The 107167-nt window shown below is 40.7% G+C and overlaps 6 protein-coding genes across 7 annotated transcripts; 1 reads left to right on the plus strand and 5 right to left on the minus strand.

The window, feature by feature from the left end:
* Nucleotides 1-2847: 2847 nt before the first annotated feature.
* Nucleotides 2848-14860, plus strand: jak3 (Janus kinase 3 (a protein tyrosine kinase, leukocyte)). The gene is made up of 24 exons (XM_083969727.1): nt 2848-2932; nt 4487-4693; nt 4822-4939; nt 5177-5294; nt 5398-5543; nt 5650-5953; nt 6146-6268; nt 6396-6553; nt 6648-6759; nt 7186-7366; nt 7724-7848; nt 7973-8104; nt 8212-8299; nt 8617-8741; nt 9041-9179; nt 9489-9640; nt 10686-10836; nt 11052-11176; nt 11374-11563; nt 12211-12335; nt 12755-12927; nt 13170-13287; nt 13388-13501; nt 13988-14860. The coding sequence occupies exons 2-24, from the start codon at nt 4495-4497 to the stop codon at nt 14096-14098; spliced, it is 3327 nt and encodes a 1108-aa protein (XP_083825853.1). The 5' UTR covers nt 2848-2932; nt 4487-4494; the 3' UTR covers nt 14099-14860.
* A 7779-nt stretch (nt 14861-22639) lies between these two features.
* Nucleotides 22640-24172, minus strand: LOC310984867 (N-acetyllactosaminide beta-1,3-N-acetylglucosaminyltransferase 3-like). The gene has a single exon (XM_083970220.1). The coding sequence runs from the start codon at nt 24028-24030 to the stop codon at nt 23053-23055; it is 978 nt and encodes a 325-aa protein (XP_083826346.1). The 5' UTR covers nt 24031-24172; the 3' UTR covers nt 22640-23052.
* Nucleotides 24173-37235: 13063 nt separating this feature from the next.
* LOC310984817 (potassium voltage-gated channel subfamily V member 2-like) lies at nt 37236-40276 on the minus strand (the record flags this gene model as incomplete). Its single annotated transcript, XM_083970139.1, has 2 exons — nt 37236-37526; nt 39014-40276. 2 exons carry the CDS (start codon nt 40274-40276, stop codon nt 37236-37238), a joined length of 1554 nt encoding a protein of 517 aa, XP_083826265.1.
* A 4095-nt stretch (nt 40277-44371) lies between these two features.
* On the minus strand, nt 44372-61158 carry LOC310984692 (low-density lipoprotein receptor-related protein 8-like). Of its 2 annotated transcripts, none has more exons than XM_083969998.1 (13): nt 61069-61158; nt 59908-60042; nt 56953-57243; nt 54303-54422; nt 53630-53755; nt 52220-52391; nt 51402-51617; nt 50838-50956; nt 49836-49975; nt 48604-48745; nt 48278-48475; nt 47375-47535; nt 44372-45115 (listed from the first exon to the last, which is right to left on the minus strand). In XM_083969998.1, the coding sequence occupies exons 1-13, from the start codon at nt 61127-61129 to the stop codon at nt 45080-45082; spliced, it is 1917 nt and encodes a 638-aa protein (XP_083826124.1). In that variant the 5' UTR covers nt 61130-61158; the 3' UTR covers nt 44372-45079. The 2 variants fall into 2 exon arrangements, with proteins under 2 accessions (XP_083826124.1, XP_083826123.1); XM_083969997.1 differs by having other exon boundaries at nt 48592-48745.
* Nucleotides 61159-62186: 1028 nt separating this feature from the next.
* ndufa7 (NADH:ubiquinone oxidoreductase subunit A7) lies at nt 62187-64209 on the minus strand. Its single transcript, XM_083969872.1, has 4 exons — nt 64103-64209; nt 63790-63839; nt 62712-62849; nt 62187-62403 (listed from the first exon to the last, which is right to left on the minus strand). Exons 1-4 carry the CDS (start codon nt 64151-64153, stop codon nt 62316-62318), a joined length of 327 nt encoding a protein of 108 aa, XP_083825998.1. The 5' UTR covers nt 64154-64209; the 3' UTR covers nt 62187-62315.
* A 4296-nt stretch (nt 64210-68505) lies between these two features.
* On the minus strand, nt 68506-101675 carry mast3b (microtubule associated serine/threonine kinase 3b). The gene is made up of 28 exons (XM_083970347.1): nt 101577-101675; nt 98930-99019; nt 91419-91507; nt 89231-89303; nt 86435-86455; nt 86006-86084; nt 84023-84180; nt 82264-82339; nt 80919-81128; nt 79083-79184; nt 78321-78453; nt 77432-77499; nt 77074-77165; nt 76639-76847; nt 76308-76446; nt 75233-75365; nt 74923-75088; nt 73853-73954; nt 73428-73550; nt 73116-73228; nt 72545-72711; nt 72149-72270; nt 71760-71960; nt 71010-71236; nt 70736-70858; nt 70489-70625; nt 69895-70079; nt 68506-69710 (listed from the first exon to the last, which is right to left on the minus strand). The coding sequence occupies exons 1-28, from the start codon at nt 101621-101623 to the stop codon at nt 68620-68622; spliced, it is 4476 nt and encodes a 1491-aa protein (XP_083826473.1). The 5' UTR covers nt 101624-101675; the 3' UTR covers nt 68506-68619.
* Nucleotides 101676-107167: the final 5492 nt, after the last annotated feature.

Here is a 107167-nt window from a genome sequence, read left to right on the forward strand (position 1 = left end):
GGATATTCCTAATCTTAGCTATACTGTTCAGGTGGAAGAAGGCAGTCCTAGTCACATGTTTTATATGGGAACTGAAGGAAAGGTCTTTGTCAAAAATGACTCATGGTTCCTTGCAGTTGTACTCAAGGTCACAGTGATGCCATCCAGAGTAGCGATCGGATTAGAGAAAGTGTCCCTGAGATTTTTAGGTCCAAACACAATGACCTTGCTCCTTGACGACAAGGAGAGTATCATCCGCGTAACAATGAAAATTGATTGAGTGCTTTCGGGGCAATTACTTTTTTGCATAGGGCCAGGTAGGTTTGGATAGCTTTTTTCCCTTAATAAATGAAACTGAACTGCATTTTATATTTACTTGGGTTATCTTTGTCTGGTATTAAAATTTGAAAAGTAAGAAATCAGTAAGGGGGCAAATACTTTTTCATAGCATTGCCATGAAATCGAGCACAGACATCCAAGTTTTTGGTTATTGTCTCACATGTAGTATAGTGCCACCTGGAAGGCGAAAAAATATATAATAGTAATAGAGTGCAACAAAAAATGTAAAAAGGGATTACAACAGCGAATTAGCAAGTACAGAAACACATAATGACACATTATGCTGTTCAAACCAAGTTGGTTTTTTCCTTACAGCTAAGAGGAAACTGATTAAAGAAAAAAAAAGAAACTTGCTGCTGAACAGGGAAACCACAGCTGTCAGCTGCTTCTCTTTTCCTGTAATGTGAGATGAGTTGATTTCTGCAGAGAAACACAGATCGACCTTCACTGAACGTGACTCATAGATGATGATGACATAAAGAAACTAGAAGGGCACACAGACAGTGCAGACCTCCACCAAGGCCAGTTTTGTTATTTATTGTAAATAATCTGAACATGCCTCAAAATTGAATGGGTTCATCCCAAGTTTTGTCCTTAGTCAAGGGGGCAGCATTTCCTGCCATGAGCAAACACTTGGCAATGCTGGCAAGGACAAACATCAAGGACAAGAGGCAGAAATCTGGAGGGTGTGAAGCCATGTGCCTCAATTTGTAATACTGACGGAAAGAGAGAGGGAAGGTGGAGGGAACACAGTGCAAGTTCAAGTTAGATGTGAGATAATAATAATGACAAGAAGAAGAAGATGATGAAGACTAATAATTGTAGTAGCAGGTGTTGAGCAGGATCACAGAGATGATGGGATTGTGGTCAGTTGTGGTCATCTAGACTCTGGAGGCAGAAATAACTGCATTATATGGTAATAACTTCACTGAGAAGCAAGATTTGGTTAATTCTTTACGTTGGATCTGTCATATCTTGATTATGTTCAAAGGAGCTCCAGCAACACTTGTGATATGAAAAAACAACTTTATTTGACCAACTCATTTCGGCTTGTGGCCATGAAGGTCACAAGCCGAAACCAACTTTATTTGACCAACACTTGTGATATGAAAAACCAACTTTATTTGACCAACACTTGTGATATGAAAAACCAACTTTATTTGACCAACACTTGTGATATGAAAAGCCAACTTTATTTGACCAACGCGTTTCGGCTTGTGGCCTTGTCTAATAAAGTTGTTTCTTCATATCACAAGTGTTGCTGGAGCTCCTTTGAACATAACGCGTTGGTAAATAAAGTTGGTTTTTCATATCACAAGTGTTGCTGGAGCTCCTTTGAACATTTTACACTGTGTTCCCACTCTCCATGCACCTTGTGGGTTGGTGAAGTTGCGCCAGAGACCACTCTCTAGTAGTTCATATCTTGATTATGTGAAAGAGGTAATGACTTAGATACTCTGCTCATAATAAAAACAAATGTGAGGGTTTTCTTGAGACTGGAGTTGTACAGTAGGCTGATCTGTAACTGGCCTGCTACTGGAGGATAAACTACTGATTGATACTGTTAAAGTCTGATCACCTGAGACCTGCAGGTCCATAATGTCAAACCTGACGTAAACACCTGTCTGTATTTCCAGGTAAAACGGCAGCAGTCTACTCCACTAGGATGAAAAATGTTTGCTTTCAGCAGGTTAAGGAGTACCCCACAAAGCTGATAATCCACAAAACCAAATCCCTGCTGGCTACAGTATCAAGCCAACAGCAGTTGAGAGAAGTAAACCAGCTGTTCAACTCATTATTCCCTTGCACAAGCACATGACGTAGTTACTCAACAACACTCATCTTTCTAGCAAACTCATATTTTCATCACCATGGCTGATTCTGCTGAAAAATACATTACAATTACAATGTCATACACCAGAGCACATGGGCAAATAATGTACAACAAAAAAATCCACATCTCCCAACTTTGATGAAAGAGATAAAAAAAAAAAAATTAAAAAAAAAACAGCTGGACCTTCCCCCTTAAGCAGATCAACACCAAAAATGAATGCGTTCTTTAGATGATAAGTGAACCATACTAAATATACCAAAATAGAAATGTGTAGCGTCCGTTTCTTTGGGTGGAGTTTAGCTAATCTAAATTAAGAGAATAGGATGGGAAATGCACAAGGAAATCAATAAAGAAACATAATAACTTATTTGTTGGGTGTGTTTTTTAATGCCACATTTCCATTTAATTGTGCAATAGGTCCAGTAATATTTTCTGCATGGTGTTTAACATTATGTAATGAAGCTCTTCTTGTAATAGGAAGTGAATCTTGTGAATCAGCACAATATAAGCCACTGACTATTGGAAGACAGAGATGGTAACAGTTGTTAAACATTTCTGTTTTCACTGTGTTTGTATTGTAACTGTGCATCCAGTCTGTGGGCTGAAACCACTTGCTGAAGGTTTTTGTAGCATCGCGTCTTTAAATCAGGAAATTGGAACTTCCTGTCAACACGCACTCACTCACACACACAGAGCGTATACCCAGAAGTCAAAGAATAAAAGCCTGGTTTACGGGGAGCAAATGATAAAATTACGGACTTCTGCTGTGTAAATGTACAGGTAACAGTACGGATGCCCTCAATTACACATTTTCTTGATCTTTAGTTGTAAAATCTGTAATTGTAAAGCTGCTTTCAACATATAATGTGTGACGAAATGTTAGTTTCATTTTTAAATCAACCCACAAGACATTGTACAATACAATGTGGACGACATGTTGCTCAATGTTATTGCTTCTTCTCTTCCTTAATCACCATCTGCCAGCTTTGATGGACTGGATGTTATTTTATGTTGATATGTTGCGATGTTTTGTAGTTATAGCTATCAGTATGATTTTGATCCTTTTCTAAGTGAAGTAAATGGATCCTTTTTGTAATCAAAGTACACAAAGTATTTTAAAGTTAAGTATTTAAAAACTGTAGTTTTTAAATGAAACTGTTGTATGTTATTACATAGTAGCTCATGTTTTATGTACTGTTCCTTGTTAAGTGTAGCCACAGCACGATATGGTGAGTAGCCCTGTGCGATACAACGGGAATCCCCACAAATTTACGTCTGAATTCACCATTTCAGTATGCTAATGTCCCTCTGAATAATATCAAATTAATGTGTCCATTTGGCAAAGGTGGAAGGTAGTACCGGTACATTTACCGAATTTAATGCTTGTATTTCAATTCTGTGATACAGTTCTGCTGCTGAGCCTCGTCTGTGTTCTTGTTGTTTCTCATCAAGTCTGGGTGGAGATCGTCACTTTCTTATATCTAAACAAGTAACACTACCATGTCTGTGGGAAAGTCATTCAAGAGAAACTATATGAATTTGTAATATAGATATGTATTTATTAGATATTCAAAAGTAATATCTTAGAATATATCCTCTGGCTCAAAATGTGGTCAAAAAAGCACAGACACTTAGACTTTGAATAATTTTAAATATTTTTTAAATACAGTCAGGAAGCTCTCTGCTCCCATTTACCACAAGTTCATTTTGTTCAAAGCAGAGCAAATTGACCTTCAGTTTGTAACTCCCTGTAAATGGCATCATACTTTGTTTAAATTCACTCAAAATAGTCACACCTCACACAGAAGTCCTCTACTTCTACTTCTTCCTTTTTTTTTTTTTACTATTTTGCCACGCCATCATTGAATAATCTCACATTCATGATGGTGTAGATTAGAACCATGATCAAATTAAGTATTGCTAAAGTCTAGTGGATCAAAAGTTGATATTTAGAATATGGGGTTAGGAGTTCAAATCCCACTCCATTTCAGTCACTGTTGTTGTCCTTGGGCAAGACACCTTACCCACCTTGCCTTGTGTGAATGCATATGAATGTGTGTATGGATGTTTTGTGGTGGTTGAAGGGGTCGTTTGACGCACATTGGCAGCCTGTCAGTCTGGCCAAGGGCAGCTGTGGCCACAGACATAGTTTACCACCGGCGTAAATGTGGTATATGAATGAACAATGGTTTCTCTAAAGCGCTTTGGGTGCCATGAATAGCGCTTTATAAATCCAAGCAATTATTATTATTGTTAAAATTATTTGAGATTCCTACCAGTATCAGAATCACTGAATCATTTCCCCGCTCTTGGATCTGTTGATATCATCCTCAGGAGCACCCATGGATCTCAGTGAGGAAGAGTCGGCCCCTCTGGTAATGAGAGACCGGGGAGGCAGCCAGAGGTCCAGTTCAAGCACTGGTCCCAGTTTACAGCTACACCTCTACTTCCTCCCCACCACGAAGGAGAAAACGACAATACACATTTCATCTGGCCAAATCTCTGCCGAAAATGTCTGCATCCAAGCAGGGAAAGAATGTGGTACGATTGCAGTGGCAAATCATGCATCTTAGTAAACCCTTCGAAGGGCCAAGTTGGTGTGTGATATAAACTGTATGATAATCTGTATGTCAGCTATGCTATGTGATTTTTTTGATGTCTTATTCTAGGTATCTTACCGGTGTACCTAAGCCTTTTTGGCCTGACATCCCCTGATTTCTCATTTTGGTATCCTCCGTCACACATGTTCAACACGGATGAAAACTTGCAAGTTCACTTTAGAGTCAGGTAGGTGAAAATGCACATTCATTCACTCATTTACTTCTCTTGAAGACTCATCTCTTCAGAGAGCATCTCCTCTAAATTAACATCTTAATCCCCAAAAATACTCGCTTCTTGCATTTTTTTAATCTTACAAATCTACTTCAACATTAAATTTATGTTCCCAAAATATCTAAACTATGGATTCTTATATTCACATAGCTCCGTGCAATTATAAATAACATATTTTGTCTTGGTATGCAGGATTTTCATTGCAAATTGGTTTGGACAAGGGCCGAGAACATCATACCGCTACAGTCTGACCAGAGACAGAATCAGTCCAGTGCTTGACTGCAGTGTCATTGATTACCTCTTTGCTCAGGTAAAACATAAAGTGCAAAAAATAAAGATACAGACAGAAATAACTGTGTGCATTATCCATAGGTTAAAGGCTGTGTCCGTAATTAATTTCTTTGGTCTCTCAGTTGCGCAGTGACTTCATTTCGAGTGAGGCAGGAGTCTCTCCACCTCTGAGCACTCAAGACGAATGCCTTGGCCTTGCAGTACTGGACTTGTGGAGAATGGCTAAAGAGCGCCATCAAAGTGTCAGAGAGCTCTGCAGGACTGTCAGGTATCTATATTTTTTGCTGTCATATGAGCCACTTATGTTGTTTGGCTTCACTGTGGGATTTTAGATTCACTATACAAGATGTTAATGTTTTTGATTTTCCCTTCAGCTACAAATCGTGCCTACCTAAGTCACATCGCCACGACATCCAGAGACGTAACCGCTTGGATCGGTATCGAATCCGAAATACCCTGAAGCGTTTCTTACAGAAGCTTGGAGACTCCTCTGTGGATGAGTGCAGCTTGAAAGTCAAATACCTGACTGAACTGGCTGGCATCATGCCTTCTCTGGGAAGTGAAACTTTCAAAGTGGATCCATTGGCCTCCCATTCAAAGTCATCTATCAGTCTCATAAGGGTAACAGGGGAAACTGGAATCCAAACCAGTGGGAGCGACCAAGATGACAGCTCAATGGTAGGGAAAAAAATAAAGTTACTTTTTAGTAATAGTTAGATTTTTGACACTCTGATGGTCCTAAAATAATTGCATGTGTTTTTCTTGGTACCTATTGTAACCCCCTCTAACAAACCCTTTTTTTTAACCAAAAGGTAGTCTGCATTGGGGTCACTTAATTACTTATTAAACTCAGCCTGTCTTTTTTTCTAGGAGTGGCAGACTTTCTGTGATTTCCAAGAAATCATCGACATCAGTATTAAGAGAGTGTGTCATGAGCAAGTTCCCCAAGATGGCAGGATGGTTACAATAACCCGCAAAGATGACAGATGTTTGGTAAAGGACATTTAAAATTTCCACAAGTCATTCTCTTCGAATTGACAATTCTGAATTTTGTTTGAATTTTACGGATTGTATTGATGTAAAAACATGCACGGCTATTTTAACCCGATTTCCTCCTCAGGAAGCCAAGTTCCAGGATCTCAAAGATGCGCTTTCATTTGTGTCACTTGTTGATGGCTACTTCAGACTGACCACAGACTCTAGCCACTACTTCTGCCAGGACATCGCACCTCCAAGTATTCTGGAGCGTATAAAAAACCATTGCCATGGCCCGGTCACGTAAGTCTGTTTCTTTTAGGTAAATGATGAATCAGGAGAAAATGTTTGCATGCATCTGTTTTTAGATTTTTTTTTTCATATGTTGTCTAATCAGATCTGAGTTTGCTGTCCACAAATTGAAAAAATCAGGATTTAAAGGTGGTACATTCCTTGTCCGGCAGAGTCCAAAGAACTATGACAATTTCTTCCTCACCGTGTGTGTTCAGGTAAAGGTTGTGGTAGACAATAGACATGCAGACATAAAGACTGATGTATGTTTGTTTGTTTTCTTGTTAGTGTGTTTTTATATTATTGTATGTATTTTGTAACAGAGTTGTTTACCTGTATCTTCCAAGTAAAATGTCAGGCCTTTGTCTAGAAATGTATGTCTTTGCAGACGATGTGCCTGTTTCAGAATCTAGTTTTCACATTGGAATGAATGGATTATTTTTCCATATTTTATGATTTTGCCCCCATTAGTTATACGTTATATTTTATTCTGGTCCATATTTTATTTTGTGTTTATATTTTGATAAGGCTGCAACAAATTATGGGAAAAATTTAAGGGGTCTGGACAATTTTGGGCTTCAAAAGTTTGCAAAAGTCACAATATTATCCCTTTCTTATGTCTTGCATCATTCATATTTCCGCAGACCCCTCTTGGACTAGATTATAAAGACTGCCTCATTATTAAAAATGAGCACTACAGTCTTCCTGGTGTCCAGAAATCATTTCCCAGCTTGAGAAAGCTCACCAGCTATTACCAACACACCAAGCTGCTGCTGGCTGAAGTACCTGTCATGTTGGGTCGTTGCTGTCCACCCCGACCCAAAGGTTTGTTTCCCAAGTGAATACCGTACATCATTACTTGATGTTATCACTTGTGTTCTCACATTTTTCGTATTCAATATGTAAAAACGGAGGATCAGTTCACATGCATTGATGAATACTGTCTTCAAACATTAAGATGTTTTCCTGTACACATAAAAAATGTTGTGCGATTGTGACATTGTATACTGGTTCTAGCCACCTGTTGTATCCAGGTTTTTGACAAACCAATGTATTATTATTCAGAATGGCATTTAAAACACACAAGACTCACAACAACAGAAAACATACATGTACTTACTGTCACTTGAGATATGCATCCAAAGATGTTACAATAGCCATGTTGTTTTGCTGTCCCGACAGAGCTCACAAATCTCATCATCGTGCGCAACAGCAACTCCGTTGAAACTCACGAGTCCCCAACACCTGAGAGGAACAAATTCAGTCACATCCAGTTCCATATGATCAAATATACTGACCTGAAATTGGTATGTAGATGTTCTTCCAACTGTTCTTACTATTATATAAATCAAAGGTAGTCCAATTAAGGTAGTTTTTCCTTTATTATGGAGGAAACGTAATTATGGTTTCTGGATGTATTTTTCCTCTAAGGAGGAAAGCCTCGGACAGGGATCCTTCACACGAATTTTTAAAGGCTACAAGGCAGACATTCGTGACGGGGAGAAACATGTGACTGAAGTTCTCCTGAAAGAGCTCGATGTCGCTCATAAGAACTGCTGGGAGGTCTGTTTCCCTCAATGAAAATACACAAAGTATCAATAGTTTTCTTGGTTATTCGCAGTTTCAAAACACATTTAACATGTTGTTTCCTTGCCCTTTCTTTCTCCCAGTCATTCTTTGAAGCTGCTAGCCTGATGAGTCAGATTTCACACAAACACCTCCTCCTTGTTTATGGTATTAGTGTACAAGGAGTGAAAAGTAAGTTCAAACTATGACTTTATTTACTGATTGTTTGCTCTGCAACACTGATGAAGCTGCTGTGAATGTGCATACTGTATATTTTTTCTTGAAATTAAGGTACTCATAGAGATGAAAATCTGTATGTATTGCATATAAATTCTCTGAAGGAAACATACAATGAATGAATAGATGAATACATGGATTCATCCTCTATCATAATACCACAATATCCTCATGTGACTGCAGCTCAGTCCCTGTAGTGTGGGGCAGCTTTTCTGATGTCGTGTTTGGTTTTGAAGTACAGCTGTTGAAACAAACCTTGCTGTGCCTTGCAGACATCATGGTGCAGGAGTTTGTCAAGTACGGGGCCCTCGACCTTTACTTGAAGAGAGGGAGATCTGTGTCAGTGAGCTGGAAACTTGATGTGGCTAAACAGCTCGCATCTGCCCTCAACTTTCTGGTAAGGCAGACACCAGCCGACACCACAAAAGTAATGAGTGTGATGTAATCAACAGCAGGACTGACTAGATAATTTCTACTCACTTCACATATGTCAATGAAATTCAAGTTTCTGTTTGAAATCACATCACTCCTGCAAAAAGTAAAAATGAAAAAGGTTGTTGAATTGTAGAAATCCTTTACAGTAAATGAGGTAAAAGACAAATATTACTGTGCTGGCGGTGTTCTAGGTTGGCACTAACAAGTACTGAATGACATCATCGATGAGTCAACAACAGTAACATGAAAGTGTCTTTGCAGGAAGAGAAAAACATCGTTCATGGAAATATCTGTGCCAAAAATCTGTTGCTGGCCAGAGAAGGGGACCCGTCGCAGGGCACCTCTCCCTTCATTAAGCTGAGCGACCCGGGCATCAGTGTGGCCATGCTGGACAAAGATGGTAAGGCAACAAGTTTTCTAATCTCCCAGATCTATTTAAATACATACATTCAGTCCACTCAAATTAAACTGAATAAATTGACGAAGTAAACCAAACAGATGCCATTTGTGACACCCTGAAATATCCCTACCGAAATAAACAGAACTTATGGTGCAGAATGTTTAGTGATCAATCAATACACAGTATAATGTTTATATATGACTTGAAGACTTTACAACTAAGCACAAATGTGTCTTAATTAACATAACTACACAGTGAATCTTACTTGCTTTAATGCACTGATGTGGATTTCTGTGTGTGTTCACTCAGTTATCCTGGACAGAATCCCCTGGGTGGCCCCTGAAGTGCTGGAAGTCCCAGACAACCTGACTCTGGAGTGTGATAAGTGGAGCTTTGGCACCACTGTGTGGGAAATCTTCAACAACGGGGAAGCTCCACTGCGAGGCTGGGACCTGCAACAGGTGCTCCTGCTCACTCTCCTGTTAAGTCAGCCAAACTGAACACTGAATGAATGCTGATGTGGCAGAGTAGCATGCAAACATGTCTGCAGGTTATTTGTCAGAGATAAAACAGTCATACTCAAAGAGAGAAAATTATTCTTTATGTAAGTGGGGTCGACCTAGACTTCACCTAAAGAGACTGACTCAGAAGAATAAAAGCCATGTCCAAATCCAATCAAAAGAAGAGCTTAAATATAAATGTATAATTGACATAGCACATCAAAAACACTGGATGGCAATCTGTCATAAATCACTGTATCTTACTTTACGACAGGTGATTGCATACATTTTCATATCAAACCCCACAAGTCTGGAAAGAGGCCAGTGTTGGAGAGATGAAAAATATGACTTCCCAGTTTCCTGTAATTCACTGTGTGTCCAGCAGTTGTTACGTTCAGGCATTTATCATTTACTTGTGAAGTCGGGGCGGTGCGTGGCGCAGTGGTTAAAGCGGCCGAGGCTACAGTCCTCAACGCAGGCGTCCCCGGTTCGAATCCCACGTCGGGCGGACCTTTCCTGCATGTCGTTCCCCCTCTCTCTGCCTCCCCCTTTACTGTCTATTTCACTATGTACTATCAAATAAAGCCAAAAAAAAAAAAAAACTTACTTGTGAAATTTCAGGCTATATAATATGATATACCAGGTGTTACCTACTTTGTACATGACATGATAAACAACACTGGAGGTTGTATATAACAAAAGGCATCTGTTCCCATTAACATCCTGGATAAGTTGTTAATTATATGACTTCACCTCTTAATAATATCTGTTTGAAGGGAACTCCCAGATGATAAATTCGGGAATACTAGCCTTTATGAACAGGTGACGGTCATCATGTTTCCCCATTAGTTTCGGATCCTGTCCCGCTGTCAGAGCAGGTCCAGTCTTCCAAACAACCCCGAGTCATGTGTTCCTTTGGCAAAAGAGATAACTGATAGTAACAAATTGAAGGAGCATAAAGTTTTGTTACAGTGGGTTATCTGTGTTTCTGACGTGTTTCCAACAGAAACGTGGGTTTTATGAGCGGTTCCAGCAGCTGCCTTCTTCCCAGTGGACTGAGCTGGCCGATCTGATCAGTCAGTGTATGGACTACCAGGCGGCCTTCAGGCCTTCCTGTCGCAGTATCATCCGTCAGCTTAACAGTCTGATAACTTCAGGTAAAAATACATTTTGATGTGTACCAACCATCAGTTTTGCTGGAGTCAGGCATAACCTATGAAACCTTTGAACCTTCCATGCCTTCATTGCTGAAAATGGCATGGTGTCTTTTAAAATCTAAAATCCATCCATTTGCACAACTTATAATATAAATGGGAGTGTTTTTGTCCCTTTTTATTAGGTAGATACGTTTTTCCTTCTTTGTCATTTACAGACTATGTGATACTGCACGCCACTGAGCCTGTCACACAGAGCCCTGTGTGGAGAGCCCTCAGCCCGCAACACGACCAGACACTGTTTGAGGAGCGACACCTTCGCTACATCACGCCACTGGGAAAAGTAAGTATGAGCCCCTATACCATATGATTCCTACAATGTGAAAGTTAGTACAACATGCCTTGGCATAAAAGCTCTACTCTTCTAAAGACCTCACCACTCTTTGAATCCATTGTGTGTCCCCACACAGGCTACGATGATAGGTCTGTTTTTTACATTTTGGGTGTAGCTCATCAGGGAATGACTTAAACTTTTTCCAGGGAAACTTTGGCAGTGTTGAACTTTGTCGTTATGACCCGCTGGGTGACAACACCGGTGAGCTGGTCGCTGTGAAGAAGCTGCAGCCCAACAAGCAGTCGACCCAGGACGACTTCCAGAAAGAAGTCAACACCCTCAGCGTCCTGCACTGCGACTACATCGTCAAATACAGAGGCGTCTGCTACAGCATGGGTAGGTCTCACTGTCAAATACTGTTTTTTTTTATTTGAGTGTCAAGTATGGGGATTGTTCAGCATAGCTCAGTTTTTGATTAGTGTTGCTTTTTGTGTGACACTGAAGCTTCTCATGTTTTAACTGTCCACTGGTTGGGTGTGTGAATCATAGACTGTAAAAAGAAGTGTGAATACGTTTAGTCACCCTCGAAGCTGAGAATAGTGCTGTAAAATCCCATAATTCATTTAACGCAATCTACTCATCACATTTTTTTTATTAGGATTTACATGATCTGTCAGTTTCAGGTCAGGCCAGGTTAGTGTTTGGAGTTATATTGAGATGGAAAGTCTTTTTACTGAACAGATTAACTAAATGTTTAACTCGGATCACGTTTAGATTCATGATGATGGTTTTATGAGTCTTTATGCACGAGTGTCAGAGAGGTCTTGTATGACAGTATGGTTGAGCTGTAACGTTTATGTAAGGGTTCAGACTTGTAAATTTTAAAGTGTTTTCTATGCAAAACTCACAACCCTAAAACAACTGAGCTATTGTTGAGTGAGCTCATTTCCTGATGGGAAGCTGTCACAGCTAGAAGCAATTTAACAGCGTTGTCAGATGTTTCCATGTGCAGACATATTTCAATAATGTTTACTTGTTCACAGGTCGCCTCACCATGAGCTTGGTTATGGAGTACCTTCCCTTCGGCAGCCTCATTGGTTATTTGGAGAATAACCGGCACAACGTCAACCCCAGGAGGCTGCTGCTCTTTGCTTCTCAGATCTGTAAAGTAAGAGCAAGAGAAATGAGCGTCACGCCTGTTATTACAAGAGTGGAAAATGAGGAGTTTTGAGTGTTCTCCAAATTCTTTTCTTAAAACTGTACAGATCTGTTGGGTGTACTTTGGGTCTGATTCAAAACAAAACAGTGTTTAGTTGCCCATCGTTCATCTAATATGTCTGTATGTATAAGATTAATAATTGTTCATTTAGAGGAACAGCAACTGAAAACTACTTGGGTGTCTTTTGAAAGGAATCTGAACCAATTCTCATGGATGACTAACATTTCAATTCAAACCAATAAGTGAGACATTTCTGACAGTTTCATGAATCATCTTTTCCAGGGCAATTTTACAGGAATTTTACTTTCACAGGGAAAGTTTTTTTTCACATTCCTCCTTTTGTGTTCTCCTGTCTGCCACTTTCCCAGGGGATGAAGTACCTGCAGACTCTGCGTTATGTGCACCGAGACCTGGCAGCTAGAAATATCCTGGTGGCCAGTGAGTCACTGGTGAAAATTGCAGATTTTGGTCTGACCAAGATCATCCCTATCGACAAGGAGTACTACCGAGTCACACAGCCTGGAGAGAGCCCCATCTTCTGGTAGATTTTATTATGTTTGTCTCCAAAGTGAAAAAGCAGAAATCTGTCACCAGTTGTGGGAGGTTTTGTGAAAGCCTGTTTCCAGTCTTTGTGCTCAGCTAAGCAGCATTTATTCAATAGAGACATAATCGAGGATCAGTACAGAGTATCCTCAAGAAAGCCACTCTACTGTGGGGAATGGTAACAGAAGCTGAGGTGATGCTGTCCACCTTTAATGGCCACGTATTTCTCATCTGCTGCAGGTACGCACCAGAGTCCATCAACGAGTCCAAGTTCTCTCACAAATCAGACGTGTGGAGTTTTGGAGTCGTCCTTCATGAGCTCTTCTCGTACTGCAACATGAACTGCAACCCAAAGAGAGTAAGAGGACTGTTATATTACTTATTTTTTTTTCGTATTTCAGATATGTTTTATCAAAACATATTTTTAACTCCTTACCAAATTTGTGCCACTGTTGTAGCTGTGCATGCAGGAGATCGGACACCACGTGCAGGGTCCATCCATTTCAATGCATCTTGCAAATATTCTTAAGAATAGCTGGAGGTTGCCACCTCCTGCAAGCTGCCCACCACAGGTATGTTCACTCTCTCAATCTATCAGCTGAAATACAGCAGCCTTTATAGAAAACTCTCACTGTAGGAGGAGCAGGTTACTTTAAAATGACAAATGCTAAGGACCAGGCTTACAGAGAATCAGGTAGCAGGTAGCAAGATACTGATCAATGATGGAGGCAGCCATACAGCATATGTGACTCTATGTGATTGGGAACGGAGAACAGGAGAAGAGGTGCAGCATGGGAACAGGAGGGGCAGGAGACAGAGGCAGAGTGACTAATCTAACTAAATTAAATGTGTTTATCTATTCTCTAAATAGACATATCCATAACAAACATGCTTTGATGGTTCGATAATTTAATAATAAGAACCATGTGAAACCCCTAAATAATCTCTTGTAGTTTATTTTCCATACTTTGATCTTTTTTCTCATAATCATATAAAAAATTATAAACTTCTCATTTGAAAATGCAAATCTTATGTTTTCTTTTTTGTTGTAACACTAGGTGTACAGTTTGATGAAGCAGTGCTGGGCGTTCAACTTTGACGAGCGGCCGTGCTTCTCCAGCCTGGTCAACCAAATTGAAACAATCATGCAAGACACAGAAAGATGCTGAAAGGAGCCTTGTTGGAACGATTCAATGTGAAATGACACAACATCCAGTTTTAAGCACATTCCATGGATTTGTCATCAAAAGAAATTAGCCTAAGCTTTGACAACTAAATTCTCAGGTAATTCATTTACTGTAGTGCCCTTTTTCCGGTGTGCACAGACAGATCCTCAACCAAGCTCAGGGAATACTCATCATAAACTTCTGTTTGACAGAAATACTGTAGCCTATGTCCTGTCAAACAGGGAATTACTGATATGCAGGTAGCTATAGCACAAAACATTTACTGTCAATAGAAGTTACCCAGTTCTTTAAATACAAATGTTTTTGAGGATCAAAATCGAATTTATAAAACATATTCATACACAATAAGCAGACAAGCACCAATACCCAAGGCTCACATTTCTACTGACATTTTAAATAGAACTCTTTGTCACACCAGAATTATTGCAAAAGTAAAATGCTGGTTAATTCAGGAAGGACAACGCACATTGCACTTGTCACTGTGAAGTGTTTATATTGTACTGTGTGGTTGCATCAGTCTGCCCCAGGGCAGCTGTGGCTACACACGTAGCTTACCACCACCGGTGTGAATGTGTTTCGAATAATGGTTTCTGTAAAGTGCTATGGGTGCCATGAAAAGCGCTATATAAATCCAAGCCATTGTTATTATTATCCAAAGATTAAATAGCCTATATTTTTTAGCCAAAAATACATTTACATCAAATACTTTGTTTTTTTCTCAATTTATTGTGTTGCAGTGCTATGTTGCCCTTAAATTTGCACTTAAATCTTTACCTTTTGTTGTTGTTGTTGTTTTAGGTTTTTAGTATTTGATTTTTTTTTTTTTTTTTTTTTTTTTTTTTTTTTAGCTCTTATTGTGTAGCAGGGGTTTGTTTTAAATGTATTAAATAAATAAAGTTTTACCTCGATCCAGATTCCTGATTCAAATCTTCTTATTGTGTTTGTCTTTGGCACAGGACTGTACGTTGTTTCACACCAGGAGAGGTTTTCTTTGTTCATGATAGTGTTGTGGTCAAGAGACCGAGACCGAGTCAGGACCAAGAGCATACCAAGTCGAAGCAATGCCAAACCAATTATATTACTGTAATCATGTGGCTTGATATTTAGGCCTACATTATTCCTCAGCTAAAAAGAAAAGATAATTTTAGATTTTTTTAAAATCTAATCTAATCTATCTAATCTAAACCATATTTAATTGAACAGAGTAACATAACACAGAACCTGCTAAAGTCTCACACTAAACCCCAGACCATGCAACATCTTTTCTGACTAAAATGAATATGCAGGCAGTCCTCCAATATGAAAGCAGCCCCCAGTATGAATCCACTTTATCTTTGGACAACAATTAAAACAGACTTTCAGTTCAATCTCTCAAAAATATAAAGTCAAAAACTGTGTCAAGTTCTACCTTGATCAAACTGGCTGATTGACAGCACCGCTACTCCCCCAAGTGGTGAGAGGTTGAACCAAACCAAAACAAATCATTGATGAAAAAGTTTCACAAAAACGGCACTGGGAGTATCAGTCTCCTTTGATCTCTTTTGAATCAACACAAACCATTGGGGAACATTACACAGCAGTGAAAGAGGAATGATTCAGTTTTCATGTGGAATAAAATGTCAGAACAGCTGCAACATACAATTTAAAGTAGCAGACAAAAAAAACACCTCTTCATCTCAGCTGGAACATGACACAGCAGGACTGTACAGTAGCCAGTTGAGTCCGTCTGTGACATTGCAGCAATAATCCACTTTCATGTGATGTAACATCAGCAGCACCAGAAACCAAAACAGTTCCATGCTACCCAGAATCGACACATGACCAAAAACATCTTTTTGAAAACACTGCTTTGTTTTTAGCCTTGTTTTCTAATGCACATGTTGAAAATAAGTAGAAAATATGCACCTGTCCTCTCATTCACTACTGTTTATGCAGCTGGTGTTCAGTTGTCACATTTCAACAACTGAAAAAGCAGAGGTCCTTGCTGGCCGGGCTGATATCAGAAATGCAGTATTGCAACATCCCTCTCAAACCAGACCGGTCATCATCTCTTGCCTTCACTACTCTCTGGCAGCACTGACAGCTTGTCCAGTTAACACAAACAAGAGATGTTGCTGTTTCTCAATCACCTCCACTGGTCTAATGTGCCTTCGACACAATTCAACCCAGAACTCTGAGAGGCGAGCTGGAGAAGATGGGTGTAGATCCAACCATCATCTTGTGGAGAGCGGCCACAGTATGTGAGGCTGGGGAACTGCAAGTTCCTCTTCACACTGGGACGTTACGTTACCTTACAGCAGGGCTATTCAATTGGCGGCCCGCGGGCCACATCCGGCCCCGAACCAATGTCCGAGTGGCCCGGCTCGTCCTGACCCAAAAAAAAAAAAAAAAAAGGACACTGAGGGAAACACGTTTTTCGAGAACTCAAAATCCCTACTGTAGGTCAGACAGTGAATGCACCACTCAACGCAGCCTAGCAACACACAACCCACCCACCCAGTCAGTGCGTTGTTTTGAAAGTTACCGGTAGAACCGAGGCTTGGTCGGTCAGCTGCTCTCCAGAAACGCAGTGTCGGGCCACAGCCGCCGAGGCCGAGGCTGTCCTCCGTGGTCCTGTGGTGCTACAGGTCAGCGAGAGACAAGTCCCCCCGTCCGTCCGGGACCGACGGACCTCACACTCCAGCGGGGGCCGCATTGGCACGACACGGTGTTTGTGGAGAGCACGCTGACCGATCCTCAGCCCTCCCATCAGCCAACAATAAACCGTGGTGGCTGGTTAATACTCCACCAGTCTCTCCACTCCTTTCAGTCACACATGAGCACCGTCCACGCAGTGACAGCACGCCATGCTCCGCTGTCCTTTTCTTTTTTCTTTTTGAGGGAATGAAGTAACCAATATTTTAATTTTAACGCAACTAAATACTTGAAATGGAATCAGAACAGTAACTTGATTAGGATAGCTACTTTTCAAAGGAATAATCCGTAATCAAATACTTTCCCAGAGTAATTTGCCCAAAATGGCTTTTTGCTCCTTGTTTTTCACCAATCAAAATATCTTTGTTCATCTTTAGGCCTAATTTTAAGACTAGGCTACATTTAGTGATTTATATAACCCCCTGCTGTAAACCTCAGTGGAAACTCAGACAGTAGGCCTCAGGAAACTTTTAGTTCCTAAAAAAAACCCTCCAATTCAAAGCATTAACAGCTACACCTTTACTACTACTATCACTAGGTACTACTTTTATTGGCTTATTCTCTTTTTTCTGGCTGTGTAGATTTGTTTTTAATAGCTAATGCTGGGTTTTAAAAATGCCCCTCATTTGTCATAACCTTCTTATTGACCGCTGAAAAATGTCCGGCCCAGTTAAGGTCTCAGTTTTAAAATCTGGCCCCACTGAATTTGTAATTGAATAGCCCTGCCTTACAGTCTATGGACGTTACATAGCAACTGCGGCTAACACAGAAGCACGGCAGAGAGAGAAGCCAAAAACGAGCAAAGTCGAGCAAACACAGACACTGCTTGGCCAAAACATGGTTGTAAATTTCCTCTTACCTTTGCTGTTTTGCTGTGAAAAGTTTGTTTTATGGGTAAATCCACAATATTTCCAGTTTGAACTTTGACCGGTGTTACATCTAAATCGGCCCAGACGGGCTTTAGGAGCAGCGGAACCGCGGAACCTTTTTTTTTTTCTTTCTTTTTTTTCTTTTTTTTCAACTTTATTTAAAGTTTTAGCAGCGCGCTGCACGCAACAGCCTGCACGTCACACATTTCAGGATTTGGCTTATTCTGATTGGCTGCCAGTACTGTCAATCACATCAACTAACGGTTCGAATGAGCTGTCAATCACTTGAATCAACCAATCCGCTGCAGAGATAGAGCCAGGCGTAACTGCAGCAGGTCAATGCAGCTTTACACAGAGGGACACAGGGGCCTAGAAAGTAGGCTAGTTGTTATTTAGTCCCAGACCGGTTGATTCTTTTTTCAGTTAGTTTATGCAAATTGTGTGTAAATAAAGATTAAACAATGGTTTATAGTGGCAGGTGGCTCCAAGCTGTGCCAAAAATTGACATTTTGGAAAGCTCGCCTGCATATTTAGTAGTAAAATCTCAATAATTCACTTCACTTTATCAGAATCAACCACTGAAGAGATAATGTTCATACATCATTTGATAGAGGTTTTGAGCTTTAGCAGCATCATTCTGAAGGACACATATATATATATATATATATATATATATATATATATATATATATATATATATATATATATATATATATATATATATATATATATATATATATATATATATATATATATATATATATATATATATTCTTTTTTTAAGTTTATTTAATTTTTTCTGTGTGCCATCTTCATTTACTCTTAGGCTAACACATACTGGAATTTACACATCTCAGCAATTTCTCATTTTCTCCCCTTTACTATGACACCAAAAGTATTCAAATAGACCTTGTGGTTGCAGAGATATGGGCTAGCCTACTCATTTTATTATGGATATGCAATTTCGAGAAAAGGCCTAGAAGACCAAAGAAATGATTATTGACTTTGGCAGGTCCAAGAGATCCTTGCTGCCTGTGACTGTGGACGGGGTGGACATTGAGTGGGTTCAGCCATACAAGTACTACCTTGGAGTAGGCTACACCTTGATGACAGGTTGGATTGGTCTGTACGCACGAGTGCTGTGTAGCCTGAGAAGGTCCTTTGACATCTGTAATGTAATGCTGCACATGTTCTATCAGTCCTTCATTGCAAGTGTTACATATTTTGCCGTTGTCTGCTGGGGTAACAACATCAGGGTAAGGGACAGGAACAGACTTGACGAGCTTAATAATAATATAATGAATTTTATTTTTAATGCACTTTATATTGAGCAAACAATCTCAAAGTGCTACATAAAAAAAAAAAAAAAAAGTAAAAAAGTTAAAATTTGGAGAGAGAACGTCTCCCCAAAAGAAACAACTAATGAAAGGCTTTTTTAAAAAAGGTAGGTTTTTAGGCCTTTTTTAAAAGTGTCCAGGGTCAGTGGTGACAGGGAGCTTGTCAAGAAATGTAGCTGTGTGATAGGAGGAGGGAGCAGAGCTGGTGGAGGATGGGGTGTAAACTATCTGTTTCCTTCTTCTCTTGTTTTCTGGCTGACAAGATAACTTTATTTTTTTATTTCACCACTGTGTGACGTGTGACTGAGACCAGGCCTGCTTTTGAGTTCACATCAAGTAGAAATAGTGATGAATAAATCCACCAAATGGAAACTGTCAACAACAACTGAGAAAGTGACTTTGAACTGAATAACTGTGGACTGGTCAATCAAGAGTGCTGCTCAACATTATAGGGGCACAGTGGCACTGGTACAAACCATAGGGTACTAACCCTCCAAAACAAAGGCAACTTTTTCATGCTGTTAACCAAATGATTAGACAACATTAATAAAAACAAGTCAGAAATAATACTATATTACATGGTGCCATAATCCTGTATGTCCACATTTCAGCTCCCACCAATTGTAAGATTTGTAAGATCCCCTATCTTAGTGTTTAACATTTACTGTTGTAAACGAATCTGGATAGGTTCAGTTACCAGCTTTTCAGGATGTGCTAAAAGACTTATTCACTCACTAAGCATAAATTCCCTTGCATTGTCCCATGCAGGAAGGAAACTTTCACAAAGTGAAATATAATGCCGTCAGCATAGTGGTGACTTTCAACATCCAAACAGGAAATGTGTTCACTCCTGCAGAGGAGACACATCCTGTGAAGCCTGGATAAAATGAGATCCAAAATACTAATAATTGAAAAAAAAAAAATCCCCATTTTACAACAAAGGATTTAGTTTGTTATGTGCACATCACACGCTGGCTTTTCAGAACCACAGTGGGGTTTGACAACATAGTGGATGCTTTTGTGCAGTAACTGAGGAGTTACTTCTCCTCTGTGGCTTTTAACTGAAGTGTTGCTGTCAAACTGCAGGAATTTCATACAGTGTTATGACAAAGGGGCCCAGTGTTTTTATTCTCTACTGTCCATTCATTTACATTAATTTGTGGTCACTTCCAAAAAGTAGCTTCATGGTGTTGGAATGTGCATTATGTAGTGCTATCACCTCATAAACTGTAGAGGTAGACTTTCATTATGAAAAATGAGTCTCCAGGCTTGGTTTGTGATAAAGTGGACAGGAAGTGAATAAACAATAAATCCATGTGCACAAATCATTTAACATAGATTTTAACTGTTCATGGTAAGAAATGAGTTATAAATGGTTCGGTTGGGTACACAATTTGCTCTTGTGAAAAATTTCATTCGTCTTTTTTCTTAGTATTTCTTAGTATTCTTTTATCAAAATGTAATCTTTTTCTCACATCAGTGTGCCTCAACCTGTTTTAACCAGTTATATCAAGTGAAAAAGCCTGTGGAGCCAACAGCATCTTTGAGTTGCAGTATATTTCCCAAGCCCCGCCCACTTTTGGCCATCTAGTAAAATAAGAATGACTGTATTTGAATCTCTACCTCTGAATGACATGTTGTATTGAGCACTTCTATACGTCACTCTTAGTCACCTGTGTAACAAGAGTGACTTAAAGCAGAAGTAAGCGGAATATTTGTGTTAATATAAGTCTTAAATAGTTATATCTTCCGACGGCAATCACTTATATAGAGTGTTTGGTCCGAAACACGGGTCTGTCAGTCACTCTGCTCTGCTGTAAGCCGAGGAGAAAACTTTCCTTGTATCCTACAACCTTTATCCAATGAGGAGAGAGAACGGCATAAAGGGGCGGTTCACTTACTTCTGCTTTAATGAATGCTATTTGACATTATCACCTCTGGTTAAAGTTTTAATGTATATAATTTAATCTCAAAGACGTTTAACAGTAAATAGCAGAAAGTATTTTACACATCCTCTTGGTAAGATAAAATTGATTTAAGTGTTAATTACACAGTAATGTTAAGTGTTAATTACACAGTAATGTTTCGAAACAGACACTCCCAAAAAGTCAGAAAAGACCCCTTTTTACTCATACCTAATTAGGATTGTTATATTGTATATCGGGTTATCATCAAATTGTACACTATAAAAACATGTTTTTTGGTTCTGGTTGAGAATCACTGCTCTAAGGCACAAAAAACTCAACTTGGCAACTGTCTTGGCCAGGACCCTCTTGTAAAAAAGACGTTTAATCTCAATGAGTAATTTTCCTGGTTAAAGCAGAAGTAAGTGATATATTTGTGTTAATATAAGTCTTAAATAGTTATATCTTCCGACAGCAATCACTTACATAGAGTGTTTGGACCGAAACACGGGTCTGTCAGTCACTCTGCTCTGCTCTGAGCCGAGGAGAAAACTTTTCTCGTATCCTACAGTTTTTATCCAATGAGGAGAGAGAACGGCATAAAGGGCTGTGTGTGCAGCCAAGGGATGCGCGCGAATGTGGTGACGTAGGGACGAGGACTGTTATGGTGCGTTCAAGGCAGCCCGTAACTCCTGTTTTTCCGACCTGTGAAGTCATACCAGTTCGATCTGGTACGAGTTCACGGGTCGGAAGTTACGAGTGGCCGTTATAGTGACTTTCACAGGTAAAACAGGTCCAAAAAACACGAGTGGGTTGCCTGGAACGCTACAAAATCGTAAGTTGTGACATGAAGCTGTAATTTACGGTTTCAAAAACGACCGGATCGCTTACTTCTGCTTTAAATAAAGGTAAAATAAAACAGAATAAAATATTAATCCAACAGAAACATACAAGCAATTCCGAATATGAATAAAAACAAAAGTACCCATAAACCTTTGACTATAATTAGTCTTACAAAACCCTGAGGAACTAGAATGGCACTCAGTAGAGCACATACACAAACATTTTCTTCCACAGGATCCAGTATATTGGCTGGATCTGCAAACTCACAAACTCACAACCCATAAAAGTATATATATATACACAATACATACATACATACATACATACATACATACATACATACATACATACATACATACATACATACATACATACATACATACATACATACATACATACATACATACATACATATCAAAATTATTTCCTGAGAAGCTGACAAAAATGTCAAAGAAAAACAAAAAAAGAAGAAATAGCTAATAACTCTACCTCTGGATGCAAGGACAAAAGTGTAACCACCTTGGCAGTATCTTCTTAATATTTTTATATTTTAAGACTTAAAGCCCCACATTATACCTTCAAGTCCTGAACTAGTTATATTCAAGGCTAGATATAATTCAAAGTACTCATATTTTTAAATATCTGGCCGAATAATAACTCAAGTCTGAGGGCCAGAGAGCAGCAATGACTAAGAGATCTTTGGTCATCATTGTTTTTTTGGTTTGTTTGTTTGTTTTTGGGCTAATTCTGCAGACATTATTCAGTTGGTCAGAATACCCATCCCTAAACAATCACACTACTAAACTTACATATAAAACATGCTCTTCCACAGACGCACTGACACAACTTATGATCTTCAACAGATACAGTGCCCATAACCACTCTCAGCCATCTCAGTTGTGTCTCAAATAATATCAATTTAACTGAAGAGGGTCTTCGCACTCATGGTAGTTCACAGTGGTTGATATACATTTTGGATGATCGTCTGAATCCTTCCAACTCTTTACAGTCGAGGTGGGACGACTCAAACTTTCTACAACTTTGAATTTCCATGTCCGCACACCCCTTTTCAAGACAACAGTTACTGTTGCTTGTGTTGCTGTTTCATATTTTGACCCAACACTGCAGCTGTATGGTACTTACACAGCAATGAACATCATACAAAACAGTTCAAGCCTTTGACACAAATAAGACGATTATGTCTTCAGTGGCAGAGGCGGTGCAGACGTCACCAAGCCCTGCCGCCACAATGTAGTACTGTAATGTATTGTAATGACAGTTTGATGCTGCTAAAGCAATTTCTTTGAAAGACTACAACGCAGCTTGGGATCATGTATCCTATTCCACATTAAATACATTTGAGCTGGAAGAAATCTGTGTACCAGTAAAACTTCTTTATAATAGCAAGGGTCATATTCATCTAGTTTCTTGGAGGGTATGTACAGTCCTGCGGTCTTCACGCCCATATGGGAAGTGGGACCTAGTCCTGCTTTGGCCAGACACATACCCATAAAAACATCGTCAATTGGGAGAATGGTGATGGATTTCGACATTCTGTATATGACCATAGCTGTATAGCCAGACAGCAGGAAGCCTCCGCCACCACAGTAGGGGGGGTATGTATCTGACTCCTGCACCTGTTTCGGGATGAAATACTTGCTCCCTGGTGATCTAATAGGCCCCACGTTCTGGATCAAATGACCGGTGAAGAGGTGCTTGTCTCCATTATTGTTATCAAGGCCTTGGAGATACTCGACCATGCTGTCCGTGTTGGCAAAAACATCATCATCACCATTTAGCAGGAAGTGAGCTTTTGGACAGTTTATTTCCATCCACTCCAGGAAGAGTATCTGCTTCAGAGTGAGGTTGTAGAAAGTGTCTTTAAAGTCCCATTGGATAATGTCATTGTACTCACGATGCTCCACTTCCAGTAGTTTGTTCAGTCTTTCTTTCTCAAAACCAGAACCCATCGTTCCTGAGATGAAGATCCTCCGGATCCACACACCACTTTGTAACCTCTCTTCACCCCAGGTTTTACGCAGCACCTCTCGACGGTCATAGTTTGCAGGGGAGCTTTTAATGACCAGCAGGAGGAAGACATCTCCAGAATTATCAGCTCCGCCACATTTGTTGGGAGAGTCCAGCAGCACCGGGAAATGGCGACAGTGGCGATAGTAAAGAAAATCTTTTATATTACCAGGAAGAGAGCTGAAGTCTGGGATGCTGTCAGCTGATACATTTTGCTGACATTCTGGCCAGGAGAACATCTTGGATATGGATGTGGATGTGGAGTTTGTGGTGGGTCGGGGTTGCTTGGTTTTTTTCCGCCCCGCTTTCACTTCTTTATAGAGGGTGGTGGTTTTCTCAACAACAACGTCTTTATACAGATGAAGAGCAAACAAAAAAAGGGCTCCTCCCACCAGCAATACTGTTACTTTGCTTTGCTTCATGTTTGAGATTCTGTAATGAAAAAGACAAAACACAACTTTCTTATCAACACATAAAAATAAATGATACAACTAATCGTATTATTCAGAATATCAAGTCTCTTACATGTTATTCTTTGGGCCATGAATGTTTGTGATGTTTTCCTACGTCACTATTTTGATTGTTGCTGTTTCTATAAAAACTCAACTGGAGGGGTGGCTGGGTGGGGGTGGGGTCAAAGGATCATTTTTATGTGGGGTTGTATGGTGGTATCATATACAGTCATAGTCATATAGATTGATGATGGCCACTTAAAAAATAAAAAATAAAATAAAAATAAAATGGCCACAAAAACAATCCAATATCCGTTTAAATCTTCCACTTTCTGATTCACTCAGCTGACCTCTGGCTGTTAGGTCATGAACTTTACTTTGACGGCAAAAACGTTCTGCAGGAAACAGGGATCTTTTCAGGATGTGCAGTTGCCACAGTCCGGGGCCACATTTTGTGGGCCATAATGTTGTGTTGGTTTGTTTTGGACTACCCAACACATTGGGTTGACGTTCGGTGGGAGGAGTTTCCCAGCATGCTGTGGGACAGTGTGTTTGTGATTCTAAGTTTAGGTTATTTCTGTTAAATATCGCCACAGATGTTATCTGCTACAGCTACACAATCTTTAGTGATACTGTTCTACACACTAATTTACTAATTCAATGTTCTACTCAGTTTACAATTACTGTTATGGAAATAAGCACTTTGACACCATAAGTGAAGTTATGTTTTTAGTTAGTGGTCTCCCTTCCTTTGTGTGCAGTTTGTGTGTGTGTTCTGGGGATAATAAACAGCATTCTCCCTGTAGTTAAGTGGTGTATGAGGCACAGGAGCTGCTACAAGATCTAAAGTTAGTCTCTGTTTGAGTTAATGTTAAATAGAACCCGAGCCTGCCACAATATAGTTGTTAAGTGCAAGTTTGTGACACACTGTTGAGTAGGCCTACTAGCTTCAGTTAGCAACCCAACTTGATTGGTTTAAAAGAACCCAGCAGTGTAGTCAATGTGAACCCTTAATTGACCTATGGCTAAGCCCCGCCCCCTCCACTCACTCGGACAAACAGTCAACATTCAGTGACCGGCGCTATGGCAGCTGTCACAGTAGGAGACATTTCACAGGAGGCAATTGATGGTTTTTGGAGACAGAAAGATTAAATATCATCTCGAAGTCACCAAAACTTCACTTAGCTTTACTGCTATGGCTGCCGTTTGCCGCGAAACGCCGATAGCGACGGGCTAACTTCTGTTAGCCTGTCTATGGAGTTTTGCATTATACGTTAGCATTAAGCTAGCAGGCTTTATGCTTAGTTGTGATGCTGGCTAACATCCAAACATCTCTCACAATATGTTGCCTCAAATACGTTGTTGACTTAACTTAGAACAGATGTAGACATCCTTGTTAAGTTTATCCACGTTTAGTTGGTGTTGTGGTCTACTGCATAACTTTATCCAGAGCAGACACTTCTCTCGGTTGAGATGTGGCTTGGGAAAGGGTTAAAAAAAAATACACCCCGTCGCCCAGCCTCTCGGGATACCTAGTGTCTGTAGCCTACCCCATGCACTCCGTTTGACCATTTTAAACTTAAAATGTCAAGAAAAAACATATAAAAACGAATGAAAACTGACTAACTGCAATGCATTTCAATGGACGTGGAAGCAGAGAATGTCCGAGTGTATGGGCTAGCTATGCGCACTGTGATTGGCTCATCGTGTTTGGGGGCGTGGCTTAGCCATAGGTCAATTGGGTTACATGAACAACCCAACTGTTGGTTTAAGGAAACCAACCCAACTTGTTGGGTCAAAATAACCCAGCATGTGTTCTGTCCATAGACTGTAAAAAGAATGGACGTAGCGTCCGTGACGTCACCCATTGGTTTTGGGGAGTCGTTTTTGTGACTCAAATATGGCGGCCTGAACAGCGCCATGTTGGATTGGCCGGCCGAGAACCCGCCCACTGGCCTCGAAGCAGCTGTCCACGGAGCTGCTCGGACCTGTCACTCAACGTTTCTGCGCCCTAATTGGCCAGAGTTTTAACCTAATAACAGTAAAACGGTAGAGTTAAAAAAAAATTCACCCTCCTCAGAGTGTGTGCGGGGGTAGAAACTATCGATTGAGAAAAAAAAACGTTCGGACACCAGGCTTTTAACATGTTTACTGAGGATGTTAAGTCTGTGATTTTAACATGGGGGTCTATGGGGAATGCTCCCTTCTGACACCAACCCCCAGAGGAATCCGAGGGGATTGCAGTTTTTTGAACGCGGAAGTGAGCTTCACTTCTCAGACCCACAACTGCCCCCTTGGTTCTGTCCAATATTTAACCAGTGTTGGGTTAAAAAATAACCCATATTGGGTTGTGTTTAAGTGTGTTCCAAAGGTTCAGGAGCTGTGGGGTGTGTGGTCTACATTTCTGATTGGTTGAGCACTCCTTGCATTTTATTTCACCCAACAGGTTTAATCACCTGCAGCTGCAAGCAGAAGAACAAAAACAGATAGACCAACAACTAGGTGTTGGCCTTGCTCAGCATTTATGCAGGTGATATCCAGTGGAAATTGGAACAATGCAGTTTACTCTTCCTTATCATTGGCCCGATTTGACATAAGGCTGTGGTGGAAATGCAGACAACGGTGGGCTACAGGAAACCGTTTAGTTACAGGGTCTAAATGCATCTATAATGTGAAACACAGAACGGATACAGTATTTCAAAAACTATATACCAAAAGAAAGTGCAATTTTCGCAAGAAGATAAATAATCAATCAAAAAATGTTTATCAAATAGATTTGACCATGTATCAGAAAACTCTGACTATCTCTAAAAGGTGAAATGGTAAGACAATTTCTTATTTGTACATGTTTTATCTCTGGTTTTTGTCTCCACCAACTCACCCTTTGCATGGCCAAGAACTTTCCACAACGAACATTGCATCCAAAATGACTAACCGTCCCACACCAAACCTCCCAGAGCTCAACCACAGAGCTATCACACGCCTCGCACAGACAATAACCGATGACTCGGATCACCCCCTCAACCCACACTGTTGTAGATCCAGCCACCCTTTCCTATGCGTGTGGTAATGTGAATTTTCTCCAATGTCTGGTGGGTGAATGTTTTCAGTGTCTGGAAGTCTGTTATATGTGTGACAGACCATGAGAAAGAATTGCCCCTTTGGAACAATAAAGACATCTATCTATCTATCTATCTATCTATCTATCTATCTATCTATCTATCTATCTATCTATCTATCTATCTATCTATCTATCTATCTATCTATCTATCTATCTATCTATCTATCTATCTATCTATCTATCTATAGCGCACATGAGTTTTGTGTTAATAAATGACAATTATTTTGTGGCAGAAATGTAAAATGAAAGAGTTGAAATGGAGAAATATGTATTGCATAGTTTAAAGCAGAAGTAAGTGATCCGGTCGTTTTGGCTAACTTTCTTGTCAGCCGATGGATATAGCAGTCCCCGCCCTCGTCCCTACGTCACCACATTCACGCGCATCCCTTGGCTGCACACACAGAGAGGACCGCCCCTTTATGCCGTTCTCTCTCCTCATTGGATAAAGGTTGTAGGATACAAGGAAAGTTTTCTCCTCGGCTTACAGCAGAGCAGAGTGACTGACAGACCCGTGTTTCAGACCAAACACTCTATGATTGCCGTCGGAAGATATAACTATTTAAGACTTATATTAACACAAATATTCCGCTTACTTCTGCTTTAACTTCATTGACATGTGTCAAATGGAGCTGGTCTCTCTGATCTCTTTGAAATACAAAAGAAAGGAGGGCGTAACAAGAAAAGAAAATAATCTTACTGTGCCAGCAGTGTCAGTGTCAACGTCAGAGAACTGAAAGCGGCTTTACTCTGGAGTTATGAATCAGCATTTTGAATATTTCAGTATACAACATACAGTACAATGGCAGTGGTGCCAACAGTCTCTGAGGCTGACTTGTAGGCTACTGTGACATTACTGCTCTGGGCAGTGAGCAGAGAAAAAACAAGGCTGAGCAGACATGAGGTGGTTTTGGCATCATCCTGCAGATTTCTCACATGCTGCACTGTTACACGGGGTGGAGGGCAGAGAAGTAGCCGCATGCCGTCATGTCTCCTCATCCTGCTGGGTGAAGTCTGTTGGCTTTGGTGATGTCAGACTTGATGTCATTGACAAACTCAAACCAACTTCACATTCTCATCTAGGGAGACATGAATAAAGCGAAGCTCCCGACTGCCAAATGACAATGACAGAAAAAGGACCTGCCTTGCTCAAACTCACCCTTTTATTTCACAATAAAGAAACAAATCAAAGAAAACAAAGATCCTTAGAAACTGTAGGCTACAATCTGTCAAAACCAGTTAGTGACAGTACAGTAGTATTGTTGGCTACATATAAACCGTATATTTACTTGATATATTTTCATTGCTTTTCCTTTCTTTTCTATTTCCTGTTTGTTGTTGTTTTTGCATAACTTTATCACTGTTGAGTCATTTTATCAGCACTGATCTTTCATGCATCAGCATGTCGACTGAAGTAGGCTACACTAAAGGAGAAAATTCATACACGCAACACACTGAAACCTATAGCAAAAATATTTGTTAGGCTACTGTTCTCATTCAGTCATTACATTTTAATTACACTGATATTATTATTTTGTGTTATAGTGTAATTTGTTTCATTCTACATTAATCAAATTATGATTATGATTGGATAAATATGACTAGCGACTTTGCAAATTCAGAGTTTGTGACCAAAAACATAGCCTACAATTAGTTGATCAATCTATAGTGATCAGATCAGAAAGTCAGTGGGCACAGGCGGTAAAAAAAAAAAAAAAAAAAAAACTCACCTCGGTGAAATGCCCGTTAAACGAAAATGAACTCATTCTTCTTGTTGCCTAAATCTCAGAGCAAGTATCCTGTAGGCTGTACTCCCTGAGCATGTCACTTTCAATTCTTGACACTTTGATGAGAAGCTATAGCCTATTTAACAAGTTTTTCTAACCAACGCCGTTTTTTTTCTGTTGCCAGTGTGCAACCCATGAAGTTACAAAAAATATATAGGCTATAGAAAGCCAAAAAACAATCTCTCATAAGGATTGAGGCATATTAAAGACTAGACTCTGCAAGATCCGCGACCAGGAGAATAAAGACGCTTTGACTCAACAAAAAGGGAATAGTAAAAAGGTGAAGAAGAAAAAAATCAAACTGTTAAACTGTTACCTCTATTAATCTCTGGCGCGTTAGTTAAAGCGCTATAGTGCTCTATGCGCCGTCAATTGAGTAGATGCTCCTTACACATTTACGCGGCTGCAAAATCTGGATGATCAGGATGATCTGGTCGTTATTTCTGACAGCGTGTAGGCTACTTACCCGAGAAGGGACGTATATCCTTTGACCAGGCGCTGTTGACTCAAAGATAACGGATGAAGTTTATGTGCAACACATCGCCTGTGTCTTTGCTGAGGTCTGTGGGTGGGGCCTGTGCTGCTGAGCAACAACACACATCTATCTATCTATCTATCTATCTATCTATCTATCTATCTATCTATCTATCTATCTATCTATCTATCTATCTATCTATCTATCTATCTATCTATCCAATTGTAAACAGCCCACTACATTAAAAAAAACATTAAATGAACTCCTCCACAACTGGATATAGAAATACTGTATATTATTATGCATACTTGATTTGATTTAATTCTAATTTCTTAAATAATATGGGCCATTCTGTACTCCTAAGCAGTTGAATTTAGATAAATGATACGACTTTACGTAACAGGAGGATAAAACTCATCTTTTCTGCTATGAATCGAAAGCTGAATTTCAGCTGCAGTGCAGACGAGGAACACCACAGAAAAGAGGAAATTTTATAATAAATCTTTGTTCTCAGTTTCACAACTCTTCCTCGTACGCTCTGGATAGGCCATAACATAAAGGTGCCTAGCCTATATTATTAAGTCTGCTGCAATGTACATGTGTGGGGCTGTTATGAAAGTAAGTTAGGGTGAAAATGTGATGGACAGTATTACATAATATGCTGTATAAACCGGGCAGTTGAACAGTTGCGGCTACACCCACGCATGCCAATGGGAACTGCTTTAGATGTGGTGGAGAGACAAAACAGTAAAATGCTTTTGTAACAAGTGTGAGGACAGCTTCCCCTCTGGCATCTATACAGTGAAAACAATCAGCACACCAAAGTGAAGATCCTCATGAATAAAGTTATCTGATAAATGTCAGCTTTTCTCTTTTCCTATTAGTCTGTAGCTTCTGGTTCTCAGGGCAGATCCATGAAAATTTAGATTGATGATTCTCCTCTCTTATATAATTAATTCATTCGTTTTCTATACTGCTTATATAGGTTCACGGGTAAGCTGGAGCTGGATCTCAGCTGACTTTGGGCGAGAGGCAAAAATAGAAACCACATTAACAAACACTGGAATCTAATTAGATTTTGGACTTAATGTGATTGTTTTCTGAACTAATACAAGTAAATCGCTAGGTTTTCATTTTTTTAAATGTCACGGTAGCTACTGTATGTGTTTAGGTTTAAACAAGGAAACTTTTTTCACGAAGCATGAGCAGTTGTTTTTTGTTGTGTACAGATTGAGCAGGTTCCGCTCCATTATGACAGAAATCTTAACAGGCAAACTGCTGAAGGCGGAGCAGCACTCCCAGGGGACCGATTCTGTCCAATACTGTAGGCTACCACTAAAAGGGTTAGCGGCAGTAGTAAACAGGACCATGGAAAAGGTGAATGAGTGTGAGGTGAAGAGGTTTCAGGGATATCCCAGCTCATATGAACTGTACAAATTTACATTTATGTGACACAAAGGTCAGGAAATCCAAGATCTCTCCAGTTGTCCAATTAATCAGTATTTGGCTATTTCCTATTTAGCAGTTTGTTTGAGTTTGGATTACTTACTGTTAGTCATTAATGTAGCTAGACTGTTCAAGGCCGATTATGCACCTGGATGAACAGTGGCCAGACCAGGAAAGGATTGGATTAATAAATCATGAAGAAAACTCCTCAGCATTTTTTGAATCATTAACCATTAAAGCAGAAGTGAGTGATATATTTGTGTTAATATAAGTCTTAAATAGTTATATCTTCCGACAGCAATCACTTACATAGAGTGTTTGGACTGAAACACGGGTCTCTCAGTCCCTCTGCTCTGCTCTGAGCCGAAGAGAAAACATTTATCGTATCCTACAGTTTTTATCCAATGAGGAGAGAGAACGGCATGCAGGGCTGTGTGTGCAGCCAAGGAACGCCGTGAATGTGGTGACGTAGCGACGAGGACTGTTATGGTGCGTTCAAGGAAACTCGTATTTTTCCGACCGTGAAGTGGTACCAGTTCGATCTGGTACGAGTTCACCGGTCGGAAGTTACGAGTGGCCGTTATAGTGACTTTCACCGGTAAAACAGGTCGGAAAAACACGAGTGGGTTGCCTGGAACGCTACAAAGTCGTAAGTTGTGACTTGAAGCTGTAATTTACGATTTCAAAAGCCTGCCTGGAACGCAGCATTAGCGAAAACGACCGGATCACTCACTTCTGCTTTAAATAAATAATTGCTTCACACAATGTAAGGTGTTTCTGTTTTCTTTTCTTCTTGAATTAAATTGTATTTGTATTTATTGTAATTATTGTATTAAAATACTGAAAGCTTTCTTTTGTCAGGGATGCATGAAAACAGGTCGAGAGGTGAAAAATCTGAAGTGATGAAGGTTATGGTTGTGGTACTGGCAAGAATTTAAAATTATTTTCTCCTCTGGGTATTGATACAATTTCACTCCAGCCCTACTTTTTTAAACTGGTGCTTAAGCTACATACTTTTTTTTGTTATTTTCTGAGACAAAAAAAGAAAAAAAATATCCTGCTTCTTTATTTATTTTTGCATATGCACTAAACAAACAGACACCCTGTCCATTTCACAGTGAATTCAACAACACATCCGGATTTCTTCAGTCCTGAGGGAGGAACTGATAACGTTGGGTGATTTATGGAGGGCCTATGTGAAATAGTGAGGTTCAATAATAGTTTGTTTATGATTAAGTCAAATCTTTGAATTGCTGCTCGAACAGTTTTATGAATCATATATGGCCTTGACAGTCATCTGATTTCAATAACACTGAACACCCATGTGAGATTTAGGAGCTACATGAGAGATGGGACACTCCACTGCCCTCAGCAAATCACTAAATTAGACAATATAATGTGGAAAAAATGATGTGTTAATCCCTCCAAAAGCTTGTAAATAGAAACTGAAGTTGTTCTGTTCAGCATGTTCTCCGTTTCGAAGAGGACAGTGCCAATGTAAAGCTATCTGTCACTTACAGTATGGAGCTAGAACACTCAGCTATTATAAAATGAACTCATTGATAGAACACAGTTGCCCATAAAGTTGAAATAAAATATTTATTTTTACCTCTTCTCATGAAATGATTGTGACAATGTGATTTATTCTTGATAGATAAAGTGTACATCTTCTCAAAACTTTATTGAAAAATCTCTTCCAAACATATCACTGTGAAAATTAAACCACAATGCACCTTTATAATAAGAATAAAAAGAGGAATGTGTTCCGTCTCCCTTGGTCGTCTGTCAATGACATCATACTCTGCAATGATGACACGTGCAGTTTACAGGTATGGCACTATTACTGCTTTCTTTCACAAAGCTACACTTCATCAGGCACACCATATGAACAATAGGATTTATTTCACAAGATGCTGCAAACAGCAGAGAAGTCTTGTTGACTCAACTGCATCATGTACTTTGTGAACATTTCCTCTTTCGCCTATCCCAAAGTTGTTAATGATTAATTGGTATAATAATGCAATGGAAAGTGTCAGGCCCGGCTCTAGCCATTTTGGTGCCCTAGGCGAGATTACTCCCAGGCGCCCCCCCAACAATGATCACTAATGATTATAATGATAACGTAGCAGTGTATCTCCCTCTGACCCCGAGATACACAACTTGCACAACAATCAGTAAAATGTCATAAAGTAAATCCTGGGTGAAGACATGAAAAAAATTAGTCTACAGTCATGAGAATAACCTGTTGTGATGCTTGAAATGGGTATACGAATGTCTTAGCTTCACAAAAGCAGTGGAATATACTGTATGAATAAAGGCTAATAGATATGTGTGGAAAACAAGTTAAAATGAAATTTTGTGAAATTGCTTTTTGAGCATAAATGTTATCTGTCATTCTATTTTCACTAAATGTCTCAAATGTAAAATAAAAGAAGCTAAATATTGACTTCACATTACATTTCAAACTTCATGAGATGTGTGTAGCCCTAAATGAGAAATTAGCTTTTTTTCTCCAAACAAAATATCAAAACACAACATTTACAATATTTAACCAATATAATGTACCCTCCATGTGTTGTCACTGTGGTGCTGTTTGAGAGGTAAAAAAAGAAAGAAAAAATGGTTTGAGAGCTCAGCAGGTCTGGAGCTGGAGCTGTGGCCCTGCTGTCTAAGCAGGCTGAAGTCTCAACTCTCTCTTCTTTTTTCAATATCTTCCTCATCTAATGAGTCAGAACTTTCAGCCTCTGAAGCACCTTCATCCTCCTCACTGCTTCTCTCTCTCTCCTAACGATTCTGCGGGCTCGAAGCGCTTCACAGCTGTTCTTTTGATTGACAGGTCGTCAAGGGCGGCGTAAAATGACCGAAATATAAACAAAAACATATCGAGACGGTCGCGCAAACGAGGCGGCATATGCGCCGACTTTGAGGATTAATGCAACCAAGTATCCACACATCTAATTAAAAATGTGGCGTTTCTAACAAGAAAACGGCTTGAAAGCGTTCCCTCTGCAGACAGGTACCTCTGCTGTGTGTGTGACTGCGGGGAGAGCGGAGGGCAGTACCAATGGGCATGTGGGGGGGCGATTTAGTAAGTAATGTTGTAACATATTATATTATTACTTTTTAATAGGTATTGCTTTGCATTTAAATTAACGTGGGGTTATTTTTTGTATTAAGAAATAATAGTACCAACTAGTTATAAAAATAGTGAAAGTTACACTTTTTTTTCTTTCCCATTTGTGGCGCTGGCGCCCCCTGGATGGACGGCGCCCTTAGCATTTGCCTATATGGCCTATGCCACGGGCCGGAAAGTGTGATAAGAAAACATTTAAGTGCCTGGGTTCAAATCCCGGACGAGCCCCCATTTTGTCACAACCTAGCTCAAAAGTAGCTCAAAAGCAGTGACAAAAGGAATCACGGAGTGCCAAAGTGCCAATAAATGAAATAATTTATTAAAGCAGAAGTAAGCGATCCGGTCGTTTTGGCTAATGCTGCGTTCCAGGCAGGCTTTTGAAACCATAAGTTACGGCTTCAAGTCACGACTTTGTAGAGTTCCAGGCAACCCGTAACTCGTGTTTTTCCGACCTGTTGCCTGTTAAAGTCACTATAACGGCCACTCGTAACTTCCGACCCGTGAACTCGTACCAGATCGAACTGGTACGACTTCACAGGTCGGAAAAACACGAGTTACGGGTTGCCTTGAATGCACCATAACTTCTTGTCAGCCGATGGAGTTAGCAGCCCCCGCCCTCGTCATCGATCTATTGGTCCTCGTCCCTACGTCACCACATTCACACGCATCCCTTGGCTGCACACACAGCCCTTCATGCCGTTCTCTCTCCTCATTGGATAAAACTTGTAGGATACAAGAAAAGTTTTCTCCTCGGCTCAGAGCAGAGCAGAGTGACTGACAGACCCGTGTTTCGGTCCGAACACTCTATGTAAGTGATTGCCGTCGGAAGATATAACTATTTAAGACTTATATTAACACAAAAACTCCGCTTACTTCTGCTTTAACACAAATGTTTAAAGTTGCAACAGACAAAATGGATGAGGTGTGTTAGTCTGTATTGTCAGTTGTGTAAATGTGGTTGAGTGGCTACGGTGTGTGGGTGCCATGTTGGATGTAAAACCAAAAGACAAGAAACCAAATGTGCATCTGCAGATAGGGAGGAGAGAGAGAGAGTGAGTGCCGCGCTGGGGACTGGGCTTTAAAGCCTCTGGAAGCACCGGGCCTGGTCAGCCTTGGCATCCAAACCAGGGCAGCAGCACCTCTGCAGGGGAAGACAGGTTAAAGGCCAGCAGGGCCGTGACACATGGCAGCACCTCTGCTACGGCCCTAAACCACTGGGATAACATTTTTCCCTTTCCATCAATCTATATTTATTGATTCAGAATATTCAGAATGCAAATTTAAAGTAAATCAAAACCTAAAATCAACAGATGTTTTGCTGCAACATTTCAGATTGTGGTCATGTGAATCCTGGTTGCTTTGATGATCCATGACATCAATCGATTATATTATTATTATTATTTAAGTATCAATGCTCTGCATTTGCACAGCACTGTTAATATTTACTACTTGTGTGATATTATTTTATGCACATTGCAATATTGTACAAGCGGTTAATGCTTAAAGCAGAAGTAAGCGATCCGGTCGTTTTTCTGACTTCTTGTCAGCCGATGGAGTTAGCAGTCCCCGCCCTCGTCATGGATCTATTGGTCCTCGTCCCTACGTCACCACATTCACGCGCATCCCTTGGCTGCACACACAGCCCTTCATGCCGTTCTCTCTCCTCATTGGATAAAGGTTGTAGGATACAAGGAAATAAAATAAAAGTTTTCTCCTCGGCTTACAGCAGAGCAGAGTGACTGACAGACCCGTGTTTCAGACCAGACTATTTAAGACTTATATTAACACAAATATTCCACTTACTTCTGCTTTAACTGGGTCCTTCACTGGAAGAATGAGATGCTTAAAGAACACCAGAGTACACAACCTGGGACATGACAGGCAATCCTTTAAAGAAATGATCCAAAACATGCAGCCCAGACAATGACGTTACTTCCTGGAGTGACTTTATAAAATGACATCACCCAGGTTGACAAAACTAGCGATTTAATCCAGAAAGGGTAACATGTTTGATTTACGCATGGGGTTAGGTTTGTTATCTTATATCATTCCATTCAATCTTTGATTAACCCTGTCTGTCCAATAGAGGACACATTGTGACTGTATAGTGTCTACAGTGCCATTGTTTGTGGATTGTTAAACTGAACTCAATCACTTTCTGACTGAGAGTGAGATGAGAAGAGTGATACAACTCTCTATACAAGTCTGTATGGTAAATGTAAGGCCAGCTTCACACTGAAACAGTTCATAATTAATACATAAATAATTAGAGTACAAACTGAGATAACATGCAATATTACTAGCTTCAAAGATTATCAGTACAAATTCACACCATCTCACGCAAAGCTTTTTGTACAAACTCACACAGGAAACCTCAACCAGGCTCAGGCTCTCTGAAAGTTCATGACAAACCGCAAGTCCAATTTCCAACATTCATGTTTATTTTATTATTTCAAAAAATCAAGAGAACATATTTAGAAAACTGATTATTTAAAAAGATAGGTGAGGGAAATAAACCCCAATAAATCATATAAGAAAATGCAATTCAGCCCCAATAGATGAACTACACAGTGAAAAGTGGTTACATGGTCCTATAGCCTGAGGTTATTTTCTCTACCAAGCCATTTCTAAATGTTAACAGTCAGATCTGAAGAAGACCTTGTGTTTGTTGCTGCATGTGCTGCGGTTGCCAAAGCTGAAGTCTAATAATAAACCGTCTTTACACATTAAGAGAGCAGTTCACAGTCCATCATCCACAGTGACTGCTGCTGCTTGCACAGTGTGAAATGTTATTGCTTTATTAGATGCAACCTAATAATTCCTTGCTAATGATTAGTAGATGCTGATCCTGGATCAGATCAGACAGGCTGGGCATCTGTCTCACATTCACACACACACCACATGTACAAACCTCAGTTTCCTCTTCCTGTCCTCCCACCTACATTAGTTTGGTTCTTTGATGCAAGGTTCAGCTCAGTTTTTAAACATGTCTTATGTAAAGACATCTCCATAACTCACATTTTAAAAAGTCACTCAGTGTTGACACTCACAGTGGCCGTCTGTACTAGCCACTTCCTCCGAGGGATGGAAACACATGTCCATTCTGTGTCGGAGACGCTTCTTCACCTGAAAGCGCCACTTGATTGAGGTAGTGTTGTACTCCTGGCCCTTTAGCTTGGCGTAGTAATCAGAGAAATTATTAAAGAGGAAGGAGATCGGCATGCCGTTCAGGATGATACCAAATGAGATGCAGCAAAAGGCCACGATCCGTCCCAGGATAGTTACAGGAACCACATCCCCGTAGCCCACAGTAGAGATGCTGACCTAAAAGAGAAGAGTGAAAAATCCCATAAGAATAAGTTTCCGTAAATATTTTCTACATTTTTAGGGTCTGTGTACGTAACAATTTAATTTGATCATATCTTAGGGGTGCCGTGGTCACATTTTTTGCTACAAAATGTGTTCATCTTGGAGTGGGATCAGCTGGTATAGCGGTACGGCAGTCATTTTGGGGGAGCATATATCAGTCCAACTGCCCAAAAGTCAGACGGCTCATTTCCCATTCTACAGTGTTGAGGTTAGGTTTAGGGTAAGGTTAAGGGTTAGGGCTACTTAAGTCGGAGAAATGGGAGGTCGGACTAATGGACGCAAAAATAAAGAAATGTATGGTCGGAGAAATGGGTATGAACCAATGGCCAAACAAGAGAGCAAACCAGGACCTGGATTCTTGTATTACAACACGTGGCCTCCTCCAGTCTGTTATCATGGAGAACCAACTCTGACCTGACAACGCCTCAAACAGGTCAGCTGCAGGTGTGTCCACATATCAAGCCTCTAGCTCTTCACCTGATCTCCCTCCAAGCCCACCCGCTTGGAGGGGTTAGGGTTAGATTTCTCTATTTTGTGCAATTTTTTTCTATGCCATCTCACTTCACTGTTTTCACATTAATTTGTCCCGACTCCCCCGTCTGTTCTCTTATTCTCTGTTAGTTTCCATCTATCTGGGTGTGGCCACTGACCACCCTGGTTTACGTTCCTATCAGTTCACAAGTAAACCTGTTCTTTTTCTGTCAATTATCTACCCTACCAGCTAATTCATTCACACTGTATCAGATTATTTTACTTTTTACCTACTTTCTAACTGGTCTCTGTTTTTCCTGTGCTTTAAAATCCCTCCAACCCTGCTGCCTGCCACATTCAGCTGAGTCCCAACATCACCGAAGGTTAAAAACATTTCTCTTTTCATGTGCTTATAGCTGAGCTCTTTTTAAGAACTTTAATCTTTATCTACAATACTTTATTTACAATTTTTTTTTCATTTCTTAAAAAATGTTTGTTTTTATGCTCTTCTTTTTAAATGTTTTGTCTTTATGTAAAGCACATTGAGTTGCCTTGGTATGAAATGTGCTATATAAATAAAGATGCCTTGCCTTGCCTTGAAGCAACCAAGTTAAAGAACTCACACTTTCTCAATCTAAATATTGTACTGAACTTCATGGGGCCAGAAAAATAAAAATTCAAAATGTAAATGTGGTCCTAATTAATCATAGTCTTCATTATGTATCTGCTAATCTTGTGGAAAATCACAATTCCCATAATGTGATAACAATGAAGTTTGAACTGGAACCCGTGACAGTATATTCTGGGAGAAATACTTTACTATTATTAGAGGAAATTTCCTAACATGGCAAATGCTCATCGATCGGGACTGTGCTGTCATATTTATGTGGTCTGGTTCGGACTATCCAGCCTGCACACAGTACACAACAAAATAGTTTCAGACATGGAGTTGTTGAGCCATTGATACTCACTGCAGCCCACCACCAGGCATATGGGATGCTGCTGATAGGAGATCCTTCAGTTTCCCTCTCGGCTGAATGTAGCAGTGCAGAGAAAGTGAAAATTCCCATGGCAATAAAAAGGAAAATACAAGACGCCTGCTGGTAACACTGACGCAGAGTGAACCCAAATGCTCTCATGCCGGTCGAGTGTCGAGCCAGTTTCAAAATCCGAAAGACCCTCATGAGTTTGACCGTTTTGAGGACATTGCTGACCTTGCTGACCCGGGACATGGCCTTGAGGTCTTCCTCTGTGCTCACATCCTCAGTGTCATTGAAGGCGGCATAGATTATCTGAATAATATAAGGCATGATTGCCACCATGTCCACAAAGTTGAGTCCACTCTTAAAAAACATTGCCATGTTGGGAGTTGTGAGAAAGCGAATTAAATATTCGAAGGTAAAGAAAACAATGGTGATGATCTCCATCCATTCCATGTGCGTTCTGCCATTCAGTCTATATATCTGAAGCTCCTCCACAGTGTTGAGAGCCATCGCCACGATGGAGATGAGCACAAACAGGTTGGAGAACACAGCAAAAGCCTTTGCTGGAGACGAGGAGCACGGATCCTCCACCACGTACCACAGACATCTCCGCATATTCCCAAATATCATGTCCTTGAAGCTGTCATCGTTGTACTTCACCTCGATCTCAGCCATCAAGTCCCTCTCCACCTTCAGGTTGTCCTTCATCTCATCCACCTTCTCCTCAAACATTATACAGCAGCAGCGCTGAGTGTCCTTCATGCTCAGACCCCAGTATGCAATTTCCTCCTCAAAGTTGATGGGGCACATCTCTTGTATAACCCACAACACTCCGCTTTTGTAGAAATGGTAGATGTGATGGAAGAAGGCGGGATCGCGGTCGAAGAAGAACTCGTTCTGAAGGACAGAGTAGTCGTCGCATAGTGTGAGCAGTTTCGCTTGGTCCCTGCAGAAAGCCAAGGAGCCTATACGGGTGTCAGGATATTTCATGGCACACCGTGTTGGGATATGAAACACTTTTCCTCCAACATTAACAGTGATGCTCTTTTGCCATTTCCGTCTCTCCTTCGCTTCAGGGTACTCTGCTTTGATGCCAGGACTATCGAGATTCTCCAGAGAGCTCCACGCTTTGACCGTTTTCTCTTGAGAAAATGGGAAGGTTTTGTTGTCTTCTGCATCCTTTAGCACAAAGTTGATAGTAGAGCGGCGCTTTTTTAAACTCCTCTGAATCAGCAAGGGTTTTGAATCCATGGCAACTGTGTTCCAAGAAGAAAGGTCAATGAAACTGAATGAAAAGAAGCCAGCAGAAAACAAAAGGAAACGCTTCAGGAAACTTAATCTAGCAATGCATTGTACATTGCCATATCATCAGGAAAATTAAATTTCCTCCTGCAGGAACAGGCAGTGCCAGGGAAAAGCAGCAGCACTTCCTGTTTTGATGGATCAGTTTAGTCTTAGGGCTGTGTGGTCCAGAGAGCCAGAGGAGAGGAGACGTCTCCCCACTCTTCTCCACAGACAACGCAAACGCATTTGATTCACCAGACTTGGAGAGCAAGGGCAATGAGCAGGTATTGCACCCATTTAATCTCATTGGTGGCCGTCCAAATTCCCTTACGCAGTTGTCAATACTGTGGGGGAGGAGGTGGGTGGCTGCTGCATTAGGACATAAAGGTGACTTAAGGATTTGTGACAAGACCAAGGGCTTCCTTATGTTATGGTAACTTTCTCTCTTTTAAATGGCCTTTTTATTATTATTTTTTTAAACAATTTGTGTTCTTTCATTTCCTCATGCTATTTCCACAACTTGTATAGTAGGAAATATTCAAAATTAATTATCCGTCTCGTTAAAAAGAAGGTATGAAGGTCATTGGTCTTCAAGCACCATCAATCCTTTTCAATTTGTGCAAAGAGCACTGAAAAGCTCAGGAGTCAACCACATAATGCAGAAAAGATTAGCAAGATCAGAAGGATTTGTCTTTGACATCTGATGGTAATCCATTCATTAGATGCGGAGTTATTAAATTAAGAGCCCGAACTGTCAACCCACTAGTGACGCGCTAGAGGGTTAAAGGGGTCAGGAAACTAGCAGGATTAATCTTGCAGCCACATCACAGGCTTTACTAAAAATTGAGCCATTGTCCGTCAAACTAATGAGCAATACTATATTGTCATTTAAAACGTTGCATAATCACAACAGAAAGACTCATCCAGTCGTCTAGACTGGATTAGAAGTATTAGTATCTGACTCTCCATTAACACAAACCATTTGGCGGTAGCTTACTCACCTTAATTGATTGCGTCTGATCTCTCCTTCTGCTGACTTGACCTCACAACTATCCGACTAATCAGGTCAGATTTAGTGTAACGCTGTGTAAACACATAGCACACCCAAACTGTAAACATTAACACTCAGGGGCAAATCAAAATGTTTTTGTTGTAACAATCAGCAAAGATTTCATGAACATTAAGGAAGAAATCACTGACCTCTTTGAACAGTTGTCAAATGTGCCGTAGTCTGCCAGAAGCTTAACGGGCCTTAATGTTCCACTGGGCCAAACGTCCAAAGAAATTTGTGACAAGGCTGTTGCAGGAAACTTAAGACTCACTCAAGGTGGTGTTCAAGGTTCATTTCTAACACAGAGTGTAGGACAGCAATCAGGTAGTCATAGCCTGCTTAAACAGTGGTTAAACTAAATATGTTTGTTTCTTTATTGTGTGATACCAGATGATGGACACAAATATAAAGGAGAAAAACATAAAATATTTATATATATTTAATTCATTTACAGCATTTAACAGATTGATCCACGGTGCAAACGCAGTAACTCTAAAGCTTCTCAAAAATAAATAAAACTATTTCTTAAAAATAAATATGAACACTAAACTGAAAACGTTTCAGCACACTTACAGAATTACCTCCCAGCTAGTCACAATAGATTTTTTTTCCTTTTTTTTCAGTTTATCAAACCCCAAAATACAAAGAGACTAGATTCAAACAAGGCGAGGCACATTCACACCAGCTCCAAGCAGGATTTACACAAACACAAAACCATTTAACTTGTCAAAAACACATTTGTTCCCATTGTAGCACCAGCGCTAAGATAGCATTCAAACAAATCCTACAACCAACCCTCTCTTTACTCACACCGCTCACCCCTATTACATGAACAGTATTATTGCAGTTAAACAAACAAAACTTAACTCCTCTATCTTTCCTTTCAACTAAAGAGGTACTGGAAGGCGGCTTTTCATTCCTTTGGACTGAGTAATGTTAACCGTTTCCCTGTTTCCAGTGCTAATGCGAAGCTACAATAACCAGCTTCACATTTCTAATACAGTGTCATATCTATTTGTGTCATATCCAATAGGAAACAGAGAATTGTGCTCTGCTATCTGATCATTTCTGTCAAGACATTTAAGGACAAGTCACCATCCATGAAGCTGAATTAAGCAGCAGTTACCCAGTAAAAGCCTGGAGTTTGACTGATGGATGTATTGATCAAAAGGGTGTTACCAATATTCCAGATGTCGTAATAATATTGCTGAGGTCCCGTGTGAGGATCAAACCTAGAGCTCAGATCTTTTTAATCAAACTATAAAAGGTCACTTGAACTGAACTTTTGCATCATTGTTGCATTAATCATCACATCCTCTCAAGTTTTACAGTACCTTACATCTTAAAGAAATTACCTTGTGCACATGCTGTCCAATACTCGGATACAAAGATAAATACCTCCAAAGATATTCAAGACCTGGTAGAAACGGCAAGCGGCTTGCTTGTATTTGTTAGTGTATGTGCTAGTTTTGATATGTGTTTACGGTACTTGTCTGTGAACAAATTTTGACAAACCTGTGCAAGATTCAGTCGCAAAACTAAACAGGTGTCTAGTTGATATCAAAATGAAGGCAGATTTTGAAGGTGGGTGCAGTCCGGGCAAAAGGCAACGTAAATTCTTAATGCAATACAGCATCTTGTTGACCGTCTAAGGTCTCAGGCTGACCAATCAAGTCAAAATCAATGTCAAAATCCTGAAGACCAAACAAGTAAAACTTAATTGTTTATGAGAAAATAGATCCTACATTCATAATGCTGCCAAAAAAAAAAGAAAATAATAATAATAGGGAATGTACGGAAGCCGAGAACGGCCACGTCCATAATATTTTTTTTATTATCGTTTTCTCGTGATAACGACTTATTATTTCGTTATCTCGAGATAACAAAGTCCGTTTTCTCGTGATAACGAATTAATTAATTTCGTTATCTCGAGATAACAAAGACCGTTTTCTCGTGATAACGAAATAATCATAGAATGTGTCGTTGACATGGTTGCCTAGCAACATGTTTCCCCGGTGCAATCGCTTCTGCTTACGGGGAAGTAGCAGCTGGTTAGCCGCTGTATGTTCGTAGCAGGAGGCTACTAAAGCGAGTCTGTTGGAAACACTACACATCTACAGATCTAACGTAACAGAATAGATGTTTTTCGTGGGATAATTGCCCAGAACCATGTGTAGAACTCAAATCAGTGAGCTGATTAATGTGATCACATCATCCTGATTTCAGCCTTCAAGAGCTGCCACTAACGTTAGTCTGCTCTGCTCTGAGGAGCTGTCAACAATGAAGTACCGGTAAGTTACACTTAACGTTAGTTTGTTTACTGAGCTGGGTTTATTTAAGGGGCTACAGGTTAACTTAGCATAAACACATGAGAGTTGACTACGTTATGGCAGCTTCAGCTAAGGTAATGTTAGCTAGTTGCTGCTCAGATAAAGCTCATGAACACTGCTGTCTTGCCAAATTAACATTAGCCTACATGTCAGTGGTCGCAGGCAACAGGTGTCTGATGGTTCGAGATGATTTCTGACAGCAGCAGCCAGTAGCTAACGTTAGCTTAGCTGAAACAGGATAGATGGGACCACCGCCGGTAGCCCCTTAAATAAACCCAGCACAGTGACGTTATACAAACTAACGTTAAGTGTAACTTACTGGTAAGTTATTGTTGACAACTGGTGTGGACAATAATCACACCAGTGAGTAGAGTAGACTGAAGCAGAGCGATAGATAGATGTTATATCTATCGCTCTGGACTGAAGTTAACTGCCCCATGCTCGAGCTGAACAGTAGCCTCCTGTTGCTAGGCAACCATGTCAACGACACATTCTATGATTATTTCGTTATCACGAGAAAACGGTCTTTGTTATCTCGAGATAACGAAATAAATTAATTCGTTATCACGAGAAAACGGACTTTGTTATCTCGAGATAACGAAATAATAAGTCGTTATCACGAGAAAACGGTAATAAAAAAAATGTATACGGACCTGGCCGTTCTCGGCTTCCGTAGGAATGCCAATAAACATTCAAAAGTAAAGTGAGAAAGGAAATGAAATAAAAATCTACACCATGACTAGAAGGAATCATCTCCTCAAGTCTCAGACAGTTTTGTCTATGAAACTCAAATAATACTGAAATATAATCTTTAATAAATAATATACTGAGTTTATCACCACTCCGCAGTGCCATCCAATTACTTGTTTTGTCTTATCAACTGAAATAAAAGAAAAGCAGAAAATTCTCACACTTGCCAATTCATTTGTTGCAGATAAACTAATTGATTAAATCATTAATTAATTTGTTTAACATCCAATCTTGACAGTTTATCTTTCCCACTGTTTATCTTGGTGACCTTCAGGATCTATTACACAGCAGGCAACCTGTTGAGCAAAATGCTTGGCAACAGGGTTTTAAAAAATAAGGCAACACTGTATTCAGAAATGATGATGGATGCTTGTTCACTGCTACTCACAGCTTTCCTGGCCATGCTCATCAATAAGGCGTAAACTGCTGTAGAGCCACCAGAGCTTATGGTAATACTACAGCAGTAGGATGACTGAAGGGCTTTTCCCCTCGGCTCACATATTTACCACCGAGTCATTTCCTCAGAGACTTAACCTCCACAGGGAGACAGGACACGGCAGGGCGATCAGCCGGCGGCGTGGTGGCATGTTGAGATCAAACCAGGTGAAGCCCAGTGAGCTGACCGACTGTGTCGCACCTTCATTCGCCGTCCAAGTCCAGCTTAAGAAGAGTTTCCTGGCAGAGGAGAAAACACGGCTTAGTTTACACACTGCACGTCATAAGGCCGTCACCAGAGGACACGCAGCGGTTTTAGGGAAAAGGAAACCAGCATCACACTGGGTTCTTGGGGTTATAAATAACATTATGATATAATCTTTTACAGCTGGACATGACAACTGGAAGCCCTTTGTTTTTCTCTTTCTGATTGTTATTCACAAGGTTAATTCTCCCCCATGTCCTGTTGTCACGCATTATCTGTGTTTTTCCCCGTCTGACCCACCGCAGAAACAGATAAAAACGGGATAACACGAGAGATAAATGATATGATCATTCACCTACTTACACAACATGAACTACACACAGGTCATGAGTTTCCTCCTGCCTTCCCATCATTTCCCCAGGTTGATTTACATGATCCAGACCATGGGACAGGCCTCCTGCATTTACCGCCTAGTTCCTACTCCAGTTATGTAATGATGCATTTGGTTTCTCTGGGATATTTAAAGCAGAAGTAAGCGATCCGGTCGTTTTGGCTAATGCTGCGTTCCAGGCAGGCTTTTGAAACCGTAAATTACAGCTTCAAGTCACGACTTACGACTTTGTAGCGTTCTAGGCAACCCACTCGTGTTTTTCCGACCTGTTTTACCTGTGAAAGTCACTATAACGGCCACTCGTAACTTCTGACCCGTGAACTCGTACCAGATCGAACTGGTACGACTTCACAGGTCGGAAAAACACGAGTTACGGGCTGCCTTGAACGCACCATAACTTCTTGTCAGCCAATGGAGTTAGCAGCCCCCGCCCTCGTCATGGATCTATTGGTCTTCGTCCCTACGTCACCACATTCAGGCGCATCCCTTGGCTGCACACACAGCCCTTCATGCCGTTCTCTCTCCTCATTGGATAAAACTTGTAGGATACGAGAAAAGTTTTCTCCTCGGCTCAGAGCAGAGCAGAGTGACTGACAGACCCGTGTTTCGGTCCAAGCACTCTATGTAAGTGATTGCTGTCGGAAGATATACCTAAGACTTATATTAACACAAAAATATCGCTTACTTCTGCTTTAACTTTTTCTGAACAGAAGCCCAACCATTGACCAAATGCTCAAAGATTACAATATCCTCCTCCAGTGGTTCAGGCCACAGACAATGGGCTCTATAGGTGTGAAGATGCCCCTCCCTCCCCAAAAAATACAACGCTACCACCAGACTGGGTCATTATTTGGATACTGTTTTAATAGGAAGGTTAATATTTGTCAACAACAGTCGCCCTGTTTAATCCTCTTTGTCACTTACGATCTGCCTCAGTCTGACCTCCTGGTACTCCTTTCAAAGCCTCAGCCCTGCACCGCAGTCTTCACAGGGCAACATGCATGTTCTACCCATCGTATTTAGAAAACAACTGTTTAAAATGAAGTTTCATTCATTCATATATCTTTGTTTAAAAAAACTAATTTCTGCTGAAGCTGAAAATCTACAAATCTGAATAGTCTCATGCCAATAATGTAAGTGTTCCTCATGTTCTTTTTTTGTCAAGATAAAGCAGCATACCAGAAAAACAACCGATAGAAAAGCATTTATGTTCAGAGGACCAAATGACTGTTATCACCTACCCATGTTTATCAGATCTTCTCCATCTCTTAATTGCTTTAATCATGCCCCGTCTTCACATCTTGGAATAACTTGTTCATGCTTTCATTGAATCTGTCACCACATCTTACTGAATACCTGTCCAAACCCGGTTGCAACTTGTCTGATTGATTTCTGTATGTCTGTCCTGTTTCCTTTTTATGTGTGTACTTTATTTAATTTTTTTATTGTATTGTTCTGTATCCTTTTATTGTATTGTGATGAGTTGTGTTTTATGTTGATGTGAGGTGCGTAGGACCCCCTCGAAAACGAGTTGCGACAACTCAAGGGGTTTATCCTGCTGATAATAAACAACTTAAACAATACATTTATTTGAAATTGTGCATATTTCTATATAACAATAGATATCCAGTACTGTGCACTGCTCAAAATCACTTGGTGTGATCGGATCTTATGTAAAAGAACTAAAACTAGAAGTGAACTTGTGATTTTCACTTCTTCAAAATAAATCTTGAAAAAAAATCGTGTTGCCTATTTGAGCCTCTAAAATTACCTTGCTGTGAAAAACTAACATCTGTTATAAATATTTACTGTATGCATGTCAACTGTAAATATGTGCAGCTGAATGAATGGTACAGTATCTCTTGTTTACATTTGTGTGTGTGTATTTACAAACTTCTCTTACCTTGGTGGGGCATGAGTTTGGACACGTGGGTGGCCCCTGGATGATGAGCGGGTCCTGGGACTCTTTGAGTGAGAAGCTCTGCACAGTGAGAGATCTGGACGGGCTGCACTCCTCCCTCCACCACCACACCGCCATTCCCACCAGCAGCAAACTGAGAAACACTGGGACACACAGACACACACACACACACACACACACACACAAACACACAGTCACTTTCTGCAGCTAACAGAGGGCTGACGTCAACTCTTCACACAGCCCCTCCACCCCGACCTCCTCTGAGCAGCCAAAACGGGCGGCTGCTCAGACTGAAACACTGGCAGGAAAATCAAAGGACCTTGAAGAAGTCCAGTGGGATTCATACAAAGCACTGTCCATTTGGAGGAAACTCTGGGTAAATATAGATAAGTAAATAATGTAATAAACATACTGGGCCTATTTTTGAAAGAGCCGTCAAAGAGGACAACCGTTTCATTCGACTTCTTTTATATTCACAATGGTTTGTTTCAGTCTGTGTGTGTGGAAGCAGCTGCTCTACACTAATGTTGGGTGTTGCATGCTCATGATTCAGAGGGGAGTGACCGCGTCAACATCACAGTGTGAAGTGACATCACATGTATATGGGCTGGAAAGCAGCTGGGAAACTGTGACTGCGTTCAGCTCCAGGGACAAAATTACACCAGTATTTACTTACCGGTATGTTGTATGTAGATTAAATATTTAAACATGTATTACTATTACAGTAAAAGTGTGCAAGTAACAACCTCAACATTGTCAAAGAGCTACTAAACTTCTGTTTGTTTTTATGGCTCCTGTGGACCTGCCCAGTGTGACAAGGGGGTTAAAGTACTCGGCAAAGATAAGCGCGGGTTGCATTTCAACAATTTGATAACAGATGGTTACCGATAAGAGAGAGGATTCCTGCAAAAGTAGGGTCAGGCAGAGTTGATGCAGGCACTGAGCGGGAGATAGCAGCCGTTTCTTGAGACTTGTTTTGTCCCGTTTCAGGGAGGATGCAGCTGAACTCTGGCCTCTCGGACAGCAGGGTGACAGCGCACTTATGGCGACACATCGTCCCGGGACGTCCACACACAGAAGGCCCTAAAAACATGAGCAGAATACGTTCAACTCTATAATTGTGAGGTGATGTGGCGGCGATAGGCTGGTTTCCAGCACCTCTAGCAGAAAGTGCTTGAAAAGAAAAAATATTTGCTTACGGTTGGTCGTACCGTTTGGTTGAAGAACAGGTTGAACGATGACCACGCCTCCTGGAGACGTGATGTCTGTCCGCAGCACTTTAAGTTGCGTACCATTGTGTTTGTTTGCTCGACAGATGGAGCGCGTAACCTCTTCACTCCAGTACACGAAACCCTGGATGAAAACACGTGGACACTTAACAGCAATTTGCAATTTTCACGACACAAAATGGGAAAACATAATAATAATAATAATAATAATAATAATAATAATAATAATAATAATAATAATAATAATAATAATATGTAATACATAATATGTAATACATAATACAATTATGTATTACATTTTGTGCAATATCTACACACTTCTGCTTGTGCAACTGGGTGTAATGGGCATCATGCAATACAACCTGGCATTTTAAACTGATGTGCACTTTAGGGCCTTGTGCAATACTATCTAGCACTTATACTCTTATAGGGCATCGTGCAATACAACCTGGTACCTATGCACTTTTTCACCTTAGCACTTGTCACTTTAACCCAGCTCTTCTCCGAGAACCAAACTCTTATGGTCCCCCTACCTGTGGAATGTGTTTGTCAATATGTTCTTCATTGTCATAGTTGCCTTTTTGTATTTTTGTGTTGTCCACATTATTATGTGTACTGTTATTGAACTGTTTTTATGTCTATGAGACTCCGGACGGAAACTAGCGCCTTGCTATAATCTGGCACATTTACATGTTTTTGTCCATTAATGTGCACTGTCCCATTCAAATAAAGAAATAAAGTAAATAAAGTAAAAATTTGTTTATAATCAGTGTCTCTCAACAAAACACACCATCTGCCGTCCAGGCCCAACATATCAGCTTCCCTCCTTAAAGGATTTGTAAAGCTGATGTTTGTGTTCATTTCATTGCTTTCAATATTGTTTTTATCTGATATTTCATTTTGTCTTTGTGTTTCGGGTTCTACATACTGTATTTTAAGTGCCTAATATGTCATTTCTAAGGTTTCCCATCGCCCATATTAAATGTTTCCAAGAAGCAACAAAAACCTTTACTCCACTGTTAAACATAAGAAGATGACAGAAGTGTACTCCGTTCTGTTATTATGTTTGTTGAGGTGTTTGCTTTGTTTCTTTGACTCACACCCACATCCACCCACTGTTTTCCAGCTCATGGACCGCAAAAGGCTGTGCCAGCATGCACTACACTAGGTAAAAGGCACGTTTATCCAGATATCAACCCTCTGTGTTGTTTTACCTCAAACACAGCCAGGCCAAAGGGACGGTCCAGGTAACCGTTTGACTCCACCACTGTTTTCCGGTCACGGCCTTCTAGATTTATCCTGGAGATGCTCCTCATTCCCTGATCCACCCAGTACAGCAGCTGGCGAGGCACATCTGGCAACAAAAAAAAGCAACAACAAAAAAACATGAATACAAAAACCGATCACTCTGAGGGACTTTGAGATACAGGTAATACTCAGAAAATTAGAATATCGTGAAAAAGTTCATTCACTTCCCCATGATTGCGAACTGTACTGAACCAGACAGAGAGCTTTTAAAGGCTCAGGAACCCTTTGCAGGTGTTTTGGATTAATTGGCTGACAATTTGAGCTACAACATTGAACTTTTTCACGATATTCAAATTTTTTGAGATTCTGATTTTGGGGTTTTCATAAGCTGTAAGCCATAATAATCAAAATTCTAACAAATAAAAGCTTGAAATATCTTGCAATGCCTGTTATGAGTCTAAATAATATATTCATTTCACCTTTTAAGTTGAATTACTTAAATGAATGAACGTTTTCACGATATTCAAATTTTCTGAGTATTACCTGTATATTCAAATACACTCAACTTAATTGTGAGGACGGTCGGCCCTCAAACCTCAGTATAAAGTGAATTTATATATACACACTTTCCCGGTTTAAAATAGGAACACAAACTTTGATAGATTTGACAGTATACTTAAGAGAAATTATTATTATTATTATTATTTTTTTCATTTAGCACAAACAATATCATAAAAAACAACATGAACAATCAACATGACTGGGATGTGCAAAGGGGAGGTATGAAACCCAAAAGTGCATATTAAAACCTCACCCACATATGATCAAATTTGTTACAGTTTAAAAACAATAACATAGGAAAATAATTAAACAATAATGAAAAATGGAATGGAAGGAATACTAATTTTGAAACTTTCTACCAGCTCCGCAGATACTCGAAAGGTTCTGTACCATAAATCAGCACATACCCAGAGAGAGGGCGACAGGGCGGCGTAATGAGGAAGTGACCAGAGTCATTCTGTCCTGTCCGTCAAGGCCGGATCTCTCAATCTTTGGTACGCTGCCACGTTGAGCCCAAAAGAGCAACCTGAGAAAGCAAAAGCAGTCAATTCAAAATATTATTCCTTTCTTAATCCTATTCTTTTTATTGTTCTTCATTAAGCTTGAATTTGTGTATATGTTATTCAAATTTTGTAAAAAAAAAACAAAAAAAAAACAAAACACGCAGAACGTATTGTATGAGTGGAGAACCAAAAGGCTCATAATGTATGAACAAAAACTCAGATCTCGGAATCCAACATGAGAAGCACTAAAAGCACTTCAAAAAACACAAATAATACATTTCAGACAGATATGAACAGGTCTTGTGTTTGCTCTCCTAACTCATGTCAGCTCATAAAACAACTTAGGAAAAACCTTCAAAACAAACATTGCATTTAGTTTAAAGACGAAAGCTGAAGCTTTAATTATACTGACCTTCTTTGGCTTTGACTAACTTTATAATGTAGTTTATTATTCATTTAATTTCTTACCCCTGCAGAGGATCCACAGCCACTGCAGAAGGTTTGTCCAGCCCTGTGATGAGCTGACGCTGTGTGGAGCCGTCCAGCAGGCCGACGCCAACAGAACCGCTCTCTGTGCTGGTCCAGTAGAGGAGCTGGTGGATCCAGTCCACAGCCAGGCCGGACACTGAGCCTTTAACTTTCAGCACCGGCACGGCATCCTGTGGATCTGCATCCATGGACACCCTGAGAAAACATCCACAGATGAAAAGATGTTTGCTTGTCCTGTTAAGATTGTAAGTAAAAAGGAAACCAAAGACCTTTGCTCTGGAGGCATGACGGTGTGAGTGGGATACACAAATTTGGTTGAAACTGAAATACCTTGGATGTATTACCACAAAAATGAGAACTAACATTCAGATTCCCCAGAGGATGTCAGTGTCTGTAGTGATCCCCCAACATTTGGTTGTCATTCTTTGTTTTAAGGGAAATATTTCAAAAGCCATTGGACTGATCGCCATGAAACAAATTTGATATGAATTATAATTACTTTGGTGATCACTCTATGTTTAATTAGTTTAGTTTAGTTTAGTTGCTTTTATTGTCTCCCTTGGGAGAAATTTGTCTTGGACATAAGAGAAAAAAAATCTTAAGCTTGCAACATTTCATTTTTTATTTAAGCCACCTTGAAATTCATGTCTCATGTCAATTCCCTACTAAATTATCTTACTAACCAGATGATAAGTGGTTAAATTGGATGGCGAGGATCATTACAGATCATGTGTTTTCAAATCCTTCTATAGTTCGGTAAAGGAGAAGGCGTTTGGAGGAGGCAGCACTCTGGTTACCTGTATATGGAGCCTCGTCCCTGCGGGGCCAGGTACAGCGTCCTGTTGGAGACCAAGGCCGCCACAGGTCCTGGTCCTGGTAAACGTGGAGCCACTTCCTTGTTCTCTTTCCCATCAGTACTCAGCCAACGCATTCCTTTAGAAGAGGTGAGAACCACCTGAGCCTTATCTCCTGAAAACATACACAGAGAAAGAACAAAAACAAAAAACATCAAGATAAGATTGAAGTAAAACAGAACAGAAACCAAAACTAATTAACTTGCCACTGATGAAAGATGGTATTTCAATACGTTTCCTAAAAATGTCTTATCTTATATCAGTGGCAAGTTGATTTGTTTTGGCTTCTGTTCAATTTGATGGGTATCCTCTGTCATCGACTGGTTCTGCCTTTAATTTATTGACATTATAAAGTTAAGTTTGACCATACAAACACTCTACTCCTTTTTTTAGGAGTTTTAATGAAGTTTTAATACAACTGAACAGAGGAGATCTCTGAAAGATAAGTATGTAAAAAAGAAACAACTTGTTGCCAGGCGTCACCCATTAAAACAAAAAAGTAGCAATTTAATTACTAAAACTGGACAAATAAAACTAACTAACTAATTAACTAACTAACTTTAATTACATGAAGCCATTTACATGTGATGGCATTTTTTTCTTGCTGCTATAAATATTTTTATAGAATTTTTGAACAAGTAAATATATACATAAATTATATGTTAAGTTCAGACATCATTCAAAAATGACTGGACTGTTGAGCAGCTCCACAGGACATGATGTTAGTTTACAACTCCAACTTTTCACTGCACTCTGACAAACAACAGGAGAACATGCAGCGGACATTGTTTCAAAAAAAAAAAAAGTTTTGTAAAATTGGTCTGACTCTGTTGTCTGCTGTATTGTCCTGCTCACACCTGCACACACAACTAAGGCTGAGATTAAGAAGCAAAAGATTTCACATAGGTTTGTGATGCTAGATCAGCTTTCATTTTGTTCGTGCAATGCAAGTCACACATCTGTGTGAAAATCAACACAGACTTATTTTTAGTCTGTGAGGGTAGTCACTCTTCTGAGGCTGAATTAATCAGCCAGCCCATGCAAACTACACAGAGCCTGACTGATGAGTTAACAGAGCCCTGACACAAACAGAAGATTCAGGTTTGCACAGTGTAACGAAAAATGGTCATCTTGTATGCAAATCTACTCTGACACATTTGCAGCAGAACTGAAACTCTCTCACACTATACAAACAGTTCCTCTATTTTAATTTGCACAAAGAAACCCTAAACCAGGTGGGTTAGTTAATTATTTGAATGTAAAAGCAGAGGTGCTCGGATTAAACATTAGAGCATGAAACAACCCTCATATTGTTTGTACTAGGTGGCTACACATACACCATTAGTTTCTCACCTTTGGCCTCACACTCCCTGGTTGTTGGGTTCATGTTGTAGCCACGGAGACAGTCGCACACGAGGCTGCCGTTGACGTGAACACACAGCTGATCACACACATCTGTCTCCAGGCACATGTCAACATCTGCATGACAGAATGCATAGTTGAAAATGAATTTTCCAAGTGCACAGAGCTGAACTTCACAGCAGCACCGTACACCATGGATACTTTATAAAGCAGAAGTAAGCGATCCGGTCGTTTTGGCTAACTTCTTGTCAGCCGATGGAGTTAGCAGTCCCCGCCCTCGTCCCTACGTCACCACATTCACACGCATTCCTTGGCTGCACACACAGAGAGGACCGCCCCTTTATGCCGTTCTCTCTCCTCATTGGATAAAGGTTGTAGGATACAAGGAAAGTTTTCTCCTCGGCTTACAGCAGAGCAGAGTGACTGACAGACCCGTGTTTCGGACCAAACACTCTATGTAAGTGATTGCTGTCAGAAGATATAACTATTTAAGACTTATATTAACACAAACATTCCGCTTACTTCTGCTTTAATATTATAATGAAACACAAAAAAATGAACCCACCCTCTATAAAACACTATAACCCTCGCTGTTTCTTATACAACCTGTGTTTGGGGTCAGGACTGATCTTTATAAGTCATCCTCCAACGAGCTGCCACTCACCCTCACACTGGGTGTCCCCGACCAGCCTCATGTTGTCAGGACAACGGCAGTGGAAGCCCATGGACTGGTCCACACACTCATGAGAGCAGCCTCCGTTATCGACCTGGCACTCGTTCTGATCTGCAGGAGCAAACGTTGCATCATCAGCGGCTCCGTACGGCAATGCATCTATGATTCATGTTAGTATAGTATACAGTATAGTATATAAAGGTCAAGCTTCGTTTACAGCCTTTAAAATGAGTCACAAACAAGACGGACAGTGTTGAATGATTTCGATCTACAGATATTCTTTTTATATACATAACAATAAAAGTATTAAAAAAAGACATTAAAAATCTCTCTGTCCATTTTTTTTAAAGATTTAAACACGTCTGTTGTTGGAAAATGCCCAGTGTAATCTGAAACACACACACACACACACGATCATACATGAGATTAATCCACCACACACATTATCACACATTAAGTTCCTGTTTGATTCTGAGAGCAACCGGCTCAGAAAACAAGACACTCATCTGGGCAACCACTGCAACTTTACACCCAGTCTGTGCTGCTATACAGGTGCATCTCAATAAGTTGTTAGAATATCATGGAAAACTCAATTTCCAGTAGTTCAAGTCAAGTATTGAGTGCATATAGATGGACATACTTTTCAGAAGGCCAACATGTCCATGTTAAAAATGCTTTTTTTCAATTGGTCTTTTGCAATTTTCACATATTTTGAGATATTGAATTTGAGGTCTTTAGGTCTTCATTAATGCAAACCATAATCATTACAATTAATCATTACAATTAAAATAAATTAAATAAACAAATAAAGACATGAAATATTTCATTCTGGGTGTAATGGATCTACATTAGTTTCACTTTCTGGATTGAATTACTCACGTAAATGAACTTCTCCATTATATTCTAATTTATTGAGATACACTTGTATGTGGTAAACAAGAGAAACTGAAATGGAGAACAACACGGAGACCCAAGGAGTGTTTTGAATGTGCTGTGGTGAAAACTCATATGGATACGACCAGAAAGTGGATGTTCATCATTCATGAAAACCCACATGTTCAACCTTGAGTTTCTGTCTGCATCCTGCTGCCTGGCCTGAATTAGCTTCACGTCTTCATTCATTCTATCTATATTAAAGTTCAGGATTGAGTCTCCAGCTGAGACGCTCCAGGATATTCACAGAGCTGCTGCAAAAAACGCCCTCACAGCACGATGATGCTGACGGCATGTTCGCCACACCGGTAATCTATGACACTCCCATTCAAATTAGTTAAGATTTACATATGTCAATTTCCTGTAGGTCATTGATAAAGGACAAAGATCATTTGTTTATCACCCTGTGTGACAAGACGATAGAGTAACGCGTAATGAGGGGGGGAGCGTGTACTGAGATGCTGGGAGTCTCCCTACAATCTACAGCTGTGTTAAAAGTCTGTGTAGGTTCTCAGTCGTCCAGGTCATCGCAGTCTGAAGACATAACAACTGGACCAATAGAGAAGTCCAACTGCCTCCAATTCAGCACTTAAAGAGTTGTGATATACTGCCCTCTGGTGGCTGCTCCGTATGTGGGGAAACTGTGTCTTTTCTGCTTCTTTTAAAGGGAATTTAACAGACCTCACTCAAACCAGAGAAAAACTTCAGCAGGTATCCATGTACCTGATACTAACAGAGGCAAGGCACTGGTTTATAACAATCCAGACAAAATGTGGATCTCGTCAAGGTTAGCTTGGCTCAGGTTGAAGGTAATACTGTATACAGCTCTGGAAAAAATTAAGAGACCACTCCCAAAATTATCAGTTTCTCTGGTTTTACTATTTATAGGTATGTGTTTGAGTAAAATTTGTTTCATTCTATCAACTACCGACAACATTTCTCCCAAAACTGAAATAAAAATATTGTCATTTAGAGCTTTTATTGGCTGAAAATGACTAAACTAGTCTAAATAACAAAAAATATCAAGTCTTTTCAGACCTTGAATAATAATAATAATAATAATAATAATAATAATAATAATAATAATAATAATAATAATAATAATAATAATAATAATAATAATAATGCAAAGAAAACATGTTCATATTTATTCCTAAACAACACAGCAAGAATATTTAAACTCAGGAAGAGTTTATAAATCAGTTTTTGTGGGATAATGTCACTGTTTAATCCCAGCAGTGGTTTTTATAATCTTCCTCTAAAATCAGATGTGGTTCAGGTGATGACCTCATCAGTGTCTCATGTTTGTGTTGGTATTTAAAAAAGAAAAGAAAAGAATGACTCTACATACATGTAGATATGCTTTTAAGAAACATTTGTGAAAGTGGTCTCTTATTTTTTTCCAGAGCTTGTATATTCAAAAGAGAGAGCAAAAGGTCAGACGTATGGAAGATGTTTAGCAGACAAAGAGCATCTAAGTGACAGCTGTTTTAACCTGTATTATGAGAAATTGATTGAAAGTGATTCCAGCTTGCACCCTAGAGATGTTCCTTCATGGGACATTAAGCGTAGAATAAGTAATATGCTTGAAACGCAATTAATATTCCAGAGTGAATTGTTTCAGGGTTAATGCATCTTCCATATGATTGCAGTGGTGGTGGAAGAAGTGAGAGATTTCCATTTACAGTAGCAGAATCACGTCACTTACGACAGTTGTGCTCATCGCTGCCATCGGCGCAGTCAGATGAGCCGTCACACCTCCAGGCGTGGCGGATGCACCGGCCGTTTCCACACTGAAACTCTGCTGCTGCACATGTGGGAGACGTCTGGGGCCGAGGTAGAGGTTGGACGAAGCCACGCGATTCCTCTCTCTCTCCCTCTCGGCACGAGTCCTCGTCGCTGTGGTCACCACAGTCGTCTACAGCGTTGCATAGGAAATGTGTAGAGATGCACCGTCCGCTGCGGCAGGAAAATTCATCTTCCTTACACCCTGTATGACCTGTAAAGAGTGAGAGACACAGCAGTGAATCCTCTGAGGTTTTATTACGAATACAGACTAAATGACTGGATGTTTACAATATACACCTGGAGTTATCCCATCTGATTTCTACTCTGTCCAGTTTCAGGGAGAGTAACAAAGTTTTATTTTATCTGAATCATATTATCTGGTAATATGCGCCCGGATCATGTGTTTGGTTTAATCAGAGACTGAAATCAAACCTGCTGTTTTCCAAACCACAGTGCAAAGACTAATATAACAATATAAATTGTGATCAGCATGGACGGAACTTGTTTTTTTTCTGAGGTGGTCATGCGAGTGGTGGAATCGAACACAAAAAGCAGTCATTTTAATTGAATATGGGATGGACGATAACTCCACCGATATAGCAACATTTTTTAATAGTGCATATTGTATTGCATGTATTTATATACACACCTAAAGTTAAGAAAGGCTAAGATGAGTATAATATTATAGCTCTGCCTCTGACTTAACTTAACTGAATACTGTATCCAACATCACTACTGTAATCACAACAAAAACAAGAACAGTTATTACTATTTGAAATCAATATTTATTATTGTTTCAAATCAACTTAGGAGGCAAACGGACTAAAAATGAACGAAATCAAGACAATGTTGACTAATTATAATTTACTATAATTATGAGACTTGATCTGTATTTTGGCCGATAATTATCTGTACCGATAGTTATTGTGCATTCCTAGTTTAAATTAAATCCAAAAGTGTAACAGCTGCCACACAGCATGAGCTACAGCCCTGAAAAATACAGTATATACTGTAGTAGTATTAGTAGTATTAGTAGTAGTAGCAGTAGCATAGTTTGACTTGATTTGTTTCTGTTTCAGCGGGCTCTGAACGCTTTGAGCCTAATGAAACATATGTCTTCATAAAATCACAACTTTCAAAACTTAACAATAACAACGTTGTCTGCCAAAAAATACAGAAGGAGCCATTACATCTTTCATGACTTCTACGTGCCATAAAACTTTCACAACCATTGGACAGGAGAACCAAGTGTGAGTGGTTTGCGGTTGCGCCAGAACTGGAGCAAAAATCAAATAGAAATCTGAACTGAACTGTACTGGACAGTGTTGTTTTGTTATCAGTGAGAGATCATTTTCCTTTTTCTATTTACCGGTACCCATTAACTTTCCCCCCACTGAGCTCCAGTGCAGCAGAGTCCACTGCTGCTGAGTGCTGCAGCTCTGAGAAGCAGAGAGAGTAAGTAAATATCTTGTGCTACATTTTCCTGGCAGACAGTCAGACCAGGGGATTTCAGATCCAAGTCTCATGTCTCTGCCGGCTAAGCAACACTGCCAGTGCTTATACCTGCATCAGCGATGTTTAGTTTCAACCCACAGATAACAGTAAATCCTTTTAGAACTTTTTCTCCTGCTGGGGTTTTTCTTTGCAGCTTACAGGTTATGTCGATTACTAAGTCCGTCTGGAATTCAATATTAGAGTCCCTAATGACTTCAACTGGTACTTTTCCTCACCAAAATGAGGCGTACTATTTGTAACACAGGAATTTGAGAATTGAAATGATTAAAACAAGCAATAACGAGACACAGTAGTTCAAAATCAACACTATGGCAAAACAAATAGCAAAATTTGTCAGTCGCAGTTGTAATGCTTTGAGCCCAACAGAGCTAAACACACCTCTGTGTTACATACATAATCAGATATAATCAGCTGAGACTCTGTTACACAATACTGTGTGTTGAGTCAAATAACAACTGTAGGTAAAAGGGCATTTGAACACACATTAGATTTTCTGACTGTGTTTGACACCATTTGTGTTGTAATGATGCCACTGACAAGTCGGAGCTGGGAAAAATCTGACACAACCACCTGTGGCAGTCATTGTGCTCTTTTACGGCCCCCTGTAAAATGATAATATCTATAATTTATTATCATTATTAATGTAAGAATGGTGCTGAGCTAATGACAACGCACCTTAAGTGACCTCTGCTGTTCAAAGACTTTCAGAGTAATGCTTTCAAACTTCTGTGTCAGTTTCTGCTTTCACATGGCTCCACTCTCACCTGTGTGTCAGGACTGGGTGACTTCAAGCTTGTATTAACCCCTTCCTATTGTTAAATAACTCAGACTGCAGCTATCCATCCACATCCTGCCTATCTGCCTATAGCTCTCTCTATGGTACCTAAACATATATTTTAGTTAATCAATCACTAGTTATTATGAGGAGGAAGCATTTGGTGTATTTAACCACATATGTGAGAGTATGGTCTGCTGCTCCAACTCTGTTTCAAGTAATTTTAATCATCACTGCTTTTCATGAAATAAAAATTTGAGATAATCTGTCACTGACTCATTTTTAAAAAAACTTGCTTTGCATTAGACATAAGGTATTTATGGCAATTTAAAAACTACCATGTGTTTATTTAATTGCCATCGTATTGCCCTTTTATGTTTTATGTGCAGCATTTGGTATTGCTTTGCTGTTGAAATCTGCTTTTCCTTGCCAGAAATTGCTACATTTTCTACATGCCTACCGAATTTAACTGTGAAGAAATGCCAGGTTTTTGTCAATTATGTGTAACTGCATCTTAATAAGTGCTTGTTAAACCCAATGCAACATGAATATGGGAGGAAATCACATTGTCAACATGGTACTCACTGCAGTGATGTTCATCTGAACCATCCCCACAGTCGGTGTGACCATCACACAACTTCAGCCTCGAGATACACGAACCATTGCTGCACCTGAACTCCAGCTGCTCGTGGCAGGCAGGCAGAGAGTGGACCGTTGTACCTGAAACAGGTGGAAGCGCATGTGTGTGTATGTAAGACGTCAGCTGATAATCAAAGGCATCATAAAAGGACAATAAAATAATAATATAGTTCTACGCCGAATATTACGTTTGAAACACAATGAAGAACATTTAATGTGCATTTTATGATAAATATTTGAACTGATGAACAAATGACATGAGCACAAGCCAACAAAAACACAGTGGCCATATGTTCAGTCTGTTTTTTAAGCTACATTATTACACCATTGACATTATGCTTTTAGGAAAATACTTAATTTATCTAATAAATGGATGAAATGCATCTTTTCATAGCAGTTTTGCTCTCCTCACACATGTTCTATCACATTATGTGTATTAAAAACATCAAAACTGCATAGAAATACATACAAATCACTATTGCTGATGGTGTGTGAAGATGAGATAAGCCTTTATTGAGTGGAGAAATTCGTCCTGGGCGTTCAAGAGATACAGACAATCAAATAATTGCCACCACACACAATAAAAACAAAACAAAACAAAAAACATATAGCCAAAGCACAGATACATAAAATGGGATGCCCCATGCTACACCAGCTGCAACCTATTAACGATCATACGAGCAAAATGCAATGATGTAATAATAATAACTGTATTGCACTGTACTGTTACACTACTCAATATGCAAATAAAGTATGTAGAAATATGACATTTACGTGAAATACCCAAAATGCTTTGCGCATGTGTAGCAAAACATTGCAAAGGAGTCCAATGACATCTGAACACAGACTGCTTTGCAATTTAATTTTTGCACCTTTCCATTGGAAACATTTCGCACACGCTAAACTAAATTAAACTAAACATAATATAACAAGTTAAGAGCCAATTCAGTGCAGTTTCCATTGTAAACTGACTTCATTCAAACTGAGAGGCGGATCTGTCTGTCCGTGTGTAAACTCTACGTCAGATCCTTCCGCTTTCCAGAGATAAAAGAGGACACGCGAGGACTGCTCATCTCTCACACACCCACACACTGTAAAGAAACTTACCTGGGATGTGAAGCCACGAAACAGTAACGACTATAAAACATAAACTTCCAAGGTGTCCCATGCTCGATGTCCTCCACCGCAGCTGCAAGAAGACACGCGGCGCGGAAATATGACGCCACAGCTTCTCCTGTCAACCACATGGATGTGTTATTTAGTAGGCTGCTTGGTGCAACCATGCTGTAAACCTGCACATGACTGAAACAGTGCACCTTATTTATTCATTCGCCAGAGACAGACTTTTTAAAAGAAAATTTTAGTTATTCACGTACAACTGAAAATTCAGTAACCGGGACACAAAGATTAAGATGAAATAGGCTACGTACGTACACACACGCGCGCATATAGCTGTCAAAAATGTCGTAACCGAAGGAACAGTCTTCATATCATTATTTAACTAGGTTTGGAGGAGTTAAAAAATAATAATTTGAAAAACATCGAGAAAAAACACATAATAACACGCATTTAAACCGCAATTCTTGTGCTTATTAAATATGGCATCAATAAAAGTAAATAAAAACATTTTGGTTTGTAGACTGGGCTTACTAAATCTTCATGTTTTTTTTCTTCTTTACAGCTATTAAAGCTACCTATTTGATGTATATGCATTGGTTTTCTTAACTGCTGTTGCCCCTTGTTTGAAGGCAATCTCAGTTGAATTTATCAGACCCAGCTTTATTCAATGGTGAAGCGTGAAGAGTGTGCATCAACCTTTCGGCTGACTGTGTGGAACAAAATCCAGTCCCCAACCAAAGCGAGGTTCAGTTTATAAATACCTGAATGCTGCAGAAAATATCCAGAGCTTTCTAGTTTGCCACAGATATTGAACCATTACAGACAAGTTAAATGCAACAAATTCAGTTTTGGATCTTATGACACAGGACCGTCTCATTCTGGGAGGAAGACAAGGTCCAGTCCTTACCTCTTCAAGACACTTCCCTTTCTGGCTGGATCCAGCTGTTGAGTTGAGACACACATCTGCCATGATGTCCTCACTACTATCCCAGTGTCTTTGCACTCGTTATGCACAAACTATCCTTCACAATGACAGTAAATGCATTCACCCAGATGATGTGACGTTTGGTGCGCAACGTGACCAGAATAACCACGCGACAAAAATGTAAACATATAACACATTTTATTCACACTAGTTATTGTACAGGATACAACCAACACTTGCTGTGGTCAGGTTTCTACAGCTGATTGCAAAAGAGAAGTGAGGCTGATGCTGCAGCTGTTTGTCCTGCTGCTCACAGATACGGCTGGTCTGTGGAGAGTGATGGCTCTTTATAGACGGCGCCTGGAGTAACTGGAGGCTTTGGAGCTTCAGCAGCTTGGCTAGAAGAGATTAAAAAAACACAGGTAACTCTAAAGCTGTCAAAATGTTGGTTTTATGAAACTGCAAAATAATGATGTGAATCCTCATGTTGTCAAAAGAACTGGATTATTGTGATTATTTGAGTCCCAAAAAAGTGAGAGTTCAATGGCTAAATAAAGCTCTGTTCACTGGATATGCTTCCTCTGCTTTTTACTTTAAATCTGTCTATTATAAAAGGCTGTATCTTACTATTACAGCGATGTCCTTCTCTGGTTATTCTAGTTAAATCACCATGGTACATAAAAATGCTTTGGTTTGAGTGAATTACCTGCCAGCAGTGAGAGCTTTTTGTGAAGACATGACAACTGTGGCGGGTACCGACTCTCTGCGTCCGTCTCTGGTGTAGTAGTAGTTGTCAGCGTACTTGTGGCTTGGTCCTACTGCCAGTTTGGGTGGTGGCTGTGTCCTATTGGGGATTAAAAAAAACATTATAAACAAAACAAATCTGCATGTCTGCCTCAAAGCTGTCCACAAGTCATAACAATCCCTAAAATGAGTGTTTGGCGTAACATTTTTAGCAGATGCATTATTTCCTTTAAAGCTGCATATAGATGCTGAACCTTTGATAAGATTGTCAGGCCCTAAACTTACATTTTGAAAAAAAAAAAAAAGACATATATTAGTCATTTTATTTAGAAAAATAGACATCTGGTTTTGGATTGTTCTTGGTCCAGTAACACATGCTGCATAGATGGACATTTTTAAGGCACATAATGAGAATTAGACCCACATTTACATTTCTGTCCATCAGCATGGAGGCAAATCAATTTTGAATTCATTCAACAAAAGACACAAAATCTCCACATGTGAAGTCACGATGATCAATTACAAACAACAGATATTGTGGCTCTGATTTCTGCATCACTGAATCAGTCTGGGATCAGATGAAAAGACACAGGAGACAGACAGAGGACCTTGAAAAAAAATAGTTCACAGGAGAACTGGTGCTGGTGCTGGTCACACCAAACACAAAACAAAGCAAACAAAAAGCATCCTCATTTTACTGCCAGTGCCTATGACAGGGCCAATTATAAACATGGATAAAACAGACCTACAAACTCTGGAGTAGTGAAAAAGGTGACCAGTTACAAAACCAAAACCCTCTTCATTCACTTCTACTACTCTGGTTGACATAAAAAGGGTGACTGTAGCCAAAAGGTGACCAGTTTGCAGGTGTGAAAAAGCAGTTTGCAGCTCAAACAACAGCACAACAGACTATATTTCTAACAGACCCGACGAGCTGAAGTACACCTGCTGTTTTATGAATGTGATTCCCTGCTAAGTTAAATGTCAATTACTTATTATTCACAACCAAGCTGCTCTCTGTCTGCAGCACTCACTCTCACCTCTTTGCAATCTCCTCATATCGCAGCTGAAGTTTGGTTTGCAGGTCCCGCTGAAAAACAAAGCAACCAAATCATCATCATCATCAGTCATCAAAACTTACCAATATAACAAATAAAGTTTAGAATAGATATAACACGGACTGTTTGTAGCTCACAACCGACCGACCGTGCTAGCTCTAACACAGCTGGCTAAAACCGGACATTTCCCACTGGTAACTTAATCCACTGTCAAAACAATCTGAGCCTGAGATAAACGTGTTCACATTATCTCCTGGCTTCGGTTTAAAGTCTGCCCGCGGTCTCGGTCGCTTACCCCTGCTAGAAAATTGCGAAGCCTCTGGATGATTTTAGTAGCAGTCGCCATGTTGGCTGTTGTGAAGGACACAGGAGCTTCTTCCTCTCCTCCTCCTGTGGTGCGGACACAAGTCACTCAACACGTGACTGCCCCCTCCCCACTGCAGGCCGGAGAGGGAACTGCAGCTGGTCGCCTAGCAAATAGCACCACCATATCCATATAAAGCTTTATTGCAGACACAGGTCCATGTAATGCATCACACAGTTTAAATAGTTTAAAAAAAGAATGGAAAATACAAAGATAAAAAAAAAAACAATACAACAAGAGTTTGCAATGCAGCTGAATGTTGTATTTATTTGTCATGGAAATGACAAGTGATGACAACCTCTGCTGTAATTCTTTGTCCAATTCTTTGTTTTTGCAAGGGTTCTACTTATTTTTTAGGCAAAAAGTATTAATAAAAAATGTAAAAGAGATAGTTCAACATTTTGGCATATTCGCCTATTGCCATAATCCAGTGGTTCCCAACCTTTTTTGGCTTGTGACCCCATTTTGACATCACACATTTCTGGTGACCCTACGCCCCCAATCAAGATGCACCAGCTCAGATATTTCCATATGCTGCATTTTATTTGAACTTGATTTATATTTGAAGTGAAAGTATAGAATACTGTTGTTTAAGATTGTGTGTGGTGTTTTAAATCATAATTTAAAAAAGAATAATAATTAGTTAAAAAATATATTTTTATCAGTAATTGTTTTGAGTATCAAATACCAGACATTTCAGGTGACCCCATTTGAATTTCAGGCGACCCCACGTGGGGTCCCAACCCCAAGGTTGAAAAACACTGCCATAATCCCTAGTCATAGGGGTAAGTTCATTACCATATTTGTTTTCAAGGTAAATTAGCTGTAGCAACTTAGTGATTCATAGACTAATGTTGGAAATATATGAGTCATGGAGAAAAAATATTTTAACACAACTGACCCTTTTTAGATGCCTTTTTTTTTCTTCTTTCTTTTTTTTGTCGCATTTTTTCACATCAGTGACAGTGCTACTTTACCATAATGTGTCGGCTAACAGTATGTAGTTTATTAATTAATCTTTACTTATTCAGGAAGTCTCATGAAGATCAAGAACAACCGACCTGCAATATCAGTAAGTTCTTGTCAGAAATGCTGAAGCACAAATCAGCTTTTACTGTAGTTTGTACTATGATTATTGTAGCAGGAGCACTTCCTGGACTCAACAACATTTACAATTTTGGAGGTGCTCTTTGGATGTGATAGTTGAAAAAAATATATCCAAGGCACTCTCTGTCAATTAAAAAGTCTATATTGCTATAGCTTGGTCATGTTCACCTTGAAAAAAAACTCCTATGGGTTTCGGCCACGCACGTTCTTCAGGGAGTCACACAGTTTTAAAGAGAGGAAGAGACCTAAGTTCACAAGACTACGTATATCTTAGTATGTAGTTAAAATACAATTCCAATGCCTCTGTATTAGCAGCCATTCATGTCAGATTAATGCATAGAAAGTAAAAAATGTGAGAGGACAAGAAGTGTGACAAAGTGAAACTGTTTATATAAAAAAAACAGATTTACACACATTCCCAGACTTATTTCCACCTGTTAGCATCCAAGAACCCAAAAACAACCAGTGGAGCCCAGCTAAAGATGAGTCAAAGAGAAATACAAAGTTTATTTGTTGCACAAGATAAACACAGTACAGGGCGACAATGCCGGTATACCATGCAATCAAGTATTACAGTTGTGTGCTTGTGTCATGCAGCATGCACTGAACAGAAGAGTCCACAGGAGAACACATGCACATGTACAGCAGTCTGACCCCTAAAAAAAAAACTAAAAAAAAACGAAAGAGTTTCAGTTTAACACCAGCTGAGAGTGTTGCTTATGCTGACCGGAGGCTGCAGCTGCCACCTCTCACTGCTGTGACATGACACTTTGGACCAGCAGAGATCAGCAGAGCAGCAGCTACATTCACATTCACAAGAGAAACCAGGTTATCCAGAGAAATCAGGGATGAGCACAGTGCAAAGAAGATGTCCACATGCAGCTGGGTGAACCAGGCAGACTGGTACATCACTACTGGTCCTAGTGATGTATTCTTTACCCATGTGGCATTTTCAAGTACAGACTGAACTGCACAAGTACTACGTCAAAGTATGTGAGATTAGCTGAATTTTTATCCAGTAATCTTCCATGTGAATGCTCCTCCTGATATTTCTGTATTCATCCTGCTTCAGCGTTTATTTCCCTGTTAGACAATGTTCTTATCCAGATGTGTACATGTTAAAAAACACATTGCAAACCAGTTTGAATATTTACATAATGATGAAAACACTGTCGGTTTCTCTAGAAGACCCTGCATCCCTTTGCCCAGCTAAGGAAATAGTTTCTTTCTCCAGGTAACTTCAGAGAGCCTATGGTAACTCTGTTAGTTAAGTGCATGTAAATCAGCTTGGTGCTAAATCAATCAATCCCAAAGAGCAGTTTCAGTGTAGTCCTCTTCCACGGTATCAAAGAGAGTAGCTTCATCATGTACAGCCACAGGATATAAAATGTTTGCACGGTACATATAGCATGTTTGTTCATTGTAAACAATTCTGTCAGACTGCAAAAAGAACTGAGTTTGGTCACATGACGACGGGACCCTGCGAGGTCGTCATCATGAGATCCAAGGACTGTTTTAAGAAGGAAGGGGGAGCTCAAGTCACATCAAACAACAAATCTGATGTTATTTAAACAAAAGACCCAAGAGAAAGTCGGTACAAAAGCCAGCAACAGCAACAGCCACTGACAAATAAGACAATCAACCTCGACCTCCATTTCTGTAGTGGAAAACTCTGCAGCACATCCAGACCAAGGTGTTTGGCAAAAAACAACCCCCCAAAAAACAAAAACAGCCCATTCCCACAAGCCAGACTAAAAAAAATATCCTGGTGCCACAAATCATCATTGTCATTGTGCATAATCTTTTCCTTCAACACATCTGGAATTACACAAAGTTGTTATCAAAATATACAACAATATTTCTACGATACAAACACGTAAAACATTTGTTCGAAGAAGCCCTGGGTTTGGATTCAACATAGATGTGTCGCCTCTTCGAAACTCAATTACAAAAAGCCAATGTCAAAATACATTAGTGCACTTCTCCCCAATGTAAACATCACTACACAGTTAATTAAGTAGGAGCAGGTCATTTTAGGCGTGGTGTCTCTCACATGCTCATGGGGGAAAAAAAGACCAAACATCAGGGGGAAAAAAAAAAAAAAATCAAAAATACAATTTCCTGTTCTAAATGTGAAGTCACTTTATGCGAGTTCAAAATGTTTACACAAACAAAACGATATTCCTGTGATTCCCTCTGAAGAAGACGTTGACCTCAATTTGGCTGCTCAGTGTTTTTTGTTTTGTTTTCCTGTAAGATGCACGCTTCGAGTAAAACAAGTTATCGCAGCAAGATGCACAGCTGTTTCAGTGACTACAGATGTCAAAAAGTGAACAGAAGAATTAAAAAAATAAGCAATAACAATATTCGTCATACCTCCGTGACACAGGATTGCACTAACTTCACATCAAGTAGCCACAAACATGACATGCGACATAGAACTTCATTTTTCATGAGATGTTGTCGAGACTGGGACACAAGCAGAGAGAGAAAAAAAAGAACAGATTCTTAGCTTCATGTTGGTTTGAAATAACAAGCAACACAAAAGATTTGAATGGATGTTTCTGTTTTTAAAGATATGGCTTAGAGGACACTATACAAATATAATGGCACATACTGTCATACCCTTCTTGAGAGGAGGAGAATCCCAACAGCTGCAAAACTAACCTTATTTGTGCCTGGTAGTTTTCTTTTTGTTTGTTTGTGCCTTGTTCTGAGGCTGAGTGTGTGGACTGCAGGTGTGTGCTGTAGATAAAGACACATGTTTCTCATTGTATGAATTGAGCTTATTCGCAGGTTTATGACGATCGAGATCAAACTGCAGCGATGTCACCACGACTGGAAGCTGGACTGTTCAAATTCGAACACTGAGGGGAAACGACACGCGTTACTAAAAAAAAGAGTTCTCGTACCTTTTGGTCCAACGACAGTTATGCCCAGCATTATCAGAAGACTGTGTACCACAACAATTCATTTAAAAATAGACATTTATAGAAAAACATCCAGTCAAAGGACATAAAACCACATTTTATGAATACAAAAATGTTGAGCCCTGGCTACTCAACCAATGAAAACTTCCCTCTTTCCCTGTTTACCAACTCATCATAGTTTACAAATGTAATAAATACAACCAGAACGTCTGCAAATCCTTGAGGCGAGTATTTACAAATTAAAAAAAAAAAAAAAAAAAATTCAAGTAAAATCCTCTCCCACTCTTTTGCAGCCAGACAGGTTTGTAAATGAGTTCCCAGTTTTCAGTTCATCTGGCTCGGATTACAAAGCACCCTCAGAGTTGCACTTGAAAAGATTGAAAGGAAAGAAATGAGCAGAGCTGTGAGCGCTCACTTTCTCAGATTCCCTTTTTGCAGCGTTTCCTTCCTGCTCTCCGTTTTCTCTGTTGACGGTCGGACTCGGAGAACAGAGGGAGTGATTCCCGCGGCCTGAGTGCGGCTGTTGTCAGCGAGGGGACATCCCACCCGCTGCTTCTGCGACGGAGTGACGTCGATGTCGAACTCGGCTTTCTCCGTGGTTTCCTCGCTGTCCGAACACGGCTCCCATTCGTCCTGCTCCTCGCTCTCCGTCGAGCCCTGCACGGCGATCTGGGGCACCAGGGTGAACCTCCTCACCACCGGCACTTCCAGCTCCACCTCCTCGCTGGTTTGGGGTCCGGTGACCATCCAGGCCGCCCTGTGCTGGTGCGGATGCAGAAGTTGCATTTGTGCTCCAGCCGCCGTGGTGGTCACCGTGACCGTGGTGCTGGTTTTCTCCTCGGGCTCGTCGAAGCTCACTTCCTGCACCGCTTCCTGCTTCTTAAAGGAGTCGCGCCGCTCCGACAGGTTCAGCTTCCTCATCACGACCAGCTGCTCCGATCGTTCGATCCCGGGGTCCCTCAGCCTCTGGCCGCCGATGTAGCCCCCCAGCCGGCTGTGGTCGACCCCGATGTAGGAGCCTCCACAGGCGCCCTCGGCCTCGGAGTCGCCCAGGAAATCGGCCTCGCAGTAAAATGGCACTTCCAGCGTGTGCCTGCGCGGGGCGTACGACTTTTTATCTGCGTGATACACCCCCGACAGCTTCTCGGCCGACTGCACCCTCTTCAGAAGAGGAGACCGGGGCGGCTCGGCGCTGCGGGGGCGGACGATGTGTCTGACGATGGTGGGCGGAGACAGGGTCTTGCCGTGATAACTGTGGAGGCTTTTAGCGAAGCCGGGCAGCGGGGACGGAGAGCGCTGTGGCGAGAGGGGCTGTGTGGAGGAGGAGTTGCAGGCCAGGGGCGAGGGAGGGATGTTGCTGGTCGACTTCCTGCGGCCGACCTTGTTGAAGCGCTGCGTGCTGAGTTTGGAGCCCAGGCCGTGGAGGGAGCTGGGCCGGATGTGAGCGGCAGGAGAGCTGGGAGAGCTGGAGCACGGAGATGTACTCTGAGGGGAGTTTGTTTCTGTGAAGAAGCACAGTATTTTACCTTTATGAGCACACAATCAGCACCATAAAAGATATAAACACAACACCATCTGTGGAGGTGTCAAGATTTGGCACAACTGCTGAAACCTCTATTGATCCTGCTGCTTTTTAAAATGTTTTTCACTTTATTTTCCACATCAAAAACCCTGACAGTGACTCACCAAAGGCCTGATGGTCGGGTGCGGGGCTGCGGCAGGGTGTGGAAGGGCCGGGCGAGAGGCTGTGCGTTGGAGACCCTGGGAGACTCTCACTGGAGGAGACAGAGTGATGGAGACCGGAAGAGAAGCTGCGGCTGCTGTGCATCACCGTGCTCTGCTTGGACAGCTTCTTCAAGATGCTTCGTCGCCTTGGAGAGGAGGAAGAGGAAGAGTCGGATATTTGATGTCTGTGTGTTATAATGGCCCTTATTTGTATTTAGGATTGTTGGTGTCCTTCTCTTTTTACAGTGATTGATTTTTATTGTAACAGTGTTTTTGAATGTCCAATTTTTCAATTAAGTATTTAATACATAAGCAATTTCAAAACACAACAGAGCATAAAGCTGAGGGTAAATATTCACCATAGCAAGGGAATAAAATGATGCATTGAATGTAATCATACTAGTACAAACAGGCTCCTGCACTACAGTTAACAGTTAAGTACCACTAGAGGGAGACAGAGGACTCAGGGTCGTTTTTCTTCCCAGTTTTCAAACAGTAAACAAGAGATGAGTAACGCTGCAGAGAGCGAGTAGAAAGCAAACCTCAGATTCTCACCTGTCATAATTGTCTCTCCTCTTGCTCTTCTTGCTGCGACGAGCCATCTTGCCTTTGTGCTTGGTCTTGCGAGCAGGACCGACTTTGATTGACGTGTTCTCAAGTGCTATGGTCTGAAGCGCCACCTTGTTGCCGCTCTGCACATTTCAAAGGAATGAAATAATGATTCATTTGAGCCAGGGAAAAAAGGATGCAACTGTAAAAATGATCAGTGACAACCTGCCGCAGCAGTTGTGAGTCGTCGTACCTTCAGCAGCAGCTCTATCATCTCAGGGTGGACCAGGCCTTGGACAGACTCTCCGTTTATGTGGGTGATGAGGTCACCGGTGCTGAGCCCTGCCTGGTGCGCTGGGCTGCCCTCCTCCACACTCTGTTGAAACAGCAAAACAGAGCATGAGAGGAGTTTTATTTGAGCATTACATAACCTCCTTTTTATACATTTATCCTCTGGTGTAGCATCGGCAGAGTAAAAACACTCAAAACAAACAAGGACCAGTTACAAGCTGTGTGTCACTACCCACCAACACCATGTGATGGACCGTGTACACATCGCTGTCACCCATGTAGACCCGTATGGCCTGCAAGGTGAAGCCGAACTTCTTCCCTGAGGTGTGGATGATGATGGGCGGCCTCAAGCTGCCGGTGCAGAGCGACAGGTCCCTGCTGGGTGAGGAGTCGCGGGATGAGGGGTTGGAGGACAGCGAGCGCGGGGAAATGGGGCTGGGCTGGAGGCCACCAGGCGAGTCATCTACCAAAAAAGAAAAACACAAAAACACGATCGTTATCTTTAATTTTTCTGACCACATAACTTTAAAGTAAGGAAGATATTATTTGAAAGAATAAATAAGTTAGGGATATAAGTTAAAATTAATCTTCACAAAAACATTTTAATATGTTAAATATGTAGTTAAAAAGAGACTTATTTCACTTGATTTGATTTAAAGTTACATTAAAAGATGGACTTCACTATGCTCTAGGAGCAAAAGTGAACGTGACGTGATTACGTCAGTTTGATTATGTTTAGGCTTCCATGCTGTACCTTCTCACTTAGCACACACGCTGTATGTTTTTCCCATTTTTTATTAACTAAAAAACGTCTGAATTGAAGCAAAGTCTTGCTTCGTCATTTTTAGTCTATAAATTGAATCTGCAACAAAGTTCACATATGATTTGGTGTCAACAAATCTGGTAAATATGGTTCGGTAATCATTGGATTTGAAAGAATTGTGTATTTTTTGAGACTTTGAGGTGGTGATGACGCCCTTTTGTACCTGTAGTGATGATGAGAGACAGGGCCGAGACAGAGGCTGATTTAGGGACCTTCCCCCCACAGGGAAGCCTCTGTCTGTCCGGTGTCTCCAGCTGGTTGCCGAAGCGTCGCGGGCCAGCTGGTTCCTTGGGGGACGAGTGCTTGGCCCCGGTGCTGTTGCTGCGAATCCTGATCCGACGAAGGTTTGACACAACCACCTCAGCTGCAGGTAACGCAGATTAAAGGGTTAACAGGGGGTAAAGCTCAATTTTATCCCTATAGTTATGCAAAAAACTGTGTCAAAAGTAGTGTTATGTGAGGTCACAGTGACCTTGACCACCACTAAAATCTGTTCATCTTTGGATGTGTGTCCCTGGCTGTTGTTTGCCATTAAAAAAAAACAGAATTTACCTTCATCGTCAGTGGAGAGGGCAAAGCGGGGCATCGTCTCCAGGCTGTGTGTGCTGCTCATCACTAGAGGGCTGGTGCTCCTCTCAGACTGGGAGGAGCTGGAGGACGCCCGAGGGCGAAGGCTTCAAGTGGAAAAAGACCAGTAGGACAAGTAAATCAACTGGTGCAAATGTGCAAGTGATCACATCAACACTGTGTTTTGACTGACTCTTGCTTTTAAAAAGATAAGGAAGTAAATGTTCAGAGAGCTTGTAAACTATTCATTTATTCAAGTTTTATTATTCAGGTAATCTAGCAACAAATTGCTGAGTGAGAAGTAAGGATAAACCTAAAAGAACTGGAGGAAAATGGAGTGAAAGGAGGTTATGATACTGTATATTTCAGAGTTGTGCCAACCTGGCCATGCGTCCAGCGTGTCTGCGCTCTACGCTGCCTTCTGCTGGGCTCGGGGAGAGACTGAGTGCTCCCATGTCCCCGCGGTCCTCTTTGTCCTCACTGTGGCTGCGGTCGGAAGAGAAGCTCAGGTTGGACGGCGTTGCCAGGTGTTCTGTGCTGCTGTAAACCTGAGATGAAAAACAAAACGAGCAGTTGTGTAAGTACTGAAGAGCTTTCAGGTGATTTGTTTTTTTTAAATGCAGTGCCGGGATATTGGATGTCCTTCAGTCCACTTTCTCATCCAAAAAGCACGACACTGACACAGGTCATTTCTATTTCACACCTAACACTAATTAGCTGCACATGCATTTTTCACACACTGTGGTTTTCAGTTTTTTGATGACTAACACTTTTAAGAGGTAAAATATAGAGGAAACAGACAGAAAATTGTCACATTTTACCCAATTCTGTCATATCATTTTTTTTTCTTAGCATGTAAACATTGGCTTATATAAGTAAACATTGTAAATATTCATAGAATTAATGCTGAGGTTTCTTTTGCTCAAACCTCTGAAGATCTCGTCCTCCTTACCTTACTGAAACGATGCGACCAGGAAGAAAATTTACTGATTTCCAAGGAAGACTCTTCATCATTGGTTTCCTCATCCTCGTCAGACGCCAAATGATGGTAGCGTTCTGATCGAGCTGAAGACGGAAACAGAAAAAGAAAGAGGAAGAAGTTTATATTTTCCAAAAAATACAGGGATATACAGTCTGTGGTGGTTTTATTCGTCAGTAATTGTACATCAATGCTGTCAATCATTGATTTTCAAAAAAGCCTGAGGTCAGGATGTAACTTTGATCAGAAGATATTTAATATAATCCCATGTCAACTGTGACGTACTGTCGAAGTAGCTGGTGTCATCCTCTGCTTCCAGCTGAGGGATGAATTCAGCTTTCTGCCGCAGGAGTCCGTTCCAGTCCAAACCCAGGAAGAAGGGATGCTGTTTGACCTCCGAGGCTCCGCCTGCAGCCAGGTGAACACAGGATGAAGTTCAGCGATTAGTTTTTTTAAATGTCTTCTCATAGACGTTTTCTATTCAAGTCTCCACTTATAGATATTATTTCTTTTATTTCTTTTCAATAAGAATAAGTTTAGGAGGAAGCCCCCGTTTTCATTTCCCTCATGCTACAACAATCTTGACTTGCATTTTCAATTTGGAAATAACAACCCATATTTATTTTTAAAAATCAATCTATATTCTTAACAACATTATTAATGCATATGCAGCTTTTTCATGTGGTGGCCAGCAGTGAACTCCACAGTACCAGTTCCCAGTCGGTCTAGGGGACTCTGTCTCAGCAGGCGGGTGATCAGGTCCTGGGCATCAGCAGGTAAAGCATCGTCTCCTTCAGGCCAAATTATGTCGTCTGCAAAACACAGATATAGCAGCCGGTCAGCAGATCAGTATATAACAATTGCATGGCCTCTGCACTATTTATCCAGCACTACTAGGGATGCACATTTTGAATTTTTTTTCTGACCGATAACCGACGCTCGTTAACCGATTATTAACCGTTAACCGATAAGATTAAGAATCTTGCGGCGCACGGCAAAAAAAAAAAATAATAATAATAATAATTTTGGTTTCAAATTTTTTTTTTTTTTTTTGCCATTAAATACACACGTGCGCCGCGACAGCTGATCAGTGGCTCTGTCTCAGCTGATCGCGCTGTGGAGGTTAGATCGTCCAATGTAGAACTGTTTTTATACAAAGTGCAGCCAAACACCAGGCTGAAGGAGCAGCAGAGCTCCTCTGACAGCTCCTCTGTGGAGCTGCAGGAGAGCTGCAGCTGAACAGGCTGGAGAGCAGCGACGTCCTCTTTTTTTTTTTTTTTTTTTCCAGCGCCGTTGTTACAGGTGATTCACATCTATGTCCGTGTAGGTACATTTATTGTCTGATCTTCCTTCATGGGGGCTGCTGCACATACTGTCAGTCCTCCTGTGGAACTTTGTGCTGTGAAATATGACTGAAGGCACGTGAACTCTGCACGTGTCGACACGCCCCCATGAGTTGACGACATAAGGAGCTAATAAAATAAATAAATAACCAATAGTATTAATCGGTCAAAGTTCTTGTTATCGGTTAACGGTTAATCATGTGCATCCCTAAGCACTACTATTATCTATACGTCGGTCTTTTGTTGAAACATATCAAATGTTTTCATGTGGAGGAAATTAAACGAACAACAACCTTTGCTTTTATCCTGTAAAAAGCAGGAATATTTTCTTGAGTTAAGTCCATGCTAGTAGGAAATGTTCATCTTAGAAAGATGTGTTGAAGTGTTAAAAGGCAAGATGCATCTTTTTCTATTTTTCCCGTCACTTCAGCACTCACCACTAACGACTTGGCCAAAAAGCTCCTCAGGAGTGTCTCCGAAGAACGGGACGCAGCCGACCAGAAATTCATAGAGGATGACGCCCATGGCCCACCAGTCCACAGGCTTCCCGTAGCCCTGTCTGAGGATCACCTCCGGGGCGATGTACTCTGGAGTGCCACACACCTGCACATGCAAACCATCACAGGTGAGTATGGTAAAAAAAAAAACATAACCAGCTTCTTCCACAATCATGTCTGTCACAAATTAGTGTCGTTTGTCCTAGATTCATAGAAATGTTTGGTCGTTTTACTTCTGAACTAGACTCACCTGTTTGTCAATAAACTCTCTTGTGTCCTTCTCCATGTGACCCTCGTACAGGTTGGTTGTCATGTTCATCAAACCAATTTTAGACAGGCCAAAGTCCGTCAGCTTGATGTGGCCCATTGATGTAATTAACAAACTGAAAACAAAAAGAAGTTGGTCAATATAAGCAGTTAAACTGTATTTGTGTATTTAAGTACTAGTAGCCTGAATTAAACTTAAAGGGATAGTTCACCCAAAATTCAAATTTCACTCATTATCTACTCACCCTCATGTCAACTAATAGCTGTGAGAATTTTCAGAGTCCTCCGTTCCTTCTCTGAGTTACGGGGGGGTCTGCGCAGCAGTATTTGTCCATATAATGGTTGTCAATGGACACCACGTTTCTTCGTCCAAAAAGACACACCAAAAAACATCCAAATACCTCCATACTGCTCGTCTGTAATGTCCCTCTTGTATTGAAGCCCCGACATGAGAAATTGTTCCGCCGGTCAGTGCAAATCACGTGAGATTTGCACTTACACAGGCAGAGCAGTGAACTGAGACACTGGGAGCTTCCGCTACAAACAAGCTTAAAATATAGACTTATTTAATTTTTTTCGGAACAATTTCTCATGTCGGGGCTTCAATACAAGAGGGACATTACAGACGAGCAGTATGGAGGTATTTGGATGTTTTTTGGTGTGTCTTTTTGGACGAAGAAACGTGGTGTCCATTCACAACCATTATATGGACAAATACTGCTGCGCGGACCCCCCCGTAACTCAGAGAAGGAACGGAGGACTCTGAAAATTCTCACAGCTCTTAGTTGACATGAGGGTGAGTAGATAATGAGTGAAATTTGAATTTTGGGTGAACTATCCCTTTAAAAAAAAGGAGAAGGAGGACTGATAAAAGGAAGTTTGGACAAATCTGTGCCTAATCATAGGGAGAGCCATGTCTTAATTTAATGTTGTTTAATTTAAGGGATCCTAATGAGAAGCAAAAGCAAAGATTAAGGACTTATTCCCACGGTACAATTCTAAAAGAAATGCAAAAAATCTGAAAAAGGAGTGAAATGTGAGGTGCTTTGTGTTCTCACTTGTCAGGTTTGAGATCACGATGCACAATCCCATAGTTGTGAAGGTACTCCAGGGCCAGAACTGTCTCAGCAAAGTACATTCTTGTCATTTCTACTGGCAGCGGGCCCATGTTCTTCAGCAAGTTGGCGCAATCGCCACCTTAACAAAAAAGAAAAATAGTGAAATCAGTGGTGCTACACTCATTTTGTTTCTATTTCTCTGTCTAAGCAACTGAAACTGTTAATCAGGTATGATCTAGCACCATAACTTGTGAAATAAATAATCAGCAATAGCACTCAAACTGAGCCTGAGCCTGTCATAACGTCAGACTCGGCAGCCTCTCATCTTTACCTTCCACATACTCCATGACCATGCAGAGGTGACGTCGCGTCTCAAAGGAGCAGAACATGGAGACAACGAACGGGTTCTCAGCGAAGGTCAGGATGTCCCGCTCCACGAACGCCTGCTGGATCTGGTTCCTCAGGACCAAGTTCTGCCGATTTATCTTCTTCATGGCAAACCGCTGGCGGGTCTCCTTGTGGCGGACCAGATACACAGCCCTGTGAAAAACATCGCATCAGCCCTGTTAGCCTCGAGGAGAAAACACAGTTTGGTGCTTTTTGCAGAAGATTTGAGCGTCCCTTATTCTTATTAAAATCATGGCAATATAGACAAGATGCTTTTGCATGAAGTTGCCTTTGCAGCAGCCACAGGAAGAGAGGATGAAATAATAGCAAAGAGATATGAAACAATGCTAAAGCTAAAACAATGGACCATCGTTCTTACCCATAAGCTCCATTACTGATGAGTTTGATGGTCTCAAAATCACTTTCAAAAGGTTTCCTCCGAGTGGGTGTCAGTGTCTGTGGGGCCTTATTCTACAGACAGGAAGCAGACGCATGATGCCAGTGGAAGTTAAGAGGGAAACACAGTGGAGGCATTTATCATGGTAGGATTATGACAGTGTAATTAATCCTACAGAGGCTGGCAAACTGGCATGTAGTGTCCTCATTTAATCCATACTGTATGTAATTCTGTTTACACTCAGGGAGGGTCTCAAAAACACATTTAAGGACACAAATGATATGTCTTGAGGAAGTATATGTGAGATGCTTTAAGAATGTTTTCAATAATAAGTTCTTACCTCCACATGGACATCTGGTTCAACTGATACTGAAGGAGTGGCTTCATACTGTTCAAGCTGCACCATGTCTGGAAATCAAAGGGAGAGTTTGACATCATCACAAGGAATCATTAACTTCCATCACTGACTCATCCTCATCCATCTCTGCTCAGCTCTGTTCACCCATGGTTAAAGCTTAACGCCTATCTAAAGGGCTGTCACGTGAATGTAAATGTTAGTCAGCAGCCTGGGTATATAAATTCAAATTGATCTTATATCAACGGTCTGAACGATGTGGACAATTTACATCCACACACTTCCTGCCTCAGTCTGAACTGCTACTGTTTTGTTTTGTTTTGTTTTTTATTATCTTTTTTTTATGTTGGTTCATAAGTGCTTTTTCTAGGACGTTAGCCAAATCAAATATGAAGTGACATCAAATATATGCACACAGTGACAATAACAAAAGACAAAACCAGCTGGTTAAAACACATTTCTGTTACAGTTTGGGTCCATGGTTTTGTCTGGGAAGGGAAACAACACACAGAGCAACTTGGCTTTGTTTCCTCTGTTGAATCACACTGTCCTCTACACTGACACTGTCATCCAAGCTTCCAGATAGCACTGCTGTAATTATCTCAAGCAAATGATGTATGATTTTCTCATTGCCATGGCAATACTAACAAACAGTCATTTGAGCGTTTCACTACAAGCCGCGAATACTGTGTGACAAATACCTCTTGATTCAGTTTTGTACTGTACCACACAGCCTTGACGTCCACGGTGCTAAAATAAGTAACTTGTGCAGTTTTCTCTTGTTCAACTTCACAGCTGAACTCAGATGTGTGAGGAAACTGCAACACTTTGTGAACAGAGTACAAGACGTTGATTCAGAGCCGGTTTCCCTCACCTTCCAGCAGGTCCCGCGCCAGACCGAGCTGGCTGATGATGTACCGCGGGATGTCCGTCTTGATCCCCTGGCCGACCTTGGCGTGACCCTCCGCTGCCTCGAGTAAGTGATAAAACTCTTCTGGATCAAACTCCTGTCAACAGCATTCAAGTCTCATTAGTGTGATGCCGGCTGAGGTTAATATCCTGACAAGACTGAAGTCAGAGAACAAAACAGCAAAGGCAAGTGTTTCATCTGGATCAAGTCAAAGGCAACTGAAGACCAGCTACAGTTGCTATCTAAAGGCATCTACGTATCTATCTGACCTGGGATGTTCAGCTTCCTGTCCAAGATGCTTCAAGTGTAGTCGCTTTGATTTACTACCAGTACCAAACCAATTGGCTGTATGAGCTATAATTATCTACCTATCTAGCTATCATGTAGTTATCCTTGGGTTTATATGCTAAGGTCTTGAATTATCTGCTACTTATGTGGGACACTCAAATGTCAAAAAACAAATTGAGCTCAACAATTTAGTTTTTCCAGACACAGTTCCCCAATTTCTTTTGGATGATCACATGCCTCGCTGACAACAACAGTCTAAATTGTTGTCTTTTTCCTGCATAGTGAACTTTCCGTGTCGTGCTCTGGTGACACACATGCATTTCCTATGAGAGAATAAAGGTCAGACTCTCATTTCAGTCTTACTTTACCGTCAACGCCTGCCCATTTCAACATAATCTCATTTTCAATTAGGAAGAGATTTTCTCTTCCACAGCTTACCAAACACTCAAGGAGGCGAGCTGGCCGAGAGATTATGATGAGGATCTTCCTCACCAGCTGGGTGATGATAGTCACCTCCTCGCTTTCAGAGCGCTCGTAGGCCTGGAGAACAGCGGGGGAGCAGGAGCAGAGATACATTAATTAATTAATAAATAAATCAAAGTCAAAAGACAAGTTTATATACGTGTCACAAAGAAGCTAATTAAGAACATGCATACTTAGAAATAAGAACACATAGGTAATGTTGAAAATTGACACTTTAGATCAAATCAATTTATTTATTTCGGGCATGTCAATTTAAATCATCATCATCACACTTCATCTTAGTTCAATAATACAATGCACATGGCCGAAAGGGAAAGCGGGAGAAGCAAAAGCTTCTGTGGAGCCATTTAAGATTTTGTATAAACTAGGATTTTGTATAAACTAGGATACCTAAAATTGTAAATACACCACATTTTGAGACTACAAGGAATAAATGACAGTATGTATGCATCATGGAAAAGTTTTAATAATTTCAAATATATGCATGTGTATCTTTGTTATGTTATATAATATGATGATGAAATGAAAGATTGGGCGCACAAAAAGGATGTAAACGCCCTTTATTATCAGGCACGGTTGTTTAAGTGGAAAATGATTGGTGTGAAGACAGAGGAACATGTTTTGATGACCATAGTGCCATTTCCTCCACCCCTGAAATAGACCCTAGCAGAAGCTCTGCATGAAAAATAAATAGGAAGGAAAATGTAGGTTTATAATACACAAAACAGATGGGTATGACATCAAAATAAATGTGCAAACACATACTGCCTGAAAGAACTGCGTCAGAGAAAACAAGTTGTTAAACTAAGGAATTATTAGAATAATCACTGGGTGGGTGTGTTGAGTCTAAATGAGTCATCCATGGCATTTCTTCTAGACGACTGGAGTGACAGTCTGTACTAGTGGAGCAGTGAAATACTATATATGTATTTCTCTCCCAGGCATTTGCATGTCATGCAAGTCGGTTTGAATATGAGCGATACACTCCAGCAATTACAGACCTAAGAAAAAATGCCTGAGGTGAGAGGAATTCAGACAATGACTGGAGGCCAACAAATAAAAAGTCTGTGCATTGTTGTCAAATGTTTTTCCTCGTAAAGCTGCTGCTCTTGTATCAGGAAGAGTTGTTTGTTTTTTTTAAAGGTTTTGCTGCCAAATGAACAAAACCTGTCACAGCAGAGGACAAACCCAAGGCAGATGATGTTAGAGCTCTTTAAAGCAGAGTCATTCATATGAAATCACATTTATAAGATGTCTGAAACATGTCATTTTATTGTTTAAAACTGTCAAAGCGTTTAACAAAGTGGCCTCTGCACCCAAAAGTTTGTCTTGTGTGTTTGTGTGTGCATGACAGCATTTGTTCCGCTGTATGGGAACAGACTTATCAGTTCAGCTGGAGGTACAGCGAGTCGGCCATGCCTTCTGTCTGACAGCATGCAGAGGAACAGGGGAGGGGGTTGCTATAGAAACTAACATTTTAACCACCACACAGAGAAGACCTGTGACAAAAAGTGCCTCTCGCCATCGCTGACAATTTCCACTACCAGATCTATTGTCGTGTGCCTCAGGCTATCAGACAGACAGTTATCGACTGATTCGCCTGATTGCACATTTATCCCCGCCCACCCCCCGATCAATCCCCTTTCATAACTTCATCATATCCAGGTGACCAGTTAAAGAGTTCACACGCAAAGGATCATCAGCTTATGGTTAAAGCTGCAGTATGGGGATTCATGTTTTTTTTTTGTTTTTTTTGCAACGGTAAAATAATCTGTGTTTTTTTTTACCCACCTCATGCAGCAGCTTCTCCAGCTTCTCCTGCAGCTCAGCGAAGTAGCGAGAAGTCACCAGGCCTTTCTGAGACTTGTCCAGACAGTCTCGGACCAGCTCGACCAACTGGTGCTGGATGAAGCCCAGAACCCCGTCGGCCAGCGGGAGAGAGATGTCTGGAGAGCAGTGGGTGGCGATGTCCAACAAACGCTCCTCCATCTGGGCCGTGGCCTGCGGGGAAGCACAAGTAGACAATTACACATACACATACATGCTTTTAGGATTTTTTTTTTTTTACTCTTCACGGCACCAAATGTCCGTATTTCTGTGGGTGGATTCATATGGTCGTTGATCATTACTAGCGACTCAGCAATTACTTTGCCACATGCTGAGGTGTGTTCAACACTAAAACTCTGTTTCACTTCCAGACTCCACACTTAGTTTTGTTTACTGAGTTTTGAGAAATTTTGGATTCACAACCAAACTCTAGTTTGCACAGTGTGTTTGTTGCACATATGGATGGGTAGCTTTCACATTTGAATCGATACCTTACCGATACTCGGTACCTGGGAACCAGTACCGGTATACAACGGTACCTGTTTTCAGTACTTTTTTTGAGTGTGGTAATTAAAGTTATTTTGTCTATTAAAAAAATGGTCAAAAATCTGAATTTTGAATATTTCTTTCTCAACAGCATCAAAACTCATCAGGATCTAAGAGTATTTTATGTTTTAGGGATGGGAAATGATTTTCGAATTAATAGTCAAATAATCAAACAAATCAAATAGTTTATGAGACTATCGACTATCTTGTCTCGTCAGACAGACCCTCCCATAGACTGTATCCACTCTCGCTGACACACGCAACGCAAATGTGCATTCAGGTACCAAAATGTGGTACCGTTTGACTTCTCATGAATCGATACTTGGTACTTTGGTGGGAATTCAGTCGGTACCAATAAAAGAACCGAGTTCGGTACCCATCTCTAGCTGTTTTTTTAATATTTTGGCAGGACATCATCACATCATGATGACATATTCACTGTCCATTTTTTTTAAATATATACATAGAAAGAAAAAGACAAACGACATGGACCAATAAATAAAGAAAAAAGAAATATTAAAGAAAAAAGAAACAAATACAAAAAAACTCAAAACAAAAATGATATGTGCCTTACATATACCAGTTACATCTGATTTTACCAATACATAGTGAAATTCATTACACATGTCAATACAAAATTAATCATCTACTAAGGAGAGAAATGCATCCCATAGTTGTTGAAAATCAAGTATGGGAAAGGAAGATGCTTTTGCACATACATGGTTCCAATGGGAAAACTAACTTACGGATACCAGGTACGTACCTTTGGGAAACGTTCTTTGTAAACATGGTTCATCATGACTATCTCATTATCAAAGGAGACGCTTGACCGCCCGGGGCTGCGACAGAAACAAAACAACAGATTAGTTCATCTTATCTGATCCACAGAGGCATTTTCAGACTTATCAATACTCGATCCTATCCGTCTCTCCTCTGAGCCATTAGGTTGTGACGGGGTGTTAAAAAGGTGATAGTGTCACATTTATCGAGAAATGACCCCATCAATCGATCCTGCCCAGCTCCACCAAACATACACACATTAGCTCTCTGCTCATAGTTTGGCTTTTGACTGAAAAAGGTTTTTTGAGGTCAATATCTATATTTACACGTTTGATCTCGCCCTAACTCAAGCAATACGGTGAGTGAGGCGAGCACTCGATTTCTGCAGCTCTTAAGCTCCTGGAGCTGCAGTCAGTCTGGATTTCACTGTGAAGTTTTGATGTTTTCTCTTTTAGATGTTTCTGTACAGACAGCAGAGATGTCTTCTGGCCAAAATGTGTGACTCACCGACATCACCCAATTAGTCATTTATTGCAGCACCACCACCGGTTTTTAGACTGATGAGAGGGGTGTTTTTTGTTTTTTTTTCTTCACAGATGAATCTTACTTAACGAAGCTTCAAACGGAACAGATGGAGGGAAAACCTATCACATGCGAACAGGCTCCCTAAGCCATTTTTTGTCATGAAAGACGCCTCTGTTCGACTGGATGGCTGCTGCCCAACACACACTGCTGCATCTCCGCATCAAGCACACCCAACCCCCCGTAAACCACCACCACCACCACCACCCTCGCCTACAGTTCAGCAGCTAGATCCCCGAGGCGCTCTGTTAGCTAGCACGCCCACGCGCGGCGCACACACACCATGGTGCCAGAACACAGAGCGCTCCGGCATCGCACAAACAGCGCAGAGCAGAGCCAACAGACAAAAGTTGTCAAAAACCAGCGCAGCTCCACCTGCCTGCCGGCCAACAGGCGTGTGTAATCAATCAGAGTCATTTGAGAAGCCAAATGCTGTGTTTTTGCTTGTGATTTGTCTTGGTCATACCCACATACAGGCATCCTGACATCTGACAGTCTACCAATACGTAATGACAGCAGGGAGCTCATGAACAGCAGCACACCACACGCAGTCGCTGTCCAAATCTAAAATGGTGTTGTGTTTTTTTTTCTCCCCCCTTCCTGACAACGAGTTAGTTAATCCCTCAGGAAGGATTACTGGATTTAATCTGTGTAAAATATTCATTTCATCAGTTTAATGACATGCCAAGAAACACCATAAAACAGATGTTTAGACTTCAATACTCGGCTGTAAGGCAAGTGGTTTGATGGGAACATACAAGTGGTGAACACAAGTGTAATCCACAACCCTACTCTCATCTCAGAGTGGATCAACGGGGAAATAATGGACACTTAAAATTCACTGTCACATCTGATTCACAGTTGATAATGCTTGGTAATTCATAACATGTCAAAGAACAAAGATCCATGCAAAGCTTTAAAATGGTTCATGGATGATGAGAATAAGCTGCAGTCTATATCTTTCTACACAGACCAACCTTTTTTTCTAAGATAAATACAATATACAGGTATATATATATATATATATATATATATATATATATATATATATATATACACATACATACATATATATATATATATATATATATATACATGTATATATATAAAAACAATCATCTGTCAAGAACACTAATTCAGATGCAATAAGAAACCCGTACCTGAGGCTCCGAGACCGAGGCCGTATGACAGTCGAGGGCCGTCCATCCTCATCGGTCATGCTGTCTGTGCTACGGAAGTGTTTGAAAAGGAAGTGCAGCTCATCTTGTGTCGGCTGGTAGGGAAGCTGGTGAAGACGCTCCTGGGAGGACGAGGAGGACTGCACAGCACACACAGAGACGGATCCATCAGTCAGGAAAATTTACTTGTTTCCACATTCACCAGTTTCAAATCCTCACATTCATCTGATGCTCATATAACTAAACATTTATATCTCTTCAGTCTGGCTCAGAAACATGTTTAACAATTGAAATTGAATGATAATAGCTAATAAATTCTTATGGGCATGAAAAAAAACACAGTCTATATGCGTCCTATTACCCAAAATAAGACAAATGATTGAATACTTGGTAATTTTGTGCATCCATCTTCAAACAACATACAAGTTATCAAAAGATTAACACTCGTAACTCATGGCAAAGACAGAACAGAAAGTCAAAACTACTTTCAAAAACCAGCTGGGCTAATCCAGCCTCAAATGGATGATTCAAATGGACGATTAATGAGACAAAGTTAAGCCAAAGAAAGATTTAAAATGTGGCATATGTAGCATTTTGTGTTGGTCAAACTCAAGATTACAGCCCGAGTACAACTTCCATTTGCAAAGAGGACTCGAGTACTTGTCAGGCCTGATAGTTCAGTGGCATCACTCGGTTCAGCAGACCATAAGTACACAAGCATGTGTTCAGACAAGTTAGATAATCCTGAAGGTGAAAGGCCAGGTGGCAAAAGCAACATAGCTGTGTTTGACCTGTGTATCTGAGCAGCTGCCTCTCAACAATTAAATAAAAAAGGAAACTGTTTATTCATACCGCGTTACTCCACACTGCACATTCAACCAGTGTTTAGCTGTTGGGAATTTTCCACTCACACTCGTATTTACTTTCTAATTCATGACGACAGCAGCATAGTGCAGCCTGTGCCAACTAGAAGTCAACATAAGCCCGACCAAATGATCGCGCACCTGTGGAGGATTTCACTCAGGCCGGCGCACATGTCTGGCTGACGCATTTGAGTTTAGAGCTTTTTGGAGTTCGTTTTTTTTTCCAGGTAGTGGCGTAAACAATAATGAAGCCCAAGTATGCATCATTATTTACACGAATGAGCAATTTTTCATTCCGGGACACGATGTACGACGTTCTCGGGCATTTTGTTTGATTTTGCAGCCGACGTGTCCTGAACAGAGGCCGGACAGAGGGACGGCATCTGTGAAGTCTCTTTCTAATGCCCGAGCATAAAGAGGGCAGTGAGAGCCCAGTGAAGAGCCCTATTGTCCACTCTGACCTCAGGGTCTTTATGGAGGTCTACCCAATAAACTTCTATACAATAGCTCCACATGGCAGACTCACAAACCCAGCACCAGCCGCCGTCCCGCTGCAAACTGTTCACTGCCATGCGGCGTATCTACATCATTCAACTAAAAGTACAGATTTATTCTATCGGTATGTGCACTATATAATATCATTGTCATAACCTCCTTTAAAACTATTGTGATATAAAAGCTTTTGACATTTACATCCTGTAGATTTTGACATTTTCTCTCCCAAAATATGTTTACAGCAACATATTAATATGACAAATAATGTGATGCTGTGCTGAAAGGCCATCATAAAATGCCACTTGAAGCACTTAATCTAATAACTAACACACACACAAACACATTCAGACATGATCTCCTCATTGACCTGCATACACACACAGACTGTGCGTCTTACTGACTTCCACAGACTGGGAGAATGAGTCATTCAGGCACATGATGGAGGAAAACAATTAGTGGTTTGTCATCTCGGTCTTGGCGTTCTCTGTGGCCCTCATTGCATAAACGAATGTGCTATTTGGGCTGAGTGAGGTGTGAGAATCGCCTGGCCGCCACTTCTCTACAGGGAGGGGAGGGGTGGGGGGTGTCATGTAATTGGGTGACTTACCGAGACAGTGGAGCTCGGCGGATTGGTGCCATAGCCAGATGAGGGGAGGGATGCCAGGGACCATCTCCTGCCCTCAGCTCTGAGAGAAACGGACATGTACGTTACATAAGCTTCAGCGAAATAGGCATTAGTTAGCATTTCATATATGAAACTCCTTACATAACAGAAGACGTAGGAGTCCTGTGACTACGAGAGCATGAAATTAATGTCTTTTTCCCTTTCCCCAAATCATATACAACAGAGCTCCCGGCGTAATTTCACTCGCAGCCGCTCTTTAGCATTTTTTTTCTAACATTTTTCATAAAATGCATCAGATAAATCAATCGGTAAAGATTCAGGGGGAGCAAAACAAGTATGTAGCATCTTGTAGTATTTAAAAAAAAAGAGAACAGCCAATAGAAATGGTGTGGGAATATAAAAAGCAGCTACCTGTCGGCGCGAGCCAAGTGGCTGAGATCACGACAGCAGTGGAGAGAGAGAGAAAGAGAAAAAGGAAAGAAAGCATTTCAGTGAGTTTGGAGAATCTTGCGCGAGTGATCCTGTGACCCCTGGCATTCAGCTGAGGGATTAGTACTGACAATGTTGCCTTCCTTGCCAGTTTTCATTTGTCCAGATACAAGGAGCAGCTACCAAACTAAATTAATTTAAGGATATTAGTTTACATAACAGAAACAAATCTTTCCCTCCAAGCAGAGGTGGGAGTTGAGTCACGCACGTGCAAGTCGAAGCAAATCTCAACTCCTAACCTTCACGTCTCAACTGTAGTGAGCATCAAGCAAGTCAAGTTCCCTGGCTGCTCTACGTTATGTCGAGCAAGTCACAAAGTTCTGATGATGAACCCGAGTTTGCACATTTAAATCACTAAAAAGTCATCAGTCATTAAATTAAATATTTAGTTTCATTTTCTGCTTTAATAAACAACTGTCACAGCTGCTTGCACGTTTAAATCAAACTGATATTCACATTTTGTGGAAGCATAGAGTCCATATTTATGAGTGCAAGCCACCCACTGCTACAATTATTATTATTACCGCAGCCAAGCAGGTTGTGCTTTCACTCAACTGTTTATTTTTCTGCAGGAAGTGCTGAGCTGATTTGCACCAAATTTTGTGAGGGAATGGACCATATAGGGCAAGGGAGCTGCTTAGAAGAATTACTTGGCCTTGGCTGAGGTATGTGCTCCTCTAAGTGTGATGCAAGTTATAACTATTAAACTTAATCTCTTAATTGTTCTACAGTATGTTGTTGTTGTTGTGTTTCATCCCCATGGTTTGTGGGCAAGACACCAGAAATCTTTTGAGTCAGTCTGAAGTCTAAGTCAAGTCTCAAGTCATGAATATCAAGTCGAAGTAAAGTTGAGTGTTTTTGTCAGTGCTGCTCGAGCAAGTCAAGTCCTCAAATTTCCGATTTAAATCTGACTTGATCCAAATCATGTGACTCTAGTCCCTAGTGTCTCCTTCAATGCAGCTTGAGCAAAAGGATCTTGTTACATTCATGTCTGCACTTTGGATTGTGAAACAGCCAAAAAAAAAAAAAAAGGAAAGTCATAACTAAATACAAATAAAAGTTTAGCAGTATTATACCATTTGGCATGTTGTTTGCAAGCCGAGTAAACAAACACACATAATTCCCACAGGAAAGATGAACAGAAGCTTCCACTGAGCCATAACATTCAAAATTAAATGTATTTGCAGTATGACTCAGCAAAGTGTTACTGGAACGGATTCACACAAACATGGTTACGTAAATGAAGAAAGTATCATCGGAGGCTGAAAAAGATCCAGCTTCTTTTGAACAACCGAAAATCAAGAATGATCATCTTCTCCATTTCCAATGAAATTGAACTGAAGAGTCTCATTAAACACAGGAGCAAAGTTAATTGAGCAAACCACAGCTTCAAGCAGCAATAAGAAGGGTCACTGACTGTTCAACAAGGCTTTTAGTCTTTATTACTGCAGCACCACGCAGCGAGTGGATGCCCGAGGAAGTGGCTGTGTGTGGGAACTCATCACTTCGGCATAATGGGTTTTCATGTAGTAATATGTTTGCCTGCAGAATTAGATCTTGATTCATTAGGGTATCAAGATGAGAGCCACAGGGATGCTTTTTTTTTTTTTTTTTACAAATGAAATTGAAATTAAAGTGCTGTAATCTTCTGTGGCTCACTACACCAGAGCTATAACATATCAATTCTGCATATCTAAGGAATAAAGGTTGGTGCGTTGCCTATAATTGCCACAGCGAGCTACAATGTGCTTTACACCATTAAACTCTCAGAGCAGGCTTCTTTTTTTCCAGTGAAGCACCTGAACTGCTCATGAGTTTTTAACGACTGTTCTTGGGTGTCTTCAAGGTGCCACCTCACTCGTGGGCTGAGTGATGTGTGAGTGGGCTTCGGGAGTACCCTCTATCTATCTGCGGTTATCCTGTCGAGGAGGAGTTGGCTGTAAGGAGACCTGGCGGGGGAGGTGGGTGAGCGTGTGTGTGTGAGTGTGTGTGAACACTGAGTCAGCCTCTGACACCTTGCTGCTGGCTCCTCTTCATTTTCCAGACTACCTGCCCCTGCCCCAGCACACACACACACACTGAATCCCACAGGAAACCCCTCAGATCATTAGTTATTTATTTCATTATTTTGTGCTTCTTGTTGTTTTGATTAATTTGAGTTTAAGTCCAGGTAACAAAAAGCCACACTGACTCATAAATCAGTTAGAAGAGACTGTAGTTCCTGAAATTTTGATGAAAAAGGCCCAAAATCCTTCAACAGAATCTGACGAAACAGATCCAAAAAATGTCTTTAGTGTCTAGCTCAGCCCCTCCCAACAAAAAAAACAAACAATATCAGGAACTTCCACTTAGTAGAAGTTGTATTTGAACTTAATGTACCGAGCAGCATAACTGCTACTATAGTGTAACCCCGGGTCTGTCAGTCCCTCCATAGGGAAGCACACAATTCAACATGGATGGAAAGTTTTAGATGGTTATGTGCGTGTAAGAGTGAACTTTTATGTTAAGCCTTTTTCCTAGAATCTATATCAAATTATACAGGTCTTGTCTTTCTGAAATACAGCACCAGCCTTTATACTGAAAGTTCAAATGGAATACAATGTGGGTTGCATAATAACATCACAACACAGGCTAATCAGATTGACATCCTATATATGTGACAAAACAAAATGTATCACTCAAGGGAGAAAGGATTCAAACAGCAGTGTGTGATAATACCTTCTGGCGAATGGAAAGTTGAGGCAGGCACTGGTCGACACATTTCGGGGGCTGTCTAGAGGGCTGCTTGCAGCTGAAACAGGAAAGACAAAGTTACTCCACATACTATTCTGGCCTGCAATAATAATATTATGAAAACAGAACAGAGGTGGACATATGGCTGCATTTACACATGGTAGATTTCCCAAAAAAAAGGATGACATCATGTCTACGCAGGAACTCCCAATCACTGCAAAACCCAGCAGTATTAAGCAGCACCTCAGAAAGACCCAAATAGCTTCTTGGTATTACATCTCCAAGTATTCAAGCATCTCTCTATGAGGGTCCTAATTAAGGGGAAAGCCTTGCACAGTTTGGTGTGTGGGTCTGGATACACTAGAGACTGTGGTTCGTTTACATGCAAGTGGTTGAGTACCAATTAGAGCCCAATAGCTCTTTGTGATTAGATAATCCTCAGCTTGATTGAGTTCAAAAGGGAGCACATCCACATTCTGCTGCAACGAGGAGCTCTTGAGAAAAACTCTTTTCATAGAGTGCAGCTGCTTCGTGGCATTAAGAGGCTTACACTGTTATGTGCTATTGTTGATTTTAAAAGCAGGAAGAGGAACGCCAACCACTGAGAAATCTCCTGCCCTTCGAGTATCACAACACTTTCTTCACTTGAATGTCTTCACTCTGATGTTAAGTCTCAGCATTAAGGTAAAGATTTATCCTTGACGTTTTGTAACACGCAACATGAAGCATTGCTTGGTGAGAATATAAAGGCTGAATCTTACTTATTTTCAGTTTTGATCACAATTACAGCTAATGCACTGGCCTAATATCGGCTTATTGGAGGTTTTTGGATGTGTGTATTTGTCAAACAAGAGACTGCACTTTAGAAAATTTGCCCACCAGAGAGCCAAGACAAAATGATTTTTTAACTGTAAAATGTCCTTCTCAGCATCTATCTTATATCTAAGTTCATAAAAAATATATAAACATATGGGCTGCATGTCTAAATGCTTTACAGTATGTATTCATGTTTCAAAAAATATAATTTTACAATAGTGGCTGATATGTTTGTTGCATAATCTCAATAATTTGCCTTAATTTGTTGGTTTCAATGATTTAACTGCACTTTACTGTAACTGTATTCAGTCTTCATGAAACTACATAAAGCAAAGAGCAGTTATCATCTTGAATAATGAAACTGAGATGCTATGCATTCAGTCTTTCTTCCAATCTCACCTTTATTTTCTACATTACAGAAACATTTCCATTTGGAGCAAGACTGTAACAGAGTGAGAACTTCATGTCTTCACAGTGTACATTTGTAATATTATGTAGAATATCTTAAATATTTATCTATATGTGGTCTCTTTAACAAACCTAGTGTATCATAGGAAAGAAGAGTGCAGATAATTGACATGGGTCCATAGCTGGTGTCCTCTAGGTCATCTAAACACGTATTGTGCACTGCCAACCAGATACTGGCTGCAGTGTAACTTGTAAGAGTTGAACAAGATTAATCTTGAATTAGTGAGTGTGGGAGGGAGGCAAGGTGCCCTACAGCTTACAAACAATACATGAGACAAGCTGACACTTGAGCAGCACGCTCCCTATGAAACACTGATGAGCTCATTTTCAACTTTAATGTCATTAATCAAACACAGCGAAAATGTTGTGCTTTCATACTTACTGCATTTAAATGACTGTGGCAGCTGAGTGTGTTCTGAGCTGGTTTAAACTTGAATTTAGAAATATCTCAATGTGCTCTTTAACAGAATAATACTGCAATAAAGCTCCAAAGAGTCTGTGATGACCAACGAGTCCTGAAGAATCAGACTGGTTTGACCATCAACACATGTGACAGCTCATTCAGTGTGACAAGAGGAGCAGTGCTGGATGACAAATTCAATGGTCTTTGTTGGTGTGAACATGTTTCTACAGGGCACAGGGACAACATGAAGCAGGAAGTCAAGTTGAAAGTGAAATTAAATCCACCAGACTGCGGATAACACTTCCTAGAGGCAGGATTATGTCTCTTTTTTGAAAGTTATTAGACCAATGCTAGTAGGATGGAACTGTAAATGGACACGGTCCTGCTGCTGGATGACACTGCTACAAATAAAGAGGAGTCAATGCCAATTCTGACATGTTGTAACCTGTATTAATAAAGGTTACGAAACACTGCAATGCATCTTACCGGTGTGGAGAGAGAGTGGTGAAAGCGGCCGGGACAGCGTGGGTGATGGCGTCCCGACGCCGAGGCTCTTCCTGTTGCTGCTACGACAGCTGGAGAGCCAACAAGAAAAAAAGGAGAGAAGAAAATCAGTGTCTTTAGGATCAACATCTTCAAGGTATATTTTTTTCAGTAGTGTGTAAATTGGAAACAAGAAAAAATGACTGTTACTATCCAAATCATCAATTGGTGAATACTTGGCAGGTGCATCAACATCTTTCTGTTAAAGAGTTGCACTTTTTCTGTCACATGCATCCTTCCTTTACCACAATACTGTCCAATTTCTCATCATTATGTTTCCAGTTGCTGCTATAACCTCCATTTTTACCGCCTTTAAAGATTAAATTGTATTATGAAAGAAACCCTAAACTGTTGCTTCAGATACACTAGTGTTTGCTACCATAGAAAATTCTTCTATTTCTTGTCAACAGCAACAAAAAGCCATGTCTGAGTCGCTCAGGTTATGTTTATGTCTCTATGTGTGTGTGTTTGTGTTTGAGCAGCAGGTCGAGGACACAAAAGATTTATTAAAGTCTAACACTGGACGGATTAAAGAGACACTTGACCTCTAAAGTAGCAGACTGTGATCCATTAAGCACTGACTGTTGTAGCTCAATGAGCGAGTCTGAATAACAAAAAAACATCTGTGCTTGTGTGCTAAAGAGAAGTACGGTAGGCTGGATCTACACTGGGAGCGATGAAAATGTCTAGTTTTCTGTTTGCTACCATCACATCATCAAAACAAAGACAATACATGGCTATTCCTGTTGAAAATCTAACATTATTTTGCTTATACATTTGTATGGATTCACTGCAATGCCTGGCCTCTGCTTTTGTTTTTACATTCTCTGCCTTTTTACAAATGTTTGTTAAATGATTAGGCTACTTATGTTAAACATAACTAGACTAATTATGTTACGTAAGTGTGAGGTATCGTCCATTTAGAAGGAAGGTATGAAGTTGCATGAATACCAGCACCTTAGTTTTTCTACTCCACTTTAGTAGTCATAGCTAATGATTATTTTTCTTGTTGACTAATCTGCTGAATCATTGATCTATTAAGTATCAAAGAATTTCAATTGTTACGTCCCAGAGTCCAAGATGATGTCTTCAGATCTCTGGCCAAAAGTACCAAACACAAAAATATTCAGTGTACTGTTACGTGTGAAAGGAGAAGTAGCAAATCTGTAGGAAACTGGAACTTGAGAATGTGTAGTTTTTATTTTAGCCTAAGAAAATGAAATAAACTGTGATGATTTGTTATCAAAATAGTGACGGATTATTTTGCTGCTGCTCTATTAAGCCTAAGTAGTTATCTTGGTCTATTGCGTGGCACCATTATACTAATACACAGTGGGTTTTTACATCTATAATGAGAAAGTTGCAGTTTTTAAGGTTATAAATGTCCATATGCAGGAGACTGTCTCTGGCGGTCATCCAGAGTTCATAGTTGCATTTGTACCTCTTGTTATCATATTCGCATCTTGAGCAACTGCGGGTAACACATGTGACAGACAGAATGGCTTATCAACCACAAACAGACCGCAACTTTAACAAAAATACACACAGTTTATGGTCTAGTTATTAAGGCGAGGCTTATGATACTAATGCAGAATAACGAAGACTTCATCATCTCTGCTCTGCCTATTGAGATTTAAGTCAACCGATATGATTATTTTCGCCTTTTGGAGCAGCTCTGCCTTGAGAAATGGTTATGTAACTACGACTCTAATCTGCAAGCAAATGCACGACACACCAGCATGGCCGTGTCGGATGAAGAGGGAAGACTGATGACGGCCAGAACACAAGGGGGGAAGCCTCCTGTCAACAGACTCAAGGCCGGAGGGGGGTGTCTGTGTGCACTGACAGCAACAGCAGGCCCAGCTTGACCCACAGATGTCCACAACTTTGAGGGTGTTTGTGTGTGTGTGTGTGTGTGTGTATATAAAGGGAGGGAAGGAGCAGTAAATAATCCTCCGGTCTTAAAAGGAAGACCTGTGACCTTCCAGTTGGCAAATTTTTACAAAGAACACCAGGACTTCCTTAGCTACTGTTCACAAAGGAGCCAAGTCAATTAGACAATTAATTGATCAAGAGGAAAAAATGTAATTTCTAATTCTGACAGTGGCTAAAAATGCAAAACATCTGATAGCTGCCTTCCAGCTTCACGTGCATGATAATTTGCTTCTCTCTTTGTAAACAGTAAGATTAGGCAAGACATTATCAGCAGATGGATGGATTTGGAAAAAAAAAATCATAAATTGCAGCTGTTTCTTTTTTTTCTTTTTACATTTCTCCATTTTCTATGACAGCAAATTGAATTATCTTTCAGTTTTGTACTGTGTTTTAGACCAAACAAGCTACCTGAAGACAAAGCATTTGGGCTCTGGAGGAAATCGTGATGTGCAATTTCACAAGTTCAAGATATTTCAAAGACTATTAACCATGAATGAGAGAGCTGACAGGTGAATGACTGAAAGGTGGAAGTAACTGATACTTGCACAATGGACAAACCACAGCTCAGTTTGAGTGCTACAGCCTGCAGCAGACAGTTGAGCCCCAGTGTTATCTCTCTAGTCATCTCAACAGTACATAAACATGACATCCAGTCAGCCATGGTGGCCAACAACAGCCACAAGCATAAAAACAGAGGAATGCAACTTAGTATACCTACTATAGACTTCACATTTAAGGTCCTTTGTGTGTATTTAACTGCCACTGGCTTTATGTGCCAACTGTACAGTAAGCTGCACCATGTCACATTGCCAGCTCAACAAAGAAACCTGCAAGTTGCGCCTCATATCCAGGTACTATCATGCCAGAATATGCTTTTTTGGAGCAAAACACCGAAGCTAAATGTTGTATCTGCTTTCAGTTATGATATTAGACGGACAAAAGCTGCGTATTTTTAAACACAAACTCCTGCGACGTTGTAGCTGCTACTGCGAACAGAGGATTAACTAGCCAGCTTGTGTTTAACATAAAGAAAGCAACAGAAAAGCCAATAAAAACTGACTTAAAAACCACCTGTGACAAATACATTGTGCATAGCAGGCCTACTGAGGTTTTAACACAGAAACTGACAGTCAAACTAGCGCCAACTCTTGGTGATAACTACCTTTTTGAGCGCTTCAGCAGCGCTCCGGGAACAAAATGTGACTTGTTCTGACTCGGCACCGAGGAGCAGCAGTGACTGGGGTCCGACATGCTGCTGCTGCTGGGGGATTTTTTGTTATACTATATCTGGAACAAAGTTATTGTTGGGTTTCAAAAAACTGAAGCTGGGGTCGTTGTAAAGCCCGCTCCTTCCTCTTCTCCACCTCCTCCTCCTCCTCCTCCAGCTCTTCTTGCTGCTGCTGCTGCTGCTCTCCCCACCATCGTCTCGCTCTTTTGTATTCACCCCGGGTCTGTCTGTCACACAACCGGCGGCCGCTTCATCCTCCGCTGGCTAGAAGAAGTCCTCCTCCTAACCCCGAAACATCACCTCCATGTCGGTTGTGTTTTTGTGTGTGCAGCCCCGTTCAACACACAGCGGACGGTGAAACACTAGTGTTTGGCCAAACTGCTGGCGGCTGCGTGCTGCTGCTGCTCGTCCGTGTGTGTGTGAGGAAGCTGGAGCCTGATGCTGCGTTCAAGTGCCGCCTCCGAACCTCCGTTTTCACAATGCTGCGAAAAAAAAATCCACCCAAGATGCAAGCTAGAGCCAAAAGACGGTTTAGAAACTAGATAGGTAGTAGTAGTAGAGCAGGGGTGTCAAACTTATTTTAGTTCAGGAGCCACATTCAGCGCAATTTGATCTCAAGATGGCCAGGTCTATAAATGATAGGCTAACATAAGAACCTATAAATAGCTAACAAGAACTCAACTAGCCTACATTATTAAGACGTTTATATTAAATGAGCTATCCTTTTACAAAACCAGTTATGAACAACTTTCCTGAACAAATTTCCTGAGACAAATGTGTGCAATTTCAGCAAAATTACACCTCTTCTGTATATCATTTTCACAGTTGGGAAATTTATCCCATGGTTATTATTATGGCCCACGGGCCACACGTTTGACATCCCTAGCATCTTTGCTACATCGAACTATCATGATCCACAATTTCAAACCCTGATTATTTTTCTTCGGTTATTGCTACCCTATTGTTGAATGTTTTGTTTTGTCCAACCAACGGCCCAAACTCAGACATATTCAGCACGACATTTTCACATGTCAAAGGGTATAACAAGTAGCCTAAAAACTTTGGCATTCCTGCCTCAAAAGGACTGGAGTCCTGTTCCTGTTTTGCTATTGTGTTTGTACCCAGGGGCCACTTTAAGACATCCAGATGTTCAATTTTAATAAAAAATCTATAAGAAAAGAAAATTAGGCTACACACATGCGTACTTCGAGTTTTGATGAAGCAAAATTCCTGAACAAAATATGGCATGTATAAAATACACTAAAGAATGAGTGCATTACTACAAAGTTTAGGTAGGGATTTACCTCTAATCTGTGGTTTTTTGTAACATAAACCTGTAGAGACCTTGGTCAAAACCACTGTCACTTTATTTAGAGGTTCATTCGGATGCTCACCGTTCAATATAAAAGTTGTAAATGAGTCAGAGTTAGTGTTAAATACATAGATAAGATATTCTTTTATCCGTCCCATGATGGGGAAATTTACAACAATATACAGAGAAATAATCAATAAATTGGCAGTAGTACCAATTATTCAAATATTTGTGTTTCAGCATGACTCACTACTATCCTCAATTGTTTTGAAGGAGCAATTTTGCCAGAACAGATCAACACATGGAGGCTGCCAAAGGTGTAGGAGTGAAACTAAGCTCCACACAACACCAACTCCCATGTTAGTGCAACACCAACTCCCAATCTAGTGCTACAAAACTACTAAAAGTTGAACATAGCCAGCGCTTTAAATAACTCTTTTTTAGTTTGTGTACATCTTGACTATATCTGGGCAACATCAGTTTGAACACAGCAGAGTGGTGGAAACTCTGCTGTAGATCACAACATGGTTATGAGTGCAGTTAAATCTGCTGTGAGGGCAAAGTGAAAATTATATATTTTAAAGCCGTGAAAGACAGCTTCCTTAGTCAAAGTGAAATCATTGTCTGAACCATTGCTACAGTCTACAGAAACCTCTTTTCTTTTTTTGGCACTTCTATGTGGTCATACGGTCATATAGGACCAGTTTCCTACAGAACATGAACGCAGCATAAGATGTTGTTGGGTTGTACCATCAGCACTCTGGTAGAGGGAGGATCCCAGACAAACTTTTTAACAGTGGTACATTCCACATACAATACCTAGTTAGCAGCACGTGTATGTGTAGGCCTACACCCACCAAAACAAAAAAAATGCTATAGGTGGTGAAAGTGAATCTGTCCAAATCTAAATATACATAAGGGCTGTATTCTTATAATCAAATCTCTCACTTTTGACATGGTAGATATATTAAAACATTAAAGTAAACACAAAGTAGCCTAATATATTTTAATCTTTCTACCTAGGGCCTATTTGCAGTGTAACTAATGTGTTTACACTGAGAAGAAATAAATGTCTTCACATCCATTTCCTTTTTATCAGCATCTAATAATATGATTGTAATAGTTCTGTTTTAGTGTATGAGCCTTATTGATGCTATCGGCTATACTGTCACTAATCTTCATTTTATCAAATGGTCTAAACAGTGAAAGAATATCCCACTTTGATTATTATGAGTCATTCTTGTGGTTTCCCAGCAATCGCTTTCCACTTTCCACTTCCCACTTCCATTTGCTCACACAGTCAGGTGAGGTCACAGTACTGTACCGGCCTCTGAGGTCAGAAACAGGTCAAAGCTCATTAGCCACATCCCACTGTGGCTTTAGCCTAAAGGGTTGTCATGTTGTCCTAATACAATGCCTGTTTTTTTTTTTTTTTTTTTTTTAACAGCTTCTACTAAAGATGGCATGCTAATAAGATGTCAAAATAACCATACACTGAACATGAAGCCTGTACCATATCCTTGTCATATTAGCTGTGAAGATATCGCTGCACAAGACAAACTCATATTGGTCAATGGTCGGAGCCAAAGGTTGATGTAGGGAAGCAGTTTACTTGCATACAAATATAGAATCAGATGCAAGAGAGTGAACATGTTTCAGGGTGATGAGGCAACACAGGGGGTGAGGTGGGGTCTCAAATCCACAATGCTGTGAGGAATGAGCTCAACAAATGCGCAACCTGCCTTTCTGTGGCATCACATAGCTACAACAGCGTTGTGTTGAGAAATTTGTGTTCATCACAATGGAGATTTTTTATTTTTTATTTATTTTTTTGCTTTCCAAGGACGATTTGCTCATTTTTCTACAGAGCAAATGGGTTTCATTACTGTACAGCGTGTGGTGTGACAGCCAAGCACTGCTCACACATCCAGAAACATGCTGGATGTAGCCGCCTCTGTTTGCAGTGTTGCCTTCCTCCACACAGCACCCAGCACCGTTGCCAAGCAACCCACATAGACTTAGAGACAACTAATATGATAGCCGAGGTCCTCACTAGTGTAAGAGAAGCACAGTGACGGTAATATTAAAAAAACAACAACAACTGAGTGCATATATCCTCTACAGTATTTACATTTCACACTTTCTGAATAATCCGTAAATGAAAAGCCACTCGGGTCAGCTGTTTTATTCATCTTTGTGTAGCTACAGGTTTCCCCTCATCCCCATCAACATATGATGCTATTATTGTGAATGAGAATATGTTTAAAATCAGATGGGACTGTAGAGATTCAAAAACATACAACAAACATATTTAAAGCACCAGAGCAGCTACGAGGTGGATTTCAAAGCAGTATCTTAGATTCAGGTGACTATGATAGTCTGAGTCTCGTGGCTTTTCTACACGTATGTGTCATTGCAAATAATGGCATGTTCCCTCCTCCTTCCCCTGGAAATTAGCCGCAACACCTTTTTTAACTTAAGGCATATGACTTTAAACTAGTAAGCCTACATATTTCATTTGAAGAAATACTGAATTAAAAATGAATATTGCTTAGGCTATATCTTAATGTCTGGGCACAGATGTTCAAAGATAGTAAATCAGTCTCACAAACATGGCTAAAATCGAAGTAGATATTGTATTTTTGGTGACTATACTGCTAGTTGGGGATTAATACAGCATATTTATTGGTCCAGCAGGTGAGTGCATGTGGGCTTGATTCAAAATAAACTACAGTGGCCATGTCCAATGTAATGAAGGGACCAGTCACACAGTGCAACACTGTAGTCCACTGTGTCCTCTAGGAATAAGTTACATCAGGTTTTGGCTACACAGACCACACTTGTTAGGTGGATCAGCCAATTGTTGCTTTTGTGTTGAATTGACTCACTGATGAGTGATGATAGTTTTTTTTTTTTTTTTTAGTTACCTAACATGTTCAGTCCATAGAAAACAGTCTGGGTGTGACCTGTCTGTCTTACCTCCAGGGATGAAGTGTTTGTAAGGGGCTGCAGGGGCTGCATGGGCTGCATGGGCTCAGGAGGGTGGGGCTCTGGCAAGTAGGTGACAAACTGAAAGGCAAGAAATGTTCGCATGGATTAGTTATCTGACCCTGCACCTCAAGTGTGCTGTGTCGCGTTCGTCGTGGTGTTAGAGAGGATGACATCTGTCACTGGATGGATGACCTCACCGCTCTTACAAGGTGGCTTGACACAACTAACTGACATATAAACTCACTCCAACGCCACAGGAAGTTGGCAGCTAAGTGTCAACACACCAGGCAGGAAGTTTCGTTGTTGCCCAGTTGTAAGCTTGACTTTAGAGTAAAAATATCATTGTCAATGTTTAATTGTTCCAAAAGGACACATTTTGGATTCATATGGACACAAAATCCTCAACTGAGCTCATGACATTAATCTAAAGTTCTACCTCACATCTTTACACAGCATCTTCTTGCATGAAAGTATGCATGCTCAGCCATCCTAAGGGCTATACCTCGCTGATGCTGACCTAGCGCTGAAGCCGTTTTCTATTGATTTCCCTGCTCAAATGAAAGCTCTGCCTTGTGGGCATCACAGTGCTGCTATTGTCTCAGTGCTGCAGAGGCTTCTCAGTGCTAAACACAGCACTAATGAACGTGTTGTCATAGTAATGCAGGGAGGATGGTAGGGAAAAAAAACAAAAAAACAACTCCTTGCACAAAGACTCACTCCACATTCTGTAGTGTCGGCTCATAATTACACAACAGATGCAACTCATTGTGCTGAATTTCATCCCGACACAATTTTCTCCAGCCAGACCCCCTGAACCGCAGCCCTCAACGATGCTGGAGCGAGCTATTGTCCATCATTTTCCACTTTGCATTCGCAATGTCTCAGCACTACACAGACACTGCTGTCCAGAGTGTAAACTGAAAATCTCATACTGACTCAGCGGTGGTTCACACTGTGTTTCTGATTTGCTCAGATGTTCAGTTCACACACACACACACAGAGAGAGAGACTCTGACACTAAAGCGCAGCAGCAGCAGCAGCAGCTAGAACATTTCAATAGCAATATGGTAGCAGGACTGTCTTTACTGCAAAAACAACACGTATATTTTGGAATAAGATAATATTCCAGTCACTCTGAATAAAAAATATATATTACACAGTTTATTGTCCTTCCCTGGGAGATAATTTTAAGGTTTATCAAATTTTACCATACAGGAAAGGTAGTATCGTCAAATAAAGTATTTTTTTTTTTTACAGAGAACCAAGCACCTGGATACTTGCATAGCAATATCCAGGTTTGGTTTACACAAATGATGACAACTCTTGACTGATGCATCAATCAACAGATGAACACATCAGTAAGACCCTGCCTGAACCCCTCCCCACCAGTTGCGTCTGAAACCTCCTCTGTATCTCTGCGCGGGAGCAGAAGCTATACCAATACAGTGCCTAAAAATGAAAATGAAAGGAAAGCAGCGCATGCTCTGCTGAGATGATCCACAGTGGAGGCAGATGTATGGATCAGAGGATGGGGATGTGAGCATGGAGCTCCTACGCCTTATGGATCAGCATCTAGTGGGCAGCAGGTAGCCCCCCTTCCTCCCTTCCTCCCTCCCTCCCCACAAAAAAAGGCTACATTTACTCCAGGGGATGAGTGGGTGGATATAAGACTGCAGTCATGTCCTTTGATGGAGATAGGGAGCACAGATTAGCAATTATAAGGATATAAAATATCTCATCTTCTGAAGTTCTACAGACGGAAAGGCATTTTGTCCGTCTTGAAGTTGTGGGGGTGAGCATGTGATTCATACAGGAATCCTGGAGTGAGACCTTCATGTGAGGTTGGAGAGGGGAAAAAAGAGACAATAGAGCTGAAGAAACGCAAAACATCATGAGGACAGAATCACGCTGAGGCATGAGGTGTACCTCCAAAACTGAGCGAAACACTAGACCAGTCAACTAATAGTTTTGAGATAAGTAATCCTACTCAATTTCCTATTGTCTAAAATGTAAAAATAAAAAATAAAAACACACACACAAGTTCTTCTCTTCTCTCACAAGTTTGTTGTTTCAGTGGTTTGGTTTTTACAACTGTAACCAGCTGTGAATTGTCAAACACAGTAAGAGTTCAAGGCTGGAAAGCTGATTTCTCTACACTGAGAGGGGTAAATGAGTTTAAATATTAATAGGGAGGCAGGGAAGCTGCCAGGCTTGATGATACTGAGAATAGTTTCCACAGTCTAACTTATCTGGTCTTCTCCTCAAAAATACAAAAACACAAGAGTAAACGCTAAACAGTCAAACCTGTTAAACTAGACAGCAAATGCTATCAACCTGACAGAGAAAACAGGAGTTTCTTTGTTTGTTTTTTGGATTTCCATCCTCCTCAGTTGACTCATCTCCAAGCTTTAGTGTTGGTGACTGGTAATAGGCTGGATAACAATGGTTTTGAACAAACAGCCACTTTATACGGGGTAAAAATAAAAAACAAAAAGTCTGAGTGTCAACACTGTGGCACCATCAGGACATGACCACATAAATACTAATATCTCTCTGTTAGTTTCACATGGCAGCTCGCGGTTTCACATCCGCACCAGAAGATGAAAACAACAAAAACAAAGAAAGCAGAACTTACTCCAGAGTCAGAGAGGGGATCTTCAGTTTGTCTCTCCTCGACTTCATTCTTGCACGACACCAAGCGGGGGCTTTATTTACCACCACGCAGCGCAGCTCCGCTCGGTCTCACCGCCGGCTTCCAGACACTCATCCCTGCGGTGGCTGACTAAAAATAACCCCCTTTAACTGAGTATCGTTTACCGGTAGCTTCAGCGGATTCCGGGGAGATTTGTTTGGGTTTTTTTCCCCTCGAGAGAGAACCAAGCGCAGTTTTTTTTTTCTCCTGTTACAAATGAAGGCGCAGCAGCAGTTTAGTGCGTTTCTCCCTCCTCGTTTCGTCTCCAAGGCGCACCGGAGAGCGACTGCCACAAAACCGAAGGGAGCGACGGGTCACCGCTAACCTCCATGTGACTGGTGGGAAGCGAGGGAGAAGGGGGAGGGATGTAAAGGGGGGGAGGAGGGAGGCGAGAGTTTGGTGTGTGTGTGTGGGGGGGGAGTCTACCGGAGAGGGGTGGCTAAATGCGTTTGGGTGGTGGGTGACAGTCAACTAAGGTGAGGTTGGGTGAGGATGGAGGGGAAAGTTGACGTGCAGGCTGAGATGTAATTTACAAAAGACACACACAAAAAAAACACACACACACACACACACACACATTTAGGTTTGGAGGTTTGGTGACTGCACGGGAAATAATAACAAAAACAGATTATAGGCTATGTCTCGCGTAAAATGAAGTTATACTGTTTTTTTTTTTAAATGTTTCATCTCTAAATCCCATCACTGCCTATAATTGCTCTTTGCATGGAACAAGCAGATGAAGCAGCAGAGCCGTGAACACTGGCAGGCTGCTGGTCGTGATGAGGCTGGGGAATACCTTCGCTGGAAACCGTGACAGCTGCCACACATGGTGCTTTTCTCACTTTCTGGCGCGCGCGCAGCACTGGATGTGGGCGCGCGCGCGTGAATGTGTGTGTGTGTGTGTGTGTGTGTGTGTGTGTGTGTGTGTGTGTGTGTGTGTGTGTGTGTGTGTGTGTGTGTGTGTGTGTGTGTGGAGGCACCTGTTAGCCTTTATTTTCTGACTGATGTAATTAATTGCAAGGAGGCAGAGTAAATTTCCCAACAAAGCCGTGTGTGTGTGTGTGTGTGTGTGTGTGTGTGTGTGTGTGTGTGTGTGTGTGTGTGTGTGTGTGTGTGTGTGTGTGTGTGTGTGTGTGTGTGTGTGTGTGTCCATATCATCACATTCCTCCTGAGCCTCTGCAGTTTAAGCACAGTCTATATCAGCACGTGCGGGCATGAGGCTTGACACGTTTCTCCAGCATGCTTGAAAGTAAATTTCCCAGCCCTGTGTAGGAGTGCGCTTATGTGCGAGTGAGTGGATGTGTGTCTTTGCAAGTGCATGCTCGAAAGTCAATTCTCTTGTACTGCTACTGCAGGGTAGGTGTGTGCGTGTATGGGCGTGCGTGCATGCGTGTGTGTGTGTGTGAGAGAGAGAGACAGAGAGAGAGAGAGGAGGTGGGATATAGAATAATTGCAGACTTGAAAGTCATTTTGTAAACATCCAATCTGCAGCTTGTGTGTGAGTGTGTGAGTGTGAGTGTTGTTGTCACTGTCACTATTTGCATCTCAGCTTGGTTTCTATTGAATGCCTGCATCTCCAACGGCAACCAGTGACATCTATGGCATCAGTGTCTTCCTGGTTGCTAAGGAGCTGGTTGGTGATGGTTTGCCTGGTTGCTATAGGACATGAGCTTGATCCAAGTACCGCACACTTATCAACGAGGAGTTTATTCACACACACAGAGAGACACACACATTATTGTTGATTTGACCAGTATGTAATTGTTTACTGTGACATCATTCACCATTGTTCTTCTCTTGTGATTGATTGCAAGAACAATGACAGTAGAGTTGTAGTGTCCATTTACTGTCTGATTGCCTGTCTGATTATGTAGCTATTACTGTTTCTTAGAATAAGCTTTTGCTTTTACTTTTTTTTTTTTTTTTTTTTTTTTACAGTAATATGATGGTTCAAACGTAAATCTGCTAGAAAAAAACAGTTTTCACCACTTGGGGGCAATGAAAAGGTGGAAAACACTGACATATATCACAAAGAGAAGATTGTGAGTTGGCTTTGCCTGTGCATCTGAAACCACCTGTTGAACCTAACAAGCAAGAAAAGAGCAGTGTGTGTGTGTGTGTGTGTGTGTGTGTGTGTGTGTGTGTGTGTGTGTGTGTGTGTGGTAGGTGGTACTGTAGGCAGTGACCGGCGGGTGCATGGTGTGCAGTGATGGTGGAAGAGTGGAGGGTGGCGGTGGGAGGAGATTCCCATTCCCGACTGCTCAGTAATTGTTTTTGCTAGAGCAGCATTTAATAGGAGAAGTCGGTATCTCGCCGTTACCATGGCAATAAGGGCTTTCCTGCTCTTCCCTTCCCATCAGCCCCTGTGTGTGTGTGTGTGTGTGTGTGTGTGTGTGTGTGCGCGTCCCTCTATTCTCTCTGCCAAGTGAGATGAAGCTTAGCTAAACGCTGTCTCAGTCAAATCAGATTTAGGGATGAATGCGCTTTAATCCACCACCAGCGTTTCTGATATTACATCACAGTTTGTCAGCAGTCTTCTCTGCTGCACGTAAAAAAAACAAACTGTAGAGATCACAGTAAATGATTGCAATGGGCAGATTAGTACTGCAGTACATGTAATCGAAGAAACTGAGGAGCTATAGGCTACTGCATCATATTAAATAAGACAGACCTGTGACATATCATCATGGTCTTTCCACAGAGGTTTAGAGAGGATGTTTGTGGCTTTTCTTTTTGCTTTTGTTTTTCTTCCTCTTGTGTTTGTTTGTCCTCATTTTGTTGTCTGTGTATGTTTGTGTGTCGGCTGGGTGTGGCCTCCTGGATCCTGCTCACGTCACCCTCCATCCACACCTGCAGCATAAAACCCCGGCCAGATCACTCCATCACATCAGCATTTACTGTACATACACAGCAGTACTTCAATATTAACCTGAATGAGCTCATACAATGATAAATTAATATACTATAGATGTTACTAATGCAAATTCACATTCACATTGTGCAGGGTTTCCCTATGGGATGTCTAAAGTCTGTGATGCACTTCAGAAAACATTGCAATGCACAGCTTACCACTCTTTTGGAGTAAGCAACAACCTAGGGGTGTAGTATTCAATCTTCACTGGATTATTGATGTATACAACTTAATTGAACGAAATGTTTTTTTGCAGCATTTTTTTTTAGCAGTTGCCAGCTTCTTGGCAAGCATGTCCTGATTTATGGTGTCATTTTTGGAGGGAGGGAGAAAAAGGATATCATTAAGTGTTACACTTAATATTTCAATCATGTTTCCCTGATGGATTCACTTGGGGATGTGGTGGAGAGATGCAAACTGAAGATGGTAGAGGCCATTCTGAACCACTGGGAACATCCACTTCATAACACCTTAATGGATCAAGAAAACAGCAGTTCTTTGCTGCAGGACGGATTGATATAAAATACCCCTTGTACCTACAGCCATCAGGTTTTTTAATCCTTCTGCAAATGCTAGATGAGCTACCAGACAAATGAATTTTTCTAAGGGGGATGAATAGAATAGTTTTTCTTCTTCTTACTATCAGATATCACAATGCAGCTACCACTACTAATTCAAATTGCTTGCTAATGCAGTATATGCTTATCAACTTGAAAACAGGATGCACAGAATATGGACCGCTCTTGAAATAAGTGTGTGCATGTAAACGCAGTCACTGTGTGGTCCACTGCCACGTTCAGCCCCAGGCTTGTCTTGCCTGTTTGGTTTATGATTTGCCTGCTCAGCTCTGCGGATCCCCCTCCCAGCCCCTCTCTTTCATGAGTTACTTACTTACTTCTATTCCCTCTACATCCAACAAGATAATAAAAAAGACAAACTTTTCACTACACAAATTTGCTTGCTGCTTTGAGAGTCCAGATGAATACAGAAACACATTGCAGTTTCTATAGTTAAGTAGATAATAGCTTGCCGACTGAGGCTCAGACATGTCCAAAACCTCACCCACATATACTGAAGGGTTCAATAACAGACGGGAGGACTCACTGTGCACCAAAAACCTGAGAAACGTGAGATGAAGCATCGTTTTCTGTCAGTGTTGCTGCATGGGAGGAGCAGAAAAGAGGAGGCTGCTTCGCCGGAGGCTGGCTGTGTGGGGCTATGTGACTTGTAACTAATGCTAGGCTTGTGCAAATAGCTTATGCAAATGAAAAGGATAATAACAGTCAAAGTGCAAATCATTAGTCAGATCACACTCAGCACAATTAGTTACAAACATGTTGTTTCCTTTCACAGTCACATGCCTCTTGTTTACACTGGTTGGTCCCACGCAGGTTTAACTATCAATATTCTGCAGTGAAGTGAAGACGTTTCCCCTGATGACAGAAACAGACCCACTTGAAGTGCATAACCTGAGGCCATGATTTATTTCTTCACTGACTCAATTACGAAACCACTGTAATTCAATGGGTTCGGTGTCTGCAGCAAACAGACTCTGAGCCAACCTTCATGATTTGATTGACTTGCGAGTTATGAAAACATATATGCAAATGAATCTTGCATCAGTATGCCATGGCGAGATTTTAACAGCTGATGTAAGAGGGATGGACCAAGATGCTCTGTTTAATATAACAAGAAAACAATCTCTTGATGCATGATGATGCAAAAAAAAAAGAGAAAAAGCAAACATATAGTGAACTGGGATGCAAAAAGAAAAAAACATTTCTCATTAAACACAAGGAAAATCAGAAAAATGTCATACTGTGTAGAAACAGATGTCAGCAGTATATATGGTGTAGATGATGTACAGAGGAAATAATTTTTCCGAGCAGGAAATTAAGTAACAACAGAGGAAGTGAGTGGCATGGCCTGTGTGCACTATGCATGTGTACATCAGTCTTTCAGTGTGAGAAAAAAGGGAGGTGTGTGTGTGTGTGTGTGCGATCACGTGTTTGAAGCTTTGCGAGTGATTTTCTCCTCACAGTCCAGTCCACAAGATGGCGTAAAAATACAATAATGACATCAGAGTAATCGCATCAGATCCATTGTGTGAGCAGAGAGGAACACACAGTGACCCCTGATGGATGTAAGAATCACATGTGTGGACCTGTGTAGCAACACAAATACACCAAATATAATATACATGATTTTGTGTCATAGGTGACCCCTCAAGCCTGTGGCATCAAAAAAAAAAAGAAAAATAAACTGCAGGTAGGAAAGTGGTTGCTTATCCCCAGATATTGCCAATATTAGGGACAGTAACACAGAAAGACAAAAACAAAAGTTTAGCCAATCCAACCTTTTTTCAATCAGACTGCAAGATTCACAACAAAACAGAGGATGAACAGTTCAGAAAAATGAGCATAGCATCAGCAAAAATGCACTGCTCCAGCAGAGGCACAAGACCCAGAGACTATAGGAAAAACATGAAACCCTCTGAATCTGTTAGTGATGAGAGTGCATCTTGTTGTTTTTGTGTTTTTTTTTGTCATTTTATGTTGTTTTGTAGTCGTTGTTGTTTTTTGGAGTCATCCAGTTAATTCCTAGCCCAATTGTGAATATCTCT

This window comes from Trachurus trachurus (assembly GCF_905171665.1).
Source record: "Trachurus trachurus genome assembly, chromosome: 4".
Taxonomy (NCBI): domain Eukaryota; kingdom Metazoa; phylum Chordata; class Actinopteri; order Carangiformes; family Carangidae; genus Trachurus; species Trachurus trachurus.

What these genes read in the sequence shown, in the direction of transcription:
- LOC310984867 (XM_083970220.1), bottom strand. Translation starts at nt 24,030, where the DNA reads ATGTTCTCCTGGCCAGAATGTCAGCAAAATGTATCAGCTGACAGCATC.
- LOC310984692 (XM_083969997.1), bottom strand. Translation starts at nt 61,129, where the DNA reads ATGGGACACCTTGGAAGTTTATGTTTTATAGTCGTTACTGTTTCGTGG. An exon ending in TTCGTGGCTTCACATCCCAG is followed by an intron (nt 60,043 to 61,068) that starts GTAAGTTTCTTT and finishes CACCTGTTTCAG; the next exon opens with GTACAACGGTCCACTCTCTG. An exon ending in CAGCGATGAGCACAACTGTC is followed by an intron (nt 54,423 to 56,952) that starts GTAAGTGACGTG and finishes TTGCTCCTGCAG; the next exon opens with ATCAGAACGAGTGCCAGGTC.
- ndufa7 (XM_083969872.1), bottom strand. Translation starts at nt 64,153, where the DNA reads ATGGCGACTGCTACTAAAATCATCCAGAGGCTTCGCAATTTTCTAGCA. An exon ending in TTCGCAATTTTCTAGCAGGG is followed by an intron (nt 63,840 to 64,102) that starts GTAAGCGACCGA and finishes TTTGTTTTTCAG; the next exon opens with CGGGACCTGCAAACCAAACT. An exon ending in AAAGCTCTCACTGCTGGCAG is followed by an intron (nt 62,404 to 62,711) that starts GTAATTCACTCA and finishes AATCTCTTCTAG; the next exon opens with CCAAGCTGCTGAAGCTCCAA.
- jak3 (XM_083969727.1), top strand. Translation starts at nt 4,495, where the DNA reads ATGGATCTCAGTGAGGAAGAGTCGGCCCCTCTGGTAATGAGAGACCGG. An exon ending in CAAGTTCACTTTAGAGTCAG is followed by an intron (nt 4,940 to 5,176) that starts GTAGGTGAAAAT and finishes CTTGGTATGCAG; the next exon opens with GATTTTCATTGCAAATTGGT. An exon ending in GGCCATGCTGGACAAAGATG is followed by an intron (nt 9,180 to 9,488) that starts GTAAGGCAACAA and finishes GTGTTCACTCAG; the next exon opens with TTATCCTGGACAGAATCCCC.
- mast3b (XM_083970347.1), bottom strand. Translation starts at nt 101,623, where the DNA reads ATGAAGTCGAGGAGAGACAAACTGAAGATCCCCTCTCTGACTCTGGA. An exon ending in CCTCGGTCTCGGAGCCTCAG is followed by an intron (nt 82,340 to 84,022) that starts GTACGGGTTTCT and finishes TTTCTGTCGCAG; the next exon opens with CCCCGGGCGGTCAAGCGTCT. An exon ending in GGCGCGGGACCTGCTGGAAG is followed by an intron (nt 77,500 to 78,320) that starts GTGAGGGAAACC and finishes TTTGATTTCCAG; the next exon opens with ACATGGTGCAGCTTGAACAG.